The 144,179-nt window shown below is 36.1% G+C and overlaps 2 protein-coding genes across 4 annotated transcripts; both read right to left on the bottom strand.

The window, feature by feature from the left end:
* Positions 1-70,477: 70,477 nt before the first annotated feature.
* si (sucrase-isomaltase) lies at positions 70,478-126,405 on the bottom strand. 2 transcript variants are annotated; one of them, XM_088618549.1, is made up of 48 exons: positions 126,245-126,405; positions 116,885-117,008; positions 116,286-116,380; positions 115,785-115,905; positions 114,940-115,049; positions 114,466-114,617; positions 111,240-111,411; positions 110,007-110,106; positions 109,462-109,574; positions 109,128-109,253; positions 107,819-107,950; positions 107,504-107,620; positions 102,955-103,068; positions 102,218-102,302; positions 101,300-101,417; positions 100,061-100,232; positions 98,332-98,448; positions 97,564-97,718; positions 97,255-97,339; positions 94,769-94,825; positions 93,056-93,180; positions 92,474-92,562; positions 92,003-92,052; positions 91,451-91,624; positions 90,334-90,483; positions 89,765-89,971; positions 89,212-89,360; positions 88,088-88,256; positions 87,322-87,418; positions 85,237-85,349; positions 84,595-84,720; positions 83,899-84,027; positions 83,237-83,344; positions 82,925-82,987; positions 82,670-82,786; positions 82,252-82,336; positions 81,995-82,133; positions 81,308-81,441; positions 80,738-80,772; positions 80,502-80,618; positions 75,571-75,719; positions 75,269-75,353; positions 74,243-74,299; positions 73,732-73,856; positions 73,380-73,468; positions 72,696-72,745; positions 72,401-72,571; positions 70,478-70,781 (listed from the first exon to the last, which is right to left on the bottom strand). In XM_088618549.1, the coding sequence occupies exons 2-48, from the start codon at positions 117,003-117,005 to the stop codon at positions 70,701-70,703; spliced, it is 5,445 nt and encodes a 1,814-aa protein (XP_088474675.1). In that variant the 5' UTR covers positions 117,006-117,008; positions 126,245-126,405; the 3' UTR covers positions 70,478-70,700. The 2 variants fall into 2 exon arrangements, with proteins under 2 accessions (XP_088474675.1, XP_088474667.1); XM_088618541.1 differs by lacking the exon at positions 126,245-126,405 and adding an exon at positions 118,399-118,553.
* Positions 126,406-133,954: 7,549 nt separating this feature from the next.
* slitrk3a (SLIT and NTRK-like family, member 3a) lies at positions 133,955-141,378 on the bottom strand. Of its 2 annotated transcripts, XM_088618528.1 has the most exons (3): positions 140,907-141,092; positions 140,499-140,580; positions 133,955-139,507 (listed from the first exon to the last, which is right to left on the bottom strand). In XM_088618528.1, the coding sequence occupies exon 3, from the start codon at positions 139,456-139,458 to the stop codon at positions 136,846-136,848; it is 2,613 nt and encodes an 870-aa protein (XP_088474654.1). In that variant the 5' UTR covers positions 139,459-139,507; positions 140,499-140,580; positions 140,907-141,092; the 3' UTR covers positions 133,955-136,845. The 2 variants fall into 2 exon arrangements, with proteins under 2 accessions (XP_088474654.1, XP_088474645.1); XM_088618519.1 differs by lacking the exon at positions 140,499-140,580 and having other exon boundaries at positions 140,907-141,378.
* Between the last annotated feature and the right edge of the window lie 2,801 nt (positions 141,379-144,179).

The raw sequence follows: 144,179 nt of genomic DNA, 5'->3' as shown, positions 1-144,179 counted from the left end.
TAAAAAAAACTAAAGGAAATGAAGAAAGGCAAAAAATGCACAACTAAGAACTTTAAAAAATCATTTGAGCTATAGTATTAAACATTACTAAAACCAAGACTTTTATACCATGTGCCTTATTACATTTGAAGAGAAATGTTTTAGTCTAATACTTTTAATAGAATTTTTCAAACAACGGGTTTTTACAGTAGCTCAAGATTTAATGCTAATTAATTTAACAGCTCATGAGAAATGGCAGATTTTTGGTAAGGGACTAGAATTAACCCTATGTCAAATCTCTTAAGTCCATTTAACAAACTTTTGGTTTTGAAATAAATCACTGCTTCATATAATAGATGTAACATTATTGTGATACTGTATACTCCTTTTAAATGTCTCAAAGCCACGCCTAGGACTTACACTCAAAGATAAATTACCTTCTAGGTGAACCTTTACCATAATAATTAATCTAAAGATCTTTCCAGGTCAATACCGCAGCCATCTTCATTCATCTTATACATGTCATAAGAAAAGTTTTTCTGCACTTCATTTCTCTGTAAGAGCATCTACTACTGAATTTCATAATCAAGACAAAATAAGGAGAGCAATAGGTGCTATCGCCATCAAAAATCACTCTACATCTTTGAAAATAAGGTATACGTAAAGCCTACAATTCAAACCACACAATCAGAAATATTCAAATCAAAGGGTAATGTAAATACAGGAAAATCAGGTCTGATGATTTTGCATGCTGAACGTTTGATAGGCCATGTGTACAGCAACATTACCACCTTGTAGCCTGATCTCATCATATCAGAGAGGCTAAGCAAGGCTGGGCCTTACCAATTAGCAGGATGAGAAACCTAAGAACAAACAGGTTGCTGTAAGTGGTACATGTGGAACAGTAGGTGGCACTCTTCTCTCTAGACAAGACTTTCGCAACCATTACCCTAGTATTGTGACCAGGGACACTGTGCTGTAGGAAGTGTTCCAAATCAAAACTCCATTGGCACTGTTAAGAGTGTGGGTGTTAACTGTGTGTCATGGCTAAATTCTACTTTGAGTTAGACACTTTGGACTCGTGTGCATAGTGGCTGCTGTACTTCAGGGGCAAGCCAAGTGGGTCTTCTCCACTAACATGAAGCTCTTTGGGATCCTTTGGGAGGAAAAGCGCTAGACCAAGACAAGCAACTATCAACACATCTTTCCGTATGTATCTTCAGTATACACATCTCTGTAACTTTTCATTCCTCCTTGTCATCACATCATCCTTCCGTCACGTCTGGAATCCTGAGTGTTCACAAGGAATTAACTTCTGTTCTGTGTAGTTGTGTGAAATCTTCATTACCCCCCTCGCATTATACCTTTAACGATCTCTGCGGGCCTTATGCAATAGGTTCAATATTTTCTTCAAACCCATCTCTGGGTGAAATGTAATGAACTGTATGTGACAAATTAAATAGGAAAATGCAATGGTGGTATTGTAAAACTTTGAAACAGAAGAATGAGCAGCCAATGTTAAAACAGTGTCATTAACCACCTTTTAAGAAGATACACTCAAAAGAAAGACAGCCTGTCAACCATTAAATATCTGACATTAGCTTGTTCCATGCTCTTACTTCTGAAACCTTCAAACCTCAATGAGCAATGTGGGTCACGAGCATGAAGTAGACATTGATATGACGGCTCCTTCTGATACAGATCATTCCTTTTCAAATTTACAGACACTGTTATTACAACTGACAGCTCTGCTTCCTTAACTATACACTCTGTAAATAATTATACGTTAACTCGAGAAACGACTAAGCCATACATGTACAGTACATAATGGTTTTAATGCATATCTGTTCTAGACTACAAGGTGAGATGTACAATTTGTTTTGCATTAATTGGCTTCATCTGTAGCTTGATTGGGTTTATTTGGGGAGTGAGGGTGGAGTATAAACCTGTCTTTATATTTAGGGGACACCAATTATTTACTGAGTTGTTGATAAACCCAATATGTACAGAAACACTGTAAACTTTGAGAGAAAGAGATCCCTTCAGCCTTTACATTCACTTTGCTGAAGAACACCTGTCTCCATAACAACCTTTTCTGCAGGAGGAGGATCTCTCCTGCCACCGTTGAACTGTTGACATAAAAAACATATAATTATCCTCCCACTCCCCGGAAGGAGAGCAATAGGTGCTATCGCCATCAAAAATTACTCTACGTCTTTGAAACTGGTCCCTGAATTCCCTGTGCTTTAAAACCCTGTTGGATTTCAGTCTCTTCAGCGTCTATACACAGCTGCTGTGTTCTTAAACACAGTAAAAAAAACAAGCATAGTCTGTTCCTAGGCCCTGTGTAAATGTCTGATACTGTATATCAGAAACATTCAAATGCTTTGCCTCCTCTTACATTTTTTATATCCTGTAATTCTGTTTTATGTAATGTGTGTCTCTGTAAAATGTGCACTGAAGATCCACTTGTCTTTGATACATTTTTTTTCTCCATAGATGGAAATTCTTAACAGCGAAGATGGAACAGTACTTATGGTTGGCATTTTCATCTGACATCGATTTGACACTGTAATGAAAGATCAAAACTTTAAAATCACTCTCTAAAATCAAAAGTGGAAAAGGAAATTAAAGAACCGTTTTACTGAACAATTTAAAGGAATTACAGTATACCAAAGCATGAAAAAACAGTTAAGTACTTACATTCTCAATGTGGAATTTTAGGTTGCTTTCGTACTTGATCAGATATTCATATTTATATTACTCATATTCACATTTATATTACTTTGAATTCATTGATGTTCTCCTTGTTCATTACAGTAAATTATGCCAGCTTTACTTTTTACCTTTAGGAAACCTTAGATTTTCTGTTCATTTCTTATACCCACTGGGGCTGCAACAAAGTAACCCAATCAGAAAACACAATTATTATAGGAGTAGTACTTGCTGTAGAAAGAATACAGATAAGTGATGAATGTCTTGGTCATTTCCTTACAGATAATGCTTTTTACAGCACAAAGTAATGAGTAGTTCATTACAATAGCTCAAGGAACAGTAAGAAAAAGCCCTCCTAAATGGAAGCTATTCAGTAACTTTTTTTTCTTGTTTGCACAATTCAGTCAACTGCTTTACTTGACTGAAGTGTTAAAGTTTGTCATTTCTAAATCTTTAAGAGTGCATTGAACAGCCAGCAATTAAGTTAATTAACCAGAGAATTGCAAGAAGGCAATGGATAAAAACCTGAATTGTACGCCACATTCATCTGTCTTAGGTCAGATTTGTCTCAACTTGTGACAAAAGCAAACAAGCTCCAGTTATTAAACCACATGCTTTGGACGTGTCCCAGATCTGTGTCATTTTTCCTCCCATGTATTGTCCATGTCCCTTGAGCCCACTCCTCCTGTTCTCATATTTGGGATAATTCTAGAGGATATTCAGCTATCCAGGGCACAGTCAGCTGCCCTAGCATTTACAACTCTCCGGGCCAGATGCCATTCATTTTAAACTGGAGGCTGGCTGTATGATACACACACATTGGATAAGCAATTAATGTAGTATTTCTACTACATTAAAAATCGCATGAAATCTGAAAACCTTTTTTAAAAGACTTTGACTAGATTAATCTCTCATCTCTTCACCAGTTCCCTTTGCCTCATTTAGGACCACTCAGAGTGCAACCCTGACCCTAGGCATGACCCTTTTTTAGTCATAGCCATTATAAGGCTCTTATCCTGATGGATAAATGCACTGTAAAAAGCATTATAAACAACTGCTCATTAATGAATGTCTTGACTCAGCAATACAACGCAACATTTTTCTTCTCTTTCTTCACTTCTGCTTTCAGTTTTGTATGTCTATTGATTCGTGTATACTCAGCTCAATCTTTAAATTTCCCATGTATTAAATTCTCAAAGTTCAAAAAATTAAATTACACTTCATGAAGGCAATAAGAAGAATGAATCATGAAGGACAGGCATGAGGGCTGAGCACACAAATCTTTCTGAAAATATTTATCATAAGAAGGATTTCTCATCTCTCTTGCTGTAAATGCTTGTGCATAAGACTTCCAGTTTTATTCCAAAACTGTGAAGGAAAAAAAAACAATACAAGTTTTAAAAATCCTTTAAATATGTGTCTTATCAAGCAATGAATGAGTTCATAATTAAGAATATGCAAAGGACATGAAATCATAGCATCCTGTTCAAATGAATGATCTCAGGGATTGCGATTGCGAGTTTGTTTGCTGTTTTAATTTTTAATTTCATTCTCCTTTTTTGGCTGTGAATAGTGGAACCACTCATACTGTATGGCAGGGCATTAAAACCAGATCCCTCTTCTTAAAAGTACCAGCTTGGTGATACCATTGCCAGATGCCATGCCACCTGTCCTCACTGAGGAACTAAAGCTGTAATTATAGGACCTGTCACCTGTAAATCTGCCTGTGTTAAATCTGGTGTATTGGAAAGGTCTCATGTCTTTCCTGAACATATTTCACTTACAGTACATTGATCCACGGCCCGGGATGATACAGAATGATGTACTGTACTACTTCCAAAATCCATTTCTTACTTAAAGTATACTGTTACTTAAACTGCATACATTAATACAATTCTGAGTAAAACCCTGGTGTCTCATGTAAATGTTAATGTATTTACATTATCTAATAAAATTATGGTAGTACTGAAAGCCATTGTGTGCACTAGGTGGTAGTACACATTTCTACTTGTGCTGCTAAATCTACAAATGAAATAGTTTCTTTCAAAGCTTACCTAAAAGGAAGGTTATCAAAAACATCAGAATAAAATGACAATGGAGTAGGAGTTTGATTTGCAACCAGCAAATATTATTTACTGTCAAGTTTAATCAACAGTCCAAAAGATATGGAGAAAATAGTTGTATTGTATACAATATTCACTGTAGAATTCCTTGTAAATACACCTCTTTGACGGAGCCAAACAAGAAAGGAGCACGTTTTGAGGTACTGTAACTGTACAGTACCTTCCTGTTTTTGTACTGCTTTCCATATGTTTAGAAAATACATCTAAACTTACAAAACTATGATAATTCTAAAAGTCATAATCACTTAATGGTGAAAAAAAAGTTTGAAAAATCATACCCCCCACCCAACCTTAACATTTTGCAGTATACAAATATTTAAGATGAACAATCCAAAATATGTTGACACTAATCTGATACTGCCTTCTAGCATTTCTTGACTCTGTTGTTGTGAATGTATCATAGTTTGCTTCTAGTTAAATTATTTATGCAGTTTTCCTATAAGACTTGGCTTCTTTCACAGATAATGCATCCTCATCAGCCTATCAACCAGTGCTTCTCTGGTTACCATTTTAAAATGTGTCAAGCTTCATTCTGAATAGTCATTAACACCTGTGGAAATTTTGCCTCAAAAGGCCCCTTATTCCTTTTAAATTATGCCATCATTCTTTCTAAAGCTTTTTTTTATTTTGTTTAATTAAATTTCATCACAGGAGGTGAAGCACAAGAAAACACTCAGTTTTATCCTCCCCTCGGGAGCTCATATATACAGAGTTTAAATTTGCTTTCATCTTTTCTTGTTGTTCAAATCATGTTGTAGGCTATCTGAAAATGCACAGAAGCCTACTTCAATGTACTTGTACCCAAGAACAACCTGAAAAAACGCGTCCCAATTTGTCGATACCAGGTTACTTGTGGTATTAAATACTAATTAACTCACTACATTTTACAAGTAACACCTAACCTGCAGGTATGAGTAACATGGTTTGTATGATTATTTATTTTATTACCTTATGGCTCCTTCCTAAGGAGTATTTCAAGTTGATGCCCTGTTAACCAGCTTATTTTATTCCTTTTCAAATTTCCCATGTCCTTATTCATGCATGGAAACATACTACAGTACCTCAACATTTAATTCGGCCTATTAAATAACTATTAAAATTCTCAATTTTACCTTTTCTCTGTTTGGAGATCAAACTTTAGGACTCTCCCTAGCATTTCAGAGCCTCCAGAGATATACAGCTATATATATTTTAAATTAAGAACATTGACATTTAAAACCTAACAGGTTTCAAATTACCAGCGATGAGAAGATCAGATTTTAACTGTAGATAGATTAGAATTAAGGTTTCAAAAATGACCTTAGAAACACCCTGTCATTTATCCAAAATGACAAATACAAGAGCCAGACAGCTGGGTAGTTCCACTGGCAGGAAAAGATGATGACTTATACTGTGTGAATGCTATATAAGGTGCTTATTTCCCCTTTATTGTTATACAGATAAACAAATACTACCTTTTCAATTTCAAGTCTATGGTATAAATGTGTCAGAATTATGCAACTAATTCTGAAGCCATGTGAGATACATTTGCACATCCAATTCATATGTCCAGTAACTCAAATGCCTACTGTAAATTTCCAATTCAGTCATTTGTCTGGTTGAGTGGATGAAGAATGACAATTTAGTCAACAGATGGCCCTGCCCAATCCTGCCCACAGCACCTTTCTCAGCAAGAAGGAATCAGCTGCAGATATAATGCTGTCAGAAATGGTGGCAGACCGTCATACTGATTAAATAAGAAAATAGCAAGCTTGACTTGTATGGAGAAAAAACATGGTTTGACACAAGAAACCAATAAATGCAGCATTGGATTTTGGGTGAAAGTGTCTGAAGGTAAACATCAAATGAGATATACAGTATAGACTAAAGAGGTCTATGAAAAAGACTCAGCAATGCTGCCCTTCTCTTGCTTTTTATGAAATCACAAGAAAATGTTTGCTCAAAAAGGTTGTTAATCTGATTTAATCTGATTTATCTGTTCCATTTGTCTTCAATCAGAAAATCTGATCACCACATTATCACTACTGTGACTTTGAAATACTTGGAAGACACCATGCAAAACTAGTAGGAAAGTAAAAATAAATCAAGTAATCTGGCTCAGGAACTGAGATAAATTTTTCAAGCCTCTTATTTTCTGAACCAAACCACCATCATTATAGCCTTTACATAAGAGAGCAAAACAATTAAATATGCATTTATTGAATACAATTAATTGCATTATTAGAGAAGGACACAGGAAAACATTTAAGACTCCCATACATTAAATAGCAGTTTAAGTTCAGGTTTAAAAGCTTGCAATCTCTGGTATATGGATATACTAATAAAGTAAAGTAAAGTATTTACTATCTCAAAAGGAACACCTTATCAAACCAAATTTACTCAAAATTAGGTAATAGGACTAAAATATCTTCACTCTATTCATTTATTCACGCATTAAAATGCTTTGCATGTTTCTCTACAACATGTGGCTAAAAAACATTTAAATTCAGGGCCACTTTAATTACTCCAGCTCAATTGTGTACATACACATTTGTTCTGACAGGACCTTTTGCAGTATAAAGGGTTTATAGTCCTAATTCGACATGGAGGCAAGCTCTAAAAATCACAAACTTTTTTTCCTGTAGACAAATAATGCAGGCATCCTGCTCCATAGCAAAGACAGAACAGCTGGGGATGAGAAAATTGTGAGCAAGCCAAAAATCAAGCTTTTGACAGTTTAACAGTTGGTAGCTTTTTTGTAATTATAGGACCCAAAAAATTACTTAATTCTATTTTTAGCAAACTCTTAGATCTTTACTGATGATTAAATGCATGGATGATTGTCTTGCAGGCAAGAATGAGTGGAAGAATAATACATGACCATATTAATTCTGGATTAGACTATACATTACTCCCCTATTTATGAACAGTCAGCAAAACAGACATTAAACACAAACCTTGAAATCATGAGATGATTTACTATGTAGAGTAGCTGTTTAGCTCAAGACAGCTAGTGTGGGCTTGTTACAGTAAGCCTCTAGGCATGTAACAAGAAAGTTACGAGTTCAAATACAGTATAAAGTAAAACATTGCTACTTATAATCAGCCAAAGATACTGTATGAAATTAATTAATAAGGGGCTATCCCAAATCCTGCAGGGGCTCAGTCCAGTTAGTCTCATGAGCCAACCTAAATTATATTTAAAAGTATAAAGTATTGATCAGTTAAGTACTTAATTTGTTTAAACTAGGGATCTGAGAGCTGCAGGGCATGCTGTTTTTTGTTAAATATGTTGTTTATATTGATTATTTGAACAACCACTTAATTTCATTGATCACAATTAAATTGTTGCATGTCTTTAGAAATGAATGATTTAACGGATGCCTTTAAACGCAGCTTGTTATGACCCCAAGTGTCTAGGGGTAAAGGGGTATAACATTTAGGATCATTTTTGGAAGCAGGTGGGTTCTGGTGAGGGACTAGGAAGCATGATCACAAGGGTCAGTGTAAAAGTGATGATTTTAAGTTGAATAAGTGACTGGTATGAAATAAGACACAATAACACACAGGGTAAGGGAACTAGAGTGGTGCCAAAGAAAAGAAAATAACAAACACAATGGAGCTGGCTAGGAAAGTGAGGGAAAGCTGACCTAACTACAAAACAAAACCCGAAACACACGGTCTTCAGCATCTTCAACACCCTAGCTATCCTCCACTGACTACCCAAAACCATACAAGACAAACGGCACTCACCCATACTAAACTAGTGTGACTAATACAAGAATCAACTACAGTACGTGTGTGCAAAAAGTACCCAACAACCTGGACTAACTCTATACACAAAAGTTCACACAAATACACAAGTGAACTACGAATACAAACGAGAGTAGACAAGTAACAGGGCACAAAAGAACACAGAGGTTGATACAATAACAAGTCTGGGCAACGTCATGGCAAAATAAGGATAACACAAACAAGTGAAAGTACAAAGACGAACACAAATTAACTAAAAGCCGAAGCTATACGAAAACATACACACACAAAGCAAAACAACAAAGCCGAAGCAAGATGAGACGAGACGAGACGAGACGAGACGAGACGAGACGAGACGAGACGAGACGAGACGAGACGAGACGAGACGAGACGAGACGAGACGAGACGAGACGAAAACCAAAAGTGAAGCGAAAACCAAAGCTGAGCGGGACCAAAGTCAAACCAAAGGCCTCTTCCTGCTGAACACCTTCAGGTTTTATACTGAATAAGATGAGTTGTGATTGGTCGAAAAGCTAATTGAAGATGATGTCATATGGAAACAGTGGTGTAATGATGGACCAATGGGGGAGGGAGAACAATCAAAGTCAGAAGTGTGGAACATAGCAACAAAAACACACATAGACCACACACTGGGACGTAACACTGCTGGACAAGGTCATTATAGAACCATGGTTGCAGATCCTTAGTTTAACTCCTAATACCAAAGATTCTTTGGATTCCTATGATCTGAGGTAAAGTTAAGGCAGAGGTTGCTTTGAAAAGAGCATATAAGGCCAAAGCTCGCCAGGTTTTAACTACATGCAGTATGGATGAGCAAAGATGAAAGGAACCTGTAGAACCTCAGTATGGAATTAAGTTGGAATTTCAGACTTTCATGAGGGCTTTTTAGCCTTGAGGTAGAAAAGTGGGGAGAATGCTCAACCGCTTCCTGGTGGAACGATACAGTTCAAATGGAGAAAAGGCTGAAACGAGGTACAGTAGATAACCCCTTTTGTAATTTCATTTATTTGAATTTAAAATTCTTCTGGGTCATGGCAATCTACTTTTTGATCTCAGAGTCCCCCCTCCTGACCCCCCACCCCCCACTGCAAGCAGCTGTTAGGGGTAAAGTACTGAACGTTCCCACCAGTGTCTAATCTCTCAGACTAGATGGCACACTACAGTCTTCTGTAACAGCTGTTATTAGACTGCACCCGCAGCCTTCTTCCAGCTGGTGTTGGGCCCCCACTGTCTTTTGGGAGGCACGTCTTATGTTACTTTATTGCTCTAAAAATGCTCCAGGCCTGTCTTACTCATCACAGTCCTGTGACTGCTGTTTGCAGCAATACTCAGCATTCTTGGTGTTGGTTAAACTGCATGTATAGATGCCCAGTGGAGTTCTTGCGCTGTTTTGAATTCACGAATCAAATCCACAGTTCTTCCCCAGGTGCCACAAGGTGTTACTAACATTGTTAACTTCACTGTAAGATGTTAACACAGTAACAAGTGGGTTTCTCAACTCAGCTCACCAACAGTACTTTACAACTTTATTTAATTGCAGTCAAATTTTACTTATGATTTGGTTTCATTCCCAATGTATTTGAATATCAGAAAAATAAAAAAATAGCCTTTGGTTCATTTCTCTGCTTTTTCACATTCTTCCACTACAACACAGTCTTGATGATTTTAACTATAGAAGCCTAATACTGTACCTGCTTCTTCCTTTACACACTTCTGTTTATTTGTTTTAAAAAAAACTGACCACACATTCTCCAAACCAAGGGAGATCTATTCCATATTCATAAAATGAAGTGTATATGATGCCAAGCTGAACATTACAAGAATAAATCTCACCTGGGCCTGGCTTTCTGCAGTATTTTCCCCCCCTGCAGGGTCCTTATTAAAGATTACCATGCATGGAAATTGAATACATTTAACAATATCATGACACCTGCTGTGGTACTGTGCTTCACTTTTATACTCAGTATTTTAAAGTGACATATTCAATCAGATACCATTTAATGTCACATTCACAGCCCTTAAGATAGGTATTGATTGAAGTGTTTAGATTAACTTTATTTCAGTTTTTATGAGAAACATATAACATGACAGTTCATTAAAATGGGAGTCATTTTCATAAAATTATTCTGCCATTTAGCAGCCTGTAGAGCAGTCTTTCAGTTTTAAAGGTACTCCACGGTTTTTCCGAAAGCAATAAACATCTCCATTTATGTACTTTTATATCCTTGCAGTTTCAGCAACAAAACAGATGATATACACACAATTGCTTAATGTGACTGAAGTTCACTCTTAAATCCAAAAAGTCATTACTATAAAGGGAAACAGAATATGTTCTCTACAAAATTTGTTAGGATCTACAATACTTGCAAAATGTACCTTGGCTAAAATTACAGTACACCATAAAGCAAATTCTTATAAATCTCAGACAACGCTTTAAGCATCATACACCTGTGTAGTAGTAATAACAATACAAAGGATCAAGTAATAGGTTTATTGCATGCTGAAAAGAGAAGAAAGAAAACACAACGTTTTGGCCGTGGAGCCTTCTTCAGGTGTATGAATAATACCTTACACTTACACTACATAGCGCTATTTCTGGACACTCCACTCAAAGTGCTTTACAGGTAATGGGGACTCCCCTCCACCAATGTACAGCATCCACCTGGATGATGCAACAGCAGCCATAGTGCGCCATAACGCTCACCACACACCAGCTATTAGCGGGAGGGAGAACAGAGTGATGAAGCCATTTCATAGAAGGGGATTATTAGGAGGCCATGATTGGTAAAGGCCAATGGGCAATTTGGCCAGGACGCCGGGGTTACACCCCTACTCTTTACAAGAAATAACCTAGGATTTTTAATGACCACAGAGAGTCAGGACCCCGGCTTTACATCTCATCCAAAGGACGGCACCTTTTTACAGTATAGAGTCTCTGTCACTATACTGGGGCGTTAGGACACAAACAAACTGTAGGGTGAATGCCCCCTGCTGGCCCCACTAACACCTCTTCCAGCAGCAGCCTTAGTTTTTCCCAGGAGGTCTCCCATGCAGATACTGACCAGGCTCACACCTGCTGAGCTTCATTGGGTTGTCAGTTGTGAGTTGCAGGGTGATATGGCTACTGTCTACAAGTAATAATAATACACATATTACATATGTAAAAACTCTAGAAATGTTCTCTGTGCTAGACATCTAATGAACCCATAGTCTTCATGGAAACAGGTCTTCCCAGTTTATACCTGAGAAAAAAATACTTAGGTTTTAATATGATACATTTCTTTGAGGATATGCAGGTTACAGACAAAAGTTGAAAAAGCAGGCCATTTGTGCCCAGATCATTTGGTTGCTAATATCTTAGTGACTAGAAGATTTCACCCAGCTGTTTAATGAAAAAAGCTAGAGTATCATCTTTGATAAATGCACTTCCCTGTAGTTTCCACTTCTATCCTTTGATTCATGTTTCATGACCACTCCTGAAGAAATCTAACTGGTTGAATTTGTCAATGCCTGAGCATTTTGAATACTAGAAGCACTTTCTGAACGGGAAAAGAGAGACAACTACAGTGAATTGGAGGCTTTCCTCAGTCAGCCTACCGTTGCTCAGTCTGGGGTATCCACTGCCAGCCGTTTCTCATGCGACAAGACATTACAGCCAATATCATGCCTTCAATATCAAGGCAGCAATACAGAGAAGTGTTTAGGGGTACTCAGGACATGATGGTGAGTTTGTGGGTACTGTTATACCCTTGAATCTGAACCATGAAATGTCCTGCTGTTTAAGTGGCATCCCTGAATTTGTTCTGAATTCATTTACCTTTTAACATAAAACAATCATTGATGGAAAGATTTAAGTGTGATATACTGGGCATGGGCATATCTAGTTTCTACTCAACTCCAGTGGTAGCAATTGATGGCAACCTGTTTGAGTCCCGAGATCAATGTAGTTATTAATGTTCTTCCTTCCTTCTAGTCTATGGCAGTGCCCATACTGTAATTGACCGCTTACTGTGCAATGACACAGAATTCAATGCCCTTCTGCACTCTGCACTTTTTACTTGGCTGCCATGAATCTATTTTTCTGAGTGCTTATTGTTCTTTACCTCCCATTGTATGTGGTGCTATGTTGTGTGTATGATGGTTGGCTGTGACTATCGTTATTTATTATTTATTGTTTAACACAGTCCACATTTAATGTTTCCTCCACAGCGGAAATGTCATGTTTCTTTTCTTCTCTTTTCAGCATGGAATAAACCTTTACTTGTCTATTGTTCATGTCCCATTGTGCATGTCCCAAGAGCACGAGGTGCAGATTAGAATCCCAAGGTACAGTACATGTACACATGGCAAACAAACTCCTCTTTCTCGCTCTGTGGACTCATCCTGAGGTGACGCACTGCAGCTGGCACTCCTTTCCAGCATTCAAGCTGCTCATGAAACAACAGCCTTGCAGGATGAGAAAGTGAGAGTTAACAAAGCACATGTTCTGTACAGGAATGGTGTGGCATCTTGTATTCAGATGAGTGAGCGAGCTCATGCGTGCCCGGGCTCTACTGAAGGAAGAGCAAGAATTCCCCAAGACAACATCTGGAACCTGGTGCAAAGATTACATTGCTTCCAGAAAGGCCACAAACACTACTAGTCTGTAATTAATCACAGTAAACATCATGTTAATCAACCCCGCTGGTGACAAGAGCTAATCAGATGCATTTATCTATGTCATTTTTTGTTCAGTAAAAGACCTGTACACCTGCTGTACAATATTGCCATATTCCTGTGAGTATGATGCAGTTAAAAAGTGATAAGTATCCTTTGGTGTTCAGTTCATCAGACTCGGTAGCTGTTGCTGTACTTACTATAAAAACACAAATCCCATTCAAATTTCCAAATGGTTCACTCAATTGCTAGCAATAAACTAGCCTCAGCTGCCACTGTTTCTGAAAAAAACACAAACCGTTGACAGGCTGGTGCAGTCTATCACTCTTCTTATAAAAGAATTAACAGTCAAAGGGCGACTTGATTTGTGTAACTACTTGATTTCTGTGAAGCATTTGCTCCTAGAACCTGATCACAGTCAAACTGTTTCATCCAAATTGTACAGTATCAATGCACAAATCCTCACAGTTCGGTCTCGGCTTGTCTCCTGTCCACATGTTTAAAATGTCTTTGCCTGCTGGCAATATTTCTTGGAAAGCGGTTCAATCTGAAACTTTGCAAATCTTCTGAATCCTAACAAGAAATTATGGAATTATCACTTGTCAAATTGAGTTCAAGTGCTTACTCAGGCATACAGAAAAAAAGTGGATGTTTTTTTTATAATTCCCTTTCCAGAGATGGGCTGGTACAGTATATCAGAGGAAATTAAATTAAACTTTTGGATACTACTAAGACCTGTGCTTTAAAGAAATCCTACCTTGTGTGATCTATTGTTTTATGTAATAAGAAAATTTTAAATATTAACTAGATTATTTTAAATTGGTTTTGAATATTTCCACATTCATCTATATTCATCTACAAAGTTCATTACACTGTATATATAAATCAGGACTTGAGTCTAATGTATGCAGACATTCATTATCTGGGGTGTGGCCTTCTTGTCTGCAACATTTATTATGTTCTTATGCTCCAATTGTAGGCTTTGATGTTCGACGTATAAAATCCCATTGCAGCAACATAGTTTCATTTGCCTACACAATATAAACTACTGTAGAAACCACAGCAATTGAAAACATGGAGCAAAAAGAACAAAAATGCCTATAGGGGAGTTTCAGCATGTTTATAGTCGTAGACAAAGTGCCCCTTGGCGGTCATCATAAAAGATCCTTTGATGTTTCTGTGATTCATCAAACACAGATCAAGAAAAGAAAAGGTATGGTTTGTGGATAAGTGGTGGCCAACAGAAGTGCTTCAGAGAATCTTAACCACGATATCACAGCCTGCAGAACTAACAACAGAGGATTGGAACAAACTGCCCAAAGAGAGAGCATCTGGGGGAATAAAAACAATCCACAGGCCTCAATGAAGCACAGAAATCTCAAATACATGTCTGCAAGGAATGAGGGAAAACCTAATGAAAAAAAAAACAGAAACTGAGCAGACACCGAAGACTATTTTTTTTTAGAACTGTAGATCTGGGTGAACCTGTGACATGAACCTTCTTGACTGTTGAGACATCAATAGATATTTACTGTGTCGATCTTATCAATCACTTGCAGAAGAAGTGAAATTGTTGAGGATCGGTCAATTGGGAAATACGTCAACTGAGCCCTTGCAGAAAACAGCGCAAAATATCCCAGGAATGAATCATTTCTAACACGAATGAAAAATGTTAGAAAATAAATAAATTATCTGCATTTTAAAAACCATGAAAACTACTAAATAACTCCATATAATCAAGCAATAATCCTTAATATTAAAATAAGTGCGTCACTTAAACCTCGATTTTAAACACTCATTTCCTTCTTCGCGGGTAATATACTGTAGATTTTGTATTGCTATACTTTTTTTTATATTACACTACTTATTATCACTCTATGTTGCCAGTCTGTAATCTTAGTTATATAAATGTTAGACTAAAAGACCTTTCTTTTTCCAACAGATCTTTTCAAATAAATAACACTGATGTTCTTACCGTGTAATTATCTTGGAAACCCACTCCAGTTCTCGAATAATGCGCCGTGCAATGGCGTGAGATCGTTGAACTGTATCTCTAGAACTTGATTCAAAGTCCATAGTTTATATTAAATCTTTTTTTTTCTTTTCCTTAGCACATAACGTGAACGTTTAAGGGGCAAACGGGATTATAGTAAAGTAATTAAAAGTATACTGTATACTGTAACATATGTATGATGTACAGTAGCTTTACGTCTTCAAGAGAGTTTCAGTCTTTAGACGATGTACAGTAAAGCCACTGTACGTCTGTTATACTGTAGGTACAGTACGTACAGTATTTTACTTTTCATAATTACAGTACGTTATATACTGTTTGTTGTTTTTTTTTCATAACGCATTGTTATTGGACAAAAAGCAGTGAATTCTGCCATTTTATACAGTACATTGTTCCAAATAAAGTATGTACTGTAAGAGTGACGAACCTCGATAATTTCTGTGTACTATACAGGTTGTACAGTACTAATACTCTGCAGTTAGCGGATGCGAAATACAGTACCAGAGTTATCAAGGCTTGTCTGCTATTAAATTAGATTAATAGACGTTGAAAATGAACAGGTAAAGGTATATTCAATTCTGAAAAGAGAAGAAACGTTGTGTCTCTTTTCTTTTGTTTTCAGCATGTTATAAATCTTCACCTGTTCCTTTGCAGCCTACAGTACGTACTGTACTGTATGCTGACGCATCTTCCTACAGGACATCACTTAGACGTTGCAAATGTTGCTTATTCCTAAAGAGCTTGGCAGCTCGGCTTTAGAAGTTTCAAACTCCGATCATAGGAGACTTCTCTTCTCCTTTTTTATTTTACACAATGTTCACACCACAGTTGATTTCATTTGGCTTTTTTGGTACTATTTCTAAATTGTATTTGAACTAAAAATCGATTTGTAGATTTGCAATTGATATTAACGCTATCCCAGTTTCGTTTACCCTATTACCTGACACGCAACCAACTGGAGAAGAGAGAAAAGCACTCATTGGTGGAATCTTAGATGCGTTATTAATTCGACCCATGTCTGTTTATCATAAACTGATAAATTATGAAGAGTTGTTCAGTCAGAATTAAGCAAACAGACTTAAAATTGAGATATCATTTACAAATGTGTGTGCTGACGTTATTGGGGGGAAAATGCTGGAAACAGGACAATTTCCGAAAGAAGGCAGCCGTGCGGAAATAACTTTAAAAGTAATTTTAGGTGCTTTAGATGTCATGAAAATGCATTAAAATTATTACTTTTTGAAGAAATTCAAGTAGGTAGCTGCGTCAGTACGCATAGGCTGCAAATGAACAAGTAAAGGTTAATTACATGCTGAAAAGAGAAGACAAGAAACACAACAACATAAAAAGCCCTTCTCTGTGTGTTAGCTCATGTTAAAATAATTGTAAGTGGTTAATTCTATTTAAATTGTTTAAATCTTCATTTCTAATTGTTACAATACTGCCAAGCTAAAGTAACTGTGGCACATTTTAAGACAGGAAAGGTCTGCAGTATTTACAGTACATAGTGGTTTGGAAAAACAAGCCACTAAGACTTAAATGTATCTCCTTAGATATTTTTTGGGGGGTGGGGGTCACAATATTTAGTATGAAATGAATCTACTGTTGAGATTTACTTTCACATATTAACTGCAAAAATATACAGTAGTAAGCCTTTCCATAACTCCTTTTGGCACACCTGTGTTTTTCTTTAAAACCTTTTCACAACCTTGAGTCACAAGATTTTCAGGACTTCTGCAGGAAAAAAAAAGAATACTTGATGGCATTCTAATGTCATCAAGGTCTTTTTAGCAATTGAAAGTACAGTAGTTGACTTTGTTGTAAAGCCAAACCTGATTTCCAATCACTTAGAAGCAGGGAATAAATTATAGAGACTGTTCAACACAAATGTAGTTACCAGAAGCACATTCAGTTTAATCAGTAAAACAGTTTGGAGGCACTGTTGTGTGCAAAGTAGTTTTAAATTTAAATACAGTGCCAGCATAAAGTTATTCATATTTGTAGTCATAAGGGTACAATACTCCAATACGCTTCACCAAATATACTTCAATGAAATGAGCTTTTTCTTTTTTTAAAAATGTGCCTCATCTCAACTGCCCTTGGTAAAGGACTACTGTTGAATTTTTTTCCTGATCAGTTAGGTGACAAAGGTCACTTAGAAGATCTCATTTTCAGTATTTGTAAATATTCTCAAGCACTGGGGCAAATGTATTCTAGTTTGCTAGATTCTCTAGGTAGTTTGGTACAAAATCATTGCTGGACAGAAGAAATAATCACCTGACCTCTTAGAAAGGATCATGAAGGGAAGCATGGAGGAAAAAAAAAAGTACTGCAGCTCTTCTTGTTCTTTAACAAAGGTATTTTAAAGAATATCCTTCTTCATTCATAGCCTGGCTGTTGTGCATTGTGCTGGAGCACAAGGCCTGCTGTCTTCTAACAGAGGTGGATATGGTGTCCTTGATTTGACAAGGGTATTCTTGTGAAGCTCTCTGGGACCCTTCTTTTTGACAAGAATACTTTTTTTTATTTCTCATTTTATTTCTATCAACACCTTTGGATCCTGATTCACAAAAAGGCAATTTGAAAGATCTTCCCTGATAACACAAGCTATATCTTAGTTTAATCTGAATTGGGTACAATTGTATTTTGCAAATATAATTTCAACTTGTCCTGATGGTTAAGCTTTTGCCTCTTTCAGTGCTCCGTTCCTCTTTCGGTTTTCACTGATTACCCGAAAATGCTTTTTGTGAAGAAAGTACTTTAATATGGGCCGGGCCGGTTGTTAAAATCCCTGAACACAAGTTGATCAAAGCCTTTCTTCCTTAAGTTTCTTTATGTTTAATTAATCTGATGTTCAAGAAGTGATGATTGTACCACCCCAAGGTGTTATTGTAAAAAGAGCTGTGACAAGGTGGCATAAAAAGATTGCAACACCACTGAGATGTGCTGCAAAGGCTCCCAGCCCTCGAACAAGGTAAAACAAGTACAAGTTTACTACAGAAGGCGTAAAGCTGCACGATAGAAAATAACACACCGAATCCCAAAATCTCAAAGGCAGAAGAATGGAAAAACGGACCTGTACAGCTTTGCTTGAAGCAAATAGGTAAGAAAGAGAATGGCTTCAGCCTCATCCTCGCATTCCTAGTCCTTTGTCTTTCCTCCCCATGGGCTGCTGGATCAATAAAGAAACTCCCCTGAAAACTTGGGAGGAGGGAGATGGGTATCCTCACAGACATCCTTCATCATAGGCAGAATGAAGGTGACACATTTAGTCACCCTTTGGCCCAGGCTACCAGAGGGATTCTCACAGACGGACATGTTAAACCCTAGACCACCTTTATTCCATAGTAGGAATGGACTATTCTATCAATGAAAATAGAGAACAAAAGAAACCAACTGACAGTCTCTAACAGCCAATGCCACTTTATTATGAAAGACACACTTACTCATCTTTTAGATGATATTTAGGGGTAGATGACATTAGAGAGTGGGTACTTTTGATACATTTGTATTTTGTGGGTACAATGACACTTTTGGCCTAGCACATTCAAAGACATCAGATGATACTGTCATGTTCTGACCACTGACTCACCAAACTAGAACCCCAACTTCAAGTTCCTTGCAATCAATACAAAATAAAGGTCCAAACTCCTTGTCTGTGAACTATACTACAGTATATACTATTACAGTACAATCATATCAATCCTCATCTTTCATACCACATCAGTGCCCTAGCTGATATGGTTAAGAAACTTTCTAAATGCCATTCATTGGAATCCAGATGCCCTGACAAACCTAATATGCACCTTATGCAAGGAACCTGTGCTGGTGGTGGTGTTTGGTTCTTCCTCCAAACAGACGTTTCTGAAAAACAGATTAGGCTAATACTACCATTAATGAGGGATGAGACAGAACATCTCAGCCACAAGCTCCTTCCCAGCGGTGGAGAAAGTTCACCTGTAAACAAGGAATTAGAGTTTTTCCGATATTGTTTGCTATATGGAGACTTCATCCTGGCGGCACATTTAATGGCTCCTTTAATCTGGATGAAGAACAGTAGATAAGAAATCTTCTCTGTAACCCCACACAGTTTTAGTAGAACATACAGTATCTACCATGGATTAGTGGCACTCTGTGCTAACAGAATTGCTTCAAAATGCTAATCATTCAACCTGGTAGTTTGAGTCTGGGAGCAGGTTATGTGACAAGATGGCACAAAAAGACCACAATGCCCCTAAGACACACTACAGAGACTCAACTAATGCCAAAGACTGGAGAAAAAATACTCCAGTCAGCTACAGTACCAACCCCTCAGACTTCACCAGTTCTAGAAAAACATTCAAAGACGGGAGGTAACATTTCCCAGTCTGTACTGTGTTTTTCATTATATACTTGAATTATTTGCATGTGCACTATTAAGGTACTTAAAACAGCAAAACATTATGTACGAGTGAGAAGATGAAAGAGCATTCAGTTCTGAAAAAAAATGCAGACATAAATTTATACAGAAACTTCATTGAGGTTTATTTAGGGCTGACAACACTAATGACTGCTCTGACTGGAAAGAAAGATTTTTTAGAATTACTTTAATTTGGGTGTTAAAGCTTTTCTATTAGGCAGTAGAAACAATACTTTTCCTTTCATTTCACACCGGCATTTGAGTGCCAAGTAAGTAGAGTAAGTACCTTGCATGTTGCAATGACTGTACAGTCGCCTTTGAATAAGATACTTCAGCTTGTCCTGCTATATAAAAGGGTTCTGTCTATGTCAACACTGGTCCTCAATTGACTTTTCTAGTTAAATAAAGCATTCAAATAACTTAATTTTACTTACTTATAAGGTCTATTCAAGTGTTGAGTGCAGTGGCACAACAAAACCCTTTTTAAAAATATAATATGGTAGGAACAATAGGTTTATTCCATGCTGAAAAGAGAGGAGAAAAAACAACATTTCAGCTGTGAAGCCTTCTTCAGGTGTGAGAAAGACAGGGCAGACAGCAAAGATCAAATAGCACAGAAGAACAAAAGCTGGGAGGGGTGGGGTGGGGAGGAGAGGCAAAGAGTGTGCAGTGGACAGAGGTGAAGAAAGGTGTGAAGTCAAAACCTGCATGAGAATAGAGAAGATTACACAAAAATAAGTTGGTCATTGAGAGAAGGTGGAAGGTGTGAACTTACAGTAGTTTCAGGATGAGTTTGGTTTCTGTATTCTTTCTGCCATGGGAGTTGAGAAACCCTTCTTTGAGAACAGAGACAGAGAGATCAGTGTGATCATGGCCGTCTGAGGTGAAATGAGAAACGAGGGGCTTGGAGAAATCTTTAACCTTCCCAGCCCTAACACAGTTCTCTGAAGCGGTCTCCTAGTCTCCTTCCGGTTTCCCCAACATACTGTAGATACTGTAGATGGGCATTTTTTGCAAGAGATATAGTAAATGAGGTTGCTGGAGGTACAGGATGTCATATGGGTGATCTGGAATTGACCTGAGGGGCCCTGAAGGAGAGTGTTGTACGATATGTATTTGCAGGTGATGCAGCGACTTCTGTTGCAGGGGAAGGTGCCTGGTGGGGATGATTGCAGACTGCAGTCAAGGGAGCTGTGAATAAGAGGTTTGCGTAGACTGGGTGGTCGGTGGTGAGAGATGATTGGGTGGTCAGAAAAAAGGGAACTGATGGAGGGATCATTCTGTAAAACGGAGTAGTTGTTAATAATAGGGGTAGAAAGTGTGTTTGAGTGCGTGGTTTTGGAAATCCTTGTCGTCATAGAGTGCCTGAGGAACCGTGAAAAGGGGAGAGAGTTATTGGTGTGAGTGGGGTGAAAAGAGCTGTACAGGAGATAGCTGTGTGAATCTGTGGGTTTGTGATAGACCGAGGTGGAGAGTTGTGGATGGTTAATAGATTAATTTATATCTAGAAACGGAAGAGTGGTGGTAGATATGTTAACTGTACATTTGAGGGACGGGTAATAATATGGCATACAGTAACACAAAACTACAACAATACAGTTTTTATTCTAAAACCCTACATGTATTAAACCCTAATGGGACTTGAATGCATACTCTCTTTCCCAAAAATCACTTACTTCAAATTTCCATCAGCAAAGGGCATCACAAAAGTGCAAAAAAGTCTATTTTTTTTTCTTTCATGTCTGAGATCTCTATCATCTAAAGAGTAGATTCTAATCTCCTCTGGCCGCAAGGTACATGTTCCTCAAATTACTTAAATTTCCATGTTTTTACCAGAGGGATCAAATGACTGTGTAATTCATGTATTTAAAAATATATTTAAAGTATGGCGATGGTGAAATGAAACAAAGTACGAATGATTTGTAAGCTTTTGTTATAATACATTTGGAATTTTCTCCAGATCTGAATGTTAACTTTGTACTTTTTTCCTGACACCACATTCTAATACTGTACTGTTAACAATCAGAGGCATTGCTATGGCAGTAGCAGATAATCAGATCCCTCACTTTGGCATTATTGTAACCAGTTTTACTTCAGGGAGCCATCGTCAGCATTAGCATTTATTTAATAACACAACTATGAATGTAGTTGACCTAGGTGGTTTGCACTGCTTTGTGTTGAGGTACTATCATGAGTCATAGATGTGGTATTTAGCTAGCAGATATTTTCACAGAGCAACAGGAAAGAAAGTGGGGGGTGAGTAGAGTGGTCTAAAGCAAAGCTGTAGGAATCTGAGCATTCCCATTTTTTACTTGCTTAAAAGGTGAACGTTTCATTCCTAATTTCACCCATGGGAAATGTAATCCCTCTGACAAATAACACATAATGCATTTACTGAAAAACTTAATCCATTACTTCATATCCTTGTATCATCTCTGAGTAATGTTCTTTGTAAGACTAGTTTTACTTATTTTTATTTGATTGCGCTTAGTGGAAATATGCTTCCTTTGAGCTTAATTCTAAGTACTTACCGTAAAACATTTTAAACACAACAATAAGGGCATCTGCTCAGCACATAAATAACAAGAGTAGTTGTTATGACAGTTACAAGGCAGTGTGGCAATTAACGCTACTATCACAAATCCCTTGGGTCCTGGGATCTATTCTGGGTTTCCCCATCTCCACATTTTCTTCATGAGCTCTAGTTTCCTCTTACCTTCCAAAGACAAGCTGTCAAGGTTAATTTGTATCTCAGAATTGGTCCTGTGTAAATGGCAGTGGCTCCCAAAACTGATCATAGAGAAACACTCTATCTTCTTCTCTTTGCTTCAATTAAGTTTTTAGTCATGGGGTAATTGATTTCAGTTTTCTATCTGGAGCATATTTGTAAATTTGCTTTGAGCTTTTAGAAGGCCAAATGGGATTTGCAATTGGTATCAACCCTGTACCAGTTTCTGAGCTTCGGAACCGGCTCCATTCAGGTCAGTTGCCTGAAATGTAACCAACCGGAACTCTGCAGACAGAAAAAAATCCCTTCTTGTGGGAGTGTCTAATATAGTGTCATTCCGAATCCCACCATAAATTGATAAAATAGCGAAACGTGTTCAGTCAAAAATAATAGCAAGTAAGCTGAGTCTGAAAAGCTGGAGAATTCTTTGTGTTGAACTTGTTAGAAACAGTACCCTTGAAGTAGGGAATTTTTAACACTCCAGACAGACTGAATACTCTAGTTAAATAAAAAATCTAAACAGGTAAGCAGATCAATTACAGCAAGTCATCAATTAGCTGGAGATTTCAAGCTCAGGTGTAATGAATAGTGTTCCTATTCCTTCAGGGTTGGGAACTACTGGTCAAGTGTATTGGCCCTCTGTGCACTCTTTGCCTGCCAAGTTATCCTGCAGCTTTCAGCAATATTTTTTCAAATGAAGTTGTTATGGGTGCTGGATTGATGGATTAATAGTTTTAGGACTTGGAATTTTTGCTCTGCTTTTCAGTATGTGCTTCTGAAAGGAATGGGTAATTTCCCAGTAAATGCACCAGAAAATAAGATGATATTTATGATCTGTTTTTACCCATGTGGGTCAATAACATCTTAAAATAGGCGTTTATAATAAAAGAAATATGCTGTGCCATTCTCAAAAACTAGTGGTTAGGAAGCTTATTGGCACAGCAGCAAACGGTAAAGGGTCAAACATTTTTCTTTACATATCGGCCATCGCTGGTATGTTTAGTTTCACCCTAAGGCATGAATGTAAGCTTTTGCTTAAGTAGCACTTGTGATAGAAAAACCTCTTTCTTGAAGTTAGTGGATCACAGTGCTTTTTAAGACCATGAATAGTGTTTTACTGCTTAAACCTACTTAATTATATCTAAATGTTAAGGATGCACTAGGGCAATTCATGAGGCATCAGCACAGTGGTTTATTATTCTAACTCATTCAGCATTTAAAGGCCAAATTTTAAAAGACTAAATAGAAATTAAAATTACATTAGTTTTATTATTAAGTGAAAATTTTGTTTTATGTGTTTCCCTCTGGGTTCACCTTAGTGTTCAGCAGAGGAAATAACATGTATTATAATAAGCATTTTGTTTTTACTATTTGCTCATTTAAATTTTGAAAATTTAATCTTTAGCAAGTTTTCAAATTCTGCAATTTCTCATTTTCTCACTACTGCTAATACATCTTCTACTACATACTGTTATACTTTCTAGGTACACTTAAAAGGGATATATATATATACTTAATAGCTGCACAATTTACAATTTAATATACAACTAAAAATTAAACAATTTTAAAGCCATAAAATACTATAGGGCTTATCCATGTGCTTTGAAAGTTATCTTTGTTATCTCTGAGGATCTGTCCTCTCCAATGTTAACCATGGTAATCTGTTTTTAATGCAACAAAAGGACATGAATTCTTTATTTTGTAAACAACTGGGAAGAACTTAAAAAATGAGTTTGTTTTATTGCCTTACGCTAAAGTCTTGAGCATTAATGTGAACAGGTGTTGCAAGGTCACATACTGTATCAACTCCAAACGATGAAAGATAAGATAAAAAGATTGCCAGATTCCCTGTTGTTTTTTACTTTCTACTAAAAACAGCATTTTGACTCGGGGATAAAGGTTGGTAGAGAGAATGAACCTCCCCCCCAATCCGGATGGTTCACTAGTCCATCACAGGGCAACATTTCTGGTCCCTATCCATTCATGTGGGCAGAATTAAGCAACTGGGGTAAAGTAAGTCAATGAAAGTACTGCAGCAATGTCTGTAACAATGACTTGAACCCACAGTCCCACCAGTTATGAGTCCAGAGATTTTCCCACTAGTACGCTGCCCCCTGATTTATTGAAAAAATGCCGTTCAAGTCTTTTCAGTGCAAAGATTCTTTCCTATGACCATTCTCTACAGACATTCTGTTTCATCAGTAGTGAAATCACTGAAAATCCCCAAAGTATGTTGCTTTCTTGTATGGCATGCACTGACTGATCCCAGCCAGGACTTGATTACTGTGTCTCAGGCATGCTCCTGGCCTAAAGTCACACATCCCTTTCCGATACAGTAAATTCTAACATGCCTAAAGGCAAGTCCTCCCAGTATGGAAGAAATCATCACTACTGGGTTTTCGAAGGGGTTTACTTCATTGTGGTAGGCTCCACTTCAAATGCTGGTGTCCCTGTTAGGCTTTCAAATGAAGACACTGTTAGTAAAATAAATTTCTGTATTTATCAAGCAGCATGAGAACATCCCCAACACCTGGCTCATCCATATATCTTACCACTTACATAACTCAGAATGACTGTAGCTGAAAAATGGTAATACATGGTAAGATGGAGCCTTCTTAAAATATTATAGAATTAGTTGGTTAAAAAAATGGTTGGTTGGTTTTGAATCATTTAACCATTTAAATTATTTAAATATTATTTAAATTTAAATTCATGTTTAAAATAATTTGATTAACATAAATGTTATGTTAATGTTATAAACAAACATAAATGTTATGTTAAATTCATGTTTTTTTTATCACATTTAATATTTAAATGAATTTAATATTCTTCTTCTAATCATTGATAGATTACTGATTGCTTGCCAAATGTGTCAATCTCATTTGACCCAGCATGACCAAATGTGATCTTCTGACACGCGGATGCTCATAATTCCATCACCTAAAAGAGTTACTAAACTAAATACACTTTCTGTTTTAAATAACTATTGGTATATCCTACTATGGCTCACTGTAAAGTGCTTCAATTTTGTTCTTACAGTATAATGAAATTTTGTAGCACCAAGAAATTAAGACTTAAGTTTGATTTCTTGAACAAATTCATGTTTTGACACCTACAGTACTTCAAAACAGGGTAGTTCTTTAAATTGGAGGTTTTCTTAGCTAATTATATCTGCATAACTATTGAGCCCTGCAAAGAGATATGACAATCTGCTGAAGGACTGAGATTTAGCTTATGTGCCAGATTGAACAGAAGTGAGAAGAACTGCTTCATAAGGCAACATCATTTAATAAACCATTTGGCAATAGTTCAGATAGCATGTCATCCAAGACATGGAGCCCATGACACCATCATCTAATTACTTTTATTTTCGGGAGTCTGTATTTATGAAGGAAATAAGTTCTCACTGAAACAGTAAGGATATACTAAAGATTCATAAAAAATGGGAATGGCAACACAAAAGTGGTGCAGGGAATTCTAGACAAGCCCAGACTTTTTAAATGTGGTTTCTGGGAAATCAGACTGTGAAAAAATCATTACTGTTACTGAAAAAGCAGGAGGGGTCAAAGTTCAATGTTGTCAATGCAATTTTCTAAAGTCTGCAAGGTAGTGCAATCTTAGCCCTCAAGACGGTTATCATGCAAGCCGCATACGGCTGACAGGCACTGTGTAAGAGCCGGCGTACCAGAACAGGTGACGTCACCGCCCTTCCCTGTGATAGCAGGACTACAGCTACTGGGCTGTAGAGAGATCTCTCTTTAGCTCACGGGGCTGGGTCGCTGCAGAGAGACGCGGGAGTCCCGGGTTCGAGCCTCAGTCGGGATGGGACCGACCTAATGCGGCAAGGGCGCCTGCCCGAGGCCCCGTTGCGTTACATTGGTGTCAGAGCGGGATGGGATAGCCCTTCGCCGGGGACGGCGATTTAAGCGGGGGAGAGTGTAACGCATACGGCCGACAAGCAGTGTGTGTAAGAGCCGGCGTACCAGAGCAGGTGACGTCACCGCCGTTCCCTGTGATAGCAGGACTACAGTTACTGGGCTGTAGAGAGATCTCTCTTTAGCTCACGGGGCTGGGTTGCTGCAGAGAGACGCGGGAGTCCCGGGTTCGAGCCTCAGTCTGGATGGGGCCGACCTAATGCGGCAAGGGCGCCCGCCCGAGCCCCCGTTGCGTTACAATATCTTTAACCAGGCACAATCAGAATCTGGCTTTGAAAGGAAGAGAAAACTGAGAAAATGGTCTTTAGCTCCAACGAGTTTCATTGCACTTCCTCACATTTGCAAGTTTCTGTTAAATATGATGGATACAGTTGTGCCACATCTATTGAATATCATCATTTATCCTTGTGAGGGTAGCCCACAGAATGTAAAGCAGAACTGAGATGACATTCTGAATGACACAGCACCCAAAGTCAATCAATCAATCGATCAATCATTAAACACAACTAATACGTGTTGAAATTGATAGCTTTTGTTAGAGAGTACAGCATATAGGTGTACAGTAGGGGTGATAACAGAATTCTTACCCAGATTAATGTAGATGAAAGTCCAGGAAGCATCTGACAGACAATAATTATTGTTACCAAAGAGACTAGAAAATAGCCCTTGTCATGGTAATTTTGTACCACTGTGCACTGAAAACTGACACAGAAACCTCCCTGGTTATAAGCTGCTGATACTTGAATTGAGTAAGGGCTGGACATGTTCTGAAAAGGGCAAAAACATGGGATAAATAAACATGTAAGCCCCATCTGCACACAATATTCTTACTTCTAGAGCTCTCTAGCAGCCTGTTAAAATAAATAAACATTATAATGCACGACAGATTAATTAATTGTACTACCTTTCAATCTAAAAATAACTGTTGCTTCTTTTACTAATATTAGCAGAGAAACAAATGTTCATGTTGTGGCATGAAAAAAACAAAAACTAATTTCTGTTCAAACCTATGCATTTTCAAATTATTTTTTTACGGAGAAGATAATATGTTAATGTTTTGTGGCCAAGCGTGGGTTGTTAAATTAGCTTTCAATTTACAAAGAACTGTAGTAGAATAAAATTATCATACAATTTATTTAAGTTTAGAAAAAAATGCAAATGTTACATTGAATGGCTAGTACAGATGTCTAAGCACCTTGCTCTATATAGAGGGAAGAATGAAATGTTTTTAAAAAATAAACTATTTATAATATCAATTAGAAGATAATAAAAGTGAATATTTTTTTAAATGATCACTATTTTGTGTAAGACTTAGCACAATGAAGTCACAATGTGTAGATCAGATCTTGATGTTCACACATCTTGACAGCTTGATTTGGCCTGTTTATTTCAAACCATAGCTTTGATTTAACATATTCATATTTTCTTCACTTATTTTTTTCCTCAGTAGGCTGGAAACTTAATACCATATCAACCTGTTCTAAAACAAATACACATGCTGTACCAAAACTGAAAAGCAAATAACTCATGCCATATGATCATTTTAATTATGAATGACTAAATCACACAATGACAAAAATAGCCATTGAGAATGTAGTTTATATAGCCAGTCAAAAAGGGTAAAATGATTTTTTGGAACAGCACCACACTTTATGCAGTTCCTTTGGTTTAGTGTAGATTATTGAGAGACAGATACTGCACTATGTATCTCATTTACATAACTAAACAATTCAAATGCTATAATTATTTCCATTTTTAAGTGATTGGTATAATTTATATATATATACCATCAGTTAAATATGTCTAATCGTGTGGGGGTTTTTTTACACAGATTGAAATTATGGCTTTTCTTTCAACACAAGTCGCTAAAATAAAGAAGGAGGAGGGATGCTTAGCCAGGCAATAGAACAGAACGTAGGAGCTTGCAACTGCAGACAGCAGCATCTGAAAAGTATCCAAAAATCAGTTGAAAACCAATTACCCTGACAGCTTATTTTGCTTTCTGTAGCTTTAGACTAACCCTAGGATTGAGCAGTTTAGCATGCGAGTAATTTGAGATACAGATTTGGCCCTAACCCATTTGGCAGATGGAAGAACAGGCTGGCCATCAGATCAAGGGCATCAGAACCCCCTCAATCTTCCTCTACAATGAGGCGCAATAAGCCGCTGAGCTCCTGCTTGCAAGGCTGCTATTGCAGTGGAGGGAGGGACCCAAATATTGATTGCTGAGGAAAAAGCTGTTCATTACCCATACTTATACTTAGTTGGGCGTGATCTTTCACATTCAAATGTCAGTGATAAGCTCCATTAATATAAGCTGTATCACTTTTCCCATAGTTTTGTGGCAACCTACTGTATGCAGCAATACAAAGCATGAGTAAGATTTCCCATCTGGGAGTCCAAATTACCGCTTATTGTACAGTAAGTCACTAATGAAGCTAAGACTAGATAAACACAAAGGAAGAAAACCAAGTGTGCCACACTGTATACAGTATGTCAACAATCAGGTTTTACACAATGAGATCTAATAATTATTGAAATGTTCTAATATGTATCTCTAGGTTTCATTGATTTTTTTACCAGCTTAAATTTAATTGTTATCTGAGGTCAAATGATGCAGATATACTGGCGGGTTAAACAGCAGCAGGAATAAGGAAACATTATTAATAAGGAGAAGAAAAAATGATATAGCTATAGTGTATAGATTTAGAAAAGTAGCTACGTCAACTTTAAAGTTAGCAAATTGTTTATGCTAATCGTCCAAAATTGGAATACAGACAAAAAGTGCATTAATTGAATCTACCAATCTATACATATCACTTGGGTATGTACTTTGATTTTTAACTGACTTCAAACCTGCACTCCAACCACTATACTCAGAGTTTGGCTTCTCTTCTAAAAAGAAATAATTTACTTAAGGTCTATTTTAAACTACTATTACAGGGGTTACATGTACACAGCACACAATGTAAAACTTCATGTTCTGTAAAAGCATGAATTACTAAAACTTTACTACTTGAGATTTCTTGAATGACATGAATGGCAGAACACTTACAACAAATATACACACACAAAGAATAAGTACATTTTACACCTAGAAAGACAGAAAGTTCTCCCTTTAAACTTTACATGTTTCAGCAAGACAATGCAAGACAACACACTTAATGTGTTGTTAACTAAAAGATCTTATCCCTTTCGCAATGAATACAGCAGATTACAGAGAGTCCTCTACAAATTCAATGTGATTTTTCAGTGCTTAAATGATGAACATTCTGAAATTTACAGTGATCAGGTCATTTTTTAAAGTAATGTACCCTTTTAAGTGTTCAGAAAAGGTTAATTATAGTCAATTACTGTAGATTACACATTCTGTATTAATGGTAATACAACAAGGATTTAAACTGAATGTTCCGCATGGGCTCAGCCTTTTCTTCTGGGTCCTATATCATACTGTATACTATTAGCAATTTTTGTCCATGCAAAATCAACTTTATTTAAGTTGACATGGATTCTTTACATGGTGGGTGCTGTTCCTAAATTCTGAGACTTCTTGCTGGAGAAAAGTAAAAGGCATTTTTCTTTCTTACAACCATGAAAGGTCAGATAATACTATGATTCACACCTAATGTGCATAGCTGCACTCCAAATGCAATATGAAATATACTGAGAGGAGGGAAATAAAAGGAAGCAGACATTTTCATTAACAGAGCTGTGCCCTGACCAGTTTTACAAGAGGAAATAAAGAAAAAGTTGCACTTTAAAGTTATCCTACAGTTATGGCAAAGTGGTCATCAATAAATTCACAAGTATTTTATGAAACATTTTTAGCTTGCTAAATAAATGTTTCAAGACAATCAGATAAAACATTTTCTATAGTCTGCCTTCAGGAACACCAGCATCCGGTTACTTAGCCCTGAAATTTGAAAGACTGCTGCAAACTAATCAATAATTCAAACAATCTACTGATGTAGTACCACGCCACGTGATTGAATGACTGTGCAAATTATATATGCATTAAGAAACAAATTTAAAATGTCTTGATTGTTCAAATCAATGTATGTACCTTTTTATGGTTGGATAGTCTATAGTCTGAAAAAGCTGAGACATCAATGATTTAAAGAATGTTAACCTTTATACATTATCTGTAATGATTTATATTCCTTTAGTTTACCAGAAAATTAAGTTAACTACAAATTATAATTTACCAGTGCTAACCTGAAGGTCCATTTATACAGCATCAGTATTACTTAAGTAATTTGGAATAAAGGACCTTGATCAAGTGTGAAATAGATTTTAGGGCTCTTGATGAAGAGTGAAGAACCTATCTAGAGTTAAATCCTCTAACTCTTTAGTTTTGAATCCTATCCACGTCTCCACTTTTGGACTTTACATTACCAGAAGAAAAAAATAACATTCAAATAATTGTTTTTCTAAATGTTTGCTCTTGTCTTTAGCATCCAGAAAACATAATATTATTGTACAGATCATCCACATAAAAACACAACCACATACTGTAAAACACAGTTAAAGACATTTAACTATTTTCTTTCTTGCATTCACCATTGAGAGGTGCTGAGGGAAATACAGTATGAGATTGGAGTTTAGTAAAAAGCACTTCTGAACGTTTTGTATGCCTTGAAATATTAAAAATACAGAACCATTTTTTGTTTGTGGAATATAAAGAAATAAAACTTAATTCTTTATTTTCGGATATATTTTATATTATAAACAAGACAGCTTGCTTGATGCTGTAATAGTGCTCTGAAAAATGAAAAAGTTATTTATTAATCCTAAAAGCTTCATTGAAAATCGATCTCTTAAATTGCGAAGTTCTGGAAATTGTGCCAAGCTGGTAAAATGAATCTTCAAAATGAGTGATTGTTTTAACTGCAGAAACACATGTGCAATATGTTGAGATTTGGCAAGAGGCCTGTATAACACACATAGAGGCCCCCTAAAATGTTGTACTAAAGTGATGTACTAGGTAGGCATGAGTACACAGCCATCAAACTGAAATATTATAAGTTTGACTATTTTCAACAGCATGGGGTTCTTGGCTATAAACATTAAGGTAGATGTAACCCTAGGGATCTGCATGATTTATAATTCAATAAAATGTTTCAAGCTTAGCAGGATCCACAAAACATCATGGACACCCTGAGCTGCTAATGAGCTAAACCAGGTTCTTTACAAGCTAATGAAAAAGAAAAAGCTTATAGAAGTACTTTCTGTAGCAACATTTATAATAAAGCATCTTTAAAATATCCTTCAACAGAAGCATTTATTTCTAAATTGTCTCTAATTTGTATCAGTACTGCAGCAGAGATCTTCTTTAAATCTGTAGATCACACAAAAGATTCATTATTTTGTGTCCTTTTGCCCTTTACAAGTTTTTCCTGATTGACCAGAGGTGCTCATTTGATGGGTATCAGTGGTAGATTATATTTGCAATATTGCTGTGACAGTTTTAATGAATGACATTGAAAGCACCTTATTAAATTGGAAAGTGCCTTCAATGATGTTAAGCAAAATGATTAATATTTAAAATATTTTTATTAGTTTTCTAAAGTATTGGATTTTACGATTTTTATGTTCAGATTTATAGGTATAAACCCCTTAATCCAATGACAACGTGAATAGCACAGATTAAAAATTCAAATCTGAGGAACATAAACAAGGTTTAACAAGAGCGCAGTATAAGGAGAAATCAAGGTTAATATATGAGTGTCCCATTTGTATTTGCTTAACAATACTGTACTGTACCGCTGCCATTCTTCTTTAATAGACTACACAAAAATAGTAAATCTATTCTAGAGCAGCAGTATATAGAATCAGTTTCTCAGAAATGTAAGTCATTTTGACTCGGATGAATTTTCCTGCATCAGTAATGACATCTGTCCAAGAGTTGTAAAACTCTTACAATTGCACTTTGCTTTGGAAATAAGATATTGATGGCAAAAAAAGCAGTGTTTGCAAAATGTCAATGAAACTACTGTACATGCATATGAAGGGTATACAGTATTCTGTATGTACTTACAGTGAACTTTTTTCGCAGACTGTCAGCTCTGTACCTTCCTATTATGACTCCTCTTCCTTCCAACCTCAACCTTCTGCTGCTCAGCCCTTCCAACATGATTTCCTTGTCACTTCCTTCCACTGTCGGAAGCCGAGCTTTTAGTCATTTTGGTGCTCCTCGGACTTTACAATTAAAATGTAATAAATCGAATTTCATAATATTATATACATTTTATGCATTTTATATACATTGTTCATTGCCCTGAATAAGGGTATCAGGTAAGCAAAAAATCATATATACAGTATACTAAATAATAACCATCCTATTCACACTATACTGATGAGTACTGGTTAGGCTTGATTTCTGCTAGTATTCAGTATTCTTTTTTTAAGCCAGAGCTGTTCAACCACAAAAAAAACTAATCAAACCAATGCAATAACAATTTGAACCACTGTAAAATACCTTTTTGCTTTTCCATTTTTTCATTGCCCAGAGCTTTTTCTCTTCTGATTTCAAAGACAGGAGCTGTTTAAAAAATGAAATGAAATTAAATAGCACCAAAACATTTCTCATCATTTTTATAGAAACTAAATCAATTACATAACATCAACTCAACTACATCTCTTACTTTCTGTTTTGGTACTTTGCATGACCTTATTCCACCATATGAGTATTGCTCCTTTGGGCAAATGTTTCTAGCTGCATTCCACCCAGTGTTCAAGCACGACTCACAATAACATTTTATACAGGACTTACCAAGGATCATGCAACCTTGCAAATCTTTGCAGACTATAGCATTGTTTCACAGTCATTTCTCTTCAGTTTCCTCCAACGTCTATTTGTTTTTAGACAAAGTTGAATTAAGGGCTGCAAGTGCAGGTACAGAACAGTAACTTTGTGAGATGTCAGCAGATTTACTTAACACTCCATTGCATCTTCTTCAGAGACAGGGTCAAGTGTTTCTCTCCTTTCCTGAATGCAAAACGCTTTGTAGTCATTCCATCACCACAAAACAGCCACTAACACTCCCTGGTAGCACCCATCCATCCATTTTCTTAACTGCATTACCCAGCGCAGGTTCTCGTGGGGGTGGGTGGGGGAGGGGGGCTGGAGCCTAGCCCAGCAAGTAGTGGGTGCAAGACACACCCACACACCACACACCACACACCACACACCACACACCACACACCACACACCACACACCACACACCACACACCACACACCACACACCACACACCACACACCACACACCCACACACCCACACACCCACACACCCACACACCACACACCACACACCACACACCACACACCACACACCACACACCACACACCACACACACTCACTCACACCAGCACCAATTTTCCCAGAAGCCAGTTAACCCCCCAGTATGTCTTCTGACTCTGAAGGAAACCTGAGTACCTGGTGTGAATCCAGGCAACCATGAGGAGTAGATACAAACTACACACAGATAACACCCCAAGAGCTGAACCCAGGGCTGCTACAAATGTTCTGTCTTTGATACGCTCATTTTATACAAAACACCTGATATACATTTTTTTCATGTTTTGCTCTCTGTGGATGTTACGAGCCTCTTCTTTCCTATTCCTCCACTTCCTAGGTAAGAAGTCAATCTGTAATATTACAACAAAAAACAAAGGGGCAGCCATGCTCTGAGGTACTCTTAAAAGGTACTATTTTTGGAGATATAAAAAGTTATGCAAATCTAAACATTAATAATTTAAAATATTCAAAAATCCTTTAAAAACTGAATGTTAAATATATACACAAAGACAGGACTATGCCATCAACAGGTACTGTATTTAACAAGCAGTATGCCTGCATAAGTGAAACGTTTATGTCCATTTATTGATTTCTTGCGAGAGATTGGGTCACACTGCTGCCAATAAACAGATTAAGTGTAGTGTAAGTCAATGTAATGGTGCTCTACTCAGTGTTCTGAGGACTTTGAGATGACATTAGACCCTTGAGGACATAGTTGACAATGACACAGCAGAATTTTTATTTTATGCTTTATTTTTAAAGAAATTTCCTGTATTAACTATCAAACAAGTACTGTATATACTGGCGATGTCTTCAAACTTATTGAGGAAAAAATTGGACTATTAAATTGTAACTTGATTTTTCTGCAGCTGTTGTTTTTTTGGAAGTATGAACAGCACATGACACTGTGACATTAATATACTAAAAATTAAATTACATTTGTCATTTCTCAAAGAGAAACTAAAATTCTCAAGTATTTTCAAATGAAAAATAAATAATCTCTGAAATTACGTAAATACTGAAACTGAAGTCAATTGTTGAAACTAATAACTTACCACGAGAGTGCACCAAATGCTCCTTCCAAACGTGGAAAAAGAGCAGGTGTTTTATTTTTAGACCATACCAGTGGTACAGCCATCAGATTGTGTTAACTGATTATTTGACTGCAAAAGATAGGACAGTATGATAGAAGAACCAAAGCCATCAAACCCTTCTGCACTGAAAAATAATACAGACACTGTGTCTCAGGCTCTTGAAGGGAATAGGGGGAGATTCTTCAATATTGTAAAATTATCACAATATATGAAGTGAAATTCATTACCATAAATTGGAATTTGGCAACATAAATAGTTGTTTCTTTATAGTATATAGAAGGCAATTAATGTCAACTTTAAAACTCTCCTTGTCTTCTACTGCTGATTCTCATCCACCCTACTGAATACAGTATGCTGTTAATTGAATTAATGCACTTATTTTAGCTTCTTGTGATACATTAGACCAGACCGTAGTACGGATTTTTGTATAATCACTTTACCTCTTTCAGAGAACCAGCTGTGGAAGCAGATGGTTTGATCTTTTTAAATGATTCTGCCTCCACATTCAGAATTACTTTTCAAATAGTCCTTGTCTTTGCTGCCCTATTTTCTTACACAGCTTTCAGTTTTACAACAAATATGACAATAACTTTGATGTGCTTTATAATTATCATTGGCAGTCACACTACTACTATATTATAGTAGTAGTACTACTACATATTATGGTAGAAGTAGTATACTACAGAGTACTATTATATTGCCTTCAAGCTAGAGAATTCCAGCCTCTCCTTGTTTTCTGACTTGCAGAAACCAGGACACTTTTAATTTGGATACCAGCCGGAAATTTCTGAATCCCATTATGTGGAGTTGATATCTGGGCCAAAGAGACATGGTGGCCTGATTCACAGAGAGAAAATAAACATGTAAATGTGTCCTCAGGACAACCAAATGGTAGAGTAGTTGACTTAATGTAGATGTGCTTCGTTTTGTGGGGAGAGAGAAATTTAGAATGTTTACAGATGGCTGTTAACTATTGAAATTATCTTCAGCTTTAATGGAAAAAACACATCTATTCAGTGTTTATAGTTTAGAAAGAATGTAATGAAATGTGTCTTGCTTATTTACTTGTATACTTCACTGCCTTTTCGTGCCCAATAGTTAATTAAGAATTTAAAAATCTCAGTCGCTTTAGTCTGGATTACACAATAACATCTTCATTCAATTCGAAAATTTTGAGATAATTGCAGATTTCATCCATTTTCTGTGCTTTCACTTTTTCTTCATTTTTTTACCTTCCCCACAGACAAAAAACAATATTCTTCTTCTCATCTCAAGTGTTATGACTCACTTCTTTTTCAAAGAGCCATCTGTTCTTTTTTTCATTTATCATACTTTTTTTTTGTTTTTCATTTATATGTCTTATATACTGGCCAGATCTTGCTTACTCTGATATTATGGCTTGTGTGCATGACTTACTTTTAATCTAAACTTGTGTCGTCAGGTTAAATCTGTCTTCAAGTGGTGCCTAGGAACATAGGGTTTCTGATTTGTTGTTCAAGGTAACCAGCGCAATACACTAATAATATTCCATTGCTGTGAAGATACTATAAATCAGCAGAGCCAGAGAACTGCCTTATAATTCAGGTTATAAAATAAAAACTGAGAAAGTACATGTAGTTAGACGCATTTCAAATATAAGGGCAAAATATAAATAAGATGGATAACTGACTGCAGGTTCTTCAAGTATTTTTTTTAGTAAATATTTTTGCCTCAGTTTATCACCTTCATCCAACACCATTGTCATTCTGTGTACCCGGGACTTTTGGAATCTCTTGCCGTCTTGTCAGCCTTGCTGTGGGCATTGGCATAGAGAATGTGTGTACTGAACATATAATAATTAGAAAACCTATTTTCAATTTCATTTTGTTCGTAGAGAAACAGTAAACATTCTGCAGCTCTTAAGTATATTAACAAAAATGATCATTATAACAATAACGCAAGATCAGGATTTCTGTGTTAGAGAATTGTAGGGTGCAATAGAAATAAAAATTGCATAGAGAAAATAATAGCTTCATCCTCTTTGATTTAGGGTTAAAAAAAGTCATAAACCTACAATAGTGAATTTACAAATCAAGCAACTTCTTCAAAAGCTACCAAAGTACCAAACACACAGTGAAAAATACAGTGCAAAGCTGTATGCATGCTTTTGCACAAGGTCAGAAGAAAATCCAGTCATTATCTATGTTCTCCCCTTGGGCCAATCCCTAATGGCAAAAAAAAAAAAACTTCCCCTTCTGTTAATGAAGATTGAATTGTGTGTAGGCTGCAAATTTGTTTCCAGTTATTACCCACACAGACCATACAGTGGCTCCCTGCTTTTTAAGTGTCCATTCACAAGATAAAATAAGCATGGCGAATAGTTTTAGTACCTCTGTGAGTAGAAAGGACAGATCTAAATATATATTTTTTTTACTTTGTGGAAACACTACAGTAAATTATTATTACATCATTCAGCTTCAGAAAATAGCCTCCATCTAAGAATGGAGTACAAAACTGCCTCTGACATCAGGCAAGTTGTGTTGGCTAAGGCCTAACAAATTGTTGTATTTGCTACTGTATGTCAACTGCAGCAGATAAAATGGGTAGAAAACATAATTGTTTTTAAGGACATCAGCATAAATAAAAATATTAACAATGTATGACAGTACATAATCATTGAGTAATTTATTGATCTGATCTTGTTTGCAAATACTATGGTGTACCTAGCTGGCTGTAGACTCTCTATAAGCATGCAGTATTTTTAAATGCCAGGGAATTGAACTTCAGTTTGTTCAATAGAATTAAGTAGGTGAGTAAATGTTGCAGAAGAATAATGTTTTATTCCATGGACCACATCTCCGTTAAATCAAAATATGCAAAAACATTCTCGTGAGAGATTAGATTAAGTCAGGAACTCTTTGGAATCAAACATGTTGCGACTCCTTGTTTAACATAGGTAAGTATATTTTATAATGTTCCTGGATGGATATGTGCAGTGTGGTAAGTGACATTATAACATTAATATAGACAGGAAGCAAAATAGATATGACTTTGACCAAGCAAATCCTGAGATCTTCACAAAACACAAAAATCATTAAAACACAGTCCTGTGTATTCCAATTGAGTTTGAGTGTTGCAGTTTCTCAGGTTCGGATGCCTAAGTTAGTTGGTTTTTTTTTTCTTGTGGTTCTTTCAGGAGTGTGATTTGTTTCCCCAGAATAAAGAACAGCCAAAGAATTGGTAACTTAGTAACCCCCAGTCAGACAATTAGACGCTCCTTGTGGCAAGCAATGTGTGGTTCAACTTGTGAAGCACAAGACAGACTTATATCACCTTCCTTGGCCAGATCCCCTGATCCCAATTCGATTGAAACTGATGGAACTGATTGATGCAACATGCAGTATAACCCCTCAGGACATTAAACTTATCTGAATGCAGTCCTGCTAGAAAGAATAGAACTGTTTGCTAACTATTTTAGAAATAGTGGATTTGTTCTGTAATTGCTTCTGTGTTTCCTCCCTTGAGGATTGGGGTTTAAAGAATTTTAAATACTGTAAGTAAAAACAAAACAATTGCTCAAAGGCCCAACAATTTGTTCAAAGGCATTCTGTATCATTCCACTAGTAAAACCTGGACAAGCATCCACATGCTTGTTGTATGAGCATTATACATGATGTATTTTATGCTTATATGGAATATTGTCCCTCTGCATGTGCACTAGATACGGTATTCTTGCCCACACCATTAACATGCTTGGAGGTCACAACAGTTAGCATAATGATCTTTACATCTACGTCACATGCACTGTCCACAAATCTTTGATTTATTACTAAAAAAGGCTCCGGTCACGGGAGCCAGTTGTGACTCCCGTGGAGTGCGTTATTAAAGACCCTACACGGACGGTATAATCCGTAGAAGACGAGGGAGGAAGGTACAACGGGGTTATGATGGGTTGACAAGACGGGGGGCGGTGACTGTAGTGCAGGTGCACGGGGAAATGCGGAAGCAACCAAGTCCAAGGAAATCCAAAAGGGAAGTCGGGGCACAGTCCGTAATCCAAGAGCCAGGGAGATTCATCCAAGACAAACGGTTAAAACCGGGAACCAGGTCGGAACCGGCACAGGAACTAAAAACATAACGGCACCAGGTACTCTGAATCCCGGACCCAGGCGGTCAGGACAGCGGGGAAAAGGCCTGCCTTCGCACATCCCGAAAAATAGGCATACTGTACCTCGTGGCGTCCGTCTTCCAATACTGAGCCAGGAACTGCAGAGGCGCTAGGCGTTTAACCAAAAACCAAACGAGACCCACCAGGAAATAATAGAAACTAATCATAACCAAAAGGGGTAGGAGCGCCCTCTAGAGGAGGGATGTGGAACATAACAGCTCCACTGTGAATGAGTCCAACCGAAGTGTTTACCCAACACTGATGGCAAAAATGTATGTTGTTTTCTTGATATGCAGGACATATTGGTTTATTCAGTGAAACAATTCAATGTTGTCTTGATTTATACCAGACTTGACATGCATCAAGTTAAATCAACTCATCACCTATACCCTATCAACTCTATAACTAATGAGATGATTTAATAATTATGCAACTGTCAGACTCAAATATTTCACAGTCAATCATAAATGACCAATCAAGCAAAATAACAGCACAATATTTAATCAATATCCAAAATCTGTATATATATTTTTTCTAAAAACATACATGCATAGATTCATATGTTTCTTTTGATGCTGAATAATATATGTTAAACTCCATTTGGGACTGTTTATAAACAATTTGTGATTTAGGAATGAGTAATAACTTTCTGGATGGCAAAAAATTTGAATTTTGTTATGTACTGTTATAATTGACTTTGAATATAGATCAATATTATTTTCCCAAGTCACACCTGACTTTTGTTTTAAAACTTGGCATCATTGAAAGTGCTTAAACTCAGGGGAAATTCTTGTCAATTTAAAAGGTCAATGGAAATTCTGAGTAACTGAGAGAGACTGGCAGTAAGAGACATAGCACAGTAACAAATGAAATGAACTTAAAAAAAACATAAGTTTAGTACAAATTAGATTTTAAGGGAAAAATTGAAAATACACAGGGATCCTCTTAAAGCAAAGACCAGCACTGGGAAGAAACTGAAGTGCAGGGAAATGACAGACAAAATATTTTGTTCATTTGCATACACATACAAGTCTGAAAATAATTAGAAACTGAGAAGTGATGTTGAAACAGCCCAGGATTACTGTAGGAAATACATCGAGACTGCTGGCTCATGAAAGAAGGATCTGGCATATCAATTTATTTGTAAAAGACCTCAAGCTTGGACAATCAAGCCTAACGATTTTTCGTTTAAGAGTGGGGGGTCGGGGTCCTATTGTCTTTATCAAGAGGCTCTGTATTGTGTTTTTGTTCAGGATGGGCCATTGTCAGCAGCTTATTGAGCCATGGGATCCTGAAACAAGAAGTGTCAAATGAGGGATGATCAGAGCTTTAGCTGATAATGACCTGTCCTGAAGTTGTCAATCACTGACATGTTTCCACTTGAATCACAGAGTCGCAAACAGAACCCAAACACATTCATTAGAAACATCTTGTCCTAAAATAAAAAAGAGAGTTGCACTCTAAGAGCCTAACATGACTTTCCTGTCATGCCCCACCAAAATATTCATGCATTTTCATAATGATGTGCTTTATCCAATTTCTCTCTGACATCTTATTTTATATTATATACAGTATAACTAACAAAAAGCTCCTTAAGCTCCTTAAGTGCATCACTCTTGGACTGCTGCTGCCACTTTCTCATGGTCTTTTCTGATGTATTTCTGTCCTTTCTGATATATCTCTTACCGTTACAACAAACAGAATGTTTGAAAGACATTACCGGTGTTTAATAATCAATTCCTACTAACGTATTAGTAGAACTACTGAAAAAGAAATAAGCACATAAATTCTCTTGGGATAAGACTTGCTTTAAAAAGTATTTTCACTGCAGGAGAAGAGGGGTGGGGCTTGAGAGAACAGTTGGACGTAATGTGCCAAACCTGATGACATTCACCGATGAAGAGCCATGTTCTTCTCGGCGGGATTTTTATTCACTTTCACGGCAAGTCCTTCTCCTGCCCTGAACTTAGCCTCTGTAAGAACTTGGCAACTGCAGCTCAAATTAAATTTCAGAAGTACCTGGGCAGCTGCCAGGCTCCCGCTGCTCTTGCTTCGAGAGTCAGGTCATAGGACCAGTGAAGCAGACTGACACTGCTATGCAAATGCCATAAGCCTGTGACAGGTAACAATCCGTACTCTGGGAGCCCATATACTAGACATTTCCCTCCTCCAAGACCTCACCTGACTGAAAGAAAAATGAACCCAGAAGATCACAGGCATTGCATTTAAGAGTACTGTGGCTAATAATGAGCTTGAAGTCAAAGGAGGGTAATAACAAAATGTACAGCAATAAGGACCTAGTCTGTCATATTCACAGAGCATGTTTTTCAACTCAAATATTTTTGTTTTGGCAGTTGCTTCTGATCCAGCTGCGCACTGTCACTTTTGCTTTGCTGCTTTCTTCCCTCATCGATAGTTTCCAAGTTCAATAACAGCTCTAAATAACAGGATGAAGTGTTTGTAGCCTTTATGGCAGATGTCGGCTGGAAACTGGGCTATTTAACTTTCCAGTTGTTACGGAAGGGATATACAATAAGTGCGATATCCCTTCTGTTTAATAATGGACGTTTAGCAATCCTGAAGGAGGTATTTCTCTTCTATACTGCAAAAGTAAAAAGGGTGAAGCTGAGCAAGCTGAGTGGGGGAGTAGTGTCAAATATGCTGAGCTTCAAAGAAACATGCCCCCTGTATTCAGTATTTGTGCTGTTTTAAAGTGAAAGGACAGTACATACTGAATATATCATGAATAGAAACCAATACATCTCCAGCCTGCCTCAATGTGGTTGTGCTTTTAGCTATATATATATCTCATAAGCAAAGGAGCTCTAACGTGAAGCAAAATACAAGCACTGTAATTTTCAACAGGTACTGATACAGTACTTTAAACACGGATATTATTCACTGCTGTTCCTCCCTTCCCTGCACTTTAAATCGCCAAAAATGAAATAGTGAACAATATTTTGGTATGTAATAGAAATACACTGTGGTGTGAAAGAAATAGTGACCTACTATACTACTTTGATGTATATAATCGTTCCTCTACAGATCTCTATAGATAGATGACTTACAAGGAACATGTTTCACAGTTATGGTGTTTTTTTAGGACAAGCATAAGTCACTAGAATTCTGAGAATGTGAATATGAATAAGGTTTCATGTTTAAACAATAAGCAGAAGCGTCTAAATAGACTCTTAAAACACTCAGAAGTGCATTCAGAAAGTAGAATTAAAAATCTGTTTAGATGGATTTCTTCAATTGTGAAAATGGTCATAGCTGATTAATATTCATGTATTCCATAACAGACAGATGGCCAGATAACAGTGGATGTGAGTGTCTGTTATACTAACACAATTTATATTGTTTCAAATGTAAAAATAACATTGTAGCAGTGACAAAGACTGATTTATCTTATCGGTTCTGATCTGGCACACCATGCCCTGAAGCCAGTCAATAAATTTAAGTTACAGAATGTATTTGTGCACCTGCAGTTATTGCATGCATCGTTACAGATTCTCTGCTTTCTGTTTCCATCAGTGCTTTATTTCCCATAAGTAAGCAAGACACCCCAGGCAACTCAGGCCTGAATAAACCTACCAACCCAGCACTTGCTCAATACACTGAAGTTAACCCCCTGGTAGCAATATAGCTGAATCTTTAATATCTAGTTCTGCTAGCTATAGCTATAACTTTAGACAGTGCGACTGCAATAAATACCTTCTGCAGACATGGTCATTTTATGCAAAATAACAGGGTAGGACCTGGAATTTAGAGAAATGATTGAGATCGAAATAACACATTAAGAGAAATTATTTCTGTTGAAAAAATGATGATGGATCATGATGATGATGATGATGATGAAAGATTTTTGCACTAAAGAAGATGACAACCACAACATTATGTTTTTGTGTTATTGTGTATTTTCTATCAGGCCAATAGCTAGTCTCCCTTTTCCCGACAGCTTCCTGGATGGATTGGATTTTGCTGCTCTTTGATTTGAGCAGGATACATGCATTTAATGACAAGGGCTTTTTGCCGCTTCATGGCAAAGTGCTTCTCATTAGGAACCCCATGGACTGGGACATAAGAGGAAGGCACATCTTTTTTATTACTGTCCTTTATCATTAGAGTCAGTTCATAGGTCTGGCTACATACTAAATGTTTACATTAAGGGGAAAACAAGGGCACCAATCAGCCCTGTTTGCTGATTGTCTGATTTGTTCGCTTCTGGCTCTTAAAATACTCACTGTGCCACTGATTCCTGTAAACTCATTAGAGCTTTATTTCTTTTCTTTCAGCACCAGGTTTATCATTCCCCTCCTGTAACCTCATTTAAAAAGTGTTTACATAAGCATCTATTTTATGTCAAAAACAAGGCTGCTAGCCCACCACAACCATTAGTTTACTCACATCTTAAATTTCCTTTTTCACATGTCAAAAAGTTTAATCTTTAAAAGGTAAAAAATGTAAAATGGCAACATATGTATCCCACGATTAAGTAGTTTAAAGTGTCTCATTTCAGACCTCCTAACAAAAGTTCAGCGGGGATGAAGGCAGCCAAACTAATTAAACTCAGCTGGCACAACTCACACCTAATCCTGACATAATCTCAATTCACATACCGTATATACCATACGCCATCTTCTCCTCTTTCTCGCTCGGTTTCGCATCCCTCCTTCAATGCATCTCCACCTTTGCAGCTACCCTTGGTCACCTTTACACAAAGCATGGGGGTTCTGGCCTTCCTGTCCTACAGCTGGGAGATTGGCCCAAGCCAAAGTGCTCACTAAATTCAATATGCGATTCTACCGACACGGCTGTGGTGATTTCTCGTGAACCAATATAATGGCAAATTGAGTATTATCTTTATATCACTAACTTACGAACAGAAGTTCTGAAGGAAGGTTAGATCTCAATCTTGCACGCTTCCTCTCGCCTTCCTTTCTTAGTCTCGCACCCTGGACTTTCCTCGTATCTATGAATCTCTCTCACACCCTTCCCACCACTCCATCTCTGCTGTAGCAGCTCCCTAGTTCTTTCCTCTCAGCCGTGGGTGAGGGTCAGACTTGCCCTCTCGGCTAGACGGCCATTCCCTCAGCTAGGCGAGTTACTCCAAATACACTCTACTGTATGTATCTCACCTCTCCATGGCATTCATTAGTATCTAACCGAACTACTCAACCAGAAACATATGTTGTTGTTTTTTCTGGCGATGACGATGAGACAAAGTGAAATATTTAGTGACCATTGAGTTTAGCATTGAAAAATCACATACAGTAATCATCCTTCTATCCATTTCCTCACTTTTCCTTATCCAACACAGGGTTGCAGTGGACCTGGAGCCTCTCCTATCAAACCACAGGACCAAGGCAGGATACATCCTGGATAGGATACTAGTCCATCACAGGGCACATATGGACAAAGCATGCTCACAAATACACCAGGGTCAATTTTTCCAGAAGCCAACTGACCTACCAGTGTGTCCACAGTGAGAACATACAAACTCCACACAGATTTTAAGTGAGGTTCCCAGCTCTGCAAGGCAGCAACAGTAACCACTGCGCCGCCATGTCGACCTTACATAAGTGTTCCATCAATAATTGATTTTGCATAACTTCATACTGTTGTTAATAGTCTAAATATTTTATTAAACATATGAAAAAAAAAACACAATGACAACTCATGAACTGCTCTAATTATTTTTGCAATAGTCATTGGGGATGAGTCCTAAAATTTGACAGTTACATAATACATTATTTTCATGGCACTAAATCACATCTTCACTGAAAAAGTTTCCTCAGCAATATGGAATTTATTTCATGTTATTTTTTTCCTTTAAAGGTGGATCACTGTTAACACTATTTTGTTAATATAAACTATTTTGTAAATAATATTGTTAATATTATTTAGTTAAAATGGGTTAACTTTTCCATATAAATTTCACTAATGTTAAATTAAATTATTTGTATAATTTTTATTGTTGAGAAACTGTCTCAATACTGTATATGACATGTTTTCAAGGTAATATACAGGAAATTGACTGGACAAAAAAAAATACTAGACAACAAAATCAATACAATGACAAACTCTAATACTGAAGTAATGTAAACGTTTTTTATTGGCTCAATACCGGAACTCCTAAATTATTTGTATTTGGAGAAGTCAATAAAAGACAATGAATACTTAATAAGCTCTTAATATCTACTTAACTATTGATCTGCAATTTTATAGGAAGTGAATAGAAGGAAAGGAGTTTTAAAAAAGCAGGAACAATGAAGGGAGGCTCTTTTTCAGCACAGAGAACTTACTTTTATAGCACTCAAAAGTTTGCTTTAAAGCTGTGAAGAAAAAAGGTATCTTGAACACGAGCCAGTTGGACTTAGTCTCTTAGCTTTTCTTAGATCAGTTTGAGTAAATTACCTGTATTGTATTCTTAATTGCTTGAATCGCTGTACATAGCATGAAACAGTTACTCAACTTTCCAGATAATATGTAACAGTTAGAACTGGTAAACTATTTTTTTTTATTTTTTCCACTTAAATATTAAAGTATAAAACATTCTAATAATATCATAATATCATGTCATTGCCACAAGTGAAAGTATTGGTCAGCTTCATGAACAAGATGGTACTTTACAAAAATGTACTACTTTATAAAAATATGTTTTAAGCAATTGCAGTTTTTAAGTGTTTTGTTTTGCTTTGAAAGTTCCTTCTGAGTCTTATTTGAATAAGTCTTTTTATAATGAATGGACCATTGTCAACAGTTTGTCCTTCACACAGAAATACATAATATTACACAAAATATAAAATCCTAGTTTCATGAGGGCATTGAACATCTATCACAACTCCTTGAATTACAGTCTATTTTGCCAACTAGTGTACATTAATCTTGAGACGTTTAAGAAAATTTGAAATATCTAATCAGAGTGTGAATGTAATGTGGGGAGGGTACTTAATGTAAATGGGTACTAAAGAACATTTGAACACATGTTTAATCCTTGTTTGTTTAGTACAGGATTTATTCCACTTCTCAAAACCTTACTATTCATCTTTATTATGCTGTATTTTCAAATACACCAATAAAACAGAGATCACAGCACCTTTTCAGTATTAAAGAAACCAACATCTGGTCACTGACATTCTACCAAGCAAGTATGTATTTCTTGGGGTCCCTGCTAGTGTATCAACCATTTAATGATAGTGTTTATGTTGGACACATCTAGACCTGAAATGACACCAATTCAGCTTTCAAAAATGATGGGCTTCAACTCTTCCACTCCACCACATGCATGCATTTCCTCTAATCAGGGTAATCAAGATTTAACCAATGCCACAGGGTTTTCCATTAAACCATTCAGTGAAGCCTAAACATTACACCCTCCTTTAGTCATCATGAGATTTTCTGTTTCTCTTTATAATCAAGCAAATTCTTTTCTATCTTTTAATCAAGTCAAATACTGTAGTTAACGCTTATGTTCTATCTTTGTATTGATTTTCTGAAGGCATGGTGACACTGAAGAGCCCAACATTGTAAAGACACATTTGATCTGAGCACAAGAAGATCAATCTTTCTTCAAAAAAACACTTTTTTCTGTAGATTGCAATATATTGTACATGTCTAAAAACTCTTCCAAGGCACTGCTTTATTTCAATAAAGTACAAAGTATAAAAAGAAATATATCACTCTTTTTCTGCACATACACTTTTGGAAAAATGAAGCATGTAGATTGTGGACATTAATTAAATGTTTTTGTTCTTATTTTCAATAATTGATCATCCATGACTGACAATGATACACTCGAGTGACTTTGACCATTGCAGAAGCACTAGATCAGCTCATACAAATGAGAGTCAGATACAGGTGATGAGATGATTTAACTCACTGAATGTCAAACTAGGTGAAAAAAAATAATAACACAGAAAGGACCCAACATGACCTGGTTCTAAAGATAACAACTCTTTTGTGTCGTTATTATTCTGGAGGCTGGACTATGACACTGTCACGAAAGTGTTCTTTCCGGATCATATGCAGACGACACAATCCGGGGTAGAGTGAGGAAAACACGGGGAAAAAGGCAAGCAGGGATCAGGAATGAAAACAAGGGGCGTGTCCATAGTGGGCTGGTGTTCGGGGAAGGTGTGGCCGAGGCAAACTGTCCAAAACTGAGTCCAATGGGTAATCCGAGAGAAGGCAAAATCCAGAACCAGGCGGTCCATCCAAGACAAACAGAATTAAAACTAGAACTGGGTCGGAACCGGCAGGAACAGGAACTTTAAAACCTTGCCAGGACCAGGCATTTCCCGGCCCCGGATTTGCCTGGTACGGGAACCAATGCAGAGCCCGGAACAGAGTGAGCGCCCGGCTTTTGTAGGACGGGGGGTAGGAACCAGAGGCAGGTGCAGGGAATGAGTACTGAACAAGGAAGGGCTGAAGCTTCCTTAAGTGGAAGGGTTTACAATCGTGACAGACACCTCAGGTGGACTCACCAGCAGTGGAGCCCTGTCCTCTTTAATGACAAAACAAGCTTTTTATGCAGAAGATCTTAATGGACATTAGCATGTGTGGTGTAGAAGTACAGAAAATACAATTATCATCATTATTAATAGTCAAATTGTATAAATTGTGCAAAAAAGAGTAATTTACCACATATATTTAATTAAATATTCTTTATTGTGACCAAATACATGTCAAATTAGATGCAACTCTCACCTTTTTTCAGTAGTGGTTCACATCAAATTAGGTCATCATCAGAGAAGTGTTCTTCTATTCTTCACTGCTGTATCTCCTAGATCCCATTACCTCACATTGAAAACAATTTTCAAATTGATTTCCGTAATTGGGTTTCAGATTATTATAGCTATTTGAGTTCTAAAAATACACAGTCATTTATTTTTGGAAAGATGTTCTCATTTAAGTAGCAGTGGCTGCTCTCAGGAATTAGGGCAAACATTTAAAAAAGTTGTGACTTTTTCATGTTTGAATATTAATTCTAAAATTATATCCCCAAATATCATGTTTTCAATCATTAGTTTTAACCAACTAATTCTATAATATTTTAAGAAGGCTCCATCTTACACTTCTTACCATTTTTCAGCTACAGTCATTCTGGAAGTTCATCATAAATATTCTGTACATAGACATCTCATGATTAATAGCAGTTTCACAAAGTTTAAAATTCTTGCCCATCACATTTCCAGATATTTTTTGCTAGATCCAAGTAAAATATTAACCTTAGGCTTTAATTATACTTTTTTTGTGTGACTGTGCCTGACCAGGAAACAAGGCCGACCTTTTCTTTACATCTTTATGTTCTCAGAGTTTTAAGAGGACAACATTGTTTGAAACTTGCTATTTCATCGTGACACCTTCCCCGTTTCAGTCGAGCACGACAATGATGAATAATGCAAAAATGATCTACTAATGATTTCTTAGTATCAAATATGAATTTATGGTTTTCCTTATTTTTCTTTAGAAAAGCTGGATTTGAACTGGAAATTACCACAGAAAACACAAGAGAGCAAGAAGGGTGTATTGTTAGGAAGTGTATCGATATCTCATGGGCCTACTTAAACGTTTTTCAATTAGTTGAATCAGTGGGGGTTTCTTTTGGGATGCTTTGTCCAAGACCACAATTCTACACTTCCACTTGGCCTAAGAAGAGTAAATGGCTATCTCATACTTACGGAGCATCAGCTAAGGGTCTTATTTTTTCTTGTTTTACCAGCAAAGATGAACAACTGTTGTAATCAACAATGATCCCCCAGGCCTCTATATCTTATATTTTAAATAGTGTGGAGTTCAGGTGAGCCTCCGAGGAGGCTCATCCCACTAATGACTTTTACTGAACTTGAATCTTTTAAATGTATGTGAATGAAATACTTTGAGTGAAGGCTAGCTCTATGCAAGAAAAATGACATTAAAATAAAAAGCAAAACAGTGTTGAAGATTTGCTTGCACAATATAAAATGATACAAACATTTCTGAAAGGGTCAATTCGGTGATTTGTCTGTCATTTAGGGCGAGCCATTACTTTGCTGAAGAACCTCTACAACATGTTTTGGGTGATTCTGAAGAACAAAAAATGAAACGATTTGACACCATGGAAGATTTTTTGTTTTCTTTAAGAAACAGGAGGATGGTGAAGACAAAGTGTCGGAGCACAATTATTCAGTGGCTTGAGGGAGAAACATCTGCATGAAAACGACAGGGGGAACGTTACTTTAAAAGACAAATAAGTAAAATCTGATGTTATCTCTTTGCATACTTTTTAGAAGAGTCTCTCCAGCAATTAAAGAAAAAAGAGCACTGCAGTAGATAGGAAGGCAAAGGCAATTATCTTCCTGTATCTCTAATCTCATTTTAAAAGCCCAAAAGAATCTGTAACACTTTTGCAATTACATCAAATGAAAATGGCATGCATCACCAGCAAGAATGTGTTTTGCATTTCGTTCTCCAGACTCCCGCTTTGTAGAAGCTAAACACATGGTGCAACAGATGGACGCAGAAAATATGGGATAAAGCAAAGCCAGTCCTTCCAATTTTAGTTTTAGAAGAATTTGTTTAAAATCATGCTAGACACTTTTCATTTATTTATGTCACATTTTCACGAATTCAACCATCTGGATGTAATTGTGGTAACGTAGGTTAATGGCCCAACCAATAAACAATACCCATTACTGTACACAGGATTATCACATCTCCAAAGATGTGCTTTTACTTCACATCACAATTTTTCTGTTTTTTTTCTTCAATACAGGTGTTGTATTTGAACCCATTTTTTATTAATCTGTATTTTTCTTAACCTCAGTAAATACAAGCATTTATGAATCAGGCCAATGATACATAATTCAACTCACATTTAATACAATTTTATCTGTGCACTGCGCAGATGTAATGTTATGACAAAAGTAAGACAATTCCTATTTTTTGTTTTTAAATATATACCCTAAGAGCTACAAGGAGTTTTCTTGCCATAGCCAGCTAGCTATAGCTGTTCAGATAGATAAATGATAATAAATAAGGAGTGTAATATTACATGAACAGAACAAGAGTCAGAATCAAGTTAAAAGACTGATGTTAGTTTATACACAGTACAATATACAATCAAATGAAAGACACCTTCCTAAATCTCCGCTGAACTGAATAACAGTTCACATTAGGTTTGTACTGTATATCTTCTCCACCAGTCAACTTGGTTTAAGGTATAAACCACTAAGAATGTTATTAGGGAGGTAGGATGAAGCAAATGCCACTCTCCTTTGCAAAAGGACTTCATTATTCCATTTCCAATTTTGGTGCCATATCATAAATTCGAGGAACATACATATGAAGGAATTATTTTAATATTTACATATAGTTTCAAAATGCAAAATAAAATTACTTGAAGATTTTCATAGTTTCCAGAAATGTCACTCAGCTGCATTTCTTATTTGTTCCTTCCGTAATGTGATTTGTCATACAAGTTTACTAAACTTTTTCCATAACATTTGCAAATGTCAATTTAAGGAGTTCCATGTACTATTTTCATCTCATCTAATTCACCCCACATGTATTTGGTGCAGCTGTGTCAGTTAACATAATGTAGCTGAATATAATAGATGGTATAACCTTCAATGTTAAACAATGCCTTGAGTCAGGAACTTCGTGATTCATGAGTGACCTTTTAGGCATTTCTTCAGTTGATAGTAAGAAGAAATGAAAGAGCTAATTAAAATGAACACACAAAGTGACGCCTACCTTTTTTCATTTTATGTATGCTATTTTTTCTTATCTTACTTGGTTAGTTAATGAAAGTGATCTAGATTAATTTTGGAAACAGTACTTTAATACACTGAATAATTAACTTTGGATAATTAAATGCAATTGATGCATGAAATGATATACTGTTAGCTTGGTTGGCAATTCTTAATTTTTAGTTTCTTGTATACTTAATAGCTCCATACTAATTAAAGCCCTTGGAGTGGTAATATACATGTGTTATTTGGTACTCTTGTAGAATAGAGAAGTCGTTTATAAAGAAGTCATTGAAATTATGACACTATAATTTTTCAAGACATTGCCAAATGGGATTAACATGTCATTGCAAAAAATGCATCAGATGACTGTAATGAGCTCTGATCATTTAAGAATAGCACGATGACAAGAGAATCAAAGATTAATCTTTTTGGATGTATCCAAGTAAAGAGTATTTCAGGTATCTTTCTCAAGTTTAGCTATCAATACATTGAAAAGTAATTTTTAATGCTTAGAGGTAGACAAGATTGACATATAATAAAGGGCAAGATTAAGGAGGAGCAATTATATCAAATCAAAATTATGTTTAAAAATTTGGAAAAAAACACATTAGAATTTAACAGTGTTTAGTAACTGTTAAAATAGGGTTTTCACACAGTGAAGATCCCTAGAAAATAATAAAAAAGGTCTGCATTTGGTCACCACAAGCTTATTTTGGAAGGCTTCCACACAAAGTTCTGTAACCATGATCAGCAAAAATACTCTGGAAATCAGAAGCTGAGCCTTACTGTTTCAGAACCTTGGAGAGTTCCCAGAGTGACAAATGAGTTGCAACACAAGAACAGTGGTTTCTGCAGTGTTGTGCCATTAGAGCACAGGGTTGTATGAAAAACAATGGGAAATAGCTGTGGATATTTAAAGATAAGTCTTCTATTCAACTTAGTTTAAAGAAGGTTTTGTCAAATATTGACTGTATGATGAAGAATAATTACTGACCTTCTGTAAATACAGTGTGACCTGATGTTCTGAAATAAATTCAGTCATACAATAAGATAATTAAAAAGGCTAAATGAAAGGCTAAATGAATCAAGTAGTATTAAAATATGTTTCACACAGGCTTATGTAAAAAGTACATAAAGTGAAAGATGTGGATAGGTTTTCTGAAGAGTTGACAATACAAATGTTCTGCAGAACTACGCTATGAGGATACTACATTATTGTTTGAATTGAGTACTCAGTATATTCTTAAAATAAAAAAAGCTTTTTAGATCAAACTGGACAGTTTTTACAATATATATTTTAAAATAAGCTGTCAGCACAAAGGACAAAGACTAAAGTATATTGTGGTAAGAAAAATGTGTTTTAAAAATGTTGTACAATACCATGCTATTCAGGCAAATATTATAATACAGAATAGGTACTAGGTACTGTAGGTAAAGATACAGTAAAGAAATATCCTTCCCCCAAATTTAGTGATCAATGAGTAAAACTAATTATTACAGATTCATTAATTATTCGAGGCTGATGAAGTTCTGTCAGCAATTCTATGCCTGTGATGTGTTGTAAAGGGCTTTAGTTTGCACCTTCATTCTCCTGTTTTGCTTGCAGCATATTGTATAATTAAATAAAAAATAAACCCTTGATTTAGCTTTATCCAAGACTTCTGATCATTCTTGCTTTGATTACATGTACAGACTTCTATCACAGTGTGTGGTGTTTAAAATGCACTTTATGCATAAAATTATTTAGTCACTCACCTGTCTTAACCTTTGTCACCGTTATAGATGGTCCATTTTCAATAAATTCAAGTATGCACTGATCTCTTGTATAAAAGGTCTTCTAAAATATGAAAGAAAGATATCAGAGAAATTTATAATCACAAGAATACTGCTAATAAGAAAAACTCATGGGCTCTTGCATTAAAAAAATAATAGTATAAATGTATATCTAAAGTAGAGCAGTAGAATAGATTTCACAAAATGTAGGATATAGCATAAACTGAATGGAATCTATAATCCCAGCTCTGTAATATCCAGTTGATTTTTACTTTAAAAGTAGCCTTTTAATTCTAAAACTTTTAGTTTCATGCATGTTTGGTTTCAAAATAAAATTGCATATTCTTGCAAGATGCATTAGTGTCTGCATTGTATTTCCTTTAGATGAGAAGTAAGATTCTGTGTTCTGGCAGTTTCTTTTAATTGGTTAACCTTTTCTTCTTGGAAAAAAAACATTCTTTGAGGGAAAGGGTCATAAGATTAAAAAGATGTTCCTTCAATCACTGTAGGATTCTTTTAATGTGGAACAAGAAACAAAAACTGAGAGGAGAAGAACTAAAATTGTATGGAAATATATACATTGAGTTGCTTTAACTTTTTAATTAGCATGTAGTACCATTCATGTTTAGATGTTTTTTTTTTTCGCGTTTTCAGATAAAGTTGTTACAAAGCGTGATGCCCCACAGCAAACGGGGGCGAGTGCAGTGGTGTCACGGACTCAAGAGCGAGGGTGTCAGACCAGGGGCAGTGGCGCTGGCTCACTGCATCTTGTGCGAAGAGCAGGCTGGCATGGAGCGGGGCCACACTGGGGCGAGACCGCCAAGAGCATCAGCGGCCAGGCTACCGGAGCAGAATCTCCAGAAGTGCTGTCTGGATCGCCGGCAGCTGGGGTCCAATAGAAGGGCCCCCCTGGTGTGAAGGACAGTCCTCTGGAATCGCCTGGGTTGCAGGCAGCTGGGCTGGGAGGGAGCGAAGGAATGGCAGATGAAGAACAGGAAGAGCCTACAGGGTTCTCTTTGTCCAGAACTAAGAAGTTCACGTTTACTGTCATTATACTCATACACAGGTATATGGTACAGTATAACGAAATGCTATTTAGCTACTGTAGCTCTCAGATGGTAAGTAGTACAAAAAAAGACAATACAATTGCATAAGAAAAAGACGGAGACAACAGGCAATGTGCAAAACAGCCACAGACAATGTGCAACACAACAACAGATAATGTGCAAAACAACAACAGGAAACAGGTAATGTGCAAAACAACTTCAGTTGTGCAAAATCATATCTCAACAGAATGAAATAAAGGATTGAAAAGTATGGTGAGTGAACTTCTTGACATGCGAGGTAGAGGTAGATTTCAATGTGTGTTGGAGTTTTGATAAAGAGAGAAGGCACCGTGAGAGAGGCTGGGAGTTTAATAGTTTGATAGTGTGGGGGTACAAACTGTGTCTGAGTCTGGTAGCCGGGCCCGGATGCTCTGGTGCAGGGTGGGGGAGGGGGTCCGACCTGCAAGGCGGGACATGATACTCGAAGCTGGGGCGGTTATACAAAGGTGTGCCAAATGCCGGGCTGAATGCCTGCTCTTTGGGGGGTTTCCTGCCGAGACGAGGCCAGCGTGAGCAGGCAGGGGAAGTGTGCCAGAGACCAAACCAAAGCGGAGTCCCGATTTCTGGCCCACTCTCAGCACCCTGCATCTTCTGGACAGCACAGCCGCGGACCAAAGCTCCCTGGTGGATCCGGGAACAGAAAGGGCTCCGCTGGGAAGCTGTAAGTTGTGGCGGAGCGGTGGCTCTGTGGCTATGGATCTGTCCCTGTGGCTGGAAGGTTGGCGGCTCAAATCCCATGGCAGGCAGAGGAATCCTAATTCATTGGGCCCCTGAGCAAGGCCCTTAACCCCAACTGCTCCAGGGGCGCCGTACAATGGCTGACCCTGCGCTCTGACCCCAGGCTTCTCTCCCTGTCTGTGCCTCATGGAGAAAAGCTGGGGTATGTGAAAAGACGAATTCCTAATGCAAGAAATTGAATAGGGCTAATAAAGAAACATTATCATTATCAGTTAGCTCAGGAGTGAACTGAAGTTTAGGTCAATGACAGATTGCCGGGGAAAGCCTAAACATCATTTAAACTGCAGAGCACCTTGTAGTGTGTGACATTCCATGAAAGCCAGGTGCTCCGCAATCCTGTCTCCTCAGCGATCAGTAAAGAGCAGAGGTGTGCCCATTACAAAACTATTCTGATTGTAATAATTCTGAGTATAACCATAATGAAAAGGAGGGGAGGCCAAGTTTGTCTCTTACAGTAATGTGTGAATAAAGCATTATGTTTTTGGGGACTGATTTAATCTACTTCCCTTTTGAGTGATACCATGTGCTTTTGTCTGACCCATTTCACACTTGATTGCTTCTCTACATTAAAAAAAATATGTTTTATCCCAATTCAGTATCATATTTAGGCAGATGCTAATTCCAAAGATAAAAAAGTTTTTTTTGAAGTGCTCCAATTAATGAAGCAAAATGTATTGTCTGTATAAGGAACTGGATTTAAAAACGAACTTTAGGTAAGCACTCAAATTAATTTTGAAGATAATTAAAAACAGAACCCTTTATTACTGAAATTATTTCAAATTATGTGCAGACTGAACAATGATTAAATTGTGGATTTAATAACAGTTTTTTTTATTCATTTTGACAAAATGACCTACTATAATCCATTTTCTTGCTCAAAGACCAATAGAAAAAAATGGCAAGAGTGGATTAGCAATTTCATTCATGAACATGTGTAAAATATTTAACTAGTGTTTGATATGCTCTGTGAAGAAACCGATTGAAAGAGTGAACAAATATATACAAGGAATATATACTGTATATATAGATGCCCAAAATAAACAATATTCAGGTCTAATGGATATAATCAAATATTTTCAACTGATGAAATCCCAGAAAATGTTAGCAAAAATACAAATAGAAGAGACAGGATCTATTTTCAAAATTAAATGTGATACACTGTCAAAATAAAACCTTTATAGTGAATATAGTCATGACAGTGTTTAACACCCAGATATGTTTGTGGAGAGTTTGGTGTTCCTCCCCCTGTGCAGCTGGAAAAGGATGACCACTGATTTTCTGTTGATGGCATCGACGAATCAGTCTCACTGGTGTTCTGTAGGGCTTAGGTAGGGCTGTGGCAGGATCTCAGCATCTTCCAGCAGCACTGGATGATCTTGCATTATCCTACTATAAAATTGATACATCTAGATTGGTTTTGGAGGACTAGCATAACTGTTGGCTTAGGGACCTTGCGAATATATTGCTAAGCACTTAGTTTGTCCTTCCATGTTGTCTTCTTTCAGGTCTGACAAAGGCAAAATGGCAATCATTAGGGAATAATACGTTCCACCATTTTGTCTGCCACCATCCAGGACGGTCTCTGGTTCACAGAAGACGGCTTATCAGGCACTAGTCAACATGTCAATACGTCACCTGTGAATGGCCTCCTAGCATGCTGGTCATTTTCATGCAGTCAGCAAGTTACAAACATTCTGCTGATGCACAGATTATTTCTTCCTGGAATTTTCTCATGCTGTAGGCACTGCAGTCAGAAAACAATTATACAGATGGATGTGATGTGGTGGACGTGACAGTCCTTGGTGAGTGTGTCTGCCTTCCAGAATGTGGTGTCTCCCTTAGAGAGCTGGTTTTCCGCTTGCTTTGTCTGGACAAACCATTTGAGTCTTGATGGAAATCTTGTAAGTCTCTGGAGTCTATTCCTCATAGATGGGCTATCTTCAATTAAACTGAGAATAACTAGCATTCTCATCATTCGGCGGTTTATACAGTATATTGTTTTTCAGAAGACACAAATGAACCCTACTAATACAATTGCAATAAAGTGCATTTCATTGATGTTATGCTTTGAGCCCATTGGTTCGAGGGGAGACTGCCTGCCTCCTCCACCTATATGGACAAGAAAGTCAAAACCAATAAAATGACCAATGATAAACCAAAAGGTTGCTGCTGTGGCAGTGTCACTGCGGATGGCGGATGGGTGTCTGTGTTATGAACACTGGAAAATACTACTCTAAAGGTCTACGTTCATACCCTCAAGATCAGGATGAGAACTAGGGTTTACCCATCTCCCAGACTTTTGTTATGAACTCTGAATAAAAAAATAAAGCACAAATGAAAGTAGGCTAAAATGAGAGAGTATTTGAGAAAATTCAAAAAGATGGTAAATCTCAGTTATGAGATATAATTCTATTCAAGAGTAAAGATATTGTATTTTCTGTTATATTGTAATTATTATAATATATATATATACAGTATATATTATAATGTAATGTTACACTATATAAGAAAAGGAAGAGAGAGTATTTGGATATGATTTATATTGTATATACTGTACTGTACCCTGCTGTGAAGAAGCACAGCTACACTGAATGTGTGATGGCTATAAAGGACAACTGCACAAGCCTCTCTTCCAAGAGGGTACAAGTTTTACAGCAAAATGATTTCTAAATGTTAGAAGTATCTGTCTGAAAGAGTGAAATCAAGAATTAATGTTCAGTATTAATGCCTTTATAAGCAAAAGCCAATAAAAACAGGTAAAACTCTTTGTCAATCAAGGCCAAATCGAGGCAAAAATCAGTTTTCTACCATTATGCACAAGAATCACAATACAAGGTAACTAAGTGCGAATATCACTGTGTGCGATAGTAAATTCCAAACAGATGTACTGCAACAAAGCAATTCTCCATGATTGACATTAACTTTACACATGACAGTATCAATGGGTAACCTTGGTACATGTACAGTATGCAATAAGATACTGCAATAAAGAAAATGACAGGATGACCTTGTACTTTCAAGATATGCTGCTAGGGGCAATGGTAAAAATATTGATATTGATTGTCTCTTAACCTTCTAAACTAGATTTTCATTTGTCTTAATTAATGTGTCAATTTTCCAACCTATCTTACCTTTCTCTCCCTGATGAAAAGTCTGTGAAAGAAGTGAAAATGTACACCCAAGGGAGACAAAAAGAAAATTGGAACTAATCTTTGCACAATATAATGTATACTGTCTGTAATGACAACGACTAAATACACTAACCTGAGATTTTTGGTCTCATCTGAACGCTTTAGCCTTCATGTGATGTTAGCACACAGTGCATGAAGCTGAAAGGCCTAATTCAAGCTTATTTGACTGTATTTAACTTCTGTGTTGTTTATGTTGGCAGCTGTGGCTCTAAAATTCAAGATTGATTTGCTTATAAAGAGAAGCAAATTTTGAAAAGCTCACAATTAAGGTAAAAAAGGTTATTTTTAGCATAGCGGTGATATAAGTAATTTTCGGTGCAATCTCAAGTAGTACCATTTTGTTTCTAAAAAGGTACTGCTCTCTCAGAAACAGGTTATGTGCATTTTATTATTCAATTTTTGCAACAAAAACAATTTAAAAAGTAGTTAAGAAACTGCTAAACACATGGATAAATGTCCTAATAGCTACACAGCATGTTTGTAAATTAAGAAATCTAGAAATCTAGAAGAGGTGTTAGTGGGACCAGCAGGGGGCGCTCACCCTGCGGTCCATGTGGGTCCTAATGCCCCAGTAAAGTGACAGGGACACTATACTGTAACAGGCGCTGTCCTTCGGATGAGATGTAAAACCGAGGTCCCGACTCTCTGTGGTCATTAAAAATCCCAGGGCGTTTCTCGAAAAGAGTAGGGGTGTAACCCCGGTGTCCTGGCCAAATTTCCCATAGGCCCTTACCAATCATGGCCTCCTAATAATCCCCATCTATGAATTGGCTACATTACTCTGCTCTCCTCCCCACTGATAGCTGATGTGTGGTGAGCGTTCTGGCGCACTATGGCTGCCATCGCATCATCCAGGTAGATGCTGCACATTGGTGGTGGTGGAGGGGAGTCCCCATTACCTGTAAAGCGCTTTGAGTGGATTGTCCGAAAAAGCACTATATAAGTGTAGGCAATTAATTAATTAATTAAAATCAACTCAATTACTTACATTGCTGTTATAATATCATCCACTATAAAAATAATAGATTGTAACAAGCAATGAACTGCAATATTCTTTGGGAATTGTTAAGTTTTATGTTTTATATGAATTTTATTTCATACTGTACATTCAAGTTTTTTCAGACTCCTTATTTCTTTCCAAATAATTATGCCATTATATACTGTCCCACTCAAGAACATTAGTTTTAATAAAACAATTTCAAATGCATTTTTCCACTAATCATGATATAATTATGTAGACCATTTTTAGACAAATTCCTGTCCTCAGTCATTTGCTAATTTACAAAACTGCCTTTCAGCTCTGCACATCAAGTAAAATATCATCTTTTTAATACTTCACAGCCTCAAACCTGATGTGACTAACACATTTAACTTGCCAGATACTAAGATATATTTGTTTCTTCTGTCTCTTTTTAAAAATATATTAATTTCATTTTATTTTATTTTTAAAAATAAGTTCTGCAAGACCTGTGACTGTCTCCTCAATTATTTAAGGTCAATTCAATTAAATCTTCCATCTTCTGAGTTAAAAATAAATGGAAAAAGGAGCAAAATATTGTCTGTCATGCAATAGAAGTATCCTGCAGAAACAAGATTTATGTGTCATGGTTTTACTTTGATAAATTAATATTCATTAACACATCTCTTTCTCCCTCAAGCCATAAACATAGGGGTCGTCTGATCTTTGTGGGCTCAGTGTTGGCATCATTGGCATTTCTTGTTTGTAGTGTCATTAAAGAAAGACAAAAAAAGTCTCTCCAGCTCACTTTTTCCCCAAGATAATTTGTTCTCTCTGAAAACGTAATCAGTTACATTTGTACTATTGCTGTCTTCTACCTGCATGTGTGTCGGCAAACGTGTGCAATGCACAGATTAAAAATCAATAACAAACACCTCAGGTTTGTCAAGCAGGCAAGTCAGTGTCTTCAGTATTCAGTATGGAAAATGTGTACACTTCCTCAGTTTTAACAGATGTGTCATAACTTTGCAAAGCTCTCTTTAAAGGAAGGTCATTGTTAAAGATATTTTTTTCCACTTTCTCTTTTCAAAATTGAATTTTGTTTTCATTTCTAAAGCGTTCAGACTTCAAAACCAGTGATGATTACTTTGCTTCTGCTTTAAACGATAAATAAAAACCTAAATAGTAAAATGTAATTTTTGGTTAATTTGTGAGTGTAAATTTTAATGCACATGACAATGTAGTTTCATTTTCTCATTAGGTATTGTCTTTAATCAAAGCTACACTGGACTTTAGATTCCTTAAACTGCTTCGGTAAAAAACAGACTGCAAACCTACAGTAGGTATTCAAGCTTCACTGATAAAAATAATAAGCTAAAGTATGCCCCTGGATATAACTGTATTAGACCAACAATTTTCAAACTGTAACCTCTTAAAAGCATCAGTTCCCAATTTCTTCTTTCTATTTAATCTGCCATTTAAACTACCAACGTTCAAACATTATTGCATTATTTTTCAGCCCAAAACGAGACATTGTTTTTTTTATTTCAGCACAGTTTTTCGTCTTCTAATCATGGCTATTCATTTGATTTGCATTGTTATTTTTCTACACTATCACACTTCATGTCACATTCTGGAAAGTTCAAAGACATTCCTTTTTTTGTCTTAAATTGTCATATGTGTAATACATTCTTTTAAAATCATATTTAGACTTCACCTTATATGCAAAAATGTACCTTTTCTATAAAAATGGAGGTTGGTTTATTTGTTGTCGATTAGCTGAAAGACATTTTTGACATGAATGTTCTCTAAAACTAGGGCAGCTTGGCTGTGAGAGCAAGACAAAAAGAAGTGTTGTTCTCACAGCCAAAAAGAAAGAAAGAAAAAGAAGGAAGCCACACAGGTAGCCAGTGGTGTCTGCTAGGGTGGAGGTAGTAGATAGAGTAAATAAATGTAAATCAATGCACAGAGAGAAGGAATAACGTTGAGATTCTTAACAGTAACAGATGATGCAGTCGTCAGCATTGCTGTCTTGCAACACCAGGGCCCCGGATTCAGTTCTTGTGGTGCTATCTGCATGTTCTCCCTTTGTTTGTGTGGGTTTCCTCCAGGCCCTTTGCTTTCCTCCCTCAGCCAAAGACATGGGAAAATTAGCTCTGATGTGAGCGTGTGCGTGTTTGTGTCTGTCTCTGCCCTGCGATGAACCACCATCTTGTCCAGGGTGTACTCTGCAAACAAGCTAAGTTAAAAGAATGACAGACACTGTAAATACACTAACTTGTAGAATAATATATACTGAGAAAGGATTATTCATCATGACACCTTAAAAAATAATAGGATCATAATAAACAAAACTTGTCTTTATCTAAGGAACAACAAACAATGTTCTGTGTGCTCCAAAAACAAAATGTTTCTTCAGGCAAAGGATCTTCATAAATCGAGAATAAAATGAAATAACCTCATGAATACCCTCACCTTTGTCCCTTATACTTAATCAAATATTTCACTTTTGTATTGCTCAAATGAGTCTTTTAAGATGAGCAAAAACCAAAGCTTAAAATGTATTCCAAAGCATAGCAAAGAAATGCAGAAACAGGTCATATTTTTCACTCTTCTTAGGACAGAAGAATAGAAGACTTTTAACTACCTAATCAATCACTTTAATAACATTTCATTCAAAAATTGCATTCATCAAGATACTTTTGAAAATACTACTAAAACTTATTTTACAGACTGTTTATCTCACAGACTTCTCCTGGGTACTATATTTCCCCAAATGTCGGTCAAAGCATTTTGTTAAATTTCACAAGGACAAAATAAATAACACAAGCCTCATTGTTAAACTAATTAAGGCCATCATTTATTATGCATTTAGGATTTTGAGCCAGAGAATGCTTAGTTTAAATAATTCCTTAAATTTATATCACACTTTTTCATCTCAAAGGATTCTAAAGTGCTCTTGTACGCACAGGGACCCACTTCATCTTGGTATGAACCACCTGGGTGACACATACTGTGACACAATTATGTGACAGCAGCCGAAAACACAAAGACTTGGGCAGAGAACTGAAAAGTCGCTTTGCCCATTGAATTAAGTGCGACTTTTAGGAAGGCCAAAATGCGTGCGCGCAGAGTGGTATTTTGCCAAGGCATTAGGGTTATGATCTCTATTCTTCCAAATCTATCTAAAATCTAAAAATCTAAAAGATATATCTGCACCAGCTGAACTATTTACAACAGTTTAATTGAACTGCCATTTTGCCCTTGGCAACAACCCCTTTGTCATTCTAACCCCCTCAATTCCACTTCCTGTGACAATCTGCCAAACATGCTGTAGTCTGACCCCAAATCTAATTCCTCAATGTAATGTCTGTTATGTAATCAAAACGTTTTATGTAATCAAAAAGGTTTGCTTTCACTCCATAATTCTTAGTGAATGTAGAGTTAGCAAAACTTCTTTACATCTTCACAAACAAAGGAGTTTTGGAAAAGGCTTGAATTACATCTATGGTGAAATAATAGAAAATGAGAGAAATGTTTAGCTCTTTCCTTTAGTTTGAATTTTAAAAAAATGGCTAAATCTTGCAACTACTGTGTATGAAACTGCACATGGCTTATACAATATACAATTATACCTCAATCACAATACTTCTTCAACGTAATTGTAAGCAGAAGGTAATTTGAAAATGTAGAAGAACATAAGCTTAGTTTATTAGTACATGAGTTCTCTGTCAGCAGGTGCTGATCATAATTACATGCTTTTGTTTCTTAGCCTTAATGTGTGTTAGTATACATTTTTGAGTTATTTTTTTCTGAACAAGCTATGTGTATAACTGTAAAAATAGATATACAAACAGAATTCTCAAGCAGACATCCTGTAAAGGACGCTGGATCAGCCAGATCATCTGCAACAAGAATTCATGCCAAGCAATCAGTAAGAGATATAGTAAATAGAACAACATAGAGCAGTGACAAAAAAGATCTGTAAAAAAAGACTTCTTAACCAAATCCAAGGAAAATAATTATCATAAAGGTTATTTCTCAGAAACAAAGAACAGATTGTATTTCATGAAAATTTCTAAAGCTAAAACCTCACCACTGCATTTGGTCTCTTCTGATACTGCTTCACACATTGACCACCTATTTAATGGCATTATTTTTCTGGGGTGATCTTGTTCCAGTGTAAAGGTGCAGTCTGATCTTGCATATACTGTATTGGCTTTTTGCTGATGTGGACAATTCAATAAGGAAGATAAAGAAGGTGGAATCTCTTCATGTTGTCCTTTCTTATTACCTTCATCATGACAGTAAAGTCCTCAATTGCAGATTCTTATTTTACTGTACAGACAAATTGGTGGCATCAGTGATTGTACACTGGACTTTTTAATCGTAGACTTAATACACAGCATGTTCAACTTCAATTTTTTTTAAAGTCCTGTGGAGTTTGACTCTGGAATTCCTGTTTGACTTTAACTGTGTCACGATTATAGTCCCCCCTCCTTAAGGGTGCTCCAGCCCTTTCACTTAAGACTTTATTTTGCGCACCTGTTTCCTATTCCCAGCCCACCTTAAAAGCCAGGCGCTGACGCTCATCCGGGCTCTGCATCTGATTTTCATATTTTCCTGTTCCTGTTCCTGTTCCTGTTCCTGTTCCTGTTCCTGTTCCTGTTCCTGTTCCTGTTCCTGTTCCTGTTCCTGTTCCTGTTCCTGTTCCTGTTCCTGTTCCTGTTCCTGTTCCTGTTCCTGTTCCTGTTCCTGTTCCTGTTCCTGTTCCTGTTCCTGTTCCTGTTCCTGTTCCTGTTCCTGTTCCTGTTCCTGTTCCTGTTCCTGTTCCTGTTCCTGTTCCTGTTCCTGTTCCTGTTCCTGTTCCTGTTCCTGTTCCTGTTCCTGTTCCTGTTCCTGTTCCTGTTCCTGTTCCTGTTCCTGTTCCTGTTCCTGTTCCGATGGATCTTCTGGTTTTGGACACCCTTGTGTTTTGGATATTCCCTAAGGACTTCTCTTTTGGATTGTTCGCCTCGGCCACACCTCCCCCGTGCACCAGCGCACCTTGGACACGCCCCCCTGTCTTCAGCCCCGTTTTCCTGCATGACGTTTCCCCAGTGTTTCCCCACTCCGTCGGATTGTGTCGTCCGCATAGGGTCCGGAAAGAACTGTACGTTACGAACTGTGGTTCTGTATATTCACTCTTACTGTAAGGTACTGTATTATAGTATATGCAATCGTGAGTGAGAAATATTGACTTTCCTACATTTACTTTCCTATAATTTGCCTTTCTGTTTGTTTCTGAAATTATACTTTTACTACATTTTTAAAATTAAATTTTATTATGCATGTTTGTGAATTCCTGAATTTATTATACTGTATAAAGTATTTACAATACTATAAATAGTATAAATACAATACTGTTGTATATGTTAATACTTCACACATTCTGTTTTATTATTTTGTTACATTACTAAGATGGTAGCCTTTAGTGTCAGATAGCATTGTGATTACTATTTTGCAGAGTGAGGAATAACAAATTTCATCAAACTCATTAATAACCTGAAAAGTTTACATTGTTTGTTCAGCTAGGAAATTGTGAATGGAAATTACACAGAAACGAAATATTTTTTAAGTTCCTTTTATGTCCAAGGAATAATGTAACCTCATTTTGGTTTTCAACTTAATTTAAGCAAGACCATGAACAAAACCCAGGTATGTTTTTTTTTTTTGTTTTACTTGTCCAAATATAATTGCTATATATCTGAAGAGAAAATGTGTAGGTGTTGGGGGTGTCAACTTGTGAAATGGCCTGGAATAATAAGAAAAAGCTTATTATTTAAGCTGTCAGTGGTAAAGCACCATGACAACTATGTGCTGAGTGACAACAGATTAAGTGTTGTGTGGCTCATTAACCCAGTTGCTATTTTGAGTATAAGTTTATGCCCAGCTGGCTCATGCTCCAAGTGTATTTTTGAATGTAGCATGCTCATGCCTTTGACTGAAGTCACTTCAGGAAAGTCACATGTATTGTTCTCAGGAGATCATACAAATAAAAAAGTGCACAGAATAAAAATGCATTGATATCAAACTGTCAGCTTTTCCATCTTAGATTTCTTGGCCCTTTAATCTAAGGGCGGTGCAGGCACCCATGCAGAACATTATATTGGCAGTGGTATTTACAGTACTCTTTTAAGACTCGGCAGTCTTGTTCTAAAGGTCTTTGTGAATCTTTGTATCCCTTGAATGACTTTCAAACATGACAGCCTTCCTTTGTGTAAGAAAATACATTATTATTCATACATAATCCATCTGAAGTTCTTCTGCATAACATTGTAGAACTCCTCATAACACCTCATGTTGTGGGTTTATTTTTAAAAAATCAATGTTATAAACTTCACTATAAACTCACCTTTGGCAATCAAACTTTGTTTCGCTACAGGTCTGTAATATTTTAATACACAATTTTCTACCAATGTCTTTTAGATTATCTAAGTGTATGACCTAAATATGTCTAATTCCATATATGTAACTTACATGTTTCTTAATAACCTTTTCCCCTTTTTCACTTTTATTCTTAGCAAAATATATATTACTGAACATTGTGGATGTGACGTAGAAAACTCCATTCAGTGCCACCTGAGGTAGCAGTTTTTATGAAATTGTTGGGAATTTATCAGCAATTCAGTCCAAATCCTAACTCAGATGGAGAAAAGACACAATTTGTAAATATTTTCTTCGGCTTACCCTGTCTGCCTGAGGGAACGATAATTTGGCCATACTGGAATGTGGCAGTTGGAACACCCGAAGAACAAGTGGGAACCTATACAGTAATTGATGTAGACGCCTTCATTAGCAGAGCTTTCGGTGAGTGTGCTTTATGTGGATTGGATCTGATTTAACCTCAGTAGGCTTCCAAAGCCCAGCACCCGAAGGATTGAATGCAGGTGTTTGAGATTCCTCAAAGAAGTTGTCGGAAGAGAGTTTAAAGCTGAATTCAACTTTTTTTTCAAATGGAGTAGAAACCAGTGGTGGGTACTGTAGCTGTGAGTAGGTTTGGGTGGTCGATTGAGATAAGTGTAACCAGTAGTAAGAACAGATAGGCTCGATAGGACTGTTTTCAGAAGCTACTTTGAGGTTTGGGATTTTATTCTATACTAAACTCAGTATCACACAAACTCATACACTTACAGTATATGATTAATATAATATGATATACAATATATTATATTTTGATATATTGTATATATATATAATTTGAGATACAGACTAATCATATAATATGACTTGACTATTGCCCAGTATTCATCCCAATTCATCAGCTCATGCATTACAAAAGGTAATAAAAAATAAACACTGCTTGTGATTGACAATTCTTTTTGATATGTCCATTACTATTTAAAAACCTTTTATAAGTCAGAATTTGTGTTTAGGGAGATGAAACAGAGAGCGTTCAATTCCATGAAAACTCCTCCGCAATAATTTTCAAGCTCATTACATCAATCCATCACTCACCAAATTTCTTCCACAGTCACTTCTCAAATTGATGAGCCAAAGTCATTATCATTTAGATAACTGGATATGAGGATGGCAGAACTAATACAACAGCAGCTGTAATTAGCCTAATCGAATGCAAAGTTCACCAAGGGGAAAAATTGTATATGAATCAGTCTTTAGTTATCCAGCTCACATCATGACCACTGACAAAAAGCGATGAACAGGGTCTATAAGTGTGCAGGTCAAACCATTGATAAAGCCTGTGATAGTAAGGGTTCTAATGAAAGAACCTCGAGCAGATTATACAGTAATTGTCTTAAACTGGATATTTTATAATATTACACTAGTGAGCATTGTAATCTTAAAAAAGATTATTTGGGTATTTTTCTTACCATGTCAGTCCCTGTAGTCCTAAATATTGATTAACAGCTGATTATGTGACTGTACAAATATGCAAGCCACTGATCGTGGAGTACTTTTGAGATGCCAAAAGCATGAGTTTTGGTATGGAGTAAGAAAACATTCCCAATTGGGGTATAGCTTGTAATAACATGATATATTCCAAAACCCAATCATAAATCCTGGATTGTGCTTGAGTTAGCTTAGCCAGTGTTGAGGAAAATGCTTTTAGGCTATTTTGGAAGAAAATCATACTTTAGCAATACTTATAAAAATTGGCTTTAATGACACATAAACTGGGAAAAACCTATAGGAATGTCTGCAGTAGAAACCATGATAAGCAACCAGATGTATTCCAGAATTTAAAGAAATGTCCTACACTGACAGGCTAAAAGATTTACTCTTAAATCTAAAGACTTTTGATTCTTCAAGGGAGAAGGCTTTGAAAGGACTTGACTCTAATATTTAAAATTCTCAAAGGCACTGATTATGACCATCCAGTGAACGTCTTAAAAACAACAGGGAAACACAAGTGTTTCATGGACATGGACAGCTCATGGACATGCATTTAAAACTGAGAACAAGAGGTACATCTTTCCAAAAACTGTTATGGGAGTATGGATACTCACCTACTGTGTGTTGCTGAAACTAATGCTCTGGCTTCTTTCAAGAAAGGGCAGGATACGATCCTCAGATCTTAGCGTGAGAATCAATTAGCTGATAACGACAAGTGGGCTAGAAAGCAAAAATGTGAAGTTTTTCTTATATACTGTAGGTATTTGTCGTTATGATCAGATTTAATAAAACTTTGATTATAGTAACTTAAAGATCCTAATGATAATTGCTTTGTTTGTTAAGCTCGGAAATGCCACTTACAAAAATGGCATTTTTCAATTGCTTTGGTGTGCACAATGAACAATATACAGATGTTATTTTCAAATATGCACAGCACTTTCAGATATGTGTAATGTCCAATAAAATACCATTTAACACAAAAATACTATTGTAAATAGTGCATGTTAACTGGAAGAAGCTGTGACTTTCTTGCTTTAATATCACAAAAGGCTTCAGGGTTTTTCTTTCACTGAAAGAATATTTGAATGCTGATTCTATGTTGGGCTTACTTCACAAGCTGTCAATTAGTTGAATGCAAAGTGTCATTTTCTTTGACAGCTTAATTTTCATAACAATCGCAGTTCTGTTATATTCATATATCAAAATATTATTTTTCAGAGAATTTGTTTAATGCCTTGGCATGGCAATTTTGAATCATTCTATATATGAATATTCCCTTGGTGTTGATATAAAAATATTGCTTATGTATTTATGCAAAAAAACAAGGAGCAATTTCATCTTTTTCAATTGTGTAGTAACTAATGTATTCTTTCAAAATATGTTCAAAAGGTTTTTTTGCTTTTAGAATAAGTTCAATACATTATCAGTCTGCATTCTCTTTTTAGTTTCTTGTTTGTCCAAATTATGTTTGCTTATTTGCAATATTTATTCATTCCAGTTCAGAAAACATTTCACTTTCAGGAATATTTTTATTCTGTCTGTTTCAGACCATTCTTGATTTTCACTTTTATTTGTGTACTGGGTCTTTGCTAAGAACTGATTATCAAGGTTTTGGCTGTGATATTTAGCAAGTAAAATGAAAAACAAAGAAAGCAAAACCATCTTACTTGAATTAAGGAGACTTTCACTTTGCTCAATGATGACCAAAAAGTAAATCTGGCTCTTCTTTAGATCATTGGTTGAAGATTTTAATTTACTTGTATCTGGAAAGATCTAATATATTATCTTCATTTGATTCAGATTATTAATCTATCTGCCATCAGAAAGTCACTTATTTCTAGTAGTGTCTCAGCTACTTGAAATCTGTCCTGGAAGCATTAGGTGCAGACTACAGTAGTCCATTACACAGTATACAAACACACAAACCCTCATGTACAAGGGGAGAACATGCAAATTACACACAGAAGATGCCCCCACTTCAAACAGAGCCCAGGACCCAAGAGCTGTGAGGCAGCACTGGTAACTGCCAAAGCACTGTTCTGCTTTGAATAAATTAGCATTGCTGTCTTGCAGTACTGAGGCCCCAAGTTCAATTCCCAACCTGGGGTACTGTCTGCATTTAGTCTGTATGTTCTCTTCGTGTTTGCATGGGATTCCTCTGGGTGCTCCAGTCTCCTCTCACAACCCAAAGACATACTGGTAGGTTAATTGATTTTTGGAAAAATTGGCCCTGGTGTGTGTGTGTGTGTGTGTGTGTGTGTGTGTGTGTGTGTGTGTGTGTGTGTGTGTGTGTGTGTGTGTGTGTTTATGAGTATGATCAATACTTTTGCAAAGGAGTACTTTTCAAACTTAAGGTTAGAAGGAGGACTTGCTTTTGCCAAGCAAGGATGGGAAAACCATCCTTATCTCAAAATGAATGAATTCAATAAATTGACAAATCATCTGTGACATTTTCCATAACCTGCCACAAGGTTATAAAAAATGCTGCACTGGGAAATATTAACAGTATGGCATCAATGACACAAGAAACCAGGCACAGAAAATTTGTGAAGGTTATGTCAGAATCAATTCTGAAATGCAAGAATGAATGATATTAATAACGTCATCCTTAACACTGGGAAATTTTGTCTTGAGGCAATCTCTTGACCGATTCTTTCATGGAGAAGCTGTAAAGAGCTTCCCCCCAAAAAATAAGTCCCTCTGATTTCCCGACAGAGGACTACAGTATTTGAAAGGCCAGTATATTGCACTTGAGCTTCATATTTTAAGTGCTGCACTTCAAATATTATTTATTGACTTTGTCAAATTAATACATTAGAAAAAAAGACATGACATCATAAGAACAGATGTGATTGGATCCTGCCTGGATGTTTTATTTTAGTGTTCTCGTAATGTCAAGTTTTTGGTTTTTTTTTACTGTGAGTCTATTTTCAGGAAGTTTAATTAACACTCTACAATGAAAGCATAATTTAAAGTATACTCTTGGCCTAAACTGCAGAGTTTAGTCAAAACAAATACAAATAATTGGTGAAATTGATATTAACAGTACCTAACAGTGATGTACAGTACAAACTGAGGTATGCTCTACAAAATCTCTGACAGAGTGTTTTTATACATCTGCAGACAGACCTCTGCCAAGAATCATTATCATAAGGTCAGAATGACCTCTGCATGGCATTTTCTGCTGTCTGAGTTTACAGCAGAGTGATTTTTAATCAGTGCGTTTAAATTTGTGTTACATATAAAAAATAATGTTTGCAAACTAATCCCCAAAAAATAGTATGGCAAAAATATGTATGACCTTTACCCATATCATGCTATTATATATAAATCTATTTTCCTGGATAAAATGAGTTGTATACAACCAATACAGTAAGTAAACATGAAAAAGTAATAAGCCATGAACAAGTTTCATTAATATTGTAATTTATAGTGGTTGGTTATACTGCAAAGCATAACACAATAAAAGTATTTAATTAAGTGGCTTAAAAGTGTACATATTTTCAAACAATACAGTGAATGTATTAATAGTTGTTTTTGAAGTGGTTTTTCCTTCCCTAATATATGACGACTTTCACATTAACAAATGCTGCTATAATAAAAAAACAGGTACTCTAATTTTCTCACTAATAAAACCCCAAATAATTATCATTTCTCATATCTCCTGCTGGTGTAAGAAAAAACCTCATCTAGATTATCTATTATGCTTCTAATTTGCATCTAATTTTATTGCTTTCTATGTTTCATCCCCCTAGAGGAAGTGCCAGTTAGAGCAGAAATCAATTAGACGCATATTTCTAGACTGTTAGTGCTATACTGTATGTATTGTTGTGTAAATAATTGGCCAATGTATTAAGATGACTGCACTGCATTATGTGTTACTTACTGTATATGAATATACAGTTAGAACATAGAAAGAACACTGCTGGACCTCCTCAATACTGGTCTGGATCCCAAGAGACATAAACTCCCAAGGAGTCCGATTTGAAATCAGTTGTTCATGCTAAAGTAGAATGAAAAGGAGTAAATATGATGATAATGTATCTTATTATACATACTGTGTACAGTATACAGTATGTATATGAGGAATTACTATGACCTTATTAATATAAGAGGTTCTGGAGTAACATGTTATTATTTTTTAGATGATACTGAAATATACATTAGAATGGGAATAGCCTTTAAACTACAGAATGCCACTCAATGCATATACAGAAAATAACAATGCAAACTACAGTATGTATTTCATGATTAAGCAATAGATCCTAAATAACCTTTATTTGTATTACAGATTACCTAAAAAGAGAAACAAACAAGGTGTTCATATTTCAATCATTCTCCAACAGTAAAAGCTTTCTGTCTCATTGCCACCCTGACCCTGGAATATTCAGCCACGCATTCTGTAATATTATAGATAATATTATTATATTATAGATCCTCCATTTCTTGTTATCCAGCAGCATCCATTATATAACACCAGTTTTCCAAGAAATCCTGATGGGTCTGCCCAAATACAAGCCCCTTTCTGCCAAATGTATGATAAGTTCCTGAAATAAATAAAAAAAAACAATACATTTTAAGGAATCTCTTCCCAGAGCAATATTTTCTGGTTGCATACAAAGGTATCTTTGTGACTGTTAAAACAGGTTTGCTTTTAAAGCTCTAGGAAATAGGATTATATATAAATGATTTACTACTATTCAAGGTTATTTCCGGCTGGCAGTGAGTTAGAGCACAACTGAAAAGGATACTGATGGTGTTAGTTCAAGTATTTCAAAATGCCACACCACTCTTCATTGCATTTGGTGAGGTAGTCATGCAAAAATATAGGAAGATAGATAACAGGAATATCTATATGCTATTAAGTTGGTGAAAAATATTGAACAAATAATGGACTAGGGTCTAAGGCCATAAACATATACCTCTGTTAAATATGATTTCAAAATTAATATTTATGATGGTCTCTGTCTAGACAAAGGCACAGTTTTTCTTTTACTTTTCCTCATATTAAAGTATTTATTTAGAGCAGAAACATATTTCCTTTCAGCAGACTAAAAACTGAGCTGGACCAAAATATTTTCTTTAGTCTTAAGCATTTTGTATTTCATGAGATAACCATTTTACTGAATGTTTCAATATGGAGGCCTCAATGTTTCTGTATTTTTTAAATCAACAGGTTACATACAGTATATCCCGAACAAAATGACTGTACACCATTGTCCTGTGTAACTTAGTTACCTGTGAAAATTGTACACAATATGAGTATGTAAGGGAAGACACCTTAAATAAAGGTACTGGTGATTAATATTTAAGACAATTAACATCATATAAAAATCTGCTTTGAATGATCCTTGTTTGTGTACAGTACTTATAAAGAACGTGCAAGTCCTTTCATTGTTCATGCTTTCAGTTAACTTAATTATCTAACTTGACACTGACACTCTTTAAAATAGTAAATGTCTGCCATCATGACCATATACAGTATACAGTATATTTGAATTCACCATTAACAACATCTTCCATGTCCTATCAAGATACAAGTTCCTTGTACAACATAGTTTTTCAAAGTAGCATCTAAATACTAATCTCAGCATCATGTTTCACTTTCTTGATTCACTTGAACTTCACAGCTCTTCAAAAAGTGATTGACTAAAACAGCTGATGGGGCTACTACATTATTTGTCTCATTTGTTATTCTTATAAGAAGTTGTGATGTTGTAATGATCTACTTGATACTGAAGTGGTCTGATGGTTTCTTTATTCCCAGGACTGTATTTATTAAAAGAAAAATATTTTTCTACAGAACAACATGATATTTATTGAGTGCATGTTGATAATATTTCAAATTAGACTTTATTTAATTGCAATTAGGCTGGATTAATTGGAGCAGTTATGAGTGAGTCTCCTCACTCAAAATCAGGAAGAATAATTCATTGTGGCTGGTATTTAAATTAAAAGGTCAAAGTGGGACATTTTCTATTGGCTTTGAAGTGTATTTTAAAGCTCTGTTTTTTGTATGACAATCGACCATCTACAGTAACACATCCCACAGCCACTTCGTCACCTAGAGCTGTTCACTTTACTCCATGTACTGTATCTTCAGTAAGTAGCTGGCTAATAATAATCTGACAGCTTTAACAAGGTAAAACTACAAGAAAGCTCATACCTCTGTCATCACGTTGTGTGTGAAGTTCACTCTAGTGCTGGCTTGTCCATCATAGACTACATCCACAGTCTGGACTTTGATGCTTCCCGCTCCCCACACTTTAACTTGTCCAAATATGAGAGTGTCATTGTTGTTTAGATTGTTATGTACAAAATGGCTCGTCAATGTGTTCTGATATCCGGAATGACACAGGGAAAAGCAACAAAAAACATGAGCAGTGACAAATTCTAATTTTCTTCAAAAATAATTTAATGCATCAGAGCCATCAGATGCAGTCGGAGCAGGAAGAACATACCTGGTTTGCCGCAAAGGAAGTCAGCATGTACAGCCCTTTCTCATAAGTGTCTAACAGATGAAAACAAAAATAGCTGACATTAATGCAAGTACTGGAAATTATGTGTCAGGGTTGGTACAGGAAGCATGACTGAGATGACATCCATTCATTTGTTGCTGCTTTTATTAATGTGCTATGGAAGTGCAGCTCTGAATTCACACCTGCTTGAATTACTATCCTATTGCTGTCCTGTGGTTTTTTACTGTATACAATATACTGTATACGCTTCTAAACATACCAACCCACAGGCTCCCCGGGGGGTGCAGCAAAGTAAGACCGCAGCCACGTAGCACCACTCACAGAACTGAGATCTGGAGACATCTCAGAGCTTGGAGATCTCAGTCACTATTCTGAACAAAGCTTCTTTGTAGGCTAATAACACGGGTCATATACTGTATTGGCCAATGTTATACATCTGATACATATAGTAAATGAATTACTATTAGAAAACAGACTATTTCTTGAAAAAATATATTAATAATTGGAGCAATGATAATTGAAGTGATGGAATGGAACACCATGCTGCTTGAGTTTCATGGGGGGAGTTTACTAAGAAAATGATAGCATAGTACAAGGACATTCTCTAAAATACCTTCTGACTGTAGATAATTTAACAAGAGCAATAATAATATACTGACAACTTACCAATGCTTGATCCATCATCCCAGAAAAGGGAACCCTGAGCTTGCCCTTGGTCGCTCAAAGCAACAATAAGTCCCATAGGATTTTTTCGACTATAAAACCAAGAAAAATAGGTGGATAATAATCAAGCAGAGTTGTGTTTTAACACATTCAAAAGTACACCTTCACGGATGATAGATTTGACTAAAGCATTGTGAATGAATATTCAGAGCATGCACACTTTTAAAAGAAACAGAAGAAGAAATAGCAGACTATGAAATTGTTTTAGGTCACAGAGACAGTATTTCTCTTCATTGCCACTGATAGGCAGACTTGTAACTGCCAAACATTGTACACAACATCCACTCATAGAGACCTCTGCGCTGTTGTGAGGCCTGGTTCTTGCCATGGGAGAATGTATCCGCCTCGCAGGTGAAGATTAATGTGATTGAGAGGTGTTTCCATGTTCACCCACTTTGGGGTATTTCCAATGTACTCCGCCTGGAAACAGACACAGTTAATCAAATCTGTAACATCTCTGAAACTGTAGTCAAGGTTTAAGAGGCATTTAACATATCAACATGAACAATAATTTACCCGTCGAACAGGGTTGAAACAGGAACATATTCAATCACTTAAAAGAACATTGCAAAATACATGTAAACTGTATCCACTTTCATAAACAAATAATGCTGCATCTACAGTACAAACTACTATGACATACAGTATTCAAACTTTCAGAGTTCCAAGTATTATTGGTACAATAGAATGTCAGAATATATCATACACACAATGACAGTCTCCCAGTTTATACATAATTATCTTTAATTTCACAATTTATTTGCAGGCCTTATACACTTATTAGCATGGAGGTTTCTAACACTTACTGTATGATAGTCATACCATCGGGCTTTTGGAAAATAGCCAGTAACTACTGTTTGACCCTATGGAAAAAAAGAAAAAGAAATTAAACTTAATATCTGCTGATCACACTCATCCACAATTGCTCCTTGGGATTTCTTTCATTCAGTCTGGGTTAATTTGCATGCCTGAAAAAACAAGACTGAATGCAGTTAAAGATCATATGGTTTCAGATATCTTGATACCTAACTTGGCTATTTTTACTGCACATGCTCGGCATAATGTGAACATTTGATTGAGAAGTAGAAATCAAGGGGTCAACATGCCAAGCTAATTTGGAATGAATATAATTTGACATTTTAAGAGGCACTAGTGGAAAGAATAGGAATTAACAGTACAACACAAAGCAAAGCAAACAAGTGAAGACAAAAGGAAAGTGCATTTAAGACCAAGAAGAGGAGACACTTATATACACGATGTGTTGAGGCAGACTGGCGACCAGCCATGTAATTGGAGCTGATAAACGTAGCTTCATTCAGGAAATGGCTGGATAAGATACTAGAAAATTAGCTATTAGCAAACACATGAGCTAGATGAACAGGATGACCTCCTCTCATTTGTAGCCTTTCTACTGATGTTTCAAAGCACAAATTTTTAAATTGAACATATGTAAAATACAGATTATATTAATGCTGTCATTCATTCCGAGGCACAACATATAATAATAACAACCATATGATAATATGTATTTTAGATATTTATGAAACACAATTCAAGTAAAAGGCATAATGTTCTTTTAATTACGTTAAAGAACCATTAAAAGTTCTACACACATCTTATGTTTAAAAATTAAAGGTATATGCCATTCAGAGTAGACATTACAAGTGCAGTATATAGCACAAAAATACATTGATTACCTTAGTATTTTTCTTTCACATTTTCTTTGTAATTTGGTAACTAGAATTAAGTTTAAAAAAAGAACAGCTTTCCTTTACTTAGAAACAACACCTTCAGTTAGGGTTATTTAAAAATAACACTTTTGTAGTACTTACATCATCTAAAGCTGGGCTTATCAGTAGAGCTGGCCCCCACAGGAACTGCCTATAGATATCCCATGTTATAGTGTCTTCAACAAATCTGCAGACAGGAAAAAATAAAATAGAAACTTCTGGTTTAAAACATTCTAAATTAAAGAATACTTGCTATCATAGGTTTATCTCATGGAAGAAATCCAAATAATTTAAAAATAGGCTCAGTTTAGTACTCCTTTTTTCTCTTCCTTCATTTAAATGATTTGAAATTAATTCATAGCAAAAACAACAATAAGGCTTAATGACAATAATAACACACTTACTCATGTAAAAGGGGTCTGACAACAGTGCTGCCTTTGCTGTGGGCTTCAAACATGAGTGTGTAAAGGTAAGGCAGCAAGGTGTAGCGAATGTTCAGGACATTTCTTGAAGCATTTGTGAAATTTTCATCCCATGCGACTGGATCTTGACGCTGGTGAAATACAGGAAATCATGCATGGTTATATTAACCTGGCTATGTGTAGAGTTATATGTGCCTTTTATACTTGAATACATCCATAATTTATATTACAAGCCACACCATTCTGATATACAGTACTGTATAAGTCCTATAGCAATAGTGATTGCTACAGTATATAATTGGATGATTAGATGAGAGCAACTATTCAAATCCATAACGAATAACATTTACAATATACTGCAGTTAAAAGCCTGTACAGTACATGCGCAGAGACACGATTAGGCAAAACCGTCATTTCCTTTATAAATGAAAAAAAATGCATTAAGTTAATGTGGCTAGAAAACACATTCAGCAATGTATCTACAGTGCTTCTAGCTGAAGTGGAGGATAAATGTGGCAGCACAATGCGGAATATAGACATTAGCCAACACGACTCAGATGGCATCTGTTGGGACAGAACCATTTGAATGATTCCCACATGCCAAGCAAAAAAAAAACTTTTAATTTAAATTAACCAAAAGATTGATGCTTCCTGAAACCAATAAAGTCATTCTGCAGTGATACAGTACCCGCTTACTGCAATGAACTGAATGTAGCACACAAGAAGTTTACTGTCATGACAAATTTAAGACCGACGCAATTTTAAAGGAACTACGCAGAAGCTTAATGAATCTGAAAGTGCAGGTGAACAATGAATGAGTTGCATAATTTGTAGGACCTGGGGATTTTGTTTTTCATCGGAGCAACACAGTAGTTCTAAAATAAATAAGCACATTCAGTTTCAGACTTGCTGAGGTACAATAAACTTGAAACCAATAAAGGACTAATAATTTTAGAAAATCATTATCCATCAGTAATTAACTTTGAAATTACAGCCCCCTGGCAATGTTATTGAAATCAAATCTGCCTCTAAACTGTGATTATCCTGTGCCTTGTGTATTTCATACAACCTCTGTACAGTATGTTAAGCATTTGCTTTTCTTATTGTTAGTTCATTATTTTCCATTTAGGATACATGGCAATCATTTCCCTGTTGAAGGCAGAGACTGTGTTTGCACATGTCCATGGTTTCCCCCAAAAACTTCTAATGATCAAAATCAAAGCCATTTTGTTTCTCGGGAACACCACTGAATATTGTGGCTTTCAAAATTCAGAGTTTTAGCATTGTTCTGCGCATAGCTGCCAGGAGATTACACAGTCCAAAGCTGAAACCCTAAGGGCAACAGTGCCTGCTGGAAAAATGCCACACCAATCATTTTTATCTAAAGAGAAAAGACAACAAAAGACATCTATATGGGTTTTATTAAAGCATGTTTTACTTTTTCCTACAGCAAAATACTTTTTTCTTGTGAATTATACAACATTGGCTGAAAGCTTTACAGTTTACAGCTGCTTTGGTTTATAAGTGCAGTCACGTTGATTAGCATATTTCCACACAAGTTGTATTTCAAATAATTCTGTTATCAGTGTGTTTGTATTCAAATACTTTCATAGAAATATCTCTGACTGGGCATTGCCATATCTCCTTAACAGTTGTCAACAGCAAGCTATTACTGTATCAGTTAATCTGAAAACACATTCATCAGCTGGCAGATCTTGTGTTGCCTTAAAGGTAAGTTTAAGAAAGTGGAAATTCAGTCTTTTTTTTCCCTTTAATGTATTACATTTTAGACATTTAGACATGGCATTTATGAGGAAGTCAGAGAACAGAACAATGACAAAAGATAATTAGCTGGCTATTTAATCCTATGTAGTACTCTTATGCATGAGTGGATATTTTCACATAAGGGACAATGGACCATGCCTGAGTGACTTGTTCCATAGTCAGGATTTTAAAATGGAGCAGTCCAACAAAGCTTAAGTATAGCACACAAGTTAAATGAGTCTGAAGAGTGGCCCATCTTACTTCTATGTAATGCACAGTATGGCATCACTAAATACGGATGAATCATAATAATTGCTTCGGATAACTTATTGTGGGTTTTAAAACTTTTAGTAGCTTTGAAAGAAAATGTTTAAATGACACTGAAAATCATTTCATGAGGGACATCAACAAGCAAGGGTTAGATGCTTTGTGAATTTGTTAATTATTTTGGTAGGATAGGTTTGGCTTAGCCTGCTTAGTTGAGGCCAGGGTTCCCTTCTGACCATAGGATGAGGGAGCTTGGACCCCAATTCAGAGAGGGGAGTTAACCAAGGCATAGCAGAAAAGGTGGAGATAAGCTGGAGGAGGGATGTTTGAGACAAAGAAAAAGAAGTGTTTGTGTTCGATATATATAGCTGATTTCTGATTGTGATTAGGAACAGCAATGTGAGATTGACTTGCTGTTGTAATCGCTTGAGAACTTCAATTAATAACTTCCATATATGATATGAACACACTAGCCATAATAAACAGGAACCTCAGTCTACTACAAAAAATCTTTAGTTGCAGGAAATGCAAGGATTTGAGGAACATGAGACAGACTTGATCTTCCCTGGCCAAATCTATCCTTACTTTTCAATCATAATGAAAACTGGTAAAACTGCTGGAAATATGCAGTTCAGATAATACACACCATTACAGTACCATCATCATACTGTAGCTTTAAGCAAAAGAAGAACTAGATTAGGGGAGGATGAAAATATTTCAACCTGGGGGAACACATGTTATATCCTGTTCAAGTTGTTTATGTTCATAACAAGTGCCCAACCTGTTAAACAACTGGTGTTCCTAATATTCTGACCAGTAAGTATACAATTTACAGTAGATTTTAAAATCAGTGGGAACATCCCAAACTTGCTCTGAAAGTGAAAACACTTCCCAGAACATCAGTATTCAGCATAATACTGTACATTTTTTATTTAAAAAAAGTTTTTAGAAGTGTAGTTTTAAAGATTTGCCAAGATTTAAGTTTCAAGGACTTCACAAGTTTCGGCAGTAGAGCCGGGAGGTCTGTATGCAAAATAACAGCTTCGTTCTTCATTCTATTCCTAAGGTCACTTTAAATTGCTTCCTACAGTTTTGTTAACCTTTATCTTAATGTAATAAGGTATATGTCCCGTTTTCTTCAGCAGCAAAAGGATGTATACAGTAAATATGATTTAAAACCTTAACAAGTTATTTTGTGTTGTGTTTATGAATGAATGCTGGTTTATTTTACATCAACTCTCAACAATAAAGTGCAGATATTCAGTATATACTGTGATAACTCTATATCAGTAAGTGGTTCACATTTGTATTGGCTGTTTTATTTCCACAAGACAAGTAGATGTTGTTAGTAGCTGAACATTAGTCTTCAAGACAGCTAATATTCTGGAGCAAAGCCATTTACACAAATAAATAGCCCCTTTAACTGTGACAGTCCTGCAATTGCTAGGGATCTATAACTGAGTGCTGCATCAGGGCCCAGTGTTTTGATGTCCTTATGGCCTGTACTTAAAAAGTTAAAATATTTTACTTGTCAATCTACAGTTTGAGTGTTTGATACACAAAGGCTGATCGGAGAGGCAGAATTAAACAATTATAATTCTATGAACCTCTTCACTGAAAGCATGTCTTCCCATTTTAGGTGGCAGGCTTAAACTTTAAGAAGATGCACTTGCATAAAAGCTCGGTACAGCCTCATACTCAAAACAGGGCTTTATTTATTATTGCTCAAATAATGATTACTGCTGTAATCTGTCAATGTACTGTTGTTCAAATAGTTGCACAGTCAATAAGTAAAGACTAGAGCACATGTGAGACAGCTGAACCCCAGAAACTGGCTAACCCTACTATCTAGCTGAGTTTCTTTGCAGTCTGTATTCTAGTAACTTGTTACACATAGTTATTCCTGGAACAATTAGGTTAACTATAACAATGCAAAGAACAGGGGAAAGAAAATAAATGTCAGTAATATTTGCTCTGGGGATCCCTGCCTACTTTTATTTATATTATTCAACAGTCAGATGACTTTCATTTCAATCCAGTATATTAATTTAGTCTAAGGACAACAACTTCTTGAAAAAAACTGTTTCATAAACCTCGGTGCATTTAAAATAAAACAGTCAAGATCATTTTAACAGACTGTTAAAATTATCCATGTATTATCCATGTATCCACGTAATGTATTTTTGAGGTAAACTGGCATTTTATTGGTAACTCGAAGAGCCATCTCTTACTTTGTATTATGTTCATGAAATTTAAATACATTACAAATCAGTATTTAAATGATGATACATGATAAATCAGTATTTAAAAACACGATTCACCTTTCTTAGAAGTCAGATTGATTAAAAAAAGTGGCATGTTTCAAAGTGACCTTAAAACTATTCTCAATCGCCAGGGCATTATGGTCATAGTGCTGATTTGGTGCTTTCCTCTCATGTCTCATGTTGTTAAAATGCTCATTTGCAAGGCATTATGAAATGATTGGACGTAAAGGGACAACCCTGACAATTGACTTTAATGTGCACCCATCAGCAATGTAGTCATAGTGGATCTCAATGAGAGTTTAGAAGCACCATTCTCAACATAGGCCTATTTACCTCACACCCGAAGAAGGCCTCACAGCTGAAACGTTGTGTTTTCTCTCTTCTCTTCTCAGCATGGAATAAACCTATTACTTGTTCCTTTGCAGACTACGCATGCTGACACAGCTGCCCACCTGAACTACATAGGCCTATTTACACTTGATTATGATGATGGATGATGGACTCTAAAGAGGTGATAGAATAACAAGATCCCTTTGATAGCCAATAGCCATAATAGCATTCATAGACAGATATAAAGAAGCAAATTGGTTATGCAGTGTCTTTCACTTGTGAACTTACCTTGTTTCCTTTTCCATTGTGATTCCTGGAATATGGATAAAAAGCACCCAGCTGCATCCATCTTAGGCACATTTCATATGAGGCTTCATTGAAAAAACCACAAATATCAGCCCCAGTCTAAAGAAACACAAACGGTGGACATGTCCCAAACTGTAATGAATGCCATATTTTTCAAAATAAACAGAAATGCAGAAATTAAACTAAAACACTTACAAGGAAATTAATTCAGTACTTACGTAGGGAATTCCAAACAAACTAAATTCCATCATACCTGCAAAAGGAGAAACCTTTTCTATGAATCCTCAATATGCTGGCTAAAACAGACAAAGCTACACTAACTTGTGATCATTTAACAATCCCTGTTTAAAACTACTTTAGCAGAAATGTCAAATTCAGTGCTTTGTCAGATAGTTGTCTCTATAGATTAATTTTAAAACTCAAAAAATTATTGCCATATGTTTTATTTGATTGTTGTGTGTTGTGTTTGGCTTGTTTTAGATACACACTAAAACAAGCTAAAATTATGTACTTTAAATTATGCTTTTTTTTTTCATTTGAAGTATTTTGCCATGGGGTACACTCGTAATTTTATTTATTTTCACTCTATTGATGCAATTCATTTCCTTCGTATTACTTTTGTTGTGTATGCCATTTTTAAAATGAGGAGAATTTTGAAGTCTTGAGGTTAATTTGGTATAATGTTTCTCCCACTAAAATCCAATATCTATATGATACATAAAAATTGGTCTTGGTTACATGAACATTAAATAAAACTTCAGTTATGAAGTGTACTTGTAAGTTCATACCTATGATAGACTTGAACAGCTGATCCCAACTGGCATTATTATCTCCAAGCCAATGCCCTGCCCATTTACCACTCGATGGGTAAGTGGATCTTGTGACAACAATTCCTCTCTCTCCAGTAACCTTCAATAAGGCGCTTTTTCATGAAAAAAAAAAACAAAAGAAGAGAGAAATTAATTTAGTTATGTTAAAATATTCTATAATTCTCATATATGTTCATATACAAACACACAAAAACAGAGAAGATACGAAAGGAGACAATATTGTTTTCCTGAAACAGAACCAGCCTGAAAAAATGTTCTTTTGAGAATGAAAGATCCACCTGAAAACGTATTCTCCTGTCTAGTTCAATTTGACTTACGTCTGAAGTAAGCTAAGAGTTGACAGATACAGTATATTGGTTCATCTGGGTAATAGTCAGTCAACAACATTTATCCCAGAGATACAGTATTACCACAGTTGTGAACTTATTTTGCCAAAATCAATGAAGAGAGCCCCCTTCTGACAAATAAGTGAACACCTGTACGCTTATTTCTATAACTGGTGTGTCCCAGTTGGGGGATTACAAGCCATGTGACATGTTAAACTGAACACACTGCATTTTAAATAAGTGTGCGATGCTCAATATACAGTACTGTATATATTAAGAATTGTAATAATAAAAGTCATAGCTGCATTAGAATACTTACTCATATGTTGGTTTTGTATGAGACCATCCATAAAGGTTGTGTACATCATAGTGCCTGACTGGAGTGCCATCAGCCAAGATTTGTTGGCTTTCCATGCACAAGGTTTTATGTTGGAGCCCTAAGCTTTTTGATTCCAGTGCTTGGAGAGAGAAAAAAAAACGAGACAAAATCAGGTAAAAAGGATAATGGAATATACTGCTGTATACAGTATGTCTGTATGTGATGGAAAATCAGTTTATGCAATTCTATTGTCTTACGTGGCATGTAAGGAGGGAAATTAAGAGTTTGATCTCTACAGCCATCAGGACTGCCATGAACAAAGCTTGCAGGCTCATTCATATCCTAAAAAAGAAGATGAGAGGGGGAAAAAAAATCACTCCTACTTTAAATATTATTACTAAAGCTTTGCCTATGACTGAAATCTTGTGGATACCGGAGCAATTAGTTTCACATAGTACCTAAAATAAAATGATCTTTCCAGTGCTGTTTTAAACACAACCAACAGTTTTAGAAAAATTATCTTGTAAAGACTAAACTGCTACGAAGAGCACAGGACAAATATTTTAGTTCAACAAACAACAAGAATAAAGAAAAGAAACAAGAAAGCAAAATATACATCACTGCCTATATACTGTATACAGTAGTCAGCATGATGTCAATGTCAGTTATACTTACTATCCACAGACCATCAAATCTCATAGTATTGTTGTAAAATTCTTCGATTTCTCGAAGCCACCACACTGCTGTCTGATTGCGGAAGAAATCAGGAAAAGCTGCATATGCCCTGTAAATCTAAATATAAATAAATGAGAAACACATCATGGTTTACAGTCAGGAACTTAAGGTTTAAGACAGGACAAAGACTGGAGCGGCATTATAAAAGAACTGAAACAAGAGTTAACTATGCAGAAGGAAAAGAATGTTGTTTACCTGCACTTGTATTTCCCAGTCCAATGATTCATCAACTGTAACATTTGGCAAATCAGGCCAAACCTAGATGACCCAGAAAAAAACAAAAAATTATATGTGGTGCATTTTAGAATTATACTGACTAGTACAAACTCATGAAATCTAAAGGAAATATCAAGACAATATTACTGCATAAATTAAGAACATGCACTGTAGCTTTGAGTCCTAAATGTTTAGACCACATGCCAACAGATCAAGCCTTATTACTACAGGACTGTAGTAATGAAAATGAAAGTTAACATTATTATTATTATTAATTACTGTTTTCAATACCTTTCCCCACACGATTTCATTACTGTCAGGCCATTTTATGAAAACATCATCTTTAACTCCTCGATCAAAAGCAGGGTAATGAGTTTCATTTCCTGAGATTGCAGGATCCTAATAGAAAAGGAAATATGAGTTTATTCAGTTTGAAAACATACAAATTATAATCCAATATATGTGAAGCAAATATACATAAAAACATTAAATGTATTGGATAGCATTGCAATACATTTTGGAAATCAACAATTTTCATGACAATAACAAATGCAACTAACATTTTAAATTTTTAAATTAAGCCTTTTCTCTCTTTTAAATCTTAGCAGAAGAATTTTTAAGAACTTTATGGACCATGCGAAGAACTATCCATAATGCATCCTGTATCATAAAAAGACACAATTCCTAAACATGGAATAAAGTTAAAACTGCAATTTGATACTGGAACTTCACAACAAATAATCAATGCCAAGTACTAAATTCCTACATTATTAAACAGGAATACTTTTCCTCTTAGCCTGGCAACTAACCTCACCTATTCATCAACTTTGTACAAAACTCCTAAACTTAAGGTGCACATAAAGGGAAAACCTCAAGCAATGTATATCACATCCAACGTTTCCCTATTTTACACCAGGTTATATTGTTTTTTTCATCAAACATTAGAAACTTACCAGAATAAAAATAAAACGCATACCCTCACTTCTCATTCGGTCTACGAGAGCTGGCAGCCCCTGGAAGTCTTTGTCAAGAACAAAATCAAGTTGTCTTTCAATATAATCGATGTCTGCATATTGAACATCCTGTGACAGAAAGCTTCAGGTAAGTACAATTATAAATATGATTCAGTAGCTGGAAACCACTGGGGATTTTTAGAATTCAAAATATCTTTGGTTTTGTCTACATGGATCTGAACATTGAATTACGACCTAAATCAAAATGGCTTGTACCAGGCAAGTTGAGAAAAGGATGCCCTATTTTAATAGCATTTTGGAATCTAGTCCATAGATCTAGAACTACATAGATGTGATGATTGATTTGGTGTATTGGATGGGGTATATTTTATGCTATGTATTTATGGCATATTTGCATTTAATTACTATAATGAAAAATAGAAAGGGGGCATTAGTATTAATAATGGGTATTAGTAATACAGTAAATGATTTGAAAGAAAAGGATAATGGTTCAGGTTAGGACTACTTAAGGACCGCACTGTTTTGTGCGGTCATGTGTAGAGACAGGAATAAAATATAACCCCCCTATTGGAAATATTCTCTTAGTATAATTCTTTAGAAGGTGCATATTAGCTTTATCTGTTAAACTCTTATGTAATACAATTTGCTGTACAGAATGGGCCAAAAAATATTTACGTATGGGATTTCAGCAGCCTTCATTTCATAGTAGAGTTGTTCTATTTCTGTGGTATTTTTATATCCATATCGACAGAGCTGGAAACCCAATGACCAATAGGCTGGCATAACTGGACGACCAACAAGCTGTTGACAGATAGCAAAAAATGTTAGACATTCAGAAAAATGTTTACGGAGTTATTTTCCATCCCAGTTTTATCTGATGCTTACAGTATGCCATCTTGATGCTAACTTATGGATGCAACCCACACACAAACCATATAACCTAAGCACTATAATCCCAGTGCATTGCAGCTGACACTTTCCACTTAATGGCCTGATCAATGAATGTTGCCAAGTTTCTGAAATAAGAAGGTCAGGGCTCAACTTAGATGGCCTCTCTGGATGATTACTTAGTAGGGGATGTTGAGGTGCACTGGCGCAAACAGACCCCAGCTGTTTTCCGTTACAGCAAGCCAAATTGTTGCTCCCTGAGGCTCCTCATCCTAGATCAGCAATTCATCAGGAGCACAGTTCAATCCCGTGACCTGCACAGAGCATGTTACTTTGGACTAGGTGTTACAATGAACAGGAGAAGGCGGAAGATTTGACTTTCCACATTCATATACTATTTGTTTTTGGCAGGCAAGTGTTAGTACTTACAGCTGTGTACTGCTGGACAACAAGTTCAGGCGTAGGGCCCATAACCATATAAAAATCCAAAATCCCTCCTAAGGTACGATATGTTAGAGCTGGAAGAGGCTGAAAGGTCACATCTGAAAATTGAAAATGGAAAAACACATAAATGCATTATACTACAAAATAAGATAAATATCAGTGATTATGTATGTATATACTATAAAAGAGTATCCCCTGGATATAAGGCTTTAAAACTGCTGTGATTTTCAAAGATGCTTTCAGGAGCTTTGAATTAATTCCCAATATATGTTTTTAATTTCTACTGTAGGTTTTATCAGGTTAATTATTAACTAAGTGAATTTATTTTTGTTAAATGCTCTGTGGTTTTGAGACTCTAACAGCCACAGAAATATAGCAGATCCAGCTCCCAAACCATCAATGCAACACAACCATTTTTAATCCTATGTATCCTATGGTTCAAATTAGTGAGCACTGTGTGTTTTAAAAAAATCAGCAAAAACAAAACTATACATAAGGAAGCACATGGATTTGGATAGATTTTGTCACCGGCTTACAAATCAAAGAAACTTGATGACTTGTTCTCCCAAAAGGAAAGAGCAAGACTGAATACCACTGAACACTTTAATTGCTCTGCAGAAAGAATGTGTAACCAGAGCTGACCACGTAACAGAGGAAGCTTAGACCCAGAGGTTCAGATGGTTTCTGGGTTCTTCCTGACAGATCATTTCCGACAAGATTAGGTTACAGCTGTGAACAACAGATGTGAGCATCTCTGTACCCGCACTGTATGTTCAGATGAGCTGGATAGACTTGCTTTGCCCCTAAACACCCATGTCACTCACAATTCAGAGAAGGCAATAGACTCGCAACATGGCATACCATGATTAATCTACTAAGCTATGTGGTTGCTATTTATTAATCCTTTTCCCTAAAGTGTATTTCACTCTGAGTTACTACAGTTTATAGTTTTGAAGTGCAGCACTGTTCAAAATAAACTAAGCGAAATCATTCATAGTGTGGAAGTGGATAGCAGTAGAAAGGATGTTACATACGCCTGTTTGGGTATTTATTGTCAAGTCCCACATTTCCAGGAACCACACCCCCACACACACCCCCACACACACACACCCCCACACACACACACACACCCAGATCCCTCAGTAACTGCAAGTCACAGTAGCTGCAAATGCCAGGAGACTAGTGCAAGTTGTTGCTTTGATTTTTAATGGCAAACATTCACTGACGTTCAGAGAGTTTCAATGTTCTTGCATCCAGATCTTTGAGAAATCGCAGACTCTAGGCCTCAGTAAATCTAACAAAGTAAACAGTGCCCATACAGATGGTATGCAATCATTAAGTACTATAACTACTAATAATAATTTGTTCCGCAAGCTACAGCTTCATAAGCTGTGGCTTTTTCAATTGGTTCTCTGCTTATAGTTAGAATCCCCATATTCCCTGGTGATTGTAATGATAGTTGCCAGAATGTCTGGATTGGTTTCCTCCAATCACTTCATAAATCTGATTTAGCAATCAATATCGGTTTATCAGATTTATTTTAGTGCTGTTCTTTATTCCCTTAGGAAGAAAGGCGAGCCTTTTTGATTGTCCTGTGTTCTCTACTTGAACAAAGAAAGTAGCTGCATTTTCATTATGAGATTAAGCTTCTGATTGGGAATTCAAAAGCAGTAGACAACAAAGGATTGATACACATCCTAGATATTCAATACAGAGAGTCACTTCTGTTTGAGGCTGAATCTGAAAGATCTGCTGCTCAGTAAGACTAAGAAATAAAATATATTCAACAGTGTTTCTAATTGGCATCGACTGTATGTTTTAAAAGAGGTAAAGACAACAGGCATTTGAAAGCTATTGTGTCTAAGCGGTTACTGCCATAAATATAACACTTGTGTACAAAGGTTTGACAGAGACAATAACTTTAGAAAGCAGTTATTTCATAAAGAGTAATAAGTTCAGAAAGGCTCTTATAAAAGAGCAAAAAACATGATTGTGCATAAGTGCTTGTAAGAAATACTGTATATACAGTAAATGTAAAGTAATGTAAACACTAAAAAGCATAGTCCTTACCCATTGCATTGCTATTTAGTAAGAGAACTCCATGTGCATCTGTAGTTTTTTCCACACCCATGTAAAATGGGTGAACACCATAGCAATTCAATTTGTACTGTTAAAAAATATGTATCATATATTAACATTTTAAAAACAAGGGATATACAATGAAGTAAACAAAGAAAGTCTACAACTTTTGTCAATGACAGAATGACAGGCCCATCTAATTTGTTTTGGTTTTGTTTTCTTAATTTTCAAGAACTTCTAGCAATTACAGTAATTTTTATACTACTTACTCACTGTGCTCTCCCTCCTTTTTAGCGGGCTCCTACAGGCAAGGGATAATTAACGGATAGTATTGTATATGAACTTTTTGGGAAATATTCTAAAATTGTCAATTTGCAATAACCTTTCAGTCAGGCATTAACATGCCAATATATGTCCATCCAATATGTTTTTAACATAGCTTGTTGTCAAAACAATTAACGTGATCCACTGCGCACAACAATAAAAGAAAATAAAACACATTTTTATCTGCTGTCCTTACTCTGGAACACGATGGAAAACTAATCTTGTTATATACACTTAAAATTTGCAAAGTTCCTTTCAGGTATCGATGACAGTAAACCTTTCTTTATATGTGTTTATTCATACAACATCTATAGAGTAACTACATAAGAAAATGCTGCATTTATGTTCCGTTTTAACTGTCTTCAATTTTACGTTATAATCTGCTCATTTAAAAAAAACTGAAGTCACTGTGAAAGATGAACAGTATACCTACACCAGGGGGCTGGTCTTTACTAAACATTCCCCAAGTGTGCCAGTTCAAGTCATGACGGAATGTGGGATGCTCTGTTTCTCCAAAACCATAGACATAGCTTGAAGACAGTCGAGTGGAGATCTGAATGAACATGTCACTGAAGGTGAATCCAGGGAGCTGAGAATCCCAGCTGCATAAATGGACCAGAAAAGGTTTTCAGGAAACAGAACACAGAGCCTCTGAATGTGATGTACTTTGGGTGTCTGATATTGTATTTTCAGTACAGTAGGTGTGCTACAAAGATGGCATATGGCTTCATTTCAAACTCATTTAGCTGAGAGTTGATCAAGGCACAGGTCATGATAAAGGGACAAAAGGTACAGCAATTGTATATTTACGTGTTGGGGAAATTGCTATTATGGCTATTACTGTTTTTATTATCATTTACCAAAAATAGAATTTAGGCAGTCTTTGCAGCAAAAATCAAACAAACCCCAAGTTCCCAAAATGATGACAATTAGATGTGAAATACAGTACTTGGACTTCAAGAAGATAAGGAAAAGATTTTGTATTTAATGACCTGGAACATTAAAATTGCAATGGTTTCTTTGTACATCATGTCACCAATAAAGTAAGAATATTCTAATATTGATTTCCCAGACAATTTAGAAATATTTTCCCAAATACTTCCATTACTTTAGGATAACTAGCAGTTATTGATATGTCAAACTGACATTTTAAAACATCTACATTATTCTGCACTATGAAGGCTCTTGGGTAAAGCAAAAGTTAGGATATCATAAAAACATAACTACATTAAAGCTTAGGTTATTTGTGATAATTAATTAAATATATTCTGGAAGAGTAGTTTTTACGAAATGCTGTCAGTAAAGCTACAGTTTGCTATCTAAATTGTGATAAACCTTAATGCTGTCAAGTTCAACATGCTCTTTGTTAAAGATATATAAACTCTTCATAATCTGATACATATAAACAGTACTAACAGGCTATTACATGCAGTTAACGAAATATTTTTTGTGAAAGCAGGGCAAAAGTTTTATTAAACTAAATCTATCTTTGAATATAGCATCTCTTACAATGACAATTTCAAAAGGAGGGCAATTAGTTATCAGGTTTTAACATACATGACAGTTCCAGTGCTTTTCCTTTTCACCTTAATACCAAAAGGTTCTTTTTCCACAGTAACTTCATACAGCTGGTTGACTGGATCAGGTGTGGAGGGGATATTGAGAGGAACAGGCACTTCGTATCGTCTAGCACTAGGGTCATATATCTGAAAAAAGACCAATTTTGTCCGTGCAAAATGTTAAATATTTGGTGCCTGTCTTGCTTGACATATTTTCTTGAGAACACATTTCTTATAGAAAGGGCTTTCTTCTGAACTTTGCCTAAAGCATAAGCAATTCCACAGTAATCTGGGCATCACTTACACAATGTAACATTCTGTTCTTATGCCCTCACCAACATTTTATCATACAGAAAATAAAAAAAAAGATTAAATCACAGTGTGCACTAATGAGTTTCTCTTTTTAACCTCAGTCCATTCAACAAAGATGATATTTTTTTTATAAAATAAAGTTTCTATCTCCAGTCAATAAGTCAAGCAAATGTCTACATTATCCTTCAAATGCCCTTTACAAATCAGAAAGTTATTTTCAAGACAGTCCTCAACCTTACCTTAAATTGCAGCAGGTGTTGGTTTAAGTACTTTATTTCAACTTGAAGTCTTTCAATGTCAGCAGATTGTCTTTTATGATTCAGAGGGTATTTATTATTCCTTCTGATTTGAAATAACATTCCGGATGAAGTGTTTGTAATTGTATCTGCAATGTACCCAAAGTCACGAGGATAAAAACACCAAGGCACCTTGGGAGTGTCTGAGGGCTGAAAAAAGACCATATAGTTGTAGTAGAAAAATCATGCGTTGTGTTAAGTGATGCTGCAAATAACCCAAAAGGTCCAGACTGTTCTTAGTTCTTGAAGTATAAAATGCTTATGGGCTAATGGACATGTTGATGAAAACTCTAAGGGTTTTAGATGATATATTGCAAATGTTGAGAAAGAGAGCATGGCACTTATCGTCTTAGAGAAGTCTTTTAAGAAACCAGTTCTAATGGAACATGCTGTAGATGGCTGAACATATCAGAGCATCCATTAAGTAGGAAATGACAGTGCAGATGGCATGCAATTCTCATTTAACACGATATCTGAATTTTACGTTGGAATCTGCAAGAAATAATAATCACCTTCCAAAGACAGCCACGAGCTTCGCATTTATCTTGATTGCCGTCTTCCTCAGGATAGCAGTCAAATCTTTCATTTTCATTTAATACTTGATTCCATTCTACAGAATAACTCTGACCTAGTTCAAGCTGGAGACCTGTTAAGTGAAGAACCTGCAAAAAGAGTAAAAGAGTAAGATGATAAATTTAAAAAACTTTTTAGACGTATAAAGCTTTGCTATCTAAACATGTGTTTTGTTAAGTTTGCAATTATTCAGGTCTTGAATCAGAAGAATGGGTGCAATTTTTCAAACCTGACTTTCAATACAATTCACATGTTAGCAGGACTGATATAATTGGGTGAATTACATCTTTATACTTCTGCAAACAAGTTAAGATTTGATTTTAAGAAATCAGCCTTTGGTTTTGGAAGTACATTCAATATAGAGATTATTATACAGTTCTAATATACATTATACTAAAAATGGCTTCTGGAGGAATTTCAGTTAGGCTTTTGTAATTTTTTAACATTTGAAACAACATGTATGAAAATGAAAAAAGAAAAAGACTTCTGAGCATAACTGAATTAATGTTTAAAATGATTGTTACTTTTCTGGCGAGCTTTATTTTAATACAACAATTTTAAACCCTCCCTTTACATTGCACCGAGATGGAGAAGACATAATACTTTATATCCATATGAGAGCACAAAAAGTGATATGTCAGTTTTAATTAAACATTTTATTTGGAAACAAATAATGTTCAATAATGGTGGAAAAACACATTTAGTTACCTAAACTTGGTAGGAAATAGTAACCTATTAGTTCTATTTCCGAATATATTAATCGGTAATAGTAGTACAACTCTTATTTAAAAGTAAATCAAAATAATTTAATTTACAAAGCCCATGTATGGCTATTTGTAGAATTTTATATTTTTGAAAAGGAGTATGTTTGCAGCATTGTCAAAGAAAACAATAGTTTTTTTCTTTAATTGTCAAAATAAATGAAAATGTGACATATTCAATTTAAATTCCAAGAAGTTCAAAAGGGAATGGAATATCTACCTTGTGAAAGAATAATTAATAACACATAACAAAACTATTTTGTAATGGAAAGATTAGACATAGTATATAATTTACCTTGGTAACATTATTGTACTGAATGTTTTGAGCTGGCAGTGATATGTCATTTAGTTCTTGTTTGATAACAACAGAGGTTGGGGGATTTGCCACTCCCAGTATTTTAATTTCTTCAAACTTCAGATTATTTGGGTCAGAGTAGCCATTTTTCAACACCTGCATGTTCAGACTTCCCTGGTGGAGCAATAAATAAAATGCATAAATTAATATTCATTATTGAGTGCTTTAATATAAAACATGGAACACTCTTGATTCTATTTTTGTCTCTTTTTCTTGAATACAGTGAAGTTTGAAAATGAATGTCATTAATTGTGTATTGGCACTAGTTCAGAAGCAACTTAAGGTTTCCATGAGATCTTCATATACAGTACATGAAACATTCGCTCACTCAACTGATTCACAAACTTTAGAGTACAGACATGCTTATAAAAATCTTTATAAAACTGAAAAGGAAAACATTTAGAAATTGATAAACACGGTTGAGGGGGGGGTATGTATTTCTAAAAACAAAGATTATTATAGGAAAGGTGATTGATTTTAACAAGTACTCACTGAAATAGCAGAGAACTGGTAATGAATATATGCTCCACGTGACACAGTGTCTGAAAATTATGAAGATATTAAAACTTAATTATATGTTCTCTTAGTGTCATATTACAGACAGGATGATGTGGATGTGCAGTCATCAGAAACACAACACTTAAACACAGAAAGGCTTTTAACTAGAAAAAAAAATCAATTGAACTCTGACCTGATTACTGACCAGGGACCTATCACCTAAGGCACGTGTTTTATTAATGAGCCAGAAAAACCATTTTGCCTTGACAATGCTATTATAACAGGGAGGGTTCAGGTGACCTACTTAATCTAAAATGATAAAACACTGATACTGTAAACCTGCCTGAAAAGTGAAAAATATTTTAGCGCCACTACAGGTAAATTCTCTCTCAAAAAGAAAATATAGACTTAAAATGAGCAATCCACCTCTGAAAATCTTTTAATTAACACTGCTTCACTGAATACCTCGAGAGTCTCCATCGTCCCAGAACAGCTCTCCACCTGCATTGCCGCTGTCATCCAGTGCTATAATCAGTCCCATAGGATTACGGCGACTGGGAAAAAGACAAGCAGTTCTTGCATCTTTCATCATTTAACATTAAAGAAAAAGATTTGTGATGCAAAGATATTTGTTGACTACTACTTCAGGCTTCCCTTCATAGGATGCATTTATGAGTTCTATAAACTACAGTAAGCATGCAAATGCAATTGTAACAGCTGTGGATTGCCACAGTTAGAAGAGAAAAAGCTAACATCTATAAAAATGCTATACATCTGATTATGTATGGCATGCATAAAAAATGTTAATATATTGTATGTACATAAAAAAAAAGATCATGTCTGCAGTATTCAAAGTTGGGATAATATGTTTTATTTGTTTGTATCTGTAGATTTCAAATAATCTTCTACAAATCTTATGAAAAAGGAGTGTGAAAAGCTAGTTGAATTAGCAGTGGAAAAAGGCAGAGACCATTAAACCCACTGTAATAAGCCTGTTAAACATAAAAGAAATGCAAGTCTGTTTGGACATGTGGAGAGCTTTAATACCTGTAAACCGTTGTGACAGCAGGCTCTTGAATTGGCAGGATAGCACCACCTCTGACATGAATACCTATTTTGTCAATAGGAAGGAACAATTCCGTTTCTTGTTTACGGGCAGCAAGTCTCTCCTCCTGATTATTAAAAACAAAATGGTCAATAACATGAAATGTCTTCTTACAGTATTTCAATATGTCCTGCAGGTAAAATGGACTTTTTTCCATTTTTTTATGTTGGAAAAACAAATATTAGAAGTTTCACAGGTATGCTTTTTTTTTCAGGCTGACCTCCAAATAATCCAAGGAATTAGCCACAGACAAGTGAGTGGGCATCATTATCAATCTGAACATTCCCCAAGTTGCCTTCCTGTGTGTGCACTTCATACATAAATGCAAAAGGGCTTGGGGACATTATACAGCTGAAACATGAATTTCACTACAATTAATTTTAATTCCCAAAGGAAATATCTGACAGAATGGGGAAGAATTTAAAACAATTTTTTTTGGAGTATCCTTTCACAGGCTTGATTTGTCAAATGCTTTAATCACCAAAGAATACTATAAGCAATTACAGATTGTATCACACTTCATTGTTGGCCCTGATAATGTTTCTCTCCCAATTTTAGAATTGTGTCAAGTCTGTAAGGAACTATTGTATTTCCTTAATCAACTGTGACTACAGACACTTCACCACCTTTTCTGATGGACACACAGCAGTTCACTGTCCATCATCCATTTAAAATTGTATTCTCTCTCCTTTAGAATGAAGTGCTAATGTCACTTTCTGTGAAAAAGACAATTTAAAAATCTACAGATCTACTTTCAGAAATGGAGATCAGGCCATACCTAAAAGGCATATTTGTTACTGACCTGAATGAAGAATGCAGATATGGAAGTTTCTACATACAGCAGTAAACATTTTATCATATACTGCTATATTATGCAAAGATTTGTTTAGTATCAGCTATCAGCTAGTTTGTTGAGAGTGTTATTGTGAATTGTGGATTTAGAACATTTCTGATTGCAGAACTGTGATCAAACTCCTTTGCTAAAGAGGAGAGTAAACAAAATACAATCCTTTTCCAGATTCTAGGTGTTCATGGAGGTGATGAGGAAGTAAATTTAAACAAAGACAAAATAGTTTAAATAAGATGAATATTACTGACCTTTAAATAAAATATCTAGAATAAGGCAGGAATGTGTGGTTGTAAAAAATCTTAGGTTTTACATATTACAAATGAACTAGGCTAATGAAACACTGTATTCATATCATCTCACATTCTGTAAAAGCTGAAAAAATCCAGACTGAATTCTCTTTGGATCTGCATAATGGTGAGGCCACGTAATAAAAACGGTCACAATCTGAATTTAGAGCATTTTGAAGGAAATCCAAATTTCAAATATACAATATCAAGAGAAGAGATCAAACAGGAACCTACATAGTGGGCACAAAACTCTATTAACCTCACTCAGATCAAAGACTAAGCTCAGTCCCGTTGCACGAGAGGTGCTCACAGTACAGTATGTTCCTTTTTACCCAAATAGGTCAAACTTTCCCAGGTGTGTAAAATATTGCATCTATCCCACCTTTACAGAGCACACTCCATTCAATAAGGAATTCTGCAGCTCTGCGATTACAGGTAATGAGATTTTTTAAAAGGTTTGACTCATTAAATTAAAGGATCAAAGTTATATTATTGAAGTTTATAGAAGTGAATCTTACCGTTTCATAGTCATACCAAACTGCATCTGGCATGTAAGCTCTCACTCTGTTAACACCCTAGGTAAAAAACACAAACAAAACACCTGTATATACTGTTTAAATTCTATAGAAAAATAGCAATTAATTTTTCCTTAAAATTTGCAATGACAGCTGTGTATGTCTTAATGGTTCTGAAGACTCTAAATAAAATGCTTTAATTGCCGTGTAATTGGAAAGAAGTAATTATTCATTAGATGTGTAACTCTTTATCTGATAAGCAGCACTAATGACACACATCATTCTGTATGTACTATGTCTGATAAGAAAATCCAATCATTGAATGTACAATGTTGCTACAGCAGGGATTCTAAATTAAATCTTTCTTACTCTTAAAAGATTAAATATTCCACAGGGAGAACTAAACATCACACTAAGTCTGTATACAAAGCCTAACTAAAGTTTGACCTTTTGTGGACTCAGGACATTAAATCCAGAATTCAGCTGATATACAGTAAGTTTGGAGTTTAAATTCCAGATTTTAAATTGCAGAATGAAAATGTGTATTTTCATTCCAATCAATTGAATTAAAGTAATAATTCAATTATTAACAGTTACAGATGTTGCTCATAAAAGGAATAAACATAATCATGAATACACAGCATCTGTCTTAGACATTATTCTACCTCCATTAGAATAATTGTATTTGCTAATTGGGTTTTAATGGTAAGTCAAACAGAAGCATTCTTTAGCCAATTCAAGAATGACAAGTTCTGGAAAAACATACAACATAAGTCTGAGAAAATATGACACCCAATGCTTCTCTATATTGATAAAACACTAAATATAAAATAAATTATGTTCTTGTAAATCAATATTTGAATCGATAACCTCCAACCTCCACTGACTACCCAAAACCAAACAAGACAAACGGCACTCACCCGTACCAAACTAGTGTGACTAATACAAGAATCAACTACATATGTAAAGTGTACCCAACAACCTAAACTAACCTAATACACAAGAGTTTACACAATTGAACTACAAATACAAACGAGAGTGACACAAGTAACAGGGTACAAAAGAACACAGAGGTTGAACATAACAAGTTTGGGCAAGGTAATGGCAAACACAATGATAAACACAAACAAACGAAAGTACAAAGAGACGAACACAAACCAACAAAACAACAAAGCTGAAGCTATACAAAGACATGGAGCGAAACCAAAGCCAAGCAGGACCAAAGTCAAACAAAAGGCCTCTTCCTTCTGAAAAACCTCCATGTTATATACTGAATAAGATGCACTCTGATTGGCTGAGAAGCTGATTGATGATGACATCATACAGAAACAATAGTGTAATGATGGACCAATGGGGGAGGAAGAACAACCAAGGTCAGGAAGTGTGGAACACAGAAACAAAACACAAATGGACCACACACTGGGACATAACAAATTGCATTGTTCTAAAAAGAAATGCATGTTTATTTTGCCTGTTGTTTTTTTTTCTCTCATTAATGCCAGCATAGCCATGTAATTGTAATATTGAACATGTGTTGAACACATTAAAGAAAATTAATGATTTGCAGTGTTTTTGAATTATGCAAAAACAATACAAAAGACTGTGCCCAAGATGAGGCATTAGGTCATACACATCACTCATATTGACTTCAGAGTCTTCTTGCCAATTCCTCAGAGATACAATAATACATATCGTATCCCCTGAAGATAGTCTAACTTTGTGTCAGACTCAGGTGAAGTGGGGGCCTTTATTTTTCTTTAGGAAGCACAAACAAAAGCAGCACAAACGTGGTCTAATTGGAAAGCTCCAAAGAGATGTCAGGCAGCCTTAGATCCCTTATGTGAAAGCAGAGCTCACTCTTCTTTGATGGTCACAGAGGTCTATATTATAAAATAATTAGGTGAATTTAACTGGCAGCTGCTGCTATCGAGATCTTATTAGAAGCTGAAAAGAGGTATACATTTCCCTAGTCAATCCTGTGAGAAAGATCAAGGTTTAAAGTTTTCTGATCTTTGGGTAGATCTTGGATTTCATTAGTCTAACTGTTGAGATTAGTTTAACAGAGAGTGTTTTTTTCTAGTCTGTGTGTTTTCTTCTTTGGAAAAACAATTTTAATTACTGTGAAACACATCCAACCAATTGCCATTCATGCACAATATAAAAATCATTAAATTAATTCACGCCAGGAAGATATTGTTATGTACAATACAATCTATGACCTACAGTATAATTTAATATGAAATGCCAGCTGTTAACTAGCTATTTTCCTTTTTTCTTTTTATAAAGTATTAGTTTGTGTTATATTGTTATAGTTATTAGTTTTTATTTTATTTGGTAATTAACATTCAGTGCTATCAGTCTTCATTTTACTGTTATAACTATGATTTTATTTCTCCTATGACTGTTTGCTAATAATTCTCTACACTAATCAATACTTTACTCTCCTTATAAAATAATTTTTTCATTCTCTAGTAGAAAAAGCAGCTTACAGGGTCCAGAACAGGTGTGATGAGAAGAGATGGTCCCCACAAGAACTGTCGATCAACTCCCCATGTTGCTTTATCTGTGTAAAACCTGAAAGCAATTAAATACACTTACAGTATTATCAAATATAAAAATAGATCAATTAAGATCTAATGGGGAAAATGTCATACAAAGTAATGCCTGTAAAGAAAACCTGCAACTATTCAAGTTTTTATTAGCCCATACCATTCACTGCCCTTACACTCTGCGTAACGAAAGCACGAATCTTTTGATGACATGCAATGCTACTCCAGAAGACAGAGTTTTGTACTCACTCGTGCATCATGGGCCGGACTACAGTGTCGCCATTGACGTGAGCCTTGAAAAAGAGAGTATAGAGGTATGGCAAAAGGGTATATCGGATGCTCAAATAGTGCTTCGAGGTCTGTGCCACGATGGAACTGGAACCAAAATATGCTGGATCTTGTGGCTGTAAAAAAGGAAGAGGGTTATTAGGATTCGTAACTCCTTTTAAACTCCAACAGTTCTTTCTTTGTAAGTTTGGTGGTAGAGATGTGCCACAGCTGAAAATGTACAGTATAAAGTACTAAAAGGTCAGATTTTCTTTTTTTTTAAACCAAAAGGAGCAGTATTTCTCACCTTTCCCAACTTTCAAAGATAGACAAAGATAGACAGTCTGTGGCTTAAGTTAATGACTTTACTCAATAACAATGAATTTGGTCGAATAATCCTAATATTATGTTGTACAGTAAATCTGTGCAAACTAGACGATGTGCTATGCAATAAAGATTAAAATGCAGAGCAATCAATATAATAAACAGCCTTTCAAGGCTAAACCTTACAATTCAATAATATGATTGTGAATATGTTATGTAAGCGGCAAGTAAATAATTAAGCACAATGATACAATGGTCAATGTTTGTTGATTTACAATGATAGTAGAAATATTTTAATAATCTAGATAAAGAAATGCGTAGTCATATTGTAAATGCAGGTAAATGCTTGGTACACAAACCTTCTCTACATTTGTAGTTTCATATAATTTTTTAAAAATATATTTCACCTTTCATTGAAATACCTACTTTATATCCTTGCGCATTATGATTCCGGCTAAAAGGGTAGAAAGCTCCAACTTGCATCCATCGTGCACACAGTTCTTCTGTAGTATCATCAAAGAAGCCACAGATATCTGCTCCAATCTGAAGCAAATAAACAGTATTTTTCCATTCTAATCACAACAAATGATACAGTGCACTGCAAAAGTATTCACTCCCTTCCATGATGTGCCATTTTGTTGAATATTTTAAATCTAAACTCGAATGTTCAAACAATTTGAACAGAGTTAAATATCACACTGCACAGAAAAATTAAAACACAAAATCCTGTATGTTAATAGCAATATTAATATTAATTATGGGAATAGCATAAGTATCCATCCCATTTAAACTAGCTCAGGTGCAGAAAACTACCTTGTCACACATTTGAATGGATTCTGACGGTGTGCAATAATAGTTCGCATGATTTCAGAATAAATACACCATTGGTTAGCTCCATCGATCAATACATTTCAAGCAGAGATTCAACCATGAAGACAAAGGAGCTTCATTGGAAGAGGGGAAATACCTTTGCAGATAAATGTGTTGTAAAACATGATCATACAAGTCTGAAAAGTGCAGCTTAAATAATCTTTAAAATAAAGTTGAATAGGCAAATATAAACTTTGGCAGTTAAAAAATTGCACAGGTGCGAGACAATGAAGTCCTTTCCTTCTGCACAAGACCACAAAGTGAATCAATCAACAGGGAGTGAGTCAAACAGTCACGGAAGAGAATATGCCTAAATTTCCTTCAAATGTGACAGGTGTGATGACACAGCCACATTTCTCCCAGCTAATGTGTATTGTTTAAAAGGTTAGAAAGAACAGCTTTTCTCACTTTCACATTCAGTTTTTAGTCTAAACGTCTTGAACTGAAAGAGCAGTACTACATAATATAGCCGGGCTTTTCCATCCATCCATTGGGAGAAAGTTGCTTGATTCGGGTATGATGGCAACCTTGAGTCTAGCCTTGAAATACAGGGCATGAGGAAGGACTAAACTTTGATTGCAGGATCAGTCCATCACAGGCCACATCCATACACAGCGCTAATTCAGAGAAAACCTTGTCTTTGAGAGGTGGAAGAAAGTAAAAGAATCTGGAGAAAACCCAAGTGGACACAAAGAAAACATGCAAATTCCATATACTGTAGATGGTTTCCCAGGAATTAACCTAATTTGAACCTACAGTTTGTATTGTGAGGTAATAATGATGGCTACCATGCTTCCAGGCCACCCCAGTAGAACAACATTCAATATTTCATTTCCTATCTTTTCATTTGTACAGTAACTATTTTTAGAAGCCCAATTCACGTCATCCGTGTCACAGCTTCTATGGTTGTCAAGTAACTGCTCATGTAAAACACAAAATACTGCACAAAGAGACAGGTCAGTCTGAAACCTTTTTTGGACGGTGACCCTAAATATTCAGATGCCTGCTGGAATTGAGGCTGCATTCAGAAGGAAATGATTTCAGGTTCCAATAATGTAATGTTATAAGCATAGGGTACAAACACAAAGTAATCTGTGTAAAACAAAAGTATTTTGTTACACCTTCTCCTGCCTAAGAAAGGTGTTTTGAACTTTTTCTCCCACCTTGGTTTTGTTTTTTAAATTGATTGTGAAGTGTTTATTTTTTGTGTGTGTGGTGATCCAAAATAAGGCCAACAACAGCAAAAAAAAAATGTATTTAGGTCACTGGAGCAAAACGTACTTACATAAGGAAATCCAAAAAGATTAAATTCGAGCATCCCTGGAATTGCCCATTTGATGTCATTCCAGTTGGCAGCATTGTCTCCGAGCCAGTGCCCTGAATATTTCCCTGCCCCGGCAAAGGCAGACCTTGTAAACAAGAAACTTCTGTTGCCAGGAAAGACGCGGTTAAGAGCCCTGATAAAATCAAAAAGATTGTTGGGATTTTTCCGTTACTTCCTGCCAGGCATCAGACCGGAGGATCTGCAGAGGGATGATGGCTTCGCCGTGCCACAGTGTAGCTTTGCTGAGAAGACTGCGCTGAGACCAGATGGAATTGAAGGCCTACTGTTCAGCAGCTTTTTGTTGCTCAAATACTCACCCAAAGTATCACAGCAGGGCTTGTCTTGTGTGTGTTCCATTTGGGTGGTACTTAGAGTAATTTGTTGATTTAATTATGTACTTGGTTGCTCAAAAACCCATTCTCTCATATCACAATAATGTGCTACTTTTTGGATACATATGAAACTACACTGTTGCACTTTAAGAGAACCTTACTCAAGCCTCTGCATGTATTTTCTATTCTTCTGATTTTCATGCAAGTTTGCCATAACAATAGATTTTGAGATGCTTTCACAGTGCTTTGTTGTGTCTCATTGTGCTTTATGCAGTGCACAGGAAAGAGGTGATCATCTGTTTACCTTCTACAAGATTGAGTGTTGCTTTGAAATAACTTATGTTTAAAATAATTAATGAATGAAAACCTCTCCACTACAAAAAAAAAAACAACTTTACAAGAAAGCATCTAAAACACAAAAAAGTCACATTCAACTTTTAGATAATTTTAAATAACATTGTGTTGATATTTGTTTGTTTTTTTGTGACACACAAAAGCAGTATTTCAGAACCATTTGAAGCAGCATTAATTAGACAAAAAGTAGCAGGTATCATCTTTTTTATAATTAAATATTAATCAGGAATACGATGTAAAGAGAATGTAAACAACAACAAAAATACAAAAACTGAAAAAAACATGACAAGTAAAGCCTCCATAGCTAAGTTTAGCACACTGAGAGGGTGTGACTGTAATATTGATTCTGGCTTGTGCCCTAAACAGCCTTTCTTTATATTTTCTTAGGAAGTAAAATTTCATAAATTCATGATAAAACAACATAATACTTCAAAATGAGCAGCAGCTGTATTTCATTTTTAAATCTTACAATATCTTTTGTAAGTAAAGAATATAATTCTAAAACATGTCTTACTTTTCAGTTGCCAAAACCATTGAGTAGCCATATAGGCTGTGGACATCATAATGGTTTCCCCAAGTATGTTTGGAATCCATACAAAGTGTCTTGGAGTACATAAGATTGTCAAGAATTCCTACAAAACAACAACAACAAAAAATTAACCAACATTAAAGAGACCAGAAGACAAACATTTTTCTATATAAATCATTTACAGTGCCAAATTTCTTGATATAAACTATATATATGTGTACATATACATAGCTAATGAAAAAAGTATCTTTGACACTTGAAGGACTTATTCTTTCCAGGAATAAAAATGTTGCTTGAAAATGTTTTACTTTATTAGCCTGATATCTAATATTCATGCTTTATACGTTATGTCTCTGTATAATGTTTCTGTGTATACGCTATTGAACAAATTGATTGGGAAGTTCAGTTTTTTATTCTCTCTCCTGGAAATATATTGCTTGCACTGCATTAGTCCATTCAGAATAGAAATCAGGTTACACTGTGTTTATTATACTCGTATGTGCCCAGCCTTTTTAACAAGTCATGGTTAATCAGAATCTTCAGACACGTGATAACAACAGCACAAGGGAAACTACATGAGCAGTGAACATGAGATTTTGTAGCTGCTAATCTGCTATGTTCATTTCATTATTAGGTACTTCTGATCATTCATGGCTGTCTACATATCCATGGAGCTAAACGGCTCCGTTTTGTACTGTAAAATTATAGTTCTATCATGATTAATCAAACAAAATGGTTACAGTTGTAACAGAAGATCACTATAGAATTTTCTATGCATATTGAGTCAAAAGAGTAGAACAATGCAACATTCCTAAGATGTTTATAATATTTAGGTAAATCACTTATTAATCATATAATATATCAGCCATATAATATATAGAAGTGCTTATAAAGTAAACTTACTTGGAGTGAATGGGGGATAATTTAAATTATTGTTGGCACATCCTTTGTCTGAACCCTTCTTGAAGCTTGCCACCTCATTCATGTCCTTTAAAAAGAGAGCGAGGGTTGAAGAAATACCACAACAAGGCAGTTGGATTGAGCCACACAATGGGTGGATCTCAGCAGCAAGCGAGAAGTTTGCTAATCCCTGATTTCTGTACAGTACAAATCACAGAAAATGACATACATTTTGCTCTGTAATTCTTTGGCTTTCTTTCAAATCACAATCACACGTTGGTTTCATGACCTTGATCATTGACTTGCAGAGTGGTGGTGTGTGTAAAAAGAGTTCTAAACCTGATAATCAGTGACTCCTCATAAAACCATCAGCATTTTTCTCTTGTGTTTACAACACTCCATAATGATACGACTCGGTAGAAGAAACTGATAAGACTCTTGTTGCTAAGCAGTTTGAACAGCATCAGTTTTTTACAACTTATGAAATCTTTTTAAAGTACATACAGTAATTACGTTCCTCAAATAGAAAACTGATATACTGTATTAAAACCAAGTTTAGATTCACACAGCTGCCTTTTTGCATTTACTCAAATTAACACTCAAATTAGCATTTTCCTGATCTTTTTTTTTCCTGAAAAACATTTATTTTTCACTGATAATAAACAATGAGATTACAGTAATGTGGATTCTTACAGTACATGCCTTTAACAAGAAAGGGAAAAAAGGGGAAAAAAACCTACAATCCAGAGGGCATCAAATGGTACTTGTTTGTAGAAGCTTTCGACTTCATCAACCCACCACTGAATGCATGACGGATTAGTGTAATCAGGGAACACAGTTTCTCCAGGCCAGACCTAGAAAATATCAGACAAGAAAAAAGTATTACAGTGGAAGATAAAACTGGATAACGTAAAGAATTATGAAAACACAAAGTGGTTACAATTCAGAACATTTCACTTATGGCCATGTATTACTATGTTATGTCTGTAAAATATATTGTTGAATGCTAGAAGTTGCCTAATACATACCTTGTAAAAGAACCTAACTAAGCTTAATACAGGGGTGTCCTTGTGAGCTAAGAACTAGTCAGTCAAACAAAACTAACACCTTTATACAGTAGGTAAGGCTCAAAATGCAGTGTGGTCAACAAAAGCTATATTACACGGTGTATTTGTTTAACCTCCTCAGGATCGTCTCACATCTTACACCAACAGTTTGTTTTAAAGAAACAAGACAGAATTTTTAGACTGTCGCTTCCTAGTTTAGGTGAATATTTTCAAACTCTAAAAAGAAAATGGAATTGATGTTAGCATACATTGAAAAATAATGGAGCCATGAATCAGAGGTGTGCATCGTTCCATGAAACGGCTTTGCCTTGGAAAAGCATTTCACTAGAGGAGGGAGGGAAGGCATGGAGTAGGTGGCTCCTGCCATGGATAAGTGTGTCAAGTTCAAGTTCAAGTTTATGTGTCAGTCCAGCCATATACAAGTATACAGGGGAGCAAGATATCGTTCTCCAGGTCTACAGTGTGAATACAGACAGGCACCGACAAGACAATGCTATAGACATTGAGACATAGTCATTGAGAGGTTTCCCATTCTCCTGTAAGAATACAAGGGGTGTTGTCAGGTGAGGATACAGACATGGACAGCTGGCCATATTGCTTGATTAGCATTCTAAACGTTTGTTCGGTATGAAAGGCTGTGGTAAAGAGAAGGTAATGAAATAACATTCAGTTAATGTATATACAGATAAAATTGCAAGAGAATTTAGCTAAAGATTGACAACAATCACAGTTTGAATCTTGCTGATGTCTCTTATTACCCAGTTATGTTTACCTTGCAATTACGCACAAGATAAAGGTGTATTTTATACATTTTATTTTTTTCTTTATATGTTTATAAAACAGTCAATATACAATATATTTTCCTGTTCCTTATATCATTCTCTGTAGGTATTTTAGAATATGTTATAGAGTTTTGATTGGAATTACATTGGAAGCCATACAGTATATAGTTATTGCATTTTTGACCTATTGTCCACGATCAAAGCTTTCATGCATGACAGTATAGAAAGGTCTATTTGTTAGCTGATATAGGAAATTTCACTTTAGAAATCTATAGTTTTCCAGAATCCCAGTGCATGGTGAAAAGTCCTGTAACAGAAAGGTGTTATCTGAGAGTTTGAAAGGCTAATAATATGGATTGAAATCTAAAAGACACCACCTTTGATGAACTGGATCCTTCTACCAGAATAGGATGGTAAAAGCTTTTTTCACTTCTTTTAAAGAGTAATAGTTTCCACTTAAAATTTCAAAATGAATTAACAGGGCATTTATTGCCTATTCTTCATACTCATGCCATTCCATGACATTTTTATAATTTTAAACTTTACAAATTGCTTACAGAGCAATTAGGAAAAGGTTTTTGTCTGAACCAAAATGAAGAAAATTACCCATATTGTAAATGTCAGTTTTGCTTTGCTAAATAATGCTCTTCCTCAAAGTTCTGTAGTTATCCTCATATATCCATTTGCAGTGACTACTGTCTTCATAAAAGTGTTTTACACCTCTTATATTTTCATAACGATGCTAGCGCTGCTTTTTTCAAACAAGTCTTGTTGAAATAAACTTGTTATTGAGATAGTAAATGAGATAGTAGCTCCTCTTTCAGTAGAAATTTGTGTTATAGTATTCATTCACTCAAGAGTTAATTGATTGTATGCTTTTAATGTTTTTGCTTACACTAAATGCCCTATCCCAGCTGTAAAATACCTTGTAACAACTATGTCCTGTTTTGTGTCAAGGGCATTCATCAATAATAACAACACTAACAATAAAAAAGCAAAACCCTAATGTCTCAAAGCAAGATTGTTTTGCCATCTAATCTATATGATAATTTGAGGTGAAGCTACATTCTGTTGTTGAAATACTGCAGCCTTCATACAACACTATTTTCTTTTATCTGTGCTTTTGCAATGAAAGACCTTGTTATCTTTTGCAGAGGAATAAAATATATAGGTCTTGTCCCAATGTTTATTCTTATTGACTGTGAGATCCAAACAACAGGAGGGCTCATTAAGTAACATGGCACACCAGCTTACCACTGATTCACACATGGCAGTTGATGATTTTTTTCAGAACAACAGAAGTCTTCAATGTTCAAAAATATGTATTGTTTTACCACATAGATATTTCTTGGTCTTATTTTCTTAAATAATGAGACGTGACTTTGAGTTATATTGGAAAAGTGGACTTGTGGTGCTTTTAGAGGGCAGAGGGAGCAAATATAAAATAAGGGGTTAAATCACCAAAGGAAGGCTAGAGTCCCTCCAGATTTATGAAGAAATGCTTTAATAAACTGCATACAAGGGAGCTGGTGTCACATGCATGAAGCCTGTCTTGCTACTGTATATAAGATTTAGTGAGTAAACAGTCCTCGTCCACTCAGGGGAGTTGGCCCCTCACTGGCAGTGTCAGTGAGTATTAGAGCTCACGGGGAGTCTCTAAAGCTCCGCTCATGGGGAACTAGAACTAGAGCCTCCCTGTCAGGAGGACAGCAAGGTGCTGAGATACCATCTAACACTGGAAGGGGTGGGATCCAGGAGCAATGCCGGAGGGGACTAAGCATTGCTACAGGCAGCCTGTTCTAGGGGAAGAGAACAGGGATGTCTGAGCAAAAGACCATCTTGGAATGAGACCTCGGATCGTGTCCGCTCAGATAAAAGCTTCAGGGCAAACTCAGTCTCTAGTGTCTTAGTGAGACATGGTTAGTTGCGAAATCTCCCAAGGTTAAGAGTAAACTACCCCAGAGCAGGGAGACTCCTAAGCATATATGTTTATCCAGAGCAGGAAAGCTCACAGAGTAGAAGCCTTGGTCTGCCTGCTGGTAAGTAAGACGGTGGTTATAAAGTGGACCAGCCCAAACAGATTCAACCAGGGCAGGTTATTCCACTGCTACTCAGCTCTAAGGTACTACAGGTTTAATTAGGCGTACAGTTATGGACTGAAAACAAATTGTGTGGGCACTGCCTTAGTGTGGCTAAAACAGACATGAATGTGGCAGATTTCTCCCACACTTGGCTACCATCAAGGGAGCTTTGTTACAGGTGACTACCAACACAGCTCTTTTAAAATAAATGTCTTAATTTTCTCTGTATGTATTTAATGTAAAACTAATCATCATTGCAAATGCTTTTTGTATTTTGTAGCATTAGAAGTTTCAAATTTTACTCACTCCCTCCAATTCAGGGTCACAGGGGACCCTGAGCCTATCTTGACAAGGAAAGCAGAGTACATCCTGGACAGGATGCCACTCCGTCGCAGATCTAATTTTCCCAGAAGCCAATTAACCCACCAGTACAGTATGTTTTTTTTATTGGCCTGTGGAAGGAAACTGTAGCACCTGGAAGAAAACCACACAAACGTGGGGAGAATATGAAAACTCCACACAGCTATCATCCCTGGGCCCCTGTGTTGCAAGACAGTACTGTTAAGCACTGTGCTAAAATGTTTCCAAACTTAAATAGTTAAATGTAATGATTATTCAAGATTACTTATTCAGAATAACAAGAGTTCTGTTTTACAGAACCTTAGGATTATTGTTTTGTATGGTCATTACATTTGCAATAGATAATATTAAGAACAGAATTTCTATATCGCTACCTTACTGACATTTTTTCCCCTTATCTCACAAATAAAAAAAAACAGCATCTGAACTTCCTATAAGGCCTTGTGAATGATCACTGTAAAAAGATTTATGTGACGTGTTGCCTCTTCTTTGTGTTGTAAGAGTACTGCTGGAGTTGTAAGAAAAAGGGCAGAACTAGCATGGTGGTAGAAGCTTTATCTCAAGAAGTAAGAAAGAAGAAAACCTTGGTAAAGTACCAAGGAAAATCAAAAATGTGTTTTAAATATTTCACTCCTAGGCTGTCTTTACTGAATAAAATTTCAATTCCCTAGGGCAGCTGAACTTATAAAAAAAATATCATAATTGCAATATATTGTACTGTACATACAGGAAAGTAATATTGTATTTTTTTCTGCAGCTTGTACTTACTGCAAGTGAAAGTTTTGTGTTCCCAGATACTGCAAATACAAAGTGTATTTCTATCGGTCTTTCAGTGTATTTTGGAGCAGTGCCATGATGTAAACACGATTTTATCAAACTCTTAAAATGAAGCTAAGTCCTGAGCAGTAGGGAGATAATAAATGATAGTACCGCCTTTACTTTTTTAGGGGTAGCTGAAACCTTTGTCTCTCCACACTTGTAGATTGTGTTACATGTTACCTCTCCAACAAGCGGGGTTCTTCCATCAGCCAGAGTAACCCATGCATTCATTTTATTCCCATTTTCATAACTGTGGTAAGGTCCACTGATTCTGGGACTGGTGGCTACAGCTGGATCCTGAAGAAAATAAGAAGCATTAGAACATCCTGGTGTTTGACCTGCTTTGTTAGTTTTCTTCCATTAGAGCCATTTATTTCAGAGATTCAGCATTGAACACGGTGGAAGAAAATGTTGAAGGTGAACAAAATGAAAAAGAAGGTAAAAAATGGCATAAACAGTGGGTATATTTTTCTTATTCCATATAGAAAAACTTACTAATATAGGTACATATTTTTGTCCAGCCTGATGTAAATAAGCAGCAAACTGAGGTAGATCCCGAAATTTATCTTGGTCATATGTAAAGATTTTCTTGTTTTCCATGTAGTCAATGTCAGTGAATTGGATCTCCTACAAAAATATGGATACAAAGCAGAACACTTATGAAATGTTAAATATTAATGCATTCTTTTATTTAATAATTCCATGCACGTCTTTTATAAAAGTTGTCTAATTATGTAAACATTTGTGACATTGATTTTTTCTCCCTTTTTACCATGATACTAGTATTCTAAGGACATTCACATTCTCATCTGCATTAATTGACTTCCCAATACAGTGTTATTTACCAGATGGTAATGTCTCCTGCCAGTTCCCAGATAATGTTAATCAGTCATTTATTAGGGAGCTTAATTATGTTTTCCTTCATATTTATCGGTATTCACATTTAAATATCGACATACTATGTTTAATGATACTTTTTTTTCTTCTGGTGAAATCTTAATACAGAAGGTTACTTAAATGGTTTTGTTGTATATACAATCATTGTATTAGTTGTATATAAGGTCAGGCTTACACCTGCTTGGCTTGAGTGGGTTGTCAGCTGTGAGTTGTGGGGTGATATACTGTAGCTGCTGGCTACATCACCCTAAATATAGCTATAGATAGATAGATAGATAGATAGATAGATAGATAGATAGATAGATAGATAGATACTTTATTGATCCCGTGAGGGAAATTGCAGTGCAACAGCAGCTTAACACACACAACACAGCCACAGTGTAACGAATTATATAATAATAGTACAATACATACAATACAATACAAGAGTTACTCACAGTCCAGACACACAAGAGGAAACTAGAACAGAACAGTACACAGAAAATCGTATCACACGTATACCTGTATTTAATTTATATTTAGCTAAAACATACAGTAGCTATTTTAGATGGCTGTTTTAAGACATACACAGATTGCATAGAGGTAATAATAAATTATAACAATAACTGAAATGCTCTGCTATGGACATCCTTAGGTTTGGCACCTGATTGGACATTTCATTTATAGGGTTCTGTGTTTAAGTAGCAAGTATCAAATCACTCAGATGCTACCCTATTTATAACTGATTATTGTCACTGAAATTTTGTAGCAGAGCCATATTAGAATGAAAATGGTGTTATGATTTTCTGCATTACACAAACCCCAGACTACCTCTCATACCCCACAGACAAATCTATTTAGTTTTCTACATCGTTTACATCCAGGCAAGGCAACACAAGAAATAATTCAGGGTTTGATTGAAACTTACATATGGAAGTCCAATCGCTCTGTTTCTGTCCACTGTAGCCTTAACTTCCTCTAGGCTTCCGTAATCCCAGCGTGACAGCTGGAAACCCAGGGACCAGTAGGGCAGCAACACTGGTCTTCCGATGAGCTGAACAAAACACAGAAAGGACAGTAAAGGTTTGGCCAAAGTCCCTGATCTTAATCCTCTTCCCATCGACTCAAAGTTAGAAATCACCACTGTCGGGTACCGAGAAAAAGTTTCTGAGTGAACGGTTTCTACCTTTGATACATTATGATGGAGATTCAATATATACTGTACGTCTTGTCGACTATTTTTAGGAAAGCAAATTTCTCACCTCCAAAAATTCCCGGACAACTGCCTCTGGAGAATCTCCAAGGAAAATATAAAAGTCTAGGATACCTCCAATTGTCCTGTAGGTTACAGCTGGTGCAGGTTGAAGAGTAACCTCTGTTAAAACAAAATATTTTACTCTCTAAAGTTTGAATTTTTCTAAGAGTTTAATAAAGTGCACTGCAATATGAGCTTCCAAACAATTACTTCTCATATTAATCCATGAACCATTTAGGTAAATAATGGGAACAATATGAATGCTACTGTATAAAACAAAAAAAGACATACGTGAACCCTCAGAATTAATTCATCTTATTTACTGTGTGGAAAGTGCTGGTCTTAAACTGATTTTTCATATGTAAATTACTCTCTATGCATAGTTTAAACTATACCTTCAGTATCAATCCAAAATTAGAAGTGTCTCTATATTTTCTTAAATTTACATGTGGTATAAAATAGTTTAGTACATGATACGAACTAAAAAAAGAATTTGAACAAGAAATATTCTGAAAAATATATAGTATTTATACACAGACTGGAAATGTTTACCCATAGCATTGCTGTTCATTAGGAAAACACCAAAGGACTTTCCAGTTTCATCTTCCAGGCACAAGAAAAAGGTATAGTGCCCATATAGGTTGTGTGTTCCCTGAAATTATACAGTAGGTCACCTTAAAACACTGTCATTTTACTTTTGCGAAATTACATTACAATCTAAAGCATTGTGTGCACTATGCAGTATTAAATAAAGATGAACTGAAAATGTTTAAAAGAAATCTGCACTGTTTTCAACTAATGTATTATTACTATTATTATTTAGCTAAACACAAACACATTTCTCTGTGGATATTAGCAAATATTATCTCATGGCAATGTTCTTAATATCATATCTGGCCCTTTATGTGGTGTCAGTTGAGTGGTGTCGCTAATACTACAACAAGACATCATTTCAAAGAATTGAAAAATGAATGACACATCATCACGTGAATGATGTATAACAGACGGTAGAACTAGTAATGCATTTGCTTCAAACGTTTTAGAACTCAGCTATTAATGGTGTTTTTAAAAGAAATGTGGGTGGAGATCAAATTCCTAATCTTGGAAACTTCCACGCTCCCACACATAAATATCTCGCTGCCTTGCACCCCCTTTGAGCTTCTTTCTCACATCCCTGTTTTCACCCCAGATTCACCCTTGCAGCAGCTCCCTTGCTCATTCCTCGTGGAGGGGAGGCGGGGCTGGGTTCTGTCAGTCTCATCTTCACAAAATGTTAAACTTTCAATACATTCCACTTCGTTGTCACATTAGTTTTTGGCTGAACTACTGAAACCTCAGCTAGGTCAGATCTTTTATTTTTATTTTTAATTTGGATAGCAAAACATGATAGAGCTATGGTATGAATACACTTTTGATGCTTTCATGTTCAACAAGATTTTGGCTTTCTCTCATATCTGAATTAAGGGGCTAGATTTTTAACATTGACTGTCAACTTATTGTTAAGGGGAGGGACAATTTTTTTAACATTTTTTTTTCCATTCAACAAGCCAACACTGTAGATATACAGTAGTGCAAATTAATGTTAATGCATGAGTGTGTTATTTAAACTGTTGGAGGAGACTTACAGTACATCTTTTCATATATGGTATCTAATGTTAGTGTAACATTGAATTGTATGTTTGAGATGTTTGCAACATTGGGACAAGGTGTTCTGTCTGTCTCATTTGGGGAATTAAGTGAGACACAGAGCACAACTGTATCAATAAAGAAGAAACTGAATATTACCCCATTGGGAAAGGCATCCCTTGTAAAAATGGGCCATGTTCTCCAGTTAGTATCATGAAGAAAATGCTGGTGAATGTGCTCTCCCAGACCATAAATAGTATGAGAGGGCAGTCGTGCAGACAACTGTAAATACTGATCAGCAAACACAACAGGACCAATTGTTGTATCAAACCTGTGAAGAGAAGCCAGTTGAGTTATCTGAGATGAGTAGAACAGACCAGTAGCAGGAGACTTTATCTTTGTCCATACATATTCCTATACACTTCTGATGGAGAAAACACTTTTCTGTCCATGTAAAGTTTTAATAGTAATTGAAAAGAAACAGTAAGAATATTAACATTGCAAAGAGTGTTTTTTCAAGCTTGTACCTCACGTCTGTGTAAACTGGCTTTATTGTTTATAAAACAGAGCCTGGCAAACACAATAATGGGGTTGCAGAAAAGTCCAAAGGTTTGCAAATATTTCCTATTAAAAATATTATGTTTATACTGTTACAGCTTTATGTGACTAGGAAGGATCTCTTAGAGTTTTAATCCAAATAAAGGGATGTTTGCTGAGATGTGGGGGTTCCCTCATCAAAGACAAGGTTTACCTTGGTACCTTGATTACCTTGTTAATTACCTAGGTAATTAAGTCATGGGTTAATGGCTGTCAAGGAGCAGTACAGAAACACACCTTATAAGAGCACAATACCACCACATGACCAAACAACAAGAAAAAAAGAACAAAACCTGACTGGAGCTAAGTATTTGAACCTTGCTAGCGAGATCTTGCTATTCTGTGTTTTTAGGAAACTTGGGTTTCCTGGGTAAAAGATACCTCAGTTAAAGATGTCTTTCCTGCTTAGAGTGCATTTTTCGAATAGGGAGATAGGCTTGCATTTATTTTGTGGCATCCGGAGTGCAGACAGAGAGATTTAACTGCAGGTTGTATTGCATTTACTTAGGAAGGCAGCTTATCTCTTATTTGGCCTCTGTAGGCATAAAGAGTTTAATACTTAGTAGAAGTCTGTGGTTTTCTGGGTGATTAAGATAGTAGGCCTCTGATTAATATAGTAATTTGTGTGTTGTATGTTTTGTTGTGTGTAGTGTAGTTTGTATTGTCATCATTAATAAATATTTGTTTAATCAAGTGTGCCTGGTTTATTACTTTTTTCATCAAAGCTATGCCAGAGAACAAAGAATTCACATGCCTATAATTATACCAACTGCTTGGGTATATTATTGAGAATTCACTTACAAGTTGGGTTATGAATCTTTATTTCACTTATTGATTAAACCGCTCTGTCAGTTACTGATTATTGCCATTTTTGTAACCCCCCATTTGTAACAATACATATATTTTTTTGTATTTGGCCAACACTTTTAGCAGACAAATAACATACATTACTGAAAAAGGGGACTATTTGGACCCTATCCAATAAATTTGGGTTATTTAATTTTTTACATTCAGTCCTAGAACATCTAAGTAAATTACTTGCTTAAAACATCTGATTGAAGTCTGAACACAGGCATGCATCATCTTTGCTTTGAAGCATGCAGCATCAAAGTACAAGATCATTTGATAATTACATTCCAAATACATGAAATGTCATAAAGATAACTATTTAATGTGCAGTAAATTATCTGTAAAACCTTGTGACCTATTACAAAATGTTAGTTTTCTATAAATGCATTAGCACTTATCAGGTAATAGGATGGTTGAATTGTTATCGTTGTTAAGAGTGTAATATTTTTAAAGTAAATCTCATATTTGTTTGATAACGTGGGCTTTGAACTCAGTTACACTATAGACTGCAACTCTTAAATTATCTTTAATCCAAGCCGTTGAGCAGGGGGGACTGCAGTAATAAATGTTTTATTGTGTTTTAACTAGCGTGTATGAGAGTGCATTCTCATGAGCATTTTTGCTTCCTCTGATAATATAACCCTACTGGTATTTACACCACTTGTTGAAATTGATAGACATGGATATGGAAAATATATATCATTATTGTATAGGAGTGTATTTTAGGATTCAGTATAAAATTATCAGTGTTAATTTGAAGGCATTCTTATTTCAACCAGCCTACTACCTACTTGACAACATTTTATTGTTGGAAACAACAGTCTATGAACCTACAAATTGACACAGTTATTTTGTAGCCCTTGAGATTCTCTAGTCCTTTAGATGCCTGTCTTCAATTGCACATCTCTACCAGTGTTGCTTTGTTTGTATTAATGGCACAAGTCCTTACCAAATCTCATTGTTTCAGTTTTAAATACAGTACCTGCCATTTTTGTGATTTTAATGTATTCACATATGTTATGACATGTTTGCAAAACAATCCATCAGGTCCTGGTTGATTTTTGGTATTAGTCCAGACAAAACTACAGAGAGCTCTTGTAGTGTCAAATTCTCTTTCAAATGACTCCTTAAAAAAAATGTTTCCAGAGTTTGATTTCTTGATCGCCTCTACTGAGTTATCCATATACTGTACATGCTGGTCAGAGTAGAAACCCACTGCCAACTTCTGGATCTCCCAGTGCTAATACAATGACTGACCTGTTGCTGGTCACACAGTATATGCATTTTCCCTGCTCATTTTTCTTGTCAAAGCAAAATAAATCTTTCGATTCTGTATTAATGTTACTTAATAAAGTGTATAAAATGTACTGTACATTCTTAAATGAAGTAACAAGTTTTATCTCTTTATTTTTGTAACCCAGCAGAATCATAATAATTTCTAATATTACCTGACCATGACAGGTCAGCTCATTAGTGAACAACTCATTTCTCAAGAATGTCAGGGTATTTGGCATTTACTGTAACTTTTCTCAAAGGCACAGCAAACAGGCACAATAGAAACTCTTGGTCATCGATTATTAATGTTTCGAAGTAACAATATAAAGTGTTATACAGTATAACACTTTGATCCTCTAACTCTTAACTACTCACAAGACTACCACTCTCATCCGAGAAGCCATTTGTTTTATTTTTCCTCTCTAGAACTTTAGCTAGTTCAATGATATTTCTTTGCAGTGCTGATGGATGCCATTTCTTCAAGATCAATTCTCAAAGGAAGAATCAGGTCCTCTTGGGAGTCCCTTTGTACAGCAATAAGAGCAATATTTACAGACAAATGTCAGCCTTTTACTTAAGCCCAGCCAACCAATCAAACAAATCCACCAAGACACATAAGAAAGGAGAAAATACAAAGAGGAGAGAGACATTCGCTCTTACTTACAGAACTTTTCTGGAAGACGCTCTTAAAAGTTTAAATCCAAAGGGGTTATTCACAAGCTCCAGCTCATAATTGGGGTTGGAGGCTGGTGGACCATTAAATTGTTTTACATGCTCGTGTGGAACTTCAAATCTTTCCTTGTTGGAGTCAGTTATCTATAATAGCAATGTAAATACTAAATGTAAAACTCACAAGAAAAATTTTAAAAACATGAAATGTTTAAAAAAATCACACAGGAGCCAGGTAATAGTTGGGAAGTCTCGTTTTGCCTAACTGGAAAATATCCAGTTAAAAATGCAGTTTTATCTTTTATTTAATTCCTTGGAGACATATCCCATTACTTTAAAAACCTAAATCGCAATGAAGTTAATATCCTGCCCATTTCAAACACAATCAAAACTAAATGAAAATCAAACCAACAGCTACTGCCATATCCGAACCTGAGCAAAAGGACTCTTCAATGTAACATGCACAAACCTTAAATCGAAAGCGGTTCTGTGTCTGCATCTCTGCAAAGAAATTGGCATTCTCTATGTCATTTCCAAAAAGTGATGGGGCAGGTTGTCTCTTGAGTTTCACTGTGAATCCTTAAAAAGACAAAAGTTGCAATTTACAACATGCACTTGGGTGTCCTTGGATGAGCAAGGGAACCCAATCCAAAAGGGAACCCTGCCATCCCACTCCAGTCAATCCTTCTGAGAGCTGGATTCTTTCCCCTTTATGGGATGTTAGTCATCTGGTCTCATGTAGGATCCTAAGTCCCCTGGGAGCTCAGAGTGCTCAATAGAACTAGAGCATATCAAGGGACAGCATGGTGAATTAGTAGAAACCATCCCTGCTTCAGTTCCAGGGTTGCACATTCTGCTTGCATTCCACAGAACTGTTTCTGTTGGAATCACTTCTTAATGTTTCGAACCCACAGTAAGTATATGTTGGCCTTGTTTGTTGTTTTTTCAAGATCTGGAATTCCTGTAATCCCGGTTTTGCATGTTTTCAAATTGACTTCTGTTTATTGGTCAACGGAAACTTGATAACCCTGCGCACAGCTCCGGAGGTTCCTGCCATGGGCTTCTATGTGTGAGTTATTTGTGTGGTATCTCATGCTCGCATTGGTTTATGATTGATAGGGTTCCCCCTGTCTATCAAAAGTGTAGTAAGTAGTCTGACTGGCTTTAAATTGTCCATTCCACAAGGAAGCTAGGTGCTATACACTATTACTCTACCTTTTTGACAGTGGTTCTTCTGCCTTTCTGCAATTAACATAGAATCATGTATGAGTCTATGCAACACAATCAGATACTACGTAGCCTAAAAGGATTCACCTTTCTGATCAGGAGTCTGACCATCCACAACTTCATAGCCATGATTTGTGGGGAAGAAACACCAAGGCACATACGTTTCATTCAAGGGCTGCCAACAGCATCCACGTGCAGAACACTTATCCTGCCAACATCCAAGAACCAAAGAAGAGAATATGGTTACGAAATTCAATATCATGACAGCATTTTCAACACAGTATTTGATATCCTCAGACGATTCCCCATCAAATTCAAGCTTCATTAAGGGAAGAACCTTCTGCCCTACAAAATCAGCTAACCATTTTTAGAAAGCTGCTTAATCTGGATAAACATTGTGGCAACAGTTTTCCCCAGAAACACAGGATGCAAACAGGACTATTAAATTCAAATTTAAACCAAACTACATGTCAAAGATCCAAAATGGGAAAACTGTCTTAAATGGATTTTCCAATTGTTTTTGCAGAATACAAACATATCTGCATATCTCAGCAATTTATTTTCTCCAGCAGGAGATGTAGAACGAACCTTTGAAACTCCTCCATCCGGAAAACAGTCAATCCGTTCTGATAGCGCAATACTGGGACACTCTGGGGTGAAGTTCAGTTGTGTGTTGTTAGTTTCTGCAAAAACAAATGATCCAAATAAATAAATATTTAAATAAATAAGTAAATAAATAAATTACTATATATTTAATGAAAGATGTTTAAGTTTAGTTTCAGGTCAAGGGAAATCTGGAAGGTTCTGTAATGGTGCACCTCATTTAAGATTAATAACATACCAGTTAGCAAAAACATGAATCTAATTTTGGCACCTAAATATCTGAATTAGGTTTATTCCATGCTGAAAAAAAGAATAAAGAGAACAGGTGACACCTGAAGAAGGCTCCACGGCCGAAACGTTGTGTTCTCTTTCTTCTTTTTTTCAGCATGGAATAAACCTAATAAATGTTATTTAAATGCTTAATTGTAATTCCACCACACATAAGCCAAAAAAAAGGCTGTCATCACCTAAAGAAAAATCAAAGTCTTTATTCCTAAAATCGTTCTTATACAGAAGTTCTTCCATTTCAAACAATTTATCGAAAAGCTGTAAAACTGGGCAAGGAAAACCTTATTGTTTCTTACCGTTCTTAATAAGTGCTGGTTCACCAGTGGCCAGAAGAATAACAAGAGCAAGAGCCACAACTGTGACCAGCAGAAACAGCACAATCAGTGTAACTTCCAAGCCTGAAAATTTTTTCTTCATTTTCTGGAAGAAAAATGTACAGACCTTACTTGTTTACATATGTTTCACAATTACTACATTTAAATATATAGTCTTCATCTCCGTGTAGAGATCAAATTAAATTATTTATATACTGTACATATGCATGAAGACAATCTATGAAAACCGCAGCCTTGATCAAGTATTTTAAACACATATCAAATTGATGGAAAATGTATAGTAAAATGTAGGGAAGAGAAGTTCTATTTTTTAGTTGAAATATGACACTCTATCTAAAAAATAGAAAACACTCTATGAAAAAAGTAAAATGTTAGTCGGATCTTCCTGGGTATTTACAGAAAATCATAAACACATAGTTTAATAGTTTATTTTTTTCATCATCTTCTCCAAACTCTGAAAGGTATAGCATTGTTTTTGACTACTTCTTGCACGCTTCAACTCTGGTTTCAAGAATCTGCAAGGAAACATTTCTTCAGCTTCAAATCCCCTTCATCAGTTCTTTCTCTTTGCAGTCTATTCAGGTCCGCAATATAGTGAACGATTCACAGTTTCTTCCAAGAGAATGGGATAAGGTGCAGTAGCGGTGGCCCTTGTTGTTGCAAGTCCACTGTATGACAGAGCCAGTCTCCAGGGTACTCATCTAATAGTAAGCTGTTCCTTAAATCACAGGTCCAAATTCTCAAATTATCAACCATATGCAGTTGTCTTAATTTTTTTGCTTTTCTAGGGAAATGGCATTCATTTCTTAAAAACTATATTTTCTCCATACCCATTTTTCTTTCCTTATCAAGGAATGTACTTCACTTGATACACTAAATCTTCTTTTTCATTTAATTTGAAAAGCTCTTAAGCCTTAAATTATTCAAAGACCTTGCATTTCTAATATCGGTTGCTCTTCAAAGTATCTTTGAAGTTCCTTTCTCATACAAAAAGAAGCGTAACTCAAGTCAGGTATGCCTCATTAATAAACGTAAATACAGTATATATGTGAAGCAACATCATATACAGTAGTACAATGGTCTTTCAGTGCTACTGAATCATTGTTTTTGGGAAGGATTAGGAAAATATTTCAGATTTAAAGACATGTTAACGCAAACTATGCTAAAGTCTGTCTGAAAGAACATGCAAGTGTGTAAACTGCTGTTGCTGTTGTTGTATTTATCCTATCATAAACACACTTCCCACCAGTATATTTAATAAGAGGAAAGTTACAAAAGAGAGGTGTTACTATTGAAATAATTAAAATGCTCAGTAACAATAAGTTAAAGACAGATATGCATATTTCATGTTGTTTATTAAACAAAGGTAAAATTGTCTTTTTTCTGTAGTATACTATTATAATAACAATAGGTATTTTTTCATTGTTCTTTATCAATAGATTCCAGTACACTCAATAGATGACCAAAAAGCTTACCATGTTGCTGTTCTGAGTGCTGTCAGCTTATGGTAGAGTGAAAGTCCTTTGAGTTTTGCATATACACTATGTATTTTGGAATGATCCTTAGCTCATTGGTTGATGTTTCTTGCCATAATGTTATGTTGTGTAACATGGTTACACCTTTGCCATATTAGCGCTGCAAGATAACTTTATCTCTTTTTTCCCATCAACCTATGATATAATTACAGTGTCAGATAACTGTTAATAACTAGATAAGTTTATTACCAAGGAAGGAGCTCCTTTGGGTTTTCAGAGGGAAGCACAAAGTTTATTTTAATTCAATTTAAAAAGAAAGAACAAAGAGGGAACCTGTATACTGTATTCCCTGTTTGTCCTGTCTCCATCGTGAGCTATGTTAAGACTTAAAGGAACAAGTAATAGGTTTATTCCATGCTGAAAAAAAAGAAAGAAAATGAATGAATGATTTTTTTTTAATCATTCACCCATCTTTTAACCATTTTAGCTAATTTACACCTTGGACTGGACACCAGTCCATTGCAGGGTACACACTCTCAAACCTGTACCAATGTTTCCAGGGCCAATTTCACCTAGAAGTTTCCCTACCAGCATGCTTTTTGGACTGCAGGAGGAAACCAGAGCACCCAGAGGAAAACCATGTCAGTATGGGGAGAACTTTAACTCAACTAGCACCCCAAGAACTGAACCCAGGCCCCAGCACTGCAAGGCAACAATACTAACCACTGCACCATCAAATATATTCAACCCACTTTCAAAAACAACAAAAAATATCATAAAATTTCAATGCTGTATTAAAATGTACAGATGGTGCTGTCTGAAATATTTTGCCAAGGTACTGTACTGTATTTTTACATTATGCAATTTTTGGCCCTCCCCAGCTGACTGTCACTGTCACTTTAAGGCAGGAATGTTTTCCAGAGCTGCTTCATTCCTGTGTTGCATGCTACATGCAATAGGCTGTCAGCTTCCACATCTTGCGCGTCAAGGAAAGGTGGAAATGGATTTCATACAGTATTTCATATTTCAAGACATACTGTAGCGCAGCAGCATGAAGACTGGGTTTGGCCATACAGATGAACAATTTAGTTGAAACCATGTTTCTTCTTAAGGTCTCAATGTTAATTTGTGGGATTTTTAGTTATAATTATCAACAATTAAAAGGCACCTTACCGTATCTGGGGCAAAAAAAACTGTGCCTTGGGAAAGTATTCAGTCCCTTACACAGTTCTCACATGTTATTTCAAAGCTTGCAGTCATGGCACTTTGTTATACAGTATACACAACCTACTCCACACTTTACATAAAGCAGAAAACAGAAAGAAAGAACTAAATCATGATTATGGAATTATTCAGACCCCTTTCTGTGGCAAACCTCCATTAATTTAGATGAACAAAATGACCTTAATGAGCCACACAAATAGTTGAGAATTAGCTCAGAATAAACCCTTAACACGTTTCTCCGTGAGGTTCCCTTTTAGCACACTCTACTGTGCTGCAAACTGAGCACCCAGGGAAGGAGTAAATTGTTGTGGGAGGCCTCTGTGAGGCAAACGACAACTATAAAAAGAGCTACAGAGTTTAATGGCTAGGGTGGGAGGAAATGTGTATCAGTCAAAGGTGGCCTGTATTGTAGAGTGGACAAGTCATTTCAGATCTCACACGGAGTTTGCAGCAAAGCACCAGGGCAATCCTATAATATTGTTGCAAAAAGCAGTTAGATAAGACCGAATTTGTACATTGTGGTCTAGATGGGAAATGTCATGTTTGGCATAGACTCAACAAAGTACATCTCACTATGTCCAATTTCCACTGTCTCCCAATGTCCCATACCATACAGTCAAGCATGGTGGTGGCAGCACCACAGTGGGGTGATGGGGTTGTTTCTCCTCAGCAGGGACTGGAAAGTTTCTTAAGACTGAAGGAAAAATGGACTGAGCAAAGTACTTGTCAAATGTGTAGACTCCCTCAGTTTTGGGAAACTGCAAATTTGGCTTGAGGATTATTCGACAAATATCCATTGACTTCTGTGGGCAGAAGGGTATCCAGATCTCTCATGTATTGAGAAACCACACAAAAAAACAACAACGTTTTTACATACAATTTCTAAAATTTAAAACATAATTTAAAGTTCTTGAATTAAAAAAACATTGTAGTGATGACGCTTAAGAAGAAGGGAAAAAACAAACTCTTCGATTTCTTTTACTATTTATACAATCTATAAATACCACCTGGTTTGCTTAAAATGGTACCTTAATCGAACTGTATAACAGTGAACATATCCCATTTTCATTTGTAATTAGTTTGAATAGAATTGCTTTGGATTCAAGCATTCTGCAATAACCTTTAGATGTATCTAATAGAGTAGTTCTTTTATAATCAGTTATAAAATGACTGGTTCATCAAGAGATCACACTTTTATAATTGACTCTGTCACTTGTAAATGATCTACCTGCCACGGGTTCTTCCATTACATTGTAGTACATAATTAACACTTCCTTTTTTTTACGAGAGTTTCAGATTCATGCATTTCTTAAGGTTGAGCAAGATTTTTACCCTACAACAGACACCAGATAATCTGAACTGTAAAATTCCAAACTTCTCAACAGATAAGAAACACTTCATGTTTTTAACCAGGTAAGAATTTTGAGAGAAGGTAAACATTTATTTAATATATAAAATGCAATGTTGTGACAAGCACAGCATGCAGAAAGACTTTTTAAGGTGTATACTTTGTCTAAGTATTTTTCAAAACTATAGTAGAATTTCCTTTTTGCTTTGTTGCATGAAGTATTGCCAAAGAGATGAAACTTGGAATTTTCAATTTAAAGTCTGAACATTAATTTCACACCTGAATTGATTTCAGATCAATCTTGGGTGAAAACATAACACGGATATACAAGCATTTTGTTTGATTTTTTATATACCATTATATAAAATGTGTTAGACTTAAGTTATAAGCATTAAATTATTACCTTATCTATTCCTTCAACTTTCCATTTTCATTAAAAGTAAAAGCAGCATAATCATTTCTTGGAAACATACAATGACATTTACCCAGAGTTCAAGATTTTTTTATTAATCAATTTGTTGTTTTTTATCATTTTTTTATCATGAGTAAGCTGACCAAAGTTACAATAGATAGAAAGTTACATTTTTTGTGCAAGTGTAATTTTTTACTGTCAAACTTAGCAGCAGTTATTTTATCTAATTGTAAAATGTCATCAGGCATATACAGTAATGTATGTCGTTGATCTTTACTGCATTGATTCCAAAGCAAAGATATATATTTTTGTAATTGTGTGACCAAAATTGCACACCATGTTCTGAAAGAGGCCTTACTAGTGCAATTTAGCATTTTTGCATAACATTTCTTTTTTAGATGTAGCCTATACGGTCTGTTTTCTTTTTTATTGCTTTTCCACATTGTCAAGAAGTTGTAATAAATGTGTCAACACGGATTCTTTTTATATCGTCTTTTTATCTTTTTTCATATCGGGAACTTGTCCAAGCTCAATGTTTTCCAAAATCTTTTTATAAATTACCTTTCTATTGCCTGCACAGAAAACTCTGCACTTGCCTACATTTAATGCATTTGCATTGTTCCCAATCTTGAATTTTGTCTTTTTGAACTTCTTCTGCAGTTTCTACAGTGTTTATTAATCATTCTATTTTGGTTTCTATATTTCTTTGTGAACAAACTTTACTCTGCTAACTGTTTCAGAATCAAAATCACAGATATAAATTAAGAGCAGTGGCCCTAATACAGATACCAGGGTTGCTCTGCTTTTTACACCACCCAAATTGCACATTCACCCTGATCTGCACTCTTATTTCTAATGATTAACAAGATTGTGATCTAAGGACATGCATTTAATACCTGCAATTATTTTTATGAGGAACTTTATCAACTGCTAGCCAGTAGCTATATCACCCTGCAGCTCTCAACTGGCTACCCACTGAAGCTCAGCAGGTGTAAGCCTGGTCAGTACCTGGATGGGAGACCTCCTGGGAAGCTATGGTTGCTGCTGGAAGTGGTGTTACCCACACCCACCCTGCAGTCTGTGTGGGTCCTAATGCCCTGGTATAGTGGCAGGGACACTATACTGTAGTGGGTGCCATCTCTTGGGTGCGATGTTAAATTGAGTTCCTGACTCTCAGTGGTCATTAAAGACCCCTGGGTATTTCTCAATACGAGTAGGGAGTTATCCTGGTGTCTGGGCCAAATTTCCCCCCTTGTCCTTTACCGTGGCCTCCAAATTGTCCCCATGTATAATTGGCTTGCACTTGCCCTGCGATGGACTGGTGTCCTGTCCAGGCTGTACCCTGCTTTGTTGCTTGCCGGGTAGACTCTGACTTTTCCCATGACACCATATGGTATAAAATTGTTTGGCAAATGACATGACATGACTTTATCGGCTCCTTCCAGAAATATGCTCTGTATCTATTACTGCTGCTGCATGTTCATAGAACTCTAATTGGTTAGTTAAACAAGACCCATTTTTTCAAATTCATGTTGAACATATTTTATTTTTTATATCTTTTTTCTTTTGTTCTGATCATTGTTTAAAAATGTACATGTTTATAGTAATAAAAGTCATTGGTCTATTACTTTAAAAAATCTCCCATCTATAAAAAAAAAGAAGGGTGGAGTGGTGGCTCTGTGGCTCAGGATCTGCGTCTGTGACTAGAAGGTTGCCGGTTCAAATCCCGTGGCTGGCAGAGGAATCCTACTCCGTTGGGCCCCTGAGCAAGGCCCTTAACCCTAACTGCTCCAGAGGCTCCATACAATGGCTGACCCTGTGCCCTGACCCCAAGCTTGTCTCCCTGTCTGTGTCTCCATGGAGAAAAGCTGGGGTATGCAAAAAGACAAATTCCTAATGCAAGAAATTGTATAGGGCTAATAAAGAAACATTATTATATTACATTACTTGATACAGTCCTATTTATGGCTCCTATTTGTATAAAAGTGAGACCTTGTTTCCTTTAGTACAATTGGTAGAATAACATCAGAAACTAGAGACTTGTCTGTCTTAAATGTTTCTAATTCCTGTGACACTTCTGCCTCTTTTATGTTAAAACTATTTAATACACAGCTTTGCTCTTGCCCAGCCTGTGGTGTGTTGTTAACGTATTCCTTGGTATATACCTGAATGAAAAGTTAATGTTACATTAATTTTTCTCCATCCTTTACTGTTCTTTCACAGTCACAGAAAAAAACCTTTTTGCATTTTGGCCTCCATTACAATTATGCAATAAGTCATGTTTATTGTTCCTAATTCCCTTCCTAGAACATCTTCATACTGTACCACACCTCACCACCATCTCCTGATGGATGTGCTGTACTTACATCAAGTAAAATGCACCTTTACTATATCCAGCTTAGACTACAGTACATTGCTTTCCCCTCCTTCTTTTCCAGCAACCTCTCTCTCTTCATTCCCATTGTGTCTTTAACAATCTCTCATTGCTCCTCCTCTACTTTTGCAGAGGAAACCAGAAGAAGAACTTCTCTCAATCCTTCTCTCTTCCCGGGCATGCTCTTGCCTTTTCTTTCTAATGAATATCTACAGACTCTGCTCTTTCCTGACCTGTTCTCCTCAGCTACTCTGATAGGAGCAATTTGTTTCCCAGCCCGGACTGCTGCGGCTCCCTGCATCTGCACACAGTCCTCTTCAATTCATCCAAAACCCTACTTCTCACATCATATTTCTTTGCTTCACGTGCGCCGTGTGTAGACTCTTCACTGGCTGCTTTTTCCTGTTTGCATTCACGTCAGAAATTCATGGCATTGCTTAATATTTTCTATATCACTCCACTCCCTCCTGTCTCCAGTCTCTAATCTCTCACACACCCACCCCTCTTTTCATCCTCTTCATTCAATTTCTGTTGACTGGCTGGTTGCACCTTAACCCATGCTTATTCCTCTCCAACAACCTCTGTTTCTCCACTCTTGGCCCCCTGTGGCTCAACTAGTTACCAGAGAACATCAGGATCACATCATCTCTGACTGCCTACCAGCACCTCCAGGAAACTCAATTATTTAAGCTGGACCTGAAGATCTTACAATTTGGCAGCCTTGCAATCTACAGACTGTTTTCACCAGTACTGTGTTGATACAGTACCTGTCAGCAATCACTATAGAAGACCAAATCACAAACAAGCACCTGCTCCTGAGCTGTCCCAGCTCCGTGAATAATAATATAACTTGCAAAGTCATCACATCCATAACCTTGTGACAAAAAAAAAACGGACTTCTAAGTTTTTAAATGAATATTTTAAAAATCAAAGCCGCCTTTGCTAGTTAATTAAAATTATCTTGATTACTTCACATTCTGAAATGCAAAAATGAAAAAAAAAGAATATATTTATAACCTTCAAATGTGTTTGGGATCTGATGTAAAAAGCACAGGATTATTTTTCTCATCACAAGTTACAGTATTTTAACTGTACTTAAAATCACAATAGAGACGTCAGGTAAGAACTACTCACTTACAGGTATTTCGCACAGAAGTGTGTGCAGTGGAGGTGGATCTCATGGTCTCACTCTACTAACTTGATTTGCAGATGGCAGTACTCAGAAAAGGATGGAAACCAGTCTTTATTTAAACAATGAAAGATGTTCAGTACGTTTGTCTTTGCCTTCCATCTCCCCTGCCCTAGTTCACATTCTGGTGGACAGAGTGCTAGTTTCCATAGCAACACTGTGTTCAGCTAGTGGAACTATATGCTGGTGCTAACTCTGAATTGAAAATGAAAGCTGGAGACTATTAAACTAAGATGTTATTTAAAATACTTATTCTAAGCCCTGAAATATTGATTATTTTTTTCTCTGATTTCTGAAGTGCTGTGAATTATGTTAAAAAGGAAAATAATACAGTTTTTTATCCCCTGAACCGAAAATTGTTCATTCTGTTAAAGCTCTAAACTTTTCAGTTTACCAACATATGTCCAGTGCTGACTTCTTCCATAAGTAAAATACCATTCCAACTTTTCTACACCTTCCAGAGAACATTAAATGATATTTTCATAGGATCTGGGGACATATGCTTGGTGCAACTGAGATATAACAGCCACAGCTATCTACCATATGCTTGGCAGTATTTGTCAACCCTGTTATTATGCTGTTTATCATCATTTACATTTCTGGCGACAGCAGCTTGGCTACTAGTTGTTTTCAAATGTTAAGGAATAAAAAACATCTCACACCCACATACACAAATTTGAATAGTCCAGCTAAAAAATAAAATTGCTTTTTTAATTATTTCAGTTGTAGTTGCATTTCCGTGTAGCGTAATTATGTTGGATACCATCACAAGTGGGGAAACTAATCTTTGGCTTCTGGTGCCCAACTCTTGGCATTTGGTAATACTGGTTACATTCCTAGTTCCATTGACATTTAGATTTGCCAGAGTTTTATAGAAAATGGGTTCCCTCTTTCACACAAGACAGGTCTACTTGCCTTCCTCCAAAGAGCACTGCCTGCTGTTACTGCTGCTGTAATTTTTGGATGATCAGGGAAGGCCACCCATGAAATCATCAGCTATCCCCTAGTATTTACGGAGGTTAAATCGGTAATCTCCGGCCTTTGCTTCCGATTATCAAGCACTGCTCATATTCACAGGGTTAAGAACAAACAAATGCCCTGTAAAAATGTAACAAGGAGGACTAAGGTAGGGGGTTATTTAATGACAAATAAAAAAATAATACAGAACCATTTGGACTTTGGATATTTTCCCTATTTTTTCTGGTGTTAATAATTAAACCAGCCTTCCCTGATATGTTTTTCTCCACAGTTCTCAGAACAAGTAATTTTGCTTTTACACTCAGAAACCATCTCACTTACCCTTCACTCCCGACTTATTTTTGCTGTATCTTTAGCCGTAATGCTTGACTTATTGCACCCTTCTTGAAAACTTGTGTGGCCTTTCTGAATGAGAAGAATCTGTAAGTTAAGCACAGCTATATACAGTACAGTACCTTAGAAAAGGACCATTTTTTAGAAACAAAGATACAGTACATAAAACCCCCACAATAGCAAAGCTGCTAGACTTAACTACAATTAAAGCTTCTACACACATAAAATCGAATCTGCAAACCTAAATACCATAGTGGTTTGCGTATCGTATTGCAATGAGACATTTGCTAAAATTAGATTTGAGTTTGATTTTCTACAGCTGTTAGATTCTACCATATATTAGATGAAACAGGAGACACATGCTTACTGTATGTCGGGGACAGTCCATCCTCAGCCTTTACAAGTCTTTCACATTAACATCTCTGGAAAGTAAGAAATGAATGCGTGCAACTTTTCAGCAGTCTGAACAGCACTTATTACTCTCTGAGAGGTGAGACCTATTGAGGTTAGAAAATTTGATACACACTGATAAGTCATCTTGCTCACCAGCACTTATGCACTGTTACAACTTTTCCTTTGTGCCCTTAAAATATAAAACAGGATATACAGTGCATTGCAATATTTCTTAGAATCTTTTCATTCTGAGCAACAGTCAAGCTGTCAATAGCATATGCCAAGCAAAAACCTCTCTCAACTCATTGCATACAGAAACAAATAATATGATTGCAGAATGTTCAAGAGCAACATGGAAATAAACGTATACAAATATTTCTCTACTTTTTCAGGTCTACCTAATGTTGTGTGTTATCACTTTGCTGTGAAAGATTTGTATGAAATAAGTGATCACACGTACAATGTAAGTACAGTAGCTAACAGGGTTTCAGCTGTAAAGAAAGTCATATTGCACTACTAATATCATTATGATCACAAAAGACCCCAAGAAATTGAAAAACTGCATTTACAGGTAAGAATTCCTTATCTTCTTTATTCCTAACTTCATTAGTTGTTTCCCTAGAGCACAATACAAATGCTGATATAGCATATGTTTATACAGGATATTCTGTATTATACATGAACATAGATGTGCTCCTTCCATTCTTTCTAAATCTGTAGCCTTTTTCCACAGTTTTCACATGATTATTTCACTTGCTCACTCATAGGGTTCACCTTCACTGTCTTATCAAATGTTTTCAAGAGAGCAGGAGATGATATCCACATCTCGAACACCCGGACATCATCTTTATCCGGAAGAATATCAGCAAAGATTAGTTCCTTCTTCACCCAGATAATGAGAAAAGTTGAGCTGCTGACACTAATCCTTGCAACATAGCCTGTTTCTTTGGTATGAAGGATTTAAAGAACACAGTATTCTAATCCCTTAGAATACTATATAACCTATGTAACTAATAGGCTTATGTATGCTGCAGCAATTCTTTCATTTCTTAAAAAAGAAATTTAAGATAGAAATACTGAATCAAGGCTGCCATCACATTCAATTCTGTAACTGTCCAAGTAGCCATTGCAGAGAATCCTTCTACAATATAGAAGTACATCCCTGTGAAATACTTGAGTGAGTGCATGAGGTGAAGAGATCCCTCAAATGTAGTAAGAAGGGATTGCTTATTCTTAAAAGGAGAGCAGTAATGTAAAAAGTCACAAGCATATGGAAAGGTTACCTAGAACCACAGGATTGTGATGTAACAAATGCCAGTTCTCTCAAACACATTTATGGTAGGTATCACATTCATTTTCTTCCTATATTCATAATTCCCATAACGAACAGAACACATGAATAATTATAAAAACAGAAGGAAGAACTTCTCAGCCATGATGACAAAAATGACGCAGATGTAAGGAGTGCTTTGATTATCAACAGTGTTTGCATGACAGCTTTCATCTTTGTATTGTTCCATTAATGTCACTCTCCTGTTGGCTCTTTGAAACAAATCACAGCCTGTATATCAAATCACGGGCTTTGAGTTTCTTTTAAAGTGCTTGGAAATAGAAAAGTGTTATTATTGTTGTTGTCCCTGCTCGTCTGCGTTCTGTGCTCTTAAACACTGGACATCGCAGAAGACCGTTCTGTCTTCAGACATCAGAGATTGATGTCATGTAGCTGAGGTAACAAATTATCATAAACACAGCTTTGAAAACAGTACTTAAAATTTGCAAAGCAAACAATCAATTCAATCCTGTAGTGTGGTTTGACATACATCATAACAAGTGGCTGTAAATGGGACACCTTCAAGTATTAGTGATCACAAAAAGTTAGTGTGGTTTTTGCTGAATTGTCTTAGGAGAGCACAAGATATGTTACTACAGAAAGTACATCAAAATGAAAAGATCCAGAAAGAATATATTGATATATTAAGATTACACTTAAAAAAGGAAATATCAACTGTAAGTGATACTACTTCATTTTATTTGTAAAATATTAAACCATAGACTATTTCTCAATGAAGACCACACACTATTATATATACTCTATAAACAACCACAGCTTCTTTTCACTTTGGATTAGTTGTCAAACATTATCTTGAATCTAGACGGAGACATGTCTGGCACTTTCTTAAGAACTCAAAAAACCCGGCATCAAGAAGAAAATGCAGAATATCGCAGTATCCATTCATGTGGACAGGGGAAACAGTAATCTCTCTCTGGTTTTGGAGTGACCTGTCACAAGGCTCGGCCGTATTGTGAAAGGCTGTCTAGATCCAAACTACATAGCAAATAGACTCCAAATATAGGAAGGCCATGATTATATCAGAGTAATTTATCATTCTGGGTATAAGAATGCTATTGGTGGGAACTGGCATGACCCCATTACTGCAAACTGCATAGAAAATTGTATTGCATTGTGTCAAAATCCTTCAGAAATGGCAACAGTAAAAAAAGCATCTCCTAGTAAGAGTGGCTGTCAGAGCAGGCTGTTAGAGCTATGAATCACTTATATCCTGACAGCATGGATACTGCCAAGGTTGCCAGGCTCAATTTATTATAATTCCAGGGTTTGCAGGTTCAGGGTATAGCAATAATTTTGTAATCTTTTTTTCTATATCACCTCTGTTTGTACTGAATACCAATCCATTAAAAGTCAATGGAATAAGTCTGTTTATTGTCCTCCCTACAATTACAAGTATACATGCCACATTGTGTGGGTTTATTAATGATCTCCAGTATCTCACCAGGCCTTTTCGATTTTCACAATTGTAGTCAGAGATTCATATTTTAAAGCAACCATTTTCCAACCAGTAGAATACAGCCCTGCATGTTGGAACTATGCAATATACAGTACAGTACATACACGCTCCAGAGCTGCTTTTATTTACAACTGGCAATGACTTTTTCTTGTGACTTGTTTGGGTAACAAAAGCCTTAAACACTATTTTGACAAAAAACAGCAGTTAGTCCTAAAGTCAGACCTTGGAACGTATTTCCAGAAAAGAAAATATCAAATTACAAACATGAGGTAGAAAAGGTAGTAGTACTTCCATAGTACTACTTAAACATTAGACAAGGTTGACTATTTAAGGGAAAATGCACAGAAGAATCCATTTTACAAAAGTGTTATTCTTTAAAACAAACATCCCACGACTGTAAATAAACATTTATCAAATTCAAAGTCTTTTAGACAAATAGTTTATCCTGCTTTATTATTCTCATTTTACATGAATGTGTGATTCTTCAGTATTTGATTTTAAGAACTGTGGTACACTGGCTTTAAACTTACTTGTTTTCTCATAAAAGAAGGAGTGTACAATAGAGTCACATTGTGACATCTAAACAGTAATCAAAAGAGGTTGAGGGTGTTCTCGATGACATCAGAGTCACTCAGACAGTACACCCTCAAACCCACTGAATTCTGTGGGGAAGTATCCTCTTCTGCAGACCTCATTTCAATTTTTTTCTGTTTCAAAGGAATATTTTCTTTTGAGAAGCTGCCATTGTCTCTTCGCGATGTTTGTGTACCTTGCAAATATATGGAAAAACAGTAATAAAGATTATTTTCGGAGCAGCATTAAAGCACAGTTCTCATGCTCTCAACAGAACTAGAGTTACAGTACCTGCAATACAGAAACTGATTATGGTGTGCAGTATTGGAATAGGAATCATATTACCAATGTTAATTAATATTAACAAATCTTATGTTTAATTACATGCAGCCATTCAGTATGTTTTAACTGAGTCTTTTAACTGAGGTGAAAATGTTGAATTAAAGTGAAAGCAACTGGCACTATGCAAGTTATATTGGGTAAACTATGTTATGTTGCACTGGAGCAAGATTCAACTTCAGTAATCTATTAGCAAAGGCACAGACTATGAATCAGTGATTCACATTTTTTGTAAAATTCTTGGTGATTTCGAAATATGTTATACAGTACCATAGTTGTTTTCTTAACATTTCTCACTGGAGCCCCTGCGGTGACACACACACACACATTTCAACCTGACAACCAGACTCCAAAGGAGCCAGTGCTTTTAAGTGTCATCATTTCACTTTTTCTGCCTATTACAACACTGAACCAGAATATTAATTTCCGTCCTCTATGTACTGTAAGAGTTGGAGAGGGGGAATGGGCAATGGTGAAAACTCAACTACTGTAGACACATTTACAGTATGATGCAAAAGCATGCTGCTTCATTGTGAATTTTCAAAAACCCTCTTTTTGATTGCACGAAACTAATTTATCACGCCCCCAATCTGTTCTAACATAAGATTTTTTTGATGAGTCACTTTAGCATAGCACAATATATTTAAAACATCACGGGGCCTACTTTTGTGTCTTATTCAGTTAATTTGAAGGTATTTCACAAAAGACTGACCACACCTTGAAATGTAAATGTCTCAGAATACAATACATAAAAAAGACTTTTCTAAATTTTAAAGCAAATATGCACTTTTAGAGAGATTGACTATACCTACACATACATTTGCTGTTAATTTCTCTTTTAACTAGAAGTGAAAAACTGACAATTGTTATGGATAAACACTAAGCACATAACCATGGAAGATAAACAGAAAGATGGAAGGAAACTAATTTATGCACATAATGGTGAAACTTCATGCACAACATTCAGTCATGTACTTTTCTTTAGCAATCAACACAATACATGTGCAAATTAAATCTATTTACATAAAGTGAGAAGACCCTGTTAACTGTCTATGAACAAGCAGGTGTTTTAAGCAGATGGTTATAGTTTGGTTTTTGAAACATTGGTAATATGCAAAAACCAAGTGGAAAATTAAAAGCTTCTTTATTAATCAATGGATGCTAATACCTTTCCCTTGCAAAAAAGCTATAAAATAAACAGCTGGTGAGAATTTTAAATGAGTAAATCACCATTAACTGATTGATAGATTCAGTGTAGAAATTAATTATTTTTGCAAATCAAGTAGAGTATGAAATTATTTTAAACCTCTATGGTACTGTGTATGCTTCAACATACATTAATTAAATGCAAACACACATAAAGAAAGAACAGTACAAAAAGGGGGGCATTGTTCATTCTTTCTCTCCACAATGTCTTAATTCATCATTATTTTTGCATCACGTGAGATAACTGTCTCCTCTGTCAACATATGCTGCAGACATCGATGAGAAAGTTGTCTTGATGAGAAAGGTGTGATTGGAGCCCAATATGTCCTCCATTTGCTTGAAGTGCTGTATAAGCATGCGTATGTTCCCATCTTAAGGAATCAGCACATGAATTATATGGGTTTGTCTGAACAGTTACTTTCTCTATCTATTATTGTAACATGTACAGAAATATTAAGGGACACTATTATGAGTTATATTTTCACTGCAGAGCAATCCTTTGTCCAGTCTTGAAACATGTATGGCTGACATTGACAAAGTCTTTATCTCATAAGAGTGATCACAGCCATATTTGTCCTCCTTATAATAGGAAATGCTGTGCATTTAGGGATCATGTGTATTGCGTGATAAATCAGGATAAATAGATACTGTGTGTGAACCCCTGAAAGCTTTTCAATACTTCAGATGAAGTATACTGTACTGTATGTCTAGTGCATATTTGGTACCCCAGGTGCTTACTTAAGACCTCTCCAGCAGTAAGGCTTCCTCTACTCAAGGAGGATGTATTAGGCTGCCATCACACTTGCACATCAGAACCTGCAGTATACAGCACAGTGTACCGGAATCAACTGTGTTTTTGTTCAGAGGTTTAAAAACATATTAGTGAATCTTGGATTTAAAGAATTAATGTTATTGCTCTCCTCAGTCTTTCTCTGCACATTCTAATACTTGTATCTTTACAAACAGTGTGAGTATATTTAGAGAGAGGAACATGTACTGTCAGATAGAGGAGAGGAGGCAAAGATAAACTAATGATTTGAACACAAGACTTTGTGAATCAAACTTCACAACTGAAAGTAATGCTATTCAATAGCCTGTTAAACAGTCTTTGTCATTAAAGAAGAAAGATCAACATTTATTATACAGATGAAGAGCTTAATGCCTAGCCAGATCAGACTGAGTTCTACTTCCTATGCCACAAACTACAATATAAAAAAATCTCCTCTTCTCAGGCTGCAGCAGTGAAAGCTATCACAGAAGCTATGCATTTAAAATAGCTATGATTTCATGTTCTGAAAACCCAGATTTTATGTTTAAGAATTGAGAAAGTACCAATTCTAAAATACACTGTTTCTAACATTATCAGACTTCCAAGGCATATTTCACGTATAAATACTGCGTAGAGCCAATATGACATGGTCTAAAACAAGGATGGGGAATTTTAAAATTGAATATCACAATCTTTAAATGCTGAGGGACAAGCGTGTAGTTCTCTTTTGAAAAAAGAGATTGCTAACCAAGACAGCACAGAGATTTGCAATCATCGAGCTAGTAAGTTATCATTTATGCATTCACAAAACACGATTCATTATTTGTATTGACCACTGACACTGTTTGATAATCAATACGTGTACTACTTTTGACTTGGTGCATTTTAATTAGTCTGATATACATGAAAATTAGATGAATCCATAGGAAACAGTTGCTTGAAATTGCATTTATGTGCCATTGCACAGTATTAATTCCAGAAATGTTTAATGCTCGCAACCCACAAGGAATTGTATTTCATAACTGAAAAAAGATAATGATGAGATTGTGTAATGAGCACCATTTTATCAAATGGAAAACATTTTGCATCATTCACAAATATCGCACACTAATAATAAAGTAAAGAGAACACAGAGGTTACAAAGTGAATGTTTCCAGAATCACAGGCTTGAACAAAAGACAACATATTTAAGACATGAAGAAGAATACCAGTATATGCTATGAGGTTGTTGTATTTATCATCTAACATTACCATTGAAAATACTTACTCTTAAATATCTTGAGATTTAGAAAAAGGTATTTATTCAGTGCTGAAGAACAATCTCTCTAAGAAATGCAGAGTATCATATACTTACCACTGATGTAGAGTGATAGCTTTAAGAATGTTTTTCTCAAAAATTTCTGCCCAAATAATTCTATTAATAGCTTTCTCACCCCCTGGAAATACCTTTTTGTGCAGGGATTTCAGTTGTCTAGTTACAGTATTTAGGATCAAGTCTTGGCAAGGGAGGTTTTGAATAAACCAGGACTTCTTGTTGGTTCTAATCTGAATGTAAATGACAACAACTGCACTCCAAGAGTCTGCGATGGTTATATAGTAGTATTGCACATGTGATAACCAAACTTTTATTAGAAATCTTATCTTCCACTGACGTTTTCACAGCTGGATCAAATCAAGACGCAGATTCTACATAGCAATGTTGGCTCTGTTTTAAACCATAAGCATTAGAGACACAATACATACTACTGACCTAAAGTGTTCTCTTTCATGAAATTACAGTACAAAATTGTACAAAACATGAAGATTTGAGTTTGCTTTTTTCAGTTTTCCAACTCTGAGTTTACACGAAACGGTAAAAGTGTCTTTCACACATTAATGAAACACAACAGTCCTGCTTGCCTTCACTTTTGAATTAAAAATTAAAATCCACAGCTATAATGCACAACTATTCATTAAATTCCATTTGAGCAAAGATCACAATGCACACCTTAGTTGTTGCTTTAGAATAAAAAGTGTACAGGTAGACCAGTAATACATTTATTAACTTGGAAAACTCATACACACTATATTGTATTGATAAGCAACATTAAAAAGTATTTTCTCAGCTACATATATAATATTAAAGAAAAATATTTTTGTTGAATTAAGATTTACAAAAATTTGACCAGATTAATTTAGTTAAGATCTTTACTCCTAAAGTTAAAAGTTGTCTAAATTTCAGACATTAATCAGAATGATATATTAAAGTCCATCTTATACATCACCAGCAATATAAAGATGGATTTTTGGCAAATCATTTTACATAATATTAAACAGCAGAATTAATATTTTAAAGCTGAACACTACTTTACAGAGTTCATGCAAACCAGAAAGCTACTGATGAACAGGAACTGTTGTCTATGATTATGAAATACTGTAGAGGAAGCTTGATTCAAAATTATATATTTGCACCTAGAACCTCATTGGCATAGAACGATTCTTTGAAATTATAAGTGAAAGCATAATTGTAGTTCTCCGTGGGTATCTCTGCAACATGATTGTCAAACTAAATTTAAAAAAGCAATGAACTTTCATGTTAAATGCAAAAATATAATATTCAGAATTTTTTCTACAATTATTCACAATAATGCTACATGAGGTACATGTCTAACAGACAAGAAGATGTTCTGATTACTCAGTAGCGTATTGTACAAGCCTATATATTTATGTTTCTGATATTATTATGATAGATTAATTTAATTTTAGGGAAAATATTTAATTTCCCAAATACTTTGGAAATATGAGCGCTAATCTATAAATTGTTCTGTTTTGTACCATAAAAAGCATAAAAGTAGTGCAACTGTAGTGCTCCCAAGAGCCCAACTTGGCTTTAGAAAGAATCTCCTAAAATTACAGTGCTGCTTATTTCTAAAGTAAAAACTAAAATGCTACCATTTACCCTCTAAAGTCTTAAACTCTTTGCAAGTTTGCAACCCCAGACTGAATGTCCCTTTCAGACCTATATTAATGCAATAAAATTAAACTTTTCAATGTTTGACAATACTGTATATTGAAGCAAACATTAATCGATGTCTACAAAAATACCCCCGAAAAACAGTAAAATCATTGCTTATCTTCTATAGAAACACAACGAAGAATTTTATCAATTAAAATCTCTCGCCGTAAAAAAAAAAAGAAAACCGCATATTCTAATTATCTGATACTTTCTGTACTGCTCAATTTACACGATTGTGGTGTATGGATAAACAAACCCACACATAAAATCAATGTTAAATGTTGCCCTCTTGTGGAGAAAGAAATAACTAACAGTTTGCAGTGCGTGGAGTACAAGTAAATTTGATACTGTCTCAAAATGAAACCACTTGCCGTAAGTATCGATACATGCAGTTAAATCTAGGTTGTGATATTTCAAAATTAAACAAGGTTCAAAAAACAATTTCACGAATTGAAATACGAAGCAGTTTTGACTGCAAAAGTTTTCCTTTCTTTTTTACACCATGAAATCAGCAGTATTCAAAATCTACTAGATCAGGAGGTATTCCAAACCTACCGCTATTGCTTTTTGTACCCGAATCTGAAGACTTTTAATATCCTCCAACAAGCTCATACTGTATGTACTGTATATTCATAAATATGTGGAATTGAATTTTTACAAACTATTATATACCCAATAATAACGATCCAGTGTCATTTACCTTACCTTTGATATTTAGTCACAAATTTTATATTTTTAGCACCCTTTATTTGATTTCAGAGGTTTTATTAAGAAGGCTATACCAGACGCATAATCACTATACATTGATTTAACATTACCTTTACAATTAAATTTTTCACTGAAATTACAGAATAAATATATGCACATTTTTTTTCAAATCTTTGTGAGAGAGAAAACATTAAAAGTGCTTCCTACAAAGCTGTTAGTGATAATATCCAGAAGCTTTTAAGAAAGTGCGTTGGCCTCCATAAAATCTTGAGCGTCATATTATATTCACAAATGATGATCCTTAGGTGCGTCCTTGATACATAGCTCATGTGTCCTTGAATATATAAAATTAAATAGAACACTGAACAGTAATGCGTTGCAGTATCTCCATTATTAAGTGAATGATCTTTTGAGCGATACCCACACCAGCAGTTGAACACATGCGGCAAACTGCATTAATCTACAAACTGTGCCTTGGGCAATTCTACATATAACACAGCCACACAGACATCATATTTCTCGCACGTTCAGGTACGAGCGATGTCTTCCCACTGAAAGAAGGCTTCATCTAGTATTTAGAAGTAAGAGCTCCCCGTGCCCGCGTCGACACAAACAAATCTGTTCAGTATAAAAATAATGATTGACAACATTGCTGGCTACTCTGTAAAAAGGCACTTCATTGAATATCTGAGTATGGCCTTTCCTCCAAAACAACTTGGGGAAAATATTTCTTATCTTTTAATATTTAGTTATCATCATGCTGCTTTTTGGGCTATGAAAAAAAAGGTTTTCTCTGTAGTTAGAATCGATATGTTGATTTCTCCAGGACTTCGAGGTAATCCGGCTTGGTTTGGAGTTTGGCCCTTAACTCGAGGTATTCGCTTTGGGTTTGGTCAGGCAATCCTTTTCCCGTCGTGAAAAGCAGAGTTTCTTTCAGTCTGGCGTCTTGCTGTAAATCGGGATATTGCATGCCTGGGGGGTGTGCGTGCAAGTCCTTTAACTTGGGCACTGTGCCGTACAGACAGTCCACAAACCCCACTGTGGGCGCGGGTCTCTCCCTGTCTGTAACAGTGGGACACAGAACGCCATTTTCATGAAAACCGCCCATTTCCCCTGACTGGTTGATGGCAACTATAGTGTTGAGCTTGGAAGTGGACAATGCCATAGTCCATTCCTTCTCCTTCTCTATTAAAGTCCTATAGTTTGTGTTGTTTTCTTTAGTCTCGGCAAACTGCTCTTCAATTTCTCCCTCGCGCGGTTTGTAAATGGGATTGTTGCACATCTGTGTCACGGGATGGGGAATATAATCATACACATGGCCGGGAGCTTTTTCCGGCGAGGCGTTTTGCCGGTCCTCAAACATCCTACACTGCATCTGAATGCCCGTCAGGTCTACTTCTTGCCTTTTCCTGAAGGGCAGTTTCTTGCGCCTCCTTAACACGAAAGCAAAAAGTCCAGCAGCAACGAAAACGGCCGAGATAAATAAGATTAAAAGACTGAGAATGAGCACAGACAGAGGAATAGCGCCCCTTGTCGGAGAGAACCCTAAACCAGAATTACTCGTTGAAATCATGTCCTCTGGCAGAGCCGGTGATGGTGCTGAGTACTTTAGCTCTGGGCACAGGAGTTCTGCGTCTAGGGACCTCAGATCCTTACCAAACACGAACTCGGGGGTTTTACAGATTACCTCCCCTACCACTATAACAGAACTGAGCTTTTCCATCCATAGCTTGAGAGGTATTATGTCACACGTGCAGTCCCACGGATTCTGGTGCAGGTCAATCTGCACGATGGAGTTAAGGTGCTCAAGAACCCCGCTCACGGGCAAATAGAGAAAGTAGTTATTTCTGAGATTCAGCCTCGCAAGCGAAGTGCCCGCAAAAGCGTCAGCAGGCAGCGTTCTGAGCAGGTTGTCATTGAGAAACACCAGCTGCAAACTGGGCATTAAACTAAACGCAGCGGGCTGGATTTCTCTGATCACGTTATATTCAAAGTACAAATACCGTAAAGACTGCAGCCCTCTAAACATACCAGGGCTGAGTTTCTCAATATCGTTCCCATTTAAGTACAGGCTTTTCAAATTGGGAAGATTAATGAAAGCCCCTTCTTGGACATAAGAAATCCTGTTGTTACCCAGATGCAGTAAATCCAAACTCGAGAAGTTCCAGAAGTCGGACCTATATATTTTCTGTATCAGATTTCCACTTAAGTAAAGCTTCTTTGCGTTAAGCGGTCTGGGAAGGAGTTCTGATATGTTATGAAACCCCTTTTCTTTGCAATTGACCGTCAATCCTAAATCATTGATGTGTAAATTGCACATACATCCAGTAGGACAAATGATCGGTATAGGCGGTCTTGTCTGGTACGGTTCTATGGGAGGCAGATTTTTACCAGGGTAAATGGTGCGTGGAGTGGGTGGCATCTTCGGAAGTCTTGGCCTTTTAGTTGGCCTGGACTGCTTATCCGGTGTCTTATATTCGACTGAGGAGGCAGTGTTATGGTAAGAGGAGAGCATCGACGACGGCTTTGTGGGCCACGTATTCTCATTATTAAACGGCAAACGGGGAATTCCCAAACTAGCTTCCACCTCTGCGTCAGACAGCAAGGGGCACAGCTCACTCCTTTTAATTTCCCTCAGATCTTTGCCATGGAAATGGAACGGGGATTCGCACGTTATTTCGCCAACTAGAGCGGTGTAAGGAATTCTCTCCAGCCAGGTTTTTAACTGCACAATGTCACAGATACAGTTCCAAGGATTTTCCTCCAGCTGAATCTCCATTAGACTCCTGCCGATATATTCCAACGTGCCCCTGTAAGGCAGATGTTTTAATCTGTTTCCCCTCAGGTCAAGGTGTGTTAAAGACACGGACCTGAACAGAAAGTTCGGCAGCAAAGGGATCAAATTGTCATTCAGAATAAGTACCCTTAGTTTATTCAGGTTTCTAAATGCTCCACTTTCAATCCGTTTGATGACGTTGTAATCAGCCTGCAGGTATTCCAGACTCTCAAGTCCCATAAAAGTGTCATTTCTAAACACTTCCAGCTTGTTTTCGTGTAAATACAGTCGTTTTAAAGCGCTTAAGCCGTTAAACGCACCTGCGTGGATGTCCTGCAGCGCGTTGTTTCCCAAGTTAATTGACACGGCATTGTTCAGATGCAGAAAACTGTTAAAATACAGCTTTCGCATGGAGTTTCTTTGCAGGTAAAGTTTGAATGGCCTCGTCCATGACTGTGAAATCTGGCTAATATTTGTAAATCCTTTGCTGTCGCAATGTATGTGGAAAAGACTTTCCTTAACTTCACAGTAGCAGGGGTCAAAACAAGGCTCATCTATTTCCTCTGAGTCCTCCAGCAAGGGGATTGGTGTAGTCCATCCTAAAGCTATTGTGCTTAATAGAGTTATCCACAGCATCCTTCTTTGTAGACCGGATGAAGTTATAAATGAAAGCCAGTTCACAGCACTGTAAAACACAGAAGAGTTAAACAGCATTCATTTCAGTTATCGGGGCTTCTTATTCGTTGCAGTTTAACTTGTACTTGATAATAGCGACGATGACAATAATAACAAGGTTTATATAATATACCCAAGTTGAACTTAAACGTTCGATATAAGCCGTATGATAATAAGCATATGTGGGTTTTATTTATTCGTTGGTATTTTTCAGACAATGTTCGGTTATGCAGCTGGACAGTGTCAGTGGTTTTCTTGAGCCATGATGCTACCCCTCTTTGTAAAACAAAAACGGGAGAGAGATACATCTGACTGTAGCTCACAAATACAACATTTCAGATTAAAAAAAAAAAACATTGTATAAGACGCTTGATTACAATGTTTATCTGCTGTAATTTAATAATTTACAGCCAGCATTTCTGTGCATATTAAAACGTTTCCGTTACTGTATTACATTATGTACAATTCGCCCTCCGGGAACCTGACTTGGTGAGTGCTAGTGTTTTAAAACGCAAATGCCAAATGCATTCCAGGGGGTTATTGCGTCTAGGCAATTTGATATCTACATGAAATGGTTGCATTTCGTATCTTAAATAAACTTAATTAGCGCAGATTGCAAATTCTATGCTATCAGCAAATCTGAGGAGAAACTAAAAGCCAAATGATGCTGAGTCTGATAGGGACGGTGATTTAAAGGACTGGTAATCCCCCGCATTGATGTTTGAATGTAGGTCTACTTGATTATCAATAGATTTGACATAGGATTGTCAGCCTCACCGAGGAGTCAGCAGGTATTAAACGAATGAAAAGCATTTTCGAGTTGGACTCAACCCGTCAGTGGTTAAAAGTGACAGAAAATTTAAATGCAAAGCATACTTTGCGTAACTGTCCTGGTCTATTCTATTACTGCTGCAGGCTGAAACACGGAACGAAAATAAATAAATTCCCGCACTTTGCCATCCGTTATTTTCAAGAAGTCGATCAATAGAACAAATACCTACTCGTTTTTGCTGGGGTCTAACTTTACATCGCCTCTGAGAAATAAGAAGAATCGGGCGGTCCCAACTAGCTTCAGATTGATTCCTGCAAAGGAATGAAAAACGACCTACATGATAATATGAGGGGGAAAAAGGCATTTACATTGGAAGAGTACAGAAGAATGATCAAGTACCCCCAAACAACTCAAAACAGCCCTAAGGAGACATTTTATGGGTCAAGTAAAATACGTTAAAGATATTTTATTACAGGCAATTATTTGAATAATTATCAATATTGCAGTTTTTCATTATCACATTAGGCTGAATAAATATATACATAAGCTACATTCTTGAGAAAACCAGTTTCATTGTCTGGGTTTTTCTCTCACAATTTAAACTATGCAGCAAATGAAGCAAATCCGCGCTACTCACCTTTTGCGGTGGAATTTTTGACCGTCTGAAAAAGACTAGAGTTTAAAGATTGTTGGATCTCTCTCTCCCTCTCCTTTCCCTCTCCCTCTCTCTCTACTCCTGCTGTGGCTGAGGCAAAGGGGAAAAAAAAAACCGAAGACGTGATGTGAATGTAATGAAGCCTTTTTTCTATATGGTTGCTTAGAATGCAGGTCTGCTACGAAGCACGCTCAATGGAGTAACAGGAGAATCTGCTGCTTAGAGCCCTGATGCTGCCTTTTCAGTGCACCAACACATCACTTGGATGCTGGATCACAACGAAGAATCGTTTTCCCCAGATCAGGTCTTTTTAGACGTCATGGAAATGAGCTTGAAGAAAAGGGAGCAGAACTGGTGGGGGCGGGGACGCGCTTGGCACTGCATCGGGGACGCGCATCAGGGCGCTTTCTCATCTGGTCTGTTTTTATTATTTTTTTTAGATCTGCCTTGGATGATCAGAACTGTATATCAGAAGCGACACGCAATCCTTATTCTCTTTACGCGACAGAACCTGTTAAACACACACATATATGTGTGTGTGAGAGAGAGAGGTTCAAATTGCAAGGAACGGCGAGTCACTAGTCATAGCCCCCGTTTGATGTTTTTTTAAAATGTTCATTTTTTACCTCGATTTACATAAAGCGGTCTCAGTAAAGCTTCGTGTGACGATTTTTTTTTTAGCGAGCACAGCCGATGAAAACCTTAAGGTATGTTTTTTTTCTAACACTTGGTTTTGGAGAGAAGCCATGACAACATCCCCTTTAACAACTTTTGCCGGAGGAAAGCTACTGTATCTTGCTTCGACCTCCCCGCAGTAAGGTTTGAAGAAAAGCTTCTCTGTTTTCTCTGTATGTAACACTCATCTGTATTTAGCCTCATCTCTTCTCTCTGCCTTAATAAGACACCAGAAATCATGGGAAGGGGAATCGGAAACACTTGAGTAGTTGCGCATTCTTTTCATTCTGCTGTTACAGAGAAAAATAATATTTTAACGTCTTTTGTGGTTTTACAGATAACATACTGTACAGTATATCAACCAGAGGACGAGTACGATAATTGCATGATTAAAAACTTTTAAAGATACGATTTTATTCAATAAGCTTATTTTAAAGCTGTTAATAAAACAAAAACTCAGGAGAATGAAAAATGGATGTAGGCAGTGATACGGGAAAGATGAGGGTTTTTATTAAATTAGCTGGTTATTTTCAGCTTAATGTCAAACTTTTTTCCCCCATTGAAATAGTCACGACGGTGGGCTTTGGCTTAATAAAATCTGGGGGGAAAATCGCAGTGAAATGGATTACAGATTGTTTTTACAAATTATCCTAACATTTTTAATAAAATATATTATTAATAAGATGAAGATGTTATAAGAAGTCACCTAGCTAAAGAATAATTCTAGAGGATAAAGAAGTCAGTTTGTTTAAAGTAATGAATAATAACAATAACAATAAAAATAACAATAATAATAATAATAATAATAATAATAATAATAATAATAATAATAATAATAATAATAATAATAATTCTGTCCTCTCATACTAAAGGTGTTTTTACTTATAATTTTAGCATTTAGCATGCTGTAAATCGTTTCTCGGCGTGTAAAAGACAGTCTGACAAATACAAGTTATGTTCACACAACACACGTTTTCCGGGATTCTAACCTTTCAGAAGGTTGTACAGCTAATTTTTGTATGATGCACGATGCTCTCACGTCTGTCACGTGTAGAGAGGGTTGACTGTACTCTCCCGTTAACTCCACCCGCTCTCGATCGAGATTACAGCTATTGGCTTTCAAAAAGACATTCTCGTTTTGATTACCATGTACTGTACAACACTGCAGGCATTAACGCGTCTTTGGAACCTTGTCTAACATTATAATAATAATAATAATAATAATAATAATAATAATAATAATAATAATAATAATAATAATAATAATAATAACAACAAAATGTTATAATTTTTATTAATGATTTTATCCCAAAGAGCTAAGCGTCTGGCAGTCAATCAGTAGAATTAACGCTATGGTATTGTATGTAATTTATTTCTGTCATACACCGAGTCACGACTGAGAAGGCTTATTTTTGTGTTTTTTTTTTAACTGGCTTTGCAAAGGTTGGTAAAACACTGTTGATAAAGTTATGTATGACGGAGAATACTGTGAGTGCGAAATGGTAATAACGAAGTCTGCCCACTGTCAAGTTACCTGACATTGCAGGTACCTGGTAGATGGCCTTCGAAACCACTCAAGGTGGTTATATTTTCAATTTACCAGAAGATGAGGTCTCCTCTGCTCAAACAGATATAAAGCACACATGCTGAGATGGAACAGACCAGGAGTATATCTATTTTGAGCGCTCTGCTCTAACATCTGGGTTGTTATATTCTGTTTGTGTCGAAAGAAACACATACCATTCTAAAAAGCATAGAAATGTTCTAAAATGGTGAGAATGTGCAGTGTGCATGCATATTCTGTCATCAGCTATGGGAAATGCATTTTGATTACAATGCTCCAGAAACTGTTTTCCACCATTTTTAATACACCAGCATGAAAAAAAATGCAAGAATCACACTTGCTGAATTTATAACTTATTTTAGACACATACAATAATATTGGATATATATTTTTTCTATACTGTAATTCAAAATACGTCATGACACTGGAACAGTAAAACAAAGAAATATATTACATTCAACTTGCATCAACCTTTACCAATAGAGTTGGGTCTATTATTTCCATGATACAAGTGTGCACTCGTCTAATTTGAGTGAGTCATGGAATCTCAGATTTTTCATTCCAGCCACAACATCAGTGAGACAATTCAGGCCACTTCACCTTTTATTTAATCAGTATTAGACCTTTACCATTCAAACCGTAGAGAGCTGTGAGCATACTTTACTGTATTTCTAAAACTGCAGTAATCTTGCATTTCTGAATTTTCTCTGAAGGCGAAACAAACTGTTTACAGTTGGTCTTTTTAAACCCTTGAAAAAAATAAAGCAATGTGGCTTGTACAGTATGTATTTACTTTATTTTCCATATTTTAAAAACTACTTAATCACTACTTCTGCTAGTGCTATCATTACTGCTAATAATATAAATAACTTTACTGAAGATGCAGCTTAAGAGGTTTTACTCATAGGTTAGACATATTGTGAAGATATTTAAAGTACCTTGAAGATATGACACAGCATTTCTAAAGGAATTCCATAGCAGTCAGATTGGTGTCTGAGAGGAAATAGATTAACCTA

This window comes from Lepisosteus platostomus, chromosome 2, assembly GCF_059453375.1.
Source record: "Lepisosteus platostomus isolate fLepPlt1 chromosome 2, fLepPlt1.hap1, whole genome shotgun sequence".
Classification (NCBI taxonomy): domain Eukaryota; kingdom Metazoa; phylum Chordata; class Actinopteri; order Semionotiformes; family Lepisosteidae; genus Lepisosteus; species Lepisosteus platostomus.
This window is presented reverse-complemented; position numbering and strand designations above follow the sequence as displayed.

Coding starts and splice junctions, on each gene's coding strand:
- si (XM_088618541.1), bottom strand. Junction 114,618..114,939: donor AGAACCGCTTTCGATTTAAG/GTTTGTGCATGT, acceptor TTGCTATTATAG/ATAACTGACTCCAACAAGGA. Junction 103,069..107,503: donor GAACCCCGCTTGTTGGAGAG/GTAACATGTAAC, acceptor GATATTTTCTAG/GTCTGGCCTGGAGAAACTGT.
- slitrk3a (XM_088618519.1), bottom strand. CDS start 139,458: ATGCTGTGGATAACTCTATTAAGCACAATAGCTTTAGGATGGACTACA.